At 38.3% G+C, this 144,179-nt stretch overlaps 2 protein-coding genes across 5 annotated transcripts; one reads left to right on the top strand and one right to left on the bottom strand.

Annotated features, from left to right (window-relative positions):
• Positions 1-22,793: 22,793 nt before the first annotated feature.
• ANO6 (anoctamin 6) lies at positions 22,794-94,839 on the bottom strand. 2 transcript variants are annotated; one of them, XM_087934406.1, is made up of 20 exons: positions 94,584-94,839; positions 84,094-84,191; positions 80,343-80,468; positions 75,537-75,602; positions 67,730-68,008; positions 66,439-66,552; positions 64,329-64,444; positions 56,741-56,875; positions 53,288-53,393; positions 49,684-49,744; positions 48,838-48,983; positions 46,996-47,073; positions 44,364-44,589; positions 42,822-42,991; positions 39,080-39,177; positions 32,779-32,909; positions 30,969-31,174; positions 26,905-27,107; positions 26,066-26,171; positions 22,794-24,849 (listed from the first exon to the last, which is right to left on the bottom strand). In XM_087934406.1, exons 1-20 carry the CDS (start codon positions 94,612-94,614, stop codon positions 24,643-24,645), a joined length of 2,703 nt encoding a protein of 900 aa, XP_087790532.1. In that variant the 5' UTR covers positions 94,615-94,839; the 3' UTR covers positions 22,794-24,642. The 2 variants fall into 2 exon arrangements, 1 of the variants encoding a protein (XP_087790532.1); XR_015743804.1 differs by lacking the exon at positions 26,905-27,107 and having other exon boundaries at positions 24,772-24,849.
• Positions 94,840-114,694: 19,855 nt separating this feature from the next.
• DBX2 (developing brain homeobox 2) lies at positions 114,695-143,244 on the top strand. Of its 3 annotated transcripts, XM_087934404.1 has the most exons (6): positions 114,695-117,297; positions 126,320-126,415; positions 136,335-136,516; positions 138,772-138,872; positions 139,273-139,312; positions 140,770-143,244. In XM_087934404.1, the coding sequence occupies exons 1-5, from the start codon at positions 116,985-116,987 to the stop codon at positions 139,274-139,276; spliced, it is 696 nt and encodes a 231-aa protein (XP_087790530.1). In that variant the 5' UTR covers positions 114,695-116,984; the 3' UTR covers positions 139,277-139,312; positions 140,770-143,244. The 3 variants fall into 3 exon arrangements, with proteins under 3 accessions (XP_087790530.1, XP_026572804.1, XP_087790531.1); XM_026717019.2 differs by lacking the exon at positions 140,770-143,244 and having other exon boundaries at positions 138,772-139,991; XM_087934405.1 differs by lacking the exons at positions 114,695-117,297; positions 140,770-143,244 and adding an exon at positions 118,960-119,029 and having other exon boundaries at positions 138,772-139,991.
• Positions 143,245-144,179: the final 935 nt, after the last annotated feature.

Below are 144,179 nucleotides of genomic sequence, written 5' to 3'. Positions count from 1 at the left end.
CAGGTTTCCTCCTCATGTATATCTCCTTTAGCCTCTTGTAATTGTTGTACAGCATTCAGTTAATCTAAACTAGGTTTGTTCAATTAAAAATAATTTTGTAAAATGAATATTAAATATTTTTATAAAGGAAAATAAAGGAATAGTTCTTTGTATGTACTTGTGATTTGCCACAAATTATGTTCAAAGGGACTTCTTTTCTAGAGTCCTTGTTTATCACAGAACATGTGTGAATCACTACCTCCTCCTTTTCTTAATGTAATAGGTGATAATTGTCCCCCTTGGGTTCATCCTGCCTGCTGTGCCTAAAGCCTACAAGTTGTTGTCTAAATAAATTGATTAGAAAATAAGGACATGTGTTATTTTAAAACCAGACAAAATTAATACAGTTTGTGTTACAAGTCCCAAACTTCTGCAAGCTAGTGAGTAGATAAAATACACCTATTATTTGTGCTCCTTTGCAAGTTTCTCAGAAATGGTTTGTACTTGCCTTGTTCCAGGATCCAAGAAAAAGTTACTGGCCCAAAGTCACCAGCTGCCTTTGCTCTTAAGGCAGCACTAGAATTCACCATCTCTTCACTTTTAGCCTGTGCCTTATCCACTATAACTTACTTACCTTTTTCCTTTGCAAAATGACTGAAAAAATTCTGCCCACAGTTTGAATAGAATATGGAGTATTAGGATCTATCCCAATCAGAAACCCTGGATGACCAAGGAAATCAGCGCCTCTTGCGTGACAGGACCAAGTCCTTTAGGACCGGTGATGTGGCGAGATGCAATGTTGCCAGAGCTAATCTGAAGAAAGGTATTCGGACGACCAAGACTGATTATAAGAGGAAGATCGAGGATAATTTTTATAGCAATAACATGAGGCAGGTGTGGCGAGGGATTCAACAAATTACAAACCATCAACCGACCAATGTCATCCCTGCTGAGGGGGATGCTTCATTGGCAGAGGAACTGAATCATTTATTTGCTCACTTTGAGATGGAGACATCAGAGTCAGATAAAATACAACCCCCAACCAATTGTAGCCCCCACCTCATTGTGGAGGAACAGGAGGTGAGGAGCATTCTGAGGGCTGTGGACACTAGAAAGGCTGCCGGTCCTGATGGCATTTCTGGCTGAGTGCTTAAAGACTGTGCTGATCAGTTGGCTGGAGTCTTTACCAGGATCTTCAATCGGTTTTTATCCCAGTCCACTATTCCATCTTGTTTGAAGGCTTCCACCATTGTTCCGCTGCCAAAGAAGTTCCCTATCAATAATTACAGACTCAATGATTCTGTATGATTACAGACCAGTGGCACTCATTCTTATCATTATGAAGTGCTTTGAGAAATTGGCCTGCCGGCACATCATTTCTGGTCTTCCGCATACATTTGATAACAACCAGTTTGCATTACAGAAAAAATAGATCTACAGAGGACACTATAGCCATCACTCTTCACACTGCTCTGACTCATCTAGAACAGAGGGTGGGGGGCTATGTGAGGATGCTTTTTGTGGATTTTAGTTCTGCATTTAACACAATTCTTCCACATAGACTAGTGTCTAAACTTCTGGACCTTGGACTTTCTAATTCAATTTGCCTTTGGATTATGGATTTCCTGTCTGGCCGCTCACAGAGGGTCAGATTAGGTAATCATACCTCCTCAGCCCTTATTCTTACACTGGACGCCACAGGGTTGTGTGTTGAGTTCCTTGCTCTATACTCTATGTGCATGACTGCATTCCCACTCATGCTAGTAATACCATTGCTAAATTTGCAGATGATATAACAGTGATGGGAGTTATCTCCAGGGGGGGATGAGTCTGCCTACCGAGATGAGGTGGACTGGTTACTTTCGTGGTGTGGAGACAATAACTTGGTCCTCAACACCAATAAGACCAAGGAGCTTATAGTGGATTATAGAAGGAACAGATCAGACATCCAGCCCTTGCTTATCAATGGAGACTGAGTGGAGCAAGTGGCCAGTTTTAAGTTTCTGGGTGTTACCCTAAAAGAGGACCTGACCTGGGGTGCCCACATTGCAGCCCTGGTCAAAAGGGCCCAGCAGAGATTATACTACCTGATATTTCTCAGAAAACAACAACTGAATGAAAAATTGCTGGTGACCTTCTACCGCTGCACCATAGAGAGCGTTTTAACATACTGCACCTCTGTATGGTTTGCCAATTGCACAGTGGCAGATAGGAAAGCACTCCAGAGGGTTAACGTCATTGCCCAGAAGATCATTGGTTGCCCTCTCCCCTCTTTGGAAGAGCTTTATAGCTCCCACTGCCTTAAGAAAGTTCAAAACATTCTCAAAGATCCATCTCATCCTGGGAGCCCTTTTTTTGAACTATTACCATCTGGCAGATGGTACAGAATAATTAAAACAAGGACAAATAGGCTGAAAAACAGTTTCTATCCCAGGGCAGTAGCTCTTTTGATTCTGCTGTATAGTGCAGTGTTGGTGTGGTGTCGGGGGTTTCCAGTTCAATGTGTGAAGGGTGAAGGAAGTATGTTTGTATTTACTTTCATGGTCATGGTCATGATGTGCACTGAAGATGGTGTTTGATTTCGTTGTACGAGGTGCAATGACAATAAAGTTAAGTAAGTAAGTAAGTAAGTAAGTAAGTAAGTATACAGGAAGCAAACCAGTGGATGTTGCTAGTTAGACCAGAAACTGTCAATCACCAAAAGACAGCTTTTCACCCATGCAAAAATTGCACTAGAATAAAGCATACTTCATTGAATCCTGTAAATGTACATTACACCACTTTTGCTTTGGATTCTTTACTATATGTTATTTATAGTGAGTCAAGTTTAAATCCTAAACCTATATGCTTGGAATAGGACTCTTACTTCTAAGTGGACTGCTATGGGATGGCAATATGAGGCGTTCAGCAGTGGTGGGATTCAAATATTTTTACCACTGGTTTGGTGGGCATGGCTTGGTGGGCGCACTTTGCATGCGTGCAAACACTTTGCATGCGTGTGTGCACCAAACATGCACTTTGCATAGGCGCAGAGGTGTTTGCGCAGGCGCAGAGGCATTCTAATTCAGGGGTTGCCAACCTTATGGACCTCAGGGACCACCAAAGTCATAATTTTAAATCCTGTGGACCACTAATTTGAATTTTGACTGACGGTGGTGCAGGAAACTTTGGCCGGGCTCTCAAGAGATGAGAGTGACTCCAGCTGCTTCTCTCTGCTAACAGGCAAAATTGTCTCTCTCAGCTCACTCAGTGAGGTGTCATATAAAATGGTTCATTCTGTATTGTTGAATTTCTACTGTATTATTGAATTTCTACCGCCTCAGGTATTAAATACTATCACCTTGATTAGGAGGGCGAAACATTTACTGTTTTGCATTTCTTATCAGAAGCCACTCTCCAACCAGTATAATAAAATGGAACTATTTTGCTATTATATTATAATTTCTCTTTCTCTCAACAATCTCTCTACTCCAACTATTATATTTATCAGCCTGCAATGGGCCAGTAACAAAAAATACAAGAAGCCTTGCCCAAAGACTCCGATTTTGTGCCAGGGATCCACACCACAAATATGTGAAACTCTTGATTCCTCCACCATCCACGAGAGGAAAAAAACCATAGCAATACAAGGAATCTCCCCTTCAGACAAAGGAGTGGCCGGCTGGATGCGGTTTTACACCCAGTGCCATGAAGGACTCCAGAAGCCGGGCTTGGGTGCTCCTGATAGATAGGCCAACTGCAGCTCTGGAATATGGGACTGACTTTTCCACCAATGTCAGCAAGCCACCCCGGGGTGGATTTCCCTTCCCCACCGTTGGTCTTACCTTACCTTCCAGTTCCAGCTCACATGGCTCTACTCAAGGTAAGGTTTGCGCTTGGCCGAAGGGTGAGGGCCAGCAAGTGGGCGGGCCATGTGGGCGGTGCAGACTTGTGTTCCCGTGCAGTCTGGATTAATTGATTTGGGGGGGGCGCTTTGGGGGGGACATTCCACTGTGACCAACAACATTTTCTTGTGGCCCACCAGTGGGCCGTGACCCACCAGTAAGCCGCAGCCCACCAATTGGCGACTGCTGTTCTAACTTACCTCCTGCAAGCCTGCACAATGCTGATCGCTTCAGCAGCTGCAGTGCGGCCTCTATATAGTGTGGCTATATCTTATTCAATGCTCCGTATAAGCAAACCATGAATTGTATGTTGTATGAACCCAGGAATTGTGCTAGTGGGAAGAAGATATGATTTGAACATACCCAAAATTTAAGTCCAAGTTTGGAATTAAAAAGTGTAAAAAGTATTTTGTGAAAAGTACAATTGCTTTACATTTCTATGGACTCTGAAAAAGGTGTAAACTTCATGATTAGATCCTGCTATTTATCAGTTCATCTGTATAAACTATTCATTCTTGGAAGCAAAATATAAACCACTTGAAAGAGTTCCTTGTATAACCCTAATGCATATTCAAAAAACAAGTTGGGTATAATTCTTTTTTACTTACAGCTGGATTATGTCACTTAAAGTATATCAGTAAGAGCTGTGCTCCTGTTTTGCTGTGGTAGACTTGTGGTTTCAACCACTACTTCTGCAAGGTATTGTTTATTTAACACATGGTAAGCAGTATCCCAACAAGGAGCAATGCTCATGGTGAACTCTGTTTTGGCTAGGTATGTGAATTGATTATATACATACATACATTTTACACACACACAAACACACACACACACACACACACACAAGCCCTATACCTGTGCTTCACTATGAAACTATGTGATCAGGCTTAGTTTTTGGGGAGGAAAACAAGGGGAAAACTTCTGCCTCTGCCTACCAGCATCCATTGGTATTCATCTGACCAGCATCTTGTCAGTGTGTGAGAGAGTTGAGGGTTGTTTGGAAACTGGAAACGGTATTTGCTGTATGAGCAAAAAGGAGACAGCAAGGAGCCTGGGCATGGCTTAGCTCAACTGTTCTGTACTAAAGCTGCTTGCTGCTGTGAAACTAAAACTTAAATTCCTCTCCTCTGCTTGGGTTTTGCATTTGGAACAGATTGTTTTCAGGTGGGGAGGGGGAGTAGAACTCCTTAGCATTAGAGCATGTTAATAATAATATATGAAATACTAATGCTCTGATGGTCATTTTGAAAAAATCCTTTCTTAGTGAGCACCTAGAAGCCAAGAGGAACATACACGCCAAATTTCAAGTTTGTAGGCTTTACAGTTCTGGAGATTTTGTGATGATGCATGAGTGGTATCTTGCTTTTATGTATATAGAATAAATATATAAAGAACCATTTGGAAATTGGTAATTGACAGACTTGACATATATATACGCTAAGTCTGTTAATTACCACAAATTCAAATGCTTCTTTATAAATAGGCAAGACAAGTTTAGGAAATTAACAATCTCCAGACATTGCAAGAAGTATTTTACTAGGGATTCACATTTATTCATCTTTGCCTGAATTGCTAGAACATACCAGACTAAAAATAGCTGACTTTAGTGTGTTGTGCAAACCTAGCTATTGTGATTGCTTTATGGTTCAGTGGTTTGTGCAGATCTGAGCAGTGGTTATTCTGAATGGACCATGGTTCAGTTGACCATGAATTAATCTGCTGTGCAGATAGCTACCAGTTCTGAGATGCAATACCCAGTTAATCACAAGTTGAGAACAAAGAGTCAAGTTTTGGAGATTTGGGAGATGTAGCCCAGTTATAACTGTAATTAGATAATGAAATTTGCATAGATTTAGTAATTTTATTTTGTCGGTTTAAAAATAATTTTTCTATCCCATGGCTGGGGGTTGGGGACCCTGGTCTAACCAATTTAAGATCATGATTATCTATGAAGATAGTCTTACGGAAATTATTCAAAAATCTTTACAAAAACAAAACGTGCAGGGAAGAAAAAGTATGCTGACTCAAAATCACATAGAGAGGAGTGTAAAGCACTATGAAGCAGTATATAAGTCTAAGTGCTCTTGCCACTGCTAAATAACAGTGTTCTTGATGTACATTACAGTTTTAATAAAGAAATGTGAAGGTAGAGCTTGTTTCCTGAATATGTGACTTTTGTGGAAAACTCAACTTACAATGGAGCCACCTTCCTAGTGACCTTTGACGGTATGAAAAACATATTGATTCCCTTTTATCAGTAATACATTGTATAAAAATATTTATACAGGAGAAACTTTCTGCCATATAAGTTCAGACCTGACAGCATGAGGTTTATGAGTCCTGGGATTTGTCCAAATAACTGCATTCAGGGGCTACAGATGCATTATGCAGAAAAAAATAAAACAGATAGCTGTCTTTTATAGTAAAGGTTCATAGGTCAATTGGTAAGAGTCACATTTATGGTAGTGAGTTTTTGTTAACTGTACTGGGAACTATTCAACAAATCTGAGTTATTTAAGCATCTTACATTTCACTAAATATCAAAATATATTTTGGTTTAAATAAATAATTTCCTTCATATGAACATTTTATAAGATATTTTTATTTTTGCTGTCATCAGCAATGCATGCCCTTAAGCAATCTACCTACAAAAGCATTAATAATTTTATGGTTGTTTGGTTTTGTTCTGATTATCCATTAATGACATTGCAACTTTATATATTATATTTTTTCTTTCTTTTCCTGCTGTCTCACAGAGCTTTTTGTTGTTTTTTGAGCAAGTTTTATTGCCCTCTCAATGTTTTTATATAATTCCAGTAACTTGAGACTATTTAACTAGATTCTCCTGCCCCCTCAATATAGTCCGGGTTTATTTAATAATTCTACATATCACATATCTCTAACTGTGCAATGTCACTCTGTATGTGTTTTCCCAGATTTAAATCCAATGTATTAGCTTTCCAAGCTTAAGTAAATGTAGTATAGATTGCAGCCTTAATCAGTGAACTGTTTTCTCCCACACATTAAATGATGTTATTTGCTTGTAACATTATCACCTTTATGTGGTTTAGCAGTATAATTTATCTAGATGATAAATTTCCCAGTTCCTGAGTTAATCCATTATCTGGATTTTCACAATACATTGCACCATTACCTAACCAAACACATGAAGCCTGAAAAACTAATAAGGACAACGATAATCAACCTCAGAACAATGTAGCCTTCCATTTACGAACACAATTGGGCCCAAAATTTTGGTTGCTAAGTGTTACGTGAATTTTGCCCCATTTTACGTTTTTTTTTGTAAGTGAATCACTGCAGTTGGTAATATAATTGTTAAATTAATCTGGATTTCCCATTGACTCCGCTCATGAGAAGGTCATAAAGGGTTATCACATGACCCTGGGACAATGCAACTGTCATAAATATGAGTCAGTCACCAAGCATCTGAATTTTGATCACATGACCATGGGGATGCTGCAGCGGTCATAAGTGTGAAAAATGGTCATAGGTCACTTTTTTCAGTGCCACTGTAACTTTGAATGGTCACTAAATGAACTGCTGTAAGTTGAGAATTACCTGTACTGCAAATGGATCCTGTGTTTGTCATCAGCATTTTATGTATGTTTTGGTGCTAACTTCAAAGACTATATACTTTCAACAGAATAAGCCACAAAATGGTTCAGTGCAAATGTTGGCACAATTATATGTAACTCAAATAACAAATAGTTTTTTGTGGCACTTTGTATACAGGTTTTTTCCCCCAGTATGTTCCAAGTGGCTTCCACACTGTCTTTTCTTATGCTCAGTTGCCATTAATTCTGTTGGGAGATGAATCTGCTTCAAATACTTCTTCATATTGGGGTATGTTTTATTTCATGCAATTGTTGTACTTATATTCCCATTTATTTCACTTATTTCCTTTTCTGTCATATCTATTTCTTCCCCACAACATCACCAAGAAGTAGTTTGTTCCACATTCCAAAGCTATAACCATTCAAGTATCCTTCATTAATGCTCTCTTTCCGTATGCATATTTAAAGACAACATACTATTAAATTTCCTTTTACATATATATATGCATTAAAAGCTTGTGGTAAAATTATGTACTATATATGAAATAAACAATACCTTAAAAAAAATATATAGACAATCTCTGCTATCATTTGTTGTTGAATTCCTATTTTGTAACTGCTTGCTTCACTATCACTCATCCATTCATGTCACCTATTAATGTCCATTTAGGTTACTTTTTTATTTACCTGTATGTCACCTTTATTATGTCTACAAATAATTCAAGGGAACAAATGTATCCCACATACCTTCCTCTTTCTATTTTCCCACATCAACAACCCTGTGAGGTGGGTTGGGCTGAGAGAGACTAGCCCAAAGTCACCTAGTTGGCTTTGATGCCTAAGATGGGACATGAACTCATCTTCTCCCGCTTTCTAGTCTGGCACCTTAACCACTAGATCTAATTGACTCACCATCAAAGTGTTCTTACTTTCATATGGACCTAAATTACATAAATGTAAGCTTTCAGACAAATTTCAGTTATTTCATTCATAATTAAACAGACATTTTCACTCCTCTGCATATGTTCATGATTCCATACTACAAGAACAAGTAATTTCATTTACAGATTACAGATTAATAGAGTTGGAAGGGACTTTGTAGGACATCTAGTCCAACCTCCCACCCAAGCAGGAGACCCTACACCATTTCTGACAAATGGCAGTCCAATCTCTTCTTGAAAACGTATGGTGACGAAGCTCCCACAACTTCTGAAGGCAAGATGTTCCATTGGTTGATTGTTCTCACTGTCAGAAAATTTCTCCTTATTTCTAGTTGAATCTCTCCTTGTTCATTTCCACCCATCATTCCTTGTCTGGCCTTCAGGTGTTTTGGAAAACAGGTTGACTCCTTCCTCCCTGTAGTAGCCTGTCAGGTCCGTGTATCTGCCATTCTTCGATGGAAGAAAAGGGGGTGGTGGTTTTGATTCAGTTAATTATTTTCCAACTCGATGAAACCAAAATATCTTGTCTTGCATTGAATCTGTATAACCTTTTACAGGATTTATAACAGTTGCCTGGCACCCCAGATGCCTGAAAAATTCTCACCTTTTTGGAGAGATTGAAAGAGAAGAAGGGGCCATGTAGATTCCAACACCGGAAGAAAACTCTTGGAAACCTCTCTCCCAGAGACAAGGGGAAAATAATATCTTTGGATCTGCGGATTGGTAGAATCCACATCGGACTAGGGGGACGGATTCTAATTCCCTTTATCTGAATTGCACTTGTTTTTTCCCTCTTCAATAAAATATTCCTTTTGAAATATAAGTTTTTCAAGAGTTCATACTTAATTTTGAAGGGGGGAGAGTCTGGTCCTTACACAGCCCCTCAAATATTGGAACACTGCTATTATGTCCCCCCTGGACCTTCTCTTCACTAGACTAGCCATGCACAGTTCCTGTAACTGTTCTTCATATTTTTTATTTAGATTTTTTTTAGATTTACAGTTATACAAAATATCCATTTTTATTTTCATTTCATTTGTTAATGCATGTTCTTAACTTTTAACTTTTCAGTCACAATTTTCTTTATGCTAAAGCACCGTTTTATCTTTTTAACCATATGTCTTTTTCTTTTCATTTTCATTCATCTCTGAGGCATCCTTGGAGTTCTGGAAATTATCATCTTAGTAGCAAATGAAACTTTATGTTGAAATATCCGGTGTCCTGAAATGAGAATATGTTTCTTCTTTGAAATCACTTCTAGCTATGAATAGTCACAGAAAGCCCAGCTTTCCAAACAATTGGCATTCTGTTTAGATATATCTTGATACCATTCTTGATTAGTCGAAGTATTCAGTTGTGGTTCTATATGCTCAGAAAAATGATGAAATATTAATTTGTAAGATTGTTAGATGGAAAGACATGAACAGAATTCTGTTCAAGTATTAGCATTGGTTAAAACATACTGTAGAAAGTGTTCCATTCTTAGCATGCTTACTGCATTTTTAATAAAATCCACTTCTCCTGCCTTCAGCAAATCAAGCAATACTGTCTGAACATCAACATAAATATGTTGTTTTTACATCTTTTTTGTCACATAAATTTTGAAGCCATAAATCTAAAGCAGCCTCCATATACTACTATTCATGCAACAGAATGAGACTGAAGGAATCCAAAGCAGAAGAACCAAGTAAAGCATTCAAACTGAAGCAGAAAACCCATTTTTGAATGTACTCTTTTGGGAGAACTTAACTTATGGAAAAAAAAGTAGCAGAGAAAGAAGGTAAAGACAGAATCTCTCTTCCTGATCTGCCAGTCTGCCTCCCCCCATCAAGAATAATCTCCCTCCCTCCCTGGTAGGCTGTGTTAAGAGGACGTGCTTATCCATGCTTAACCTACTTTTCTGGATGAATCATAAAGTAAGCACTTGGACTGGGTTTATGTGACAAACTGGGCTAAAATGTGGCTGGGCAATTTGTAGTTCAGTGTGTCATGCAGATTCAGCAGAGTGAGATGTAGAACTGAGGAGGTCCATGACAAAATGACTACAGGGGAAGGTGCTCCTTCATCTGTCACATCTAACTAGCATCAGTGTTGGATATCTGAAATGTTTCTTTATGTTTTCCACAGTGTTCTACATAGCATCATATGAGAGTTATTTTGGGAAATTACAATGGCACTTGTTGTGTGCTATTGCCACTCTGAATATTAGACTTTGTTCTATCCATTTATTGAACTGCATAAGTAATACAGGCCTTACACTCAAATGTTTCACTCTACAGAAATATTTGTGCCTCAGTAACCCCCACCCCCACCCCTCAGTTCCCTTATTTTCTGCTTACATTTGTGCTTTTCTAAATGGAAAACTTATTTCTTCTGCAGAACACTTCATGAACAACAGGCAAAGTTGCTACTTTTTAGTTTGTTCATTTATTTTTTTTACAAAAAATATTATTTTTCATTTAAGTTTTGCATTTTTCATTAGCTTAACTTATTGCTTATTCCAATAATATTCCTCAATTGCTATATAATTAATGGAATGACAGTTGAAATTGTAATATTTCTCCATTACTGACTGAAAATAACAGTGCCCATTTCAATGTAGTACAATGCAATTTCTTTTTTACACACACCCCCCCGCATTATTTCATATTTTCACTAGTGTAATATATACCATACTCAGTGTCAGTCTTGGGTCCATCTTGGGACAGATTTCCAGGGCTGCCACAGCGGGGGATGGGCGAGCTGTGGGAATGGCAGAATAGCAAAGGGAGTATATCCATAACAACATTCTTTCACATGAGATCAAGGACGAGCTACGGACACCTGGAAGGGAGCGACCAAAATTTGGTGGCAGCTGAGGCAGGAGATGGATTGGGCCATGTGATGTGAATGTCACTGAATGGGGCAGGGTGTGAGTTTTAGAGTGGGTGGGGGGAAATGTGGGATTTCAGATTCGGTTTTCCCTAGATGTGCCAACATGGCCTCTCTAATAATTTTTTACTTTGATGGACTTTGTCTCAGAGTTCTGAATTGGAAAGAGAGTTTAATTGGAACGCCGACCTTCAGTTTATTAACAATTATCCCTGGTTGATCCAGGAAAAGCTCTTCAATCCGTCGGTGGAGGAAAGCAGCCATTGAAGCTGCTGAAAGGTTGGGACAGCTCTGGAGTGAAGAAGAATAAGAAAGAAAGTGTGTTGGCTCTGGGTGAGATTTTAAAATCTTTTCTTTTTACAAGAGAGCACCCTAAGGGGGAAGAGAAATAATATTGAAGACAGAAGAAGGAACAGCGGCAAAAGTGAACCTTTTGTCTAATTAATTTGGGGTTTTTTTGTTTATTGTATTATATTTTTAAAAAAGAGGATTTTTTAAAATTGGACTGGACTTTCCAATTAATAACTATTAATAACTATTGAAGGACAACCTATTTTAAAGAGAGAAATCAATTTTTTCTTTTGTTAGTTTTTTAAAATTTCTCTCTAAAGGGGATTTTTTCTGTATTGGAAACTTTTTAGATTTTTTTTTTTGCCTTCATTACATTGTAATGAAGTGAATTAAACAAAACAAAATAACACTGCCATCTAGAGGCTTTAAATAATTTTTATGGAATGAATCGTGAGAAGAAAAAAACTTTTTCAGCCAGCTTGTTTACATTTAAAGAAGATAGAGAGCTGAGCACTGAATAAATGTTTATGCAGGTGTTGCTCCTGTAAAACAATCTTAATGGCTGGAGACTGAAATTGAAAGAGAAGAGTTTATTGTGACCTTGGAGTATATTTTGTTGATGCCTTGGATGTTGTTTGGTGGCAGTGATTTACTTTGTCATGAAATATTCAAACTGCAATGCTTTCTTGGCTGGTAGCTTTGTCTAGCTTGGTCTTTCTGGATTTGATTTTAAATTTTTAATTAGGCCTTGGCTTTATTGTTGGAATACAATTTTTTTATTTTTCTTATTTTATTTTATTTTTGATTTTTTTATTCCCTTTCTGGTGGATTTTTTTTCTTGTTTTTTGTGTGCTCCTATAGAGTTGGTTTTTTTTTTAATTTTTATTTTTATTCCTATTTTTAATTTTACTTTTTTCCCCTTTTTCTCCCTTTTCCCCTCTTTTTAATTGGATTGAGGTAAAGAAGAACCTGAATATTGTTTATTGGCATTGTATGCTGAGTTCCACTGACTAGACTTGCAACCAATTTGAAATGAGGAAGACAACTGCTACAGGTTCATCAATTTCTACATCCTCTTCTCCACTTAGTGGTCAACGGTCAATATACACAATGCTGCAGCAGGAGAAGGAAAGAGAGAAGGAGAAGGAGAAAAAGAAGGAGGTCACACTACAAATGATAATGCAAGCAATACAAAGAATAGAAGACAGAACAGAGAAAATAGGTGAGAAAATAGAGAATATACAACAAATGATGATGAAAAAAGATAGAAGAAAAAGGTGACCAGGGAGACAAAAAATTGGCAAAATAGATAGCAGATTAACAGTTGTTGAACAAGAAAAAGAAGCAGATTAACAGTTGTTGAACAAGAAAAAGAAAAGGAATGTTGGTCTGGGAGATAGACAGGGCAGATTTTTATCTCAGATTTCAAAATATTGAAGAAGAAAAGGGAGAAAACTTGACTGAAATAATGATAGAAATACTGGCCTTGAAGATATCCAAAGAGAAAATGATGGATGGAATAGATGGAGCATACTGAGTTTTTACAAGATATGCAATGAGAAATAAGCTACCAAGAGAAGTCCATGTGAGATTCACCAAGAAGGCAATTAAAACACAGATATTACAAAGTGCAAGAGATGATCCACAGAAGTATAAAGGCAAGGAGATTATGGACTTAAAACAAGTACCAAGAAGAGTGAGGGAATCAAATAGAGAATATCAATTTTTGACAAAAATTCTTGTCAAGAAGGGAGTCAATTGCAGATGGTTGATTCCAGAAGGTCTCATATTTACCTAGCAAGAACAAACACATAGATTGGATTCAATAGAGAAAGCAGAATTATTTTGTGGAGAATATTTTAGAGGAAAAGAAGAGGAAAAAATACTAGAGGAGAAAATAGTTAAACTTCAAGAGGAGGTGGCTGAGAAAAGAAATAAATAAATGCAAGATGAAAAGAAAGAAGCAGTAGGTGGAAGGGTGGAACCTAAAGAGGCAAGAGAGCAAAGATCTACAAGAGCAATAAACCCTACATATAAAATATAAACAATAGAAGAAAAGAAATTGATTTCAATAAACATAAATGGATTGAACTCAGCCACCGAAATGAATAACATTTTTCATAAATTAGAAAAATTAAAATTAGATATAATTTGCTTACAAGAAGTTCACATAAAAACAGCATGCCCAGGTATTGAAATATCCTAAAATTGGGAATTTATATACTGCATTGGCACAACAACAACAACAAAAAAGAGGAGTTGTTTTATATATTAAGAATACAATTGGAGCCAAATCAATTTTTATAGATGAAGTAGGAAGAATATTAATGGTAGAAATCATTGATAATAATGTAAAGACACTTTTAGTAGCAATCTGTGCTCCCAATGAAAAACAAGAATAATTTTATAGAAAATTGCACAAGACAATTATAGAATTGGAGTGTATGTATTATGGGAGACATCAGCGTGATAATGGATATAAAATTGGACTATACAACACAGAAACTTAATTTAAAAAATAGAAAGACACTTCTGAAATCTTTTTTTAAAATGGTGGAGGAATTAAGCATTAAAGATGTTTGTAGAGAAAGGAATACTAAGAATAGACAATATACATTTTATTCTAATAGACATTTATCATGGTTGAGAATAGATATGATCTGGATGTCAACAGAATTAATTTCCAACATACGAGAGGTTAATATTGAAACAAGTACTTGGGTGGACCATAATCCAATATGGATGAAATGGCAGGGACAAAGAAAAAGATCAATATGGATTTTGAACAATACAATATTGCAAGAAAAAGAATTTATACAAAAGATGGGAAAACAACTGGACTTTTTAAAAAAGAAAATAATAGGGAGGACATTCCACTACAAAACTTATGGGACACAATGAAGGTCTATGTCAGAGGTTCGATTATAGATTATACAAGAAGAAGTATTTTAAAAAGGTGAGCACAACAGATATTAGACAAGGACTACAGAAGACTTGAGAAAGAACTTCAAAGATATCCACAAAAAAGAACATTAAAAATCAAATGGACACAAGAACACAAAATGGGGTTGATGGAAAAGAAGGAACTAGCCTAGAAAATCAGGAGTGCTAAACAGAACTTCTTCGAAAATGCAAACAAACCTGGCAGAGGGTTGGAATATAAATTGAAAAAAGAAAGAGAGAAAAAAAAGATAATACAATTAATAGATGATCAAGGAATGGTTTTAATGGAAATGAGGGAAAAAAGAAGATAGTGAAGAAATATTATGAGAAACTATATAATCAAGAAAATGTTGAAGAAGAAAAAAATTAAACAATACTTGCAAAGAGCGAAATTGCCCTAAATACCTGAGGATATTAAGGTAATGTTAGAAGGGAAAATAACAATGATGGAATTGTCAGAGGCATTAAACAGACAGAACACTGGAAAGGCCCTGGGCCCAGATGGGCTACCAGCAGAATTCTACAAGGCTTTATAAAAATTCTTAAGCATTTCAATGCTTGAAGTGATGAACGAGGTTTTGTCAAAAACTAAAATACATAATTTATGGACAGAGGCTCTTATACCAAAAGAGGATACTGCAACAAATTAAAAACTATAGACCGATTTCCTTGCTAAATGCAGACTATAACATTTTGCCTCAATAATGGCAGAAAGACTTAAGAGATATTTGAACAATTTTATACTTGCTGATCAAAATGGATTTCTGCCCAAGAGGCAAATCAAAGATAATATGAGAATAATTTTGAATACTTTAGAATACTATGAAGCACATTCAGAGAAGCAAATGGCCTTGGTATTTTTAGATGCACAAAAGCCTTTGATAATGTAAATTGGCAGTTTATGATATTACAAATGAAACAGATGATAAATGGAGATTTGACAGATAACATTAATATTTAAAAAAGGAGCTAGACAAGGATGTCCACTGTCACCTCTGTTGTTCATATTGACCCTGGAAGTGTTAAACAGAAATATTAGAGATAATAGTGAAATAAAGGGAATGAACATAAAAAAGGAGGAATATAAACTACAAGTGCTTGCAGATGATCTCGTGTTTATATTGGAGGAACTATTGAAAACAGCACCCAAGTTAATAGAAAAGTTTGAAGAATATGGGCAGGTGGCAGGATTGAAAATAAATAAAGATAAAACTAAGATATTAGTTAAAAACATGATGGAAAAACAAAGGAAAGAACTGACAGAGAGTTTGAACAGCCAGATCACAAGTTAAGTTAAATACTTAGGAATACAATCAACAGCAAGATGTGGAACACTGAAGAAAGACAATTACTATAAATTAAAACAACAGATTGTGACAAACCTGAAGAAATGGGAAAACCTACAATTATCTCTGATATGGAGAATATCAACAATTAAAATGAATATATTACCAAGGATATTATATTTGTTTCAGACAATTCCAATCAAATTAGGGAAAGAATGTTTTGATGATTTAAATAAAATAATATTGAAATATATGTGGCAGGGAAAGAAGGCAAGGATAAAACTTAAATTGTTATAGGATGCTAGAATAAGAGGAAATTTTGGATTACCCAATTGGGAATTATATTACCAGGTGATAACATTGATGTGAGTGAAAGAATGGATTGTTTTGAGGAATACTAGATTGTTAACATTGGAAGATCATGATTTGTTATTGGGATGGCATGCATTTTTATGGTATAAGGAAAGTAAAACACATGGGTATTTTAGAAGACATTATATTCTAGATGCATTATTGATGATGTGGGAGAAAATAAGAAAACAACATTATATGAAAATACCAGTCTGGTTATCAACTATGGAGGCATTTGCTTATACAATTGTTTTTAAAATGGAACATACAGTGAGATATGGTGAATTATTAAACGAACAGGGTGAACTCAGAACAAAGCAAGAACTAGAGGAGCAAGAAATAAAGATGAATTGGTACTCATACATTCTAAATACAATAAAGATAGTGGAACAGAAGGGTTTTATAATGAACTTATTGAATTAGATGAAATTTTAACAGGTACTGATGAGAGGATGATCAAAAAGTTATATGGTTATTTACTTGGAGTGAAGTTAGAAGAAGAACAAGTCAAAGAAACAATGATTGCTTGGGGGAAATTTTAGTATCCATCATGTTTACATTTAACAGGTTATGCTATTCTAATAATACAGTTGTATTATTACTAAATATTATTACAATTATTTTACATTCAATTTATAGCATACTTTCATATATTTACATAGTTATTTACACAATTATACATAGTTATACTTAGTCATACAATATTGTTTCATCTCACCTAATCTTTCTTTCATTTCTCTATTTTGTGTCTACCTTGTAACCAATTATACCATAGATTCCAGGTTTCATGGTACTCTATTTCTTCTTTCTCCTTCATTTCCATTGAAAGCCTGTCCATTTCTGAACACTCTAAAATCTTTTTTATTATTGTAGTGTCGGAGGGAATACTGTCACATTTCCAATTCTGTGAAAAGGCTATTCTTGCTGCAGTTATTATATGTAATATAATATATTAGAACTTCTTACTAATTTTATCTTTTAATATACCCAATAGGAATGTCTCTGATCTCAATTCAATTTTCTGTTTTATAATTTCCTCCAACCAACTCCTAATTTTGAGCCAATTATTTTTAGCTTGGGGGCAAGTCTATCACATATGGAAATAGGTTCCCTGTTCATAATTACATTTCCAACAATTTGCCAATCTATTAGAGAACATCTTAGCCAATCTTGCTGGGGGCAAGTGCCAGTGGTAGAACATTTTATATAGGTTCTCTTTGTAAGCTGCTGATAAGGTCAGTTTATAATTTACTTCCCATAGTTTTTCCCAATCTTCCAAATTGATGCTATTTCCCGATAGGTGGTTACTTGGCTAATTTGCTTGTCTAGGCTTCTTCTGAAAAAAGAACCAGCATCCGCTCAGGAAAAAGGGGTAACTTCCCATTGATTCTCCTGAATTCACAGATGTGTTCCTTGATGGGTCGCCCTCCCTGCTTTAGGTTGCTGAGTTCATCTTCCATGTATAGGTCCTCCTCTGTCTCCTCAACTTTGACCTCTAGCAGTTGTAGGAAGTCATCTGCATCCTGCAGTTTGGGGCCCTCTCTTGTGGAGGGTTGCTAGCCATCCTCTTGCTTTTTGCTCCAACCCCTCAGAAATGGCATTCACCATGGCTCTAAGGGAGGGGTAGAGGTATCCATAGCATTCTAGGTGGATCTCAGCTGAGTCAAGGAATAGAGCTAGCTGGTCTGGGTCCCCATCAAATTTCCCCCTGAACTGGGGTGGTTCATTGAGCACTGCTCCTTCCTCCTCCTGTCACCCTCTATAAGCCTGTGCTCGAGGTGGCTGGCCTTCTCCCCCAGCTCTATTTGGCACAGGGGGAAGGGGGTTGCCTGCTGCATGGAGGAGGCACTGGCTGCAGCTTCAGACTCCTTTTTCTTCTGGTGGGTGGAGAAGGAGGGCTGTGGTCTCACCTGCTTCTCCTCAGTTCAAAGGGCTCTGTAAAAACTCCCCTCTGGTTTGGGCAGTGTGATTGGCTGTCATCCTGAATAGTGACCCGGTCAGTTCCCCCACTCAGTTGCTCCATGGATCTCTCCAGGGATTCCGTCAGGGCTTTTGGGGCCCTGTCCTGTGCCCAGTCCCACATCTAATCCACTCTTCCCAGTTCACTCAAGGGCCTTCTCCCTTTTTGGGCCTGGGGATGGGGAAACTCAGCCTCAGAGGCCTTAGGAATTTTCTTTTTCCACCAGTACTCATCTGGTTTTCTTTCCTCCACTGGAGCAGGTTTCTCTGCTTCGGAATTCAGTGGGGGCTTACCTCCAGCTTTAATTATGCTATCAGCTTCTGTTTGCTTTTGGCTGGAGGCCAAGTCTGTTTCTCCTCCTGATAGCCCACCCTCTGCCATGGCTGCCTGAGTTTCTCTCTGTGTACCCCAGATTTCGTGGACTGATCAAAGAGGCGGGAACCCAGGACCCCAGTAATATTGATTTATTATGAGAATTGGCTTGTTGTCAGGATTCCAGTAATTGCTCTAATTAAATCATGATTCTCAAGCCAAACTTCAAAAAACTTCAAAGGATTTATTAGAGATGACATACTGGCACTGCCCTGTATGAAGCCAACTGTAGCATACATAATTTATAGTCACCTGTGGCCCTGTTTCCCCCCCTCCACCCTGGGTGTCTCATAAACAAGATTCTCCAATTGAGCACAGTCATGGGCTGGGTGTCATCATCATTCACATTCTCCAATTAAATACACTGCTCAAAAAAATAAAGGGAACACAAAAATAAGACATCCTAGATCTGAATGAATGAAATATTCTTATTAAATACTTTGTTCATTACATAGTTGAATGTGCTGACAACAAAATCATACAAAAATTATCAATGGAAATCAAATTTAGCAACCCATGGAGGTCTGGATTTGGAGTTACACTCAAAATTAAAGTAGAAAAAGACACTACAGGCTGATCCAACTTTGATGTAATGTCCTTAAAACAAGTCAAAGTGAGGCTCAGTAGTGTGTGTGGCCTCCACGTGCCTGTATGACCTCCCTACAATGCCTGGGCATGCTCCTGATGAGGTGGTGGAAGGTCTCCTGAGGGATCTCCTCCCACACATGGACCAAAGCATCCACCAACTTCTGGACAGTCTGTGGTGCAACATGGCGTTGGTGGATGGAGTGAGACATGATGTCCCAGATGTGCTCAATTGGATTCAGGTCTGGGGATCAGGTGGGCCAGTTCATAGCATCAATGCCTTTGTCTTGCAGGAACTGCTGACACACTCCAGCCACATGAGGTCTAGCATTGTCGTGCATTAGGAGGAAACCAGGGCCAACCGCACCAGCATGTGATCTCACAAGGGGACTGAGGCTCTCATCTCAGTACCTAATGGCAGTCAGGCTACCTCTGGTGAGCACATGGAGGGCTGTGCGACCCCCTAAAGAAATGCCACCCAACACCATTACTGACCCACTGCCAAACCAGTCATGCTGGAGGATGTTGCAGGCAGCAGAACATTCTCCATGGCATCTCCAGACCCTGTGACATGTGCTTAGTGTGAACCTGCTTTCATCTGTGAAGAGCACAGGGCTCCAGTGGCGAATTTGCCAATCTTGGTGTTCTCTGGCAAATTCCAAACGTCCTGCACGGTATTGGGCTGTAAGCACAATCCCCACCTGTGGACCCTCATACCACCCTCATGGAGACTGTTTCTGTCCGTTTGAGCAGCCACATGCACATTTGTGGCCCACTGAAGACCATTTTGCAGGGCTCTGGCAGTGCTCCTCCTGTCCCTCCTTGCACAAAGGCGGAGGTAGCAGTCCTGATGCTGGGTTGTTGCCCTCCTACAGCCTCCTCCATGTCTCCTGATGTACTGACCTGTCTCCTGGTAGCGCCTCCATGCTCTGGACACTATGCTGACAGACACAGCAAACCTTCTTGCCACAGCTCACATTGATGTGCCATCCTGGATGAGCTGCACTACCTGAGCCACTTGTGTGGGTTGTAGATGCTGTCTCATGCTACCACTAGAGTGAAAGCACTTCCAACATTCAAAAGTGACCAAACCATCAGCCAGAAAGCATAGGAACTGAGAAGTGGTCTGTGGTCATCACCTACAGAACCACTCTTTTATTGGGGAAGTCTTGCTAACTGCCTGTGCTTTCCACCTGTTGTCTATTCCATTTGCACAACAGCATGTGAAATTGATTGTCAATCAGTGTTGCTACCTAAGTGGACAGTTTGATTTGCTGTGTGTGTATTATTCAAACACTTCTCTCAAATACATCTCCCTGTATGCGCTCATTCTCCTAACGGGGAATTACCTCAACAAGAAGTGTGATTGACTTGGAGTTACATTGTGTTGTTTAAGTGTTCCATTTATTTTTTTGAGCAGTGTATATTCATGGGTAAACGCTCGGTTATTTTGTTTACAATCTTTTAAAGATAAGAGTTGGAATGTACTTTTGCTTTCAAACTGCTGCACTACTCTTCCGGATTTCCTTCCTCCCTTCCCCTTTTTTAATGGCAACTACTAAAACAGGCATAGGAATGTTTTATGAGTTGACAACAGTCCCATCTAGCTGGCAAAACTCTATGGGCATCCTCAGCCATTTGAGTCTCAGTCCCAGCTTTTTGATGACTTCATGGCTAACTACGCACCTAGTGCAACCCAAGTCCAATAAAGCCAGCATCCTCCCTTGGGTCCCCGAAGAGGGAACCACTTGTTTCTACAGGGAGAGTTACAGGGGTCACCTGCTGACGTCATTGTCATTATCACTTTCAGTCTCACCCAAGTTGGAGTTCCCAATCCCTCAGAGGGATGAACTCTATGACCTCCAGACCTGTCAGTGCTGTCTCTCAGGTTCGAGGAACTGGTTTCATTGCCCCCTCCCTAGGGGTTGTCGTGGTGCTGAATTTGGGATTTCTGGGTTGGCATGCTGCAGTTCGGTGTCCTTCCTTCCCACATCTGAAGCATGTTGTGATCCTGGGGTGTTTTTTACATGTGGGAAGGATAGACTCACCCCATCCACTGGCCCTCCAGTATCGGTCCCGGACATGGTCGATCTCTACTTCCCCTGCCAACACACATACCAGCATTGTAGGGTTCATGGGCCCTGTGTGAGACACAGGTATGGTAGACATCATCATTGAGGCCATCTTTGAAGCAGTTGATAAGAATGTCTTTGGGCCACATGGCTAACCAGTCTGCCAGCTCTTGGAACTTTTAAGAGTATGTGATCATGACTATTGTCCTTGGGTGATAGTCTTTATCCAGTTCCAAGCCTTGCGCTTGGCCAGTTAAACCTTGAAATGCTGGCAAAAGGCTTTTATAAAGTTGTTATAGTTCCACAGTTGGGGGCATTGTTATTGTGGAGGAAGACCATTCACTCAGTCGCTGCACCCTCCAGAGCCATGTTTACCCATCTTATTCAGGCTTCTCCCATCTCCATATTCCTGCAAGTAGTTCCAGACTTGCACCAGGAGGAATCCCAGTTGCTCAGGGTCCCTCCCATACGTAACCTCTAAGTCTGGGACCTTTGGGGCCTGGTGTCTTTGAGGAGCAGTCCACATAGGCAGAATGGCTTGTGCAACTTGGTCAGGGACATTGAGTAGCTGTCTCTGCAAGAGGCTCTTGGGCTCTTTGACTCCCCCATACCTATTATATCAGCATGGCTTTCTCTAGGCTTCTTCTGGTGGGGGATCTTCCCTTTGCCCCAGGCCAGGGGTGGGATTCTACCAGTTCTGACCAGTTCTATAGAATCGGTAGTTATGATTCTGCACAGTTTGTAGAACTGGTAAATTGCACCCCTGGCTAGCCCTGCCCTTCCCTGCCCGTCCCTCCCCTCCCACCCACCACCCACCCCACCAGTCACTCCTCATCTCGCTCGCCATTATTAACCTGCCTTTGCCTGCCATTGCTGCCTGCCTTTTGCCAAGGCCCTGATCTCCCTGGGTGAGTGAGCCTGCAAGAAAACCCCAGTTGAGTTAACCCCCCAGCTGGCCTAGGCCACTGCGCTGTCCCCCTACCATCCCTGGGCTTGCCTGGCTTGCTTCACTGCTGGGGCAATCTCCTTTTCCCCCCTGGCCTGGGCTGAACTGGCCGGGAGAACAAATTCCCCAAGGATTTCTTTGCCTAGCCGATGTGCAACTCCTTCACGTTTCTTGCCATTGTAAGCAGGGAAAGAAAAGTTTGTGTGGGGCTAAAAAAAAAAAGTTAAATCAATCAATTCCAATTTCTAGCAAAAGAAAACGATCGCGATTAACTTTTTTTTTTTAGCCCCACACAAACTTTTCTTTCTCTCCACATGATGGCAAGGAGTTGCAAATCAGCCAGGCAAAGAAATCCTTGGGAGAAGCGAGGGCATCTGGGAGATGGTGGGCGGGGAAAGCTTCATGGTGCCATGCTGCAATGGTGAAACAGGCAACGGAGTGGCCAGCATGAAGGAAGGAGGAGGCCGCCTGCTGCCCTTCTCTTCTCCTTGTTCCTCCTGCTCCACTCATGATGGCTGCTCCATTTCCTACTTCTACATTGTAGCGCAACACCCAGGAATCCACTTTGGTAGCATGGTGGTGGTGGGGATAATTTGCCTGGCCAAACTAACCCTGTACAGTCTCTGCTACATACATCGGGCTCAGCAGCAGCTTCGATCAATTGGCGGTGAACAAAACAGCCCCATTGCGTTTTGAAACATCCCTGGGGGTGGGACGGGGTTTCTAAAGTGCACATTCTCCGACTTCTCAGCAAGCCGCAGGACCTCTCCGGGCTCAGCAGAGGCAATTTGGCTAGTGTCTTTTTAGCTGGGCTGGCGTGTGTATGTGCTTTCTAGGAGTCTTCTCTTTTAAGGGGGCGCTAGCTTTGGGATTTACAGGATTTGCGGGTTGATCTGTTCCCTACCTCCTCCTCCCCACCCCCTTTCCTTTGGCTTTATAGGTAGATGGTCCTCCCTGGGATTTGCATCTGGTTCACTGCCTACAAGTCTGTTATTTTTGGAGGGTCCTTTTTGGGCAGGATGAGCTGTGGTTTTGCATTGATGTTCGGATGGATGGGTGTGTGGTTGTTTAATTCCATTAATGAAGTTCACTTTATCTTAAGTGCTGCCTTTGAAACTATAGTTTTTCATTTGTGCATTTTAGAAAGCTTTGGTGTAAGAGTAAGAACTTAGAGTGTATTCATATTGTAGCTCTGGTTTTAAGATTGGGATCATATAAAGTTGAAAGGGAATAATGATAATAAATAAAAAGTAGAATATCATAGCATTAAGTAGAAAGTTACTCTTTTGACATTTGCTCTCTTGTAAAATATATGTTATCCTGCTGTAAACATATTTCCTTATGCATTTACTCATTGGTAAACATATGCCTGAAATCAATTGCATCCTCCTGGATCAAGTATATGATCCTGTTATCTACATCCTTCATAAATAATCCTTCATGAATCTTTCCATAAATGCCACCCCATTTCCTCCAGAAATTGGCACGTAACTATATATCCAACTGTCAAAGCACACACATCTTTGACCTATGGTGTTAACAAAAGGCTGAAGTGGTCAGTTAGGCAGACAACAGAGAAAAGATAAAAACATCTATTTTCCTAGCTATTGATAAAATTTAAATATCTAAAATGTCAAGGATATTTTGATCTGTTAATCATGGGGATCTGAATATTTGCTCATACCATGTCATAATGTTGTCTTTTTTATCTTTTCAACATTTTACTGAGCACACCTATTTGTGTTCTTACAATTCTATATAACTATATACAGCAACCACAAAAGGAAGCCACTACATGGAAATAAAAAATCAACATCGTAAAATAAAATATGTAATAAATTGTGCATATCCGTACTCTTGTAAAGTTGTTATATGTCAGAGATTATCTTAGACTTTCTAATTTAGACCTGCAGGTGTTTTATTTCACGCTGCCTTACATCTAATGCAGAAATACGGTAAACATAATAAAATATTGTTAGGTTGAATTCATAGCACTTACACTTACACTCTAAAATAGTAATTGAGTCAAACTTACTGTAGCTCATTTTTACAATGTTCTATTGTAAACATTTGGAAGATATATGTCTCTTTCTAGTTTAAGTCACCTGCCAGTTTATATTAATGCATCTTTATCTATTGTGCTCTATTTCATACTGCTCCAGGAGATTTTTACATGATTTCATATGATAGCATACATCCTACTATAGCAGAAAATTGACTTGAAATTCAACTACTCTATTTCTCCTGTCTGACAGACCTTGAAATACAAAATAAAATTTTATATAAAGATGGAAATAATAACAGATAATTTATTTTTTCCAACTAGAGAAGGAATTCATGAACTAAGAGGGTGTTTGGTTGGGTGGATTAATAATATATATCAAGACTTTTAAGAGGAAATTTCCAAGCAGAAAACAACTGAGGAGAATTTATGAGTGAGAATATATGGTACATATGCCAACTCTGTAAAAAGTGTTTACGAATATTTATTTCTTCTCTTCTGATGTTGACCTGTTAAGTTTTTAATCCAACTCATGTTGAGTTCTTAGAATATTTCAGTCATTATATGTTGTAACTAACTAGCATTTATTCATATTTAGGTTGTAAAGTAGTATCTGCTTCTTTTAATAATTTGTCAGTTATGTTCACCATATTTTTCTTAATAATTTTTAGAGGATTTTCATGAAGAAGTATTTGTGTTAGGTATTTCTCCCGTTTAATTTTGCTCTTAGTTTTCCTTGACACATCTGGAATGGTATATGAAATGGCAAACTTCACAAAGTAGACAACATGCTGGAAAAAAGTTAATAGAAAGACAATCAGTTTCTTACAATGAACAAGTATTATTGGAGGGAGAAAAAACAGCATAATTGTTGATGTGCCCGTTTGTAATTCTCTGATTAATGTGAAAGGTATATAATGCTGTTTCTTATCATTCATTGTGATAGAGGGATCTGATCTCTAGACAAAAAATCAAATTGTACCCCACAGAGTAATTGTCTTAGCTCAACTAAAAAGAGAAATATTTCTTTATGCAATGCTGCAGGATGGTTAAAAAAAAGAGGTTATTTAGTTGGCAATATCTGTTCCATTAATTCAGCATTTGATTACAAGTAAACTACTGGCATTGAGGCCATTATTGTGTATATAAGGTGTGGGAGCATAGCATTCTAATGCCATCTCCTTAACATTAACATTAGATTTGCTTTTTCTTATCTCAGTCATTACAAAAGTAATGAAAAGGCAGCATCCATATATGCATTCTCTTTGGAAATTATTTTTATCCTCCATCTTAAAAAATTAAACAGAAGAACTGTTGCCATTTTGTTAGGATAATACAACACAGGAAAGATTTTTTAAAAATACAAATTTCATCCTCATTGAACATTTTTTTCACAAAGTGCATATTTAAGAACAGTGAAGGTAAAATTAAACTGATTTAGAGTCTTTTCATTTAAATAAAAAATATTTGCAAATTTTTGGTATCCATTTTTAACTAAAGAAAGAACATAAAATTGATAGTAAGAATCAGAAATAAAGTATGGATGGAGTGATCTGGTTAAAAAATGACAGTAAAACCAGATGAAGAGTTAATGACATCAGAGACAATGCTTGAAGTATAGAACTGAATTTAGCACCGGTCAAAGTACAAGAGAATATTTCCATACATACATTCATGTCTGTTATAAATTGATTTGAAATCAATCCTACTTGCCAGCTTTTATAGTTATATAAAGTAGAATCTGCACATCGGTAAGTGTGGGTAACAAACTATTTGGAGAGACCTAATAGCAAGTTCCCTTAAATAATATGCTTTTATTAATAATTTTCACTGATTGTATATGATAATCTATGATGGCTGGCAGAAGGAATAGTCTGTGATAGGTTCATATAAGTATAGACAAAGGGAAACTGGATAGTTGTAAGAAATATACAACAGATACTGACAGGGCTTTAATGCTAAAAATTGGGGAAAAAACAGTTAAGATTTAGAAATAAATATACTGACCTCCATCACAAGGATGAATGCTAACTTGGCTGCAATAACATGCCAGTAATAAATATTATGTTCATATTGATGTTTGTGTCCAGGAGGGTTTCGGAAATCTCGATATCTAACATAGTTAAAAAAAAGTCATTCCAACAATTATTTCAAATGTCTGCATTAATGTACATAGACCAGAAGGGGGAGCAAAAGATACCTGTTGCTCTGATTTTAACTCAACATACTGTATAAGAAAATGTAATCAGAATAAATTACAATCAAATATGCAACCAGGGGTGGGATCTGACAGGATTAACTACCGGTTCAGTGATTAACGAGGTTCAGTGATTTACGATGTGCTTCCCTGCATGCTGTGCATGCGCCTGTAAATCGTCATCAGCTTGATGCCTGGACAGCTAAGCAGTGCTGCGTGCAGAGAAGCAGCCTTTGAAAAAGCACTTTTTTCCTGCTTTTTAAAATGCAGTTGTGCCTCGCACAGCAGCTGAAGTTGAAAAAGCAGGAAATAAAGGTCAGGTAAGAGCCCGGGCGGGCAGGTAAGCAAAAACATCAGCAGACATAGAACCAGTTCTATGTCTGCTGCTCTTCAGAGCTACCGGTTCTACAGAGGTGGACAGAAGCGGTAGAAACCCACCCCTGTATACAACCATATCAGAATTGCAGAATTGCATCATACTACTTTTATATTTTTATGTAAGATAATAAAAATAGTTGCGTAGAAGTAAATTACCTTGATTTTCCTTTTAGCAATTTTAATTTCCATTATTTTATACAGCCTAACAAGCAAAGGCATACTGATTTTGTTCCTATCTAATAACTTTAATCAGACTTTAATATAGACTTGCCTGCATATTGTCAAATTGGCAAATATGGGAATAACATGTGGCTTGCTTTCATTTCGGAAATCTGATACAGCAAAAATAGAAAGAGTATTGTTTATATATCCCTTCATGGTATAGCTACTGTGATCTCCATAGGGTGGGACTGAAAATGACCAGAAGTAAACCAGGCGTGGAATCATATCTGATGTAAAAGCAATTATCATTGCCTATATTGAAAACAGGAATAAGAGAACATTCGCTTGCTGAGATGGTTGGTTATAGAAATCAAATAAATCAAATAAAAACAGATGGTTTAAATCTTCCTAAACAGAGATATACATGGATAAATATTATACAGATTATTTGCATTCTTGGTAGAGTACAAATACAGCATAGAACTCCTATTTATTATTTCTACTAAATTCATTATTTCTGCTAAATTCTTCTAAATACACAGCAATTGCTTTCAGGAAAATCTGTTGTAACATATCCCTTCTTTCTTTATGATTGTACCTCCTTCTTTATGTCTCACTACTTTAAATTATTACAATGTATTCTATGAACCAACAGCATTTTCTAATTATTATTACTAATAATCTAACTAATTACTAATAATTTAATAATAAATTTATCGAATTTATTCTTTCTATAAAGCTTGCAGTAACAATAGCTATAAGTTTATTTAATAATTTATTTTCATTTTACCTAATATTCCTCACTGATGTCAGAATATGCAAAGTCTCAAGCACTGTCCAAAGGTCTTCAGGTCTGACAGAACAGTGGGGAATGGAAGGATTTATATTATAAACATTATTATATAATATAATATAAATCCTTCCATTTCCCACTATCTTGTCAGACCTGAAGAAGCTTCTTGGATGAGAAGTGAAAGTTCTTCAAAGAAAAAACAAGAAGTCCAGTTGCCTCCAGAATAAGTTGCTTCCCCTCTTTTGGGGAAAAGAGCATTATCTTTGCCTGGTGCAGTTTGTTTCAAAGCTGATTCCTTCACAAATTAAATATTTTAAATTACATGTCAGCTTATGACAATTGGCTAGAGATCTACCATTTATATTAGTTTATATAATTTACAGATAGCAATATAAGAAACTAAATTTGAGTTAAATATTGCAAGGTCTGAATTTTCTCTACTTGTGTTTATCCCAAACATTTTTGAAAAATGATGTTTGAATCTTGGTAAATCATTTAAAGAAGAAACATGTTTAAAAGACTATTATCTCTCTTTAAAATGTAGATTATTTATATAGTTCCTTTTATGACATAAGTTTTCAATGTCTTAATATCTATTCAAATCTGTGTAATAAACCTGAGAATGTATCTTAGGTAGAAACTTTTATATCACTGATCTACCATGATTTGAATTTTTTTGCAACAAGAATTAGTAGCTTCTCTGACTGATTGAATTAAAAAAAGATGATTTAACTATTTATTTAATTTTAAGATGTATAAGTCTGCCCAACTCAGTCAGTGTGTATCTGAGGGTGCAGGGTACAAGATAAACACAATAAATCAAGAAGAAACTAACAAATATAACAATGAGCAGACAGTATAGAAAAAGAAAAACTAAAATGGTGGCAAAGTGCACAACAAACAAACAACCCCCATAGGGGGTTGGGGGGACACATACCACCCAGCTGGCCTTTAATGGCTGGGGGAAGTCCCAGGCCTTAACGGCTTTCCTAAAAGTAGGAAGATTTGAGGCTTGTTTTACATTAAAGGGATATAGAGAGAGAGATCATATTTTATGTTCCTATTATTGCTTATCTGTCAACCCTGAAGTGAACTTGGCTGAGGCCATCTTTGAAGCTTCAGGGCTGCCACAAGGAAGAAAAAGAGATGGGGGGGAAGGGGAAATAGATAGTTGGGGTTTGTAGTCAAAACAAAAAATTTTCCTGTGGGAGCCAAGGCCCAACAGGTGCTGGGGAGAGGAGGAGTGGAGTAACCAAGAAACCGGCCAGCATCTCTTTTGGACAATGGGACTGATGATGTGGTAGGAAGGGGGAACTTTCACTTTTTAATTAAATGAAAACCGCAGGAACTTTCAGAGTCGGTTTTCACCAATTGTGCCAGTATGATGTATCCAATAAATTGTTCTTTGAGGAGTTCTGCTTTCAGTGGGCACATTACTTGCAATGTTGACACTATCTCTGTATAAATATTTTAGGAAAACAGCAGGATATTCATTAAACTGATCTAAGTCATGACAGATGTATTTATTTATTTTATAAAATTATATGCCACCCATCTCACCTGGAAGTGACTTTAGGAGGCTTACAAATAGATCGAAAGTATTTCACAAATTTATTAACCAATTATCAATTTTGTGTTTGTAATGGATACACTAAGTATGTTGGTGTTGTTATCCTGTGTGATGTTTCAGGCAATCATTTTAAATATGAATAAAAGATATAAGGAGATATCCTTGGATTTCAGTAGTTCTAAAATCTTGGCATTTTACACAATTTAGGTGGACTTTTTTCTTCTTCTTTTTCTTCTGTTCAATCATATCCAATTCTCAGAGACCCCCTCCAGTTTTCTTGACAAGATTTTTCAGAAGTATTTTGCCTTTGCCTCTTTCCTAGGGCTGGGAGTAAGTGGCTAACCTAAGGTGTCTCTGTGTACTAAGGCAGGAGTAGAATTCACAGACTTCCAGTTTCTAGACTGATGTCATAACCGCTACACCAAATTAGCCCTCATTTCTGTGGAATGCCTATATGTATATCTGCAAAGTATTTAAAAATATAGTACAATGCTTATTAATTTTCTGAAAGAATCTTTAGTTCACTATTAAAGTAGGGAGATTTGGTTTTGAACTCTTGAATCTATAGCTTATATCCTGTGACAATATATTAAACACTCTCATCTGTTTAACTGTCCTCAGAAACGATTCGATAGGGGGACAAAAATGCCAAAACTGGTCTAAATATCTGGCTGACTCTGCGACCAACTATTATAATCTGCCAATACATATAGGAAGACTTGCTTGGAGCAGTTATTTAACAGGACAAATAGGCCTCCAAATTCCTGGTCTGAAACCAGAGTGGAATCAATCTTGATAATTTGCTTTCTTTCAGCCAATACCCTTCCAAGTACCATGCACTCAAGTGGCATATCTCATATATCTCTGTGCCCAGGAAATTATTTAGGAAAGCTACTAGTATGTCTCTTTCAAGGCACCCAGATGGTCTCTTGACATAATAGGTATCCAATCACTTTTCTCTGCTAGCTGCAATTTTTTCCGATCCCAGTATTTCATGCTCTGGTAGCTTCCTGCCTAGATAAATTCAATATGCTGCATATGGAGTTGCATTTGAACAGGACAAAAGGCTACAGACAACTGTCAGGAATAGTTATTAAATTACCATTTCTAACAAATTCATGCAGTGAAGAGAACTGAACATGAATTTATCAGAGGAGATGGATGGTTCTTAATAATGGGATTATTTTTCACTCTCTTATAATAATAATAATTAATAATAATAATGGAATAGATAGAGGTAGTTTTGGTTTTGGTTTTAAATGTTTGGCTAAATAAGTACCCTCAGATTCTAGTGCAGAGTTGGTGATTGGGCTGTCTACTGAACCTGTTTGTAGCACGCTCAGCTTTTACATTTGTGATAAGTCAGATATTACAAAGGCCCTTAAGTCTCTCATGGTTCTTAATCAAAAGAACAACACATGAAAGCAGACTACTAATATTTGGGGGAGGATGACTGAAAATTCTGTTCTTTGCATATGATGTCTTTTGAATGAGGTTCTATTAACTGTAGTTGGCCTGAATTATTTATTAGATTTAAATCCCATATTTTTTTTTCTAAAATCTCCTTCATTTAATTACGACAAAAATATATCTCTGAAATGGATTGGGGAGAGAGAGAGAGAGACAGAAAGACTGACTGAGGTTCAGGTGAGTTTTGGTGGCTGAGAGTGAACCTGAATCTGAGTCTCTCTAGTCCAACTACTGTTTAATCATGGTTGGTTTTTATAATATCTAACAAGTGAATTATTAAAAAGTACACATTCTTGTAATGTTTATAAGCAGGTAATGTTTGTTGCAAATATGTACTTACATTGGTTATCACAGCCAGAATGGCTATTCCTTGCATGATAGGTTGCCATGCCCCTATATGTTGGGCTTTTTGGGAAACCATGCGTCTATACTGTGTGGTAATCTTCCAAGCATCCACGTGAATTTCCAATAAATTGTTAATAAGGGCCAGAAGTGGTGCCAATGGGAATGATGTTACAAATAATGTTACAAATCCAAACTGTATAACTGAAAATAATGAATACATTATTACATTGTTAATGGAACAGTAGTGCTTTATCTGTTTTGAAATATTGTATCAGCCAAAATTGTAGCTATTCAAGATCAGCCAAAATCCATCAATTCCTAATATATGTGAACTAATTGAACACAACAATCTGGTATGCTTATTTAGATACATTTATTGGCAATTTGCAGCTATCAAGAATCAAGGCAACAATTAAAAGGTTCTTTATTGTTAATTTAAAAAAAATTAAAAAGCTTTTGAGTTGAGCTCAATTTTCAGTAATGAAAGTTCATGTAATACATGACCTTCCTGGCTTGCTTTAGGGATGGAGTTGCCAAGTCTTTTCATTATGTTTTGACATCTTTCCAATCCAGCCCAAAGCCCTAAAAGTCCTAGACTGCTTTTATTAAATAGAACTGACCGTGATTACCTTTTTATATCAGCAGAAATCATCTAAATGCCACCAGCTGTTGAATTATATTGTTAATTAGGATGCTTTTTTTAAAAAAAATACAGCTGAAGTATTTTATTGCTATGTACTTTTCTCTTGCTAAAATAGACCAAAACATACAGGAGATATTCACAACATGATGCATATCATTCAAAGTTTATTCAATCATTTGCAGTATCTTATTCAATAAATTTCCAGCATGTTATTCAATATTTCAACAAAAGAATATTTACATTATTAATGTGGTGATCATCTATCTCTCTGTCTGTCTGTCTGTCCATACATACATACATGTATACATACATACATACATACATACGTACGTACATACATCATATATATGGTACATTCAAAAAGTATTCAAACCCCCTTTACTTTTGTCATTTTGTTATGCTACAGCCCGATTCTACAGTTGTTGAAATTCACTTTTTCTCATTAATCTATGCCCAGTACCCCATAATAACAAACTAAAAACAGATTTTTAGAAATGTCTGTAAATTTATTAAAAAGAAAAAGAAAAAAAACTGAAATATCACATTGGCATAAGTATTCAGACCCTTTGCAGCAACACTTGAAATTTAGCTCAAGTGCCTCCCATTTCTCTTGATAGTTGCTGACATGTTTCTATGCCTTGATTGGAGTCCACGTATGGTAAATTAAATCGATTGGACATGATTTGGAAAGGCACACACCTCTCTATAGAAAGCCTTACAGGTGACAATACGTACTGTAAAAGAGCAAAATTCAGGAGATTAAAGGGACTGCCTGCAGAGTTCAGAGCAAGGCACAAATCTGGGGAAGGCTACAATAAAATTTCTGCTGCACTGAAAGTTGAATTAAAAAGTTTGAGCATCTTTTCAGAGAGAGGTAAGCATGAATGGACTTTGTATTCAAGACACATACCGAAGCATTTTTAATACTGAAGTCTATGACTCAACCAAAATTCCAGCATAAATTTACACATTCATTTTACATATAATTTAAGCATCGTTCTTTGCATTAGGCCTGCGTATGTGTGTAGGATTACAAACATGTACATGAGATACACACACATTCTCTTCTTTTCCCCTATTCTGTATTTAACAGAATTTGTGAAGCAAACTTTGATCCAATATATAACATGACAACAAGAAATAAAATGGTTGGTTGACTTACCCATTTCAAGGTATTCATAAAACAATCTAAGCTTGCCATTGGGCTGCAAATGGTAGTCCTGCTCCCAGCGAGGAACAATAGTTTCTGATCGTGTAACTGAGCGGCATCTCCCAGTCAAATTTTTAAGCCACCTGTACATTTGGAGAATCAGCAAGATTTATTCTATCTGCTAGAGCAGAGGTTTAAATTTGAATTCTATCAGCATTTCTTTGTAGCTCCCAAAGTTCCTCAAAATAGTAGAGCTAAACATTTCAATTTTTCCTCACATCGGGAGGATTTGATCAATCTATTTCAAATTGAAAAAATAAAACACAATCAATTGATAATTTCTATGTTCAAAATAATCCCAAATCGATAAAGAAGGAGGAGCCAGCTGGTGTCATTGCAAATGGGTGTGCGAGAGTTTCTGTCCATCTGTAGGGGCAACAGGAGAGGAAGGGCTCTCTGCAGATCACAAATGGATGGCAGTTCATTTTGCTGGTCAGGAGAAATCCTTCCTGAAAGAAGTTGGAGAAGAATACGGCCATTAATGGCCAAACTGAGGCAATGACAGCTGGTCAGAGTAAGCAGTGAAAAAGTGGAAGGAAGCAGTGGATTGGACCTTTTCCCAACTCCTACCAAAGTGAGTGAAATTCCAGTGCTGATTGAAGAAGAAAGGGGGGCTCTGCACAGAAGAAGGGAAGGGAATATCTCTCCCTCCACTTTAGAAGTGGCAAGAAAAAAAAAAACACGGAGCAGTCACAGATCTATAAGCAAACTGGGAGAATTGTTGTTATAAAAAAAATCAGAGAAATTGGACTGGACCTGTTAAAGAAGATCCAGATAGAGCTAACTTGGGATAGAGATAATTTATAATTATATTGAGTCACTTTTCTGAACTTTGGGCTAAAACAGAGAAAGCAAAATGTCTAACCCCCTTACTTTGACATATAAAGTATGGTAAGAAGAGAAGAAAGGAGCAAGGAGGACATCTACTGGCCAAAGTGGGTATAAAATGTGGATTAAAGCTGTCTTCACCTTTTTGGAATACTGATCTACTGGAGGTTGGTGACTTAACAGGACTTGTGAACTGGTGGATTATAAACATTCTCTATGGACCTACAATACTACTGGCCAATGTGGGTATAAAATGGAAGCATCGTGGAAGTGATGAATATTTCCTTTTTTCTCTTCTCACTTCTTGGACACTATAACTCTGGCTGACTTGTGGCGGATTACAAACAATGTGGATTAAAGCTGTCTTCACTTTTTTGGAATACTGATCTACTGGAGGTTGGTGACTTAACAGGACTTGTGGATTACAAACATTCTCTATGGACCTACAATACTACTAATGGACAAATAAAGCAGAACATTAAGGACAAGTATAACAAACCCTTTTGGATTACCAATTCCCTCCTCTTATCCTGGTCTCATCACTATCATAATCATCGTCATCACCATTACTATTATTATCATTTCCTAATTACATATAGGGCATTGTGGAGTACAAAAGAATGGACTAAAAGAAGAATGGAAGTGGATTTTTCTTTTTTATAGCTATTGGTTAAGCGAGATTTGGTGTGCTGGAGGGTTATATATGTGTCAAAAATGATTGGAGGTGTTGGTTACTGAAAAAGCTGACAAAATTGCTGACCATGACAAGCACTTCAAACGTAACTAAGATAGAGTTAGGGAAGAAACCTGCCTCCACACCATCATCAGCTACCTCAAGCCTATCCAATCAGAGGTCAATAGAAGACATGTTACAAATGGAGAGATCAAACCCATTTAGGGAATTACAGACCATGCTCCAGTCGATGCAGGAGACTATGACAAAAAACCACGACAAAATGAAGAGGGAAATAGGACAAGTGAGAAGTGATATAGGAGAATTAAAAGACAAGATACAAAAGATGAATGAAAATTTTGACAATTTCCAGCAACTGATTACAAAAAATGAACAAAAAATACAGGAAATAGAAGAGAGGATGGATAAAGAAGAAACAATAAAATAAGGAAAGGAGTAAGGAGGATTCTACCTAGAACCTTCTTCAAAGTGGCAGAAGAGTTAAATATATAAGATGTATGGAGAGAGAGGAACCCGGGGGAAAACCAATACACATTTTATTCTAACAGACACAGATCCTGGTCTGAATAGACATGATGTGGATGTTGATGGAATTAAATACAAATGTATATGAGGCAGTAATAAATACAAATTTCTGGCCAGATCACAATCCTATGAGAATTAGCTGGAAAGAACTAAAGACACGTATAAGATGGACTCTGAACTAATCGATACTAAAAGATATAGAATTTAAAGAGATGTTGGAAAAACAAATGGGATTCTTCTTTAAAGAAAAGGAAAGAAGACACTTTGTTACAAAACACTTTGTTATGGGATACAGAGAAAGCATATATGAGAGGAGTTGCCATAACATTTACAGCGAAGAAAAATAAAAGGAAGAAGCAATAACAAAGAACCTTAGAAGAAGAATATAAAAGACTTGAAGCAGAGTTACAAAAGGAAACACACACACACACAAACTAAAGCAGCAAATGGACCTAACTAAACATAAATTGAATATCCTTGAAAAAGAAGAATGAAACAAAACTTTTCTGAGAATGCAAATAAATCAGGAAGATGGCTAGCTTATAAATTGAAAAAGGAAAAACAGCAAAAAATGGATAAGTAAATTGCAAGATAAAGATGTAATTCTACGTTATCAAATTGAGGAAAAAAAGATTATTATCCAGGACTTTTATAGGGAACTATATGATAATGAGAAATATCCAGAGGAGAAAATACTACACTATCTAGTATCAGAAAGTGCCAGAAACAATGAACTCTATGCTGAATGACAGAACTACAACCGAACTAGCAGAGGCAATTGAAAACAACAAAACACCAGGCCCAGATGGGCTACCGGCAGAAATATACAAACAGCTACAAGATATTTTGGGCCAATCATTATTAGAGGTGTACAATGCAGTTTTATCTGAAGTGACACAAATATCTTTGTAAGGGGGTTCTTGTCTACTTGGTCAACATTCTCATCTACACTGAGATGTTGGACGACCACATACCCCTAGTCTGCCAAGTACTGGAAAAACGTCTAGCAGCAAACCTGTATTAGGTAGATATACATTTAAGAGATGGACCCAGCCAAAGTACAAGTTGTTTTGGGCTGGCAGCCCCCTTGTACCTGCAGACAGCTACAAAGCTTCTTTGGGTTTGCAAAATTCTACCGATAATTCACCCCCTCCTTCATGAGGATTGCCAAACCCATGACAGACGTCCTAAAGACAGGGGGTCCAGGAATGAAACCCCACCTGGAACAACCCCTATGGTGGCCTAACCTGCCAAAAAGCATTTGAAACATTGAAAGAACTGTTTGCAGAAGAACCAGTATAGAAGCATCCTGACCCCGAACAACCCTTCGTCATTTAAGCAGACAGCACTGACGTGGCAGTGGGAACAGTGTTACTCCAAAGAAACAACTAAGAAAGCCTACAGCCCTGTGCCTACACCTCTCGCAAGCTCACGGACACAGAGAGACGATGGGCTGCATGGGAAAAAGAGGCTTTTGTAGTGAGATGGGCACTGCAATCCTGGCGCCACTTGCTGGAAAGGGGGCAGAGACCATTCAAAGTCTGGACCAACCATAAAAACATGGAAGCCCTTAGGACCCCTTCAACTGATTCGACTTCGTGCTAAAACACATCCCGGGGGGGAAGGAACTTTCTGGCTGACGCCCTCTCCCCCAGTACAAATGCAAAAGTGAGGAGGTCGTAAATGGCATCACCCCCCCTGCCCAAATAGCTGTCCAAGTAACCACCAGATGGCAATGCTGTGATTGGCAAGACCAACCTGCAGACGACCTAACTCCAAAACTCAAAACCAAACTGCTAGCAGACCCCTGGTTCCGGAACAATCAACACACCTTGACCAAAAGAGATAACCTGGCATGGAAGGGGACAAAACTCTACGATCTGGAATCCCTATGCACCCTAGTTCTTCAGAGAAGCCACAACGCCAAACCTGCAGGCCACTTTGGGTTCTTAAAGACTTTACACTTGGCCCAGAGGCAGTTCTGGTAGCCTGGCATAAAGAAAGATGTAGACAGTTATGTGAAAAGTTGCATCATCTGCGCCACAATGAAAAAACGACCAGGAAAACCGCCTGGACTGCTACAAACAGTAGCAAGACAGACACAGACTTCAATGGATAATTAGAACTGCAGAAAAAAACAATTGCTACCAACCTGCCTTCCATTGAGGACCTGTATACAGCTTGAGTCAAAAAGAGGGCTGTGAAAATATCTACAGACCTCTCACATCCTGGATATAAATTGTTTCAACTTCTACCCTCAAAACGATGGTATAGGGCACTGCACACCAGAACAACTAGACACAAGGACGGTTTTTCCCCAAACACCATCACTCTGCTAAACAACTAACTCCCACAACACTGTCAAACTACTTAATAAGACTGCATTACTATTATTCCTCTCATCCTTCCTATTACCTATCTCTTCCTCTTATGACTATGTGTTGCTTGTATCTTTAAAATTTATATTGTTTTATTTGTTTTCCTAGTATGTTTGATTACTTATTAGTAACCTATGACTATCACTAATTGTTGTATCTTATGATTCTTGATGAATGTATTTTATTTTTTCTTATGTACACTGCGAGCATATGCACCAAAGACAAATTCCTTGTGTGTCCAATCATACTTGGCCAATAAAGAATTCTATTCTATTCTATTCTATTCTATTCTATTCTATTCTATTCTATTCTATTCTATTCTATTCTATTCTAAATGGAAGAAGAACAAGTTAAAGAGATGATGATAGCATGGGCCAAATTTTTTTGACATAGTATAGATTTGGATAAATGGCAAAAGTTTTGGGAGAAAAATTGGAAACTGTCAATGGCCACATCTTATAAGGAAAATCTCTATAAAATGTTCTATAGGTGGCATCTGCCCCTGGCGAGATTAGCTAAAGTGTTTAAAAATATGTCCCCAACCTGTTGGAAATGTAAAGAATCAAACATATTTATTTATTTTATTTATTTATTTTGTTAAACAATTATTAGATAACAGGTATAAGTATAAACATGGTTATAAATACATGAAATGGATATGAATAAGAAAAAAAGAAATAATAGGACAGGGAAGGTAGGCACGTTTTGGTGCGCTGATGCATGCCCCCTACAGACCTCTTAGGAAAGGGGTGAGGTCAATAGTAGACAGTCTAATGTGAAGAATATTACATTATATGGTGAACTTGTTTAAAGGTAAGGAAATTTTGGACTCAAATACATACGTGGCTAGTAAAAATGACCAAACAATATATAGATCTTAAGCCAGAATTGTTTTTACTAGGTATCACGCCAGAGGGCTATGACAAAGGGACAATATGTTTAATATTACTTGTTTTGACCGCAGCAAGAATTGTATACGTGCAGCAGTAGAAGAACGAAAACACCCCTTCAGAGGATGAGATGATAAGGAAGATACTAGATTGTGAGGAAATGAACAGACTAATGCTAAAAATAAAAGATAAAGGAGATTCAGAATACTATTTAACATGGAATAGGTTTCATCAATGGTTAGAAATATGAGGTAGAAGTTGGAAGGTGAAAGAATCAGGTGAGGGGACTTGGAAAGAGACACTATTTGTATTATTGATAGAGGAATGTAAATATTAGAATGATAGATGAGTTGACATATGATGTGATGGTCAGAAACTATTGTACAACACTAGCACTGTTTAAAATAGCATATATGTTATTCTGTTTTTATTTCTGCTTTAAGGCAATTGGAATGCCATGGCCAATTACACTGTATTCAGTATATCTATATATAAACAATAAAAATATATTTTTTAAAAATATCCCAAATCACTCCATATTAGTTATCAACTCTGGGCTGCAAAACTTCAGATAATCACAAAACGATAACAATAGCTTATGGTTTTCTGTATCTCTTTGTTATCATCTAGATTACCTGGATTTTGGGGGCCCAATGGGAGTGCCTTAATTTAGCTTAAACAGAGTAATAGATTTAGTTGACTTCAAGGTAAGTACAAGATCTAGTACTACTAATTTTAAACAATCATTTAATTCTCTTTTTTTATTTATTTTCTGAGTACTTCCTAGATCTTCACTGTTTTTCTGAGCATTTGACAATTAAATCTATTTTCTTGATAAAGCTCTGTTTCTTAAATCAGGGATTGCTTTTTGATCAGATACAGTGCAAACCAGTTCTTCAAATTTCTTCCAACTCCTGCTATCAATACTATTTACTTACGGAAAAAGCACTTCTTGAATGTTATTCCAGATGGCTTTGCCTCCCATTATTATTGCCAGCTGTGTTGTCAGCTCAAGAAGACATCCACCTGGATCACACTAAGCATGAAAGAAGACCAGGGAAGGGGAGGGGGGGAACAAAGTACATTATAACTTGCTCCCACAAAAAATGAAGTTCATAATAGTTTCTTAACTAAATTATGCTAAATTTTATGAAAATATTTTATACTAAAATCTGCTTAACTGGAAGTACATATATATTTGTATTTAGTCAATTTTATCCAACTATTCAGACAATAACTTTCTGTTCAACCTAGCATATTAAACTGAGCACTGAAGAATACTGGCAATCTATTTTTTCAGTTTTAATGTTCAGTAATGAAATTAGCTGTCCTAAAATTACATATCCCAAATCAGAATATAAAAAGAGACAGATTAAAAGATCTCTAACCCACTGTCTTGTTTTCACAAGCCCTAGAAGCTTCTTGGATGAGAAGTGAAACATCTTCAAGGAAAAACAAAGACATTGTTTTTTTGAAAAAGCAACTTTGGGATAATGGTGAGCCATGGTAGAACAGTGGTTAGAATGCAGTACTGCAGGATGCTTCTGCTTCTGCTGGCTGCTGGCTGCCTGCAGTTTGGCAGTTCAAACCTCACCAGGCTCAAGGTTGACTCAGCCTTCCATCCTTCTAAGGTCAGTAAAATGAAGACCCAGATTGTTGGGGGCAATATGCTGATTCTGTACATCACTTAGAGAGGACTGCAAAGCACTGTGAAGCGGTATATAAGTCTAAGTGCTATTGCTATTGTATAACCATGACCTGGAAGACTGAGTATCTCACACACACACTCTACTAACCAAGAATTCTGAGTTTAGCTGTAGCTTCAGTTTCGCATCCCAAAATAGAGCGCACATATGAAAAAGAATAGAAAAGAGATTCCATACCGTACAAGGTATATACAAAAAGAGAAGAAGGTCATAAAACACAAGACATACTCAGAAGAAGTTGGATAAGAAAATACAAAAATGACAACTCTGAAAGCATTTGCTTTCAGGGGGAGCCTGGAACCCTCCCCAGAGTGCATGTCAACCCTGAAGCTGACCTGACTGCAGCCATTTTTACAGTTTCAGTGTTGCCACACTGGAACTGCAGAATGGGGGAGATTTGAGATTGAGGGGATTCTGTAGCCAAAACATTCTCATATCTGGTAGGAGAAAGGCATAGTGATGCTATGCAGTTGTCAGACCACATCGTGATTGGACCATGTGACTTATTGTTTTGAGAAAGAGAAAAAAACTTTTAATTAGGTGAAAACCACAGGAGTCTTTAGAGTCAGTTTTCACCATATCTGTGCCAATATGATATCTCCAATAAAGCTATTATTTGAGGAATTCACCTGCCTTGGAGTTTTGTTTGCTATGGGATTATTATTTGGAAGCCTGACAGCGCATCCCCAGGTGGAAGGTTGGGGACCCCTACCCAATGTGCCTTTATGCTGTAATGGCAGGTTGGAGGGAATCAAATACCTCCCATGGACTAACAGGCCTGGTGAGCAACAGCTGGCTCATCAGTATTAACTGAAGGTGGAGGCCATATTGGGGAGAACGGCTTCTGAAGAACAGCACATGGTGTGGTGGCAGCCACTTGAACAGCGTATGCACAGTGGTATAGAAAGCAAAGGGAACACTACTACATAATATATTTCCCAGGAAAATCATGATAATGGACTTCCGGTTGTTCTTCCGTTGTGTCGGAGCGGAATCTGCAATCATGCACAGTTTCTCTCTGTGCTCGCTTGTTGGAGGGTCCTGATTGGGATCGGAATGACCCTGGAGGGGTGGTGAAGAAAGGGGGGACGGTTGAGGGGAGCCATATCTCCCCTCCCTGACAAGATAAACCCCCTCTAAAGATGTTGCAGTGGTGGTCTAAAATAGCCACCATGAAGATGAAAAGCAGTCCAGGAAACTAAGATTGTGCTGGAGCGGTAAAGTTTTGAATGATGTGTGAACTAGGCAATATACATGGACATTAAGGTACCCCGGAATTAAGAAATAAAGAACTATTTTTGATGAAAGTGTGCAAAAGCGGTGACCAGAGTGAAAAGAAAATTTGAATTTATGAAATTGGTTTTGAACATTGAAATGAATTAATTTGGAGGTGGAAAATTTAGAGGAAAATATCTGATTACAAAAGGCTTGGAAATTAAACTGGATGATTATTGGACTTTTGGCATTAAATAGACTTTCAGTGTATGTCTAGTTTAATGAAAAGAGGTGACATGATAGCAGTATTCCAATATCTAATGGGCTGCCACAAAGAGGAGGTGGTCAGCCTATTCCTCAAAGAACCTGAAGGCAGAATAAGAAGCAATGGATGGAAACTAATGAAGGAGAAAGCCAACCTAGAACTAGGGAGAAATTTCCTGACAGTTAGAGCAATTACTCAGTGGAATGACTTGCCTCTAAAGCAGTGGTGGCTAACTTTTTTGGGCTCCTGTGCCAAAAATTGTGCACATGCTCGTGTATGCATGCTCATGTGCCAGCACCCAGAAGGCAATGTGCACAATCCCCCCGCCACCGCCCCCTTACCTGAACTGCACAGTTGATTTTCAGCTGGTTTGAGGCAGGGATGGGATCCGACCGGTATAACTACTGGTTCTGTTGCTCTGCATTGCGTGTGCATGCATGAGTCGAACGAGTGCAATTTACGACCTTCTGAGCTGCCCGGACAGCTGAGCAGCACTGTGTGAGGGTGTGCAGCAGTTGGAAAACCCCTTTTTCCTGCTTTTTCAACTGCAGTTGTGCCACACAAAGCAGCTGATGTTGAAAAAGCAGGAAATAAAGGACAGGTAAGAGCCTGGGTGGGTGGGTGGGCCAAAACAGCAGCACACACAGAACCGGCCCTATGTCTGCTGCTGTTCAGAGCAACCGGTTCTACAGAGGTAGACAGAACTGGTAGAATCCCACCTCTGGTTTGAGGCCTTTTTTGGCCTCCCAGAGGCTTGAAAAAAGCCTCTGCAAGCTTTGCAAGCTGAACATAGGCCCCTTTCATCATTTCTGGTATTATAGGAAGTGACTAAATGGGCCTATTATTCGACCTGCAAAGCCCTCAGAGGCTTTTTTCAAGCCTCTGGGAGGCCAAAAAAGGCCTCAAACCAGCCAAAAAATCAGCTGTGAAGCTTGCACATGAGCAGTGAGGTAAGTTTGCCTGAGGCTCGCATGCTGGTATAAATGGCTCTGCGTGCCACCTGTGGCACACATGCCATAGGTTTGCCATCACGGCTCTTGGCAAGTTTAAGACTTGTGGACTTCAACTCCCAGAATTCCTGAGCTAACATGACTGGAGGAGGAATTCTGGGAGTTGAAGTCCACAAGTCTTAAAGCTGTCGGGTTTGAAGACCCCTGCTCTAGAAGTTGTGGGAGCTCTAAAAGTGGAGGATTTTAAGAAGAAATTGTACAACCACTTGTCTGAAATGGTATAGGGTTTCATGCTTGAGCAAGGGATTGAACTAGAAGACTTCCAAAGTGCCTTCCAACTCTGTTATTCTGTTATTTTGTTAAATTCTGTATTTCTGCCTAACTCTCCCACCTTATTTGTCTACAGCTGCCAAGTCCATCTGAACTCAGAGAAGTCACAGTTTTTGCCCAGTTCCAAAAAGGTGAAGAGGAAAAAAGTGCAATCAGCTTAATAGTTAGTTACCAGTTGAAATATACCTATAAAACAAGATTTATTTATTCATACCTCCTCATTTCTGTATTTTCCCATCCAATAAACTGGTTCACCAGGGAAACCTATAAATTTACCCTTAAAGAAAGCAACGTAGAAACATGAAGAATAATAGTTGACAAATTTAAATAAAAACATTTTCGTAGTTAGGCTATTTTCATAATCAGTCTGTGTCCTTGGTAATTCTGCAGTTTAAAAGCAAAGGAGAGAGATATTGTTAATCTAAGAGCAATTTTGGGGCAAAAATATTGTGTTATATATAGCTTAAATAACATTATTTGGGCTATTCAAACATATGTTACTATTAACTATATTGTTACTATGTTACTACCTGTTCTTCTTTTATCATGTGATCAACTGATGTTATACATGTGTATTTGTCAACTTGCGAAGCATCCCTGACCTGCTCTTGAGTTGCTGTAGGCAAGGCAGATGGGGAATCAAACCTCGCAGCTGCATCAAAGAACTTGCATTTCAGTCAAAACAAAGCACATTCCAGCTGGCAACATCAAGGTCATCTGCACGGAAACCTACAGTGGCCGGAGGGAGTGATTTCTACAACCCACGAAATTGCTTCATTGGGGAAGGTGACTGATGACACATCTTGGGGGGAAATGTGCGAATTAAGTGAGGTCAAATTGGCTTGACTTGGTCCATGCCAACATGAAGCTCCCAATAAATAACTGGATTTCTTTTGAAGCTTGGCCTGAGGCTCATGAGGTTCGGTCAGAACCCTGATGGCATTCTGGCTAGCATCGTTTAGCATAGGCGTTCTACTAAGAGCCATGGTGGCACATGCAGAACTGCATGCTAACTCCACCCACAACCAGAAGTTTGATCCTGACTGGCTGAGAGTGACTCAACCTTCCATCCTCTTGAGATTGATAAAATGAGGACTCAGACTGTTGGGGGTAATATGCTGACTCTGTAAACCACTTAGAACAGGGCTGTCAAACTCAATTTCATTGAGGGCTGCATCAGGGTTGTGTTTGACCTCGGGTGGGTGTGGGGCTATCTCAACATCACTCATGTCGGTGGTATCTGTGGTGGCCTGAGTGCTCTGCCAGCAAAACTATGCAACCCTCCTGAGCTCTGTTCGCTGGCAGAGGGTTGTAGGAGGCCATTGCAGCTGAAAATGGATTTCTCTGGCAGAGGCACTGCAGGCCTGTCCTTTGCTGTTCCCAGGGCGGCCCCATAGGCCAGATCTGAGCACCCTGTGGGCCTCATCCAGCCTGTAGGCCTTGAATTGGACACCCCTGACTTAGAGAGTGCTATAAAGGCCTATGAAGTGGTATATAAGTCTAAGTGCTGTTGCTATTGATGCACACTTCAAAGATTCCAAAGAAGACTTTTAGACCAGGCACAAAGATGAAGACAGCACACTCAGATATTCACAAAAGCAACTCAACCTTTTTTAGATTTCTTCATTTGCCTGGAAAATATTGCTGCTGCTTTAAGGAATTTACTTTTCAATGTTGGAAGCTATTTTTGACAGGTTACTGGTATTGCTTAATACATTTACTCTTGATACCGTATTGAATGTTATTATAACCTTACCAAAGTCAGTAACCATGATTGCTACTTTTTCATAGATAATGTTCAGAATCATAATAATGATGAAGTTGAGCACTGAAGCAGATACTGAAGTTGCTAATTGTGGAGTCAGGTACTTTTGTATTGTGTTTGCTCCATTGATGTGTCTTGGCAATGTTGCAGAAAATACTAGGAAAACTGAAAGTCTGTAAACAATTATACCAACAACAGATGAAAGAATGAGCAGAATCTAAAAGGAAAAGACATAAGATACATTCTTACTTTCTTACATACTTTCCTAAACATAACAACTACCTTAATAAGCATATCCATTTTTAAAAATTTCATTAAGAGACTCCCAATTAAATTCTAGAAATTATATTTCTGTCTAGAATTCACTTCTTAAACTGCAAGAAAAAAAATCATTTTAGTACCCTGAACCTGTTGTTTTTAGCTTAGTGAGGACTACATTATAGACACACAAAATTATTTCCCATCCATTGAACACTATGAGTCATTGGGTGTAGGTAGCATCATGTCACCACAGACTTATCCAAATCTATTAAACAACAGCCAAAAGTTACCCCAGGAAATGATAACCTGAAACATAACCATTGTATATGCTCTATTCTCTGTGGTCCAAAATTTGTCTTCCTACAGAGGTTGGGGATGCTCCAACAATGAAGGTTGTTAAGAAGAGATTAAGAAGAGATTAGATACCTCTTTGTCTGAAATGATATAGGGTTTCTGCTTGAGCAGGGGATTGGATTGGAAGATTTCTAATCCAAGGTTCCTTACAACTCTGTTATTCTATTATTGGGTTATGCTGTTACCCTTTTTCTATTTTTTTCTTTTTGAAAGTCATTTTTCAACTAAGGCTCCCCCATTTGAAGCTGTTTTCTTAGGCATTCCACAATATTTTTCATGCTCAGCTTACATTATCTTACTTTTTAATTGAAGCAGAAATATGGAAGATTAAAAACTATTTAACTGAAATGAACAGGCAGAAAAGAGGTATTAATCTGTAACAAGATACTCTGTGTGCCTTCAAGTCAATGATTCCTGCCATCTGCCTGGAAAGGTCTTTGAAGTTTTTTCTTGGCAAGATTTTTGAAAGTGGCTTAAAACAGTTTAGCATTTTTTGATACTGAACCATAAAAATTGAGCAACAAATAAATGAGAGAAGGAAATGGAGAAAAAAAGGAATATGATTTAGCTTTAAAATCATTCACTTTGCATTCACTGCATGCAATAATGAGCTTAATAATTTAAAAATTTTTTTGAAGAAAACACTAAAGTTTAAAACAGAGACTTCTAAGTACAATATTTTTTTCCTGAGAACACATTGGAAGAGCAAATAACTTTTTTGCAAAAGCATAACATCTGTTTATTCACTTACAAACACAAACACAACTAAATCAGCTAATCCAAAGATTGCTGTACTGTATTTCTAAAGTATCAACTGTATGATGCAGTTGGAATTAACTTTCCTTTTTCTGTTATTATGAGGTGAAAACTGAGTATTTTGCACCAAAGACGTAGCATTATGTTTAAATCCAGGTGATTGTAGTATGTAAATAGCAGTAACATGCTCTTTATTGTACATATGTGATATGTTTAACTTCATAAAATCTTTTCCTGTCATGTGTCTTATGGCCCACGTTATGCATAAAATTAAGCTAAAAACTCTGATGTACAACTGTAGTGTGTATTAGAGATGGAGATCCTTTGAGAACTCTATGCAACTAAGTGACAATAAAGTTGTTGTAAGCCTAAATGTATCAAGAGGAAGAAAGAAATAAGAAATAAGAAGAAAATGAAAAGAAAATAATAAGAAAAACAAAAACAAAAGGAAACAGAGGTCCAACAAAAAGGTAGCAGACTGCCAGTAAGGGAAAAAGAGACAAACTGTGCAGGTATATGTATGGGCATTTAAGTATGCTTATATGTACATATATGAATATGTATATGTATGTGTGTTAGGTGTATGCCTTTTGGTATATTCAGGTAGTCCTTGACCTAGAACAGTTCATTTCATGACCATTCGAAGTTACAATGGCACTGAAAAAACCCACTTATGATCATTGCAGCATCACATGAATAAAATTTGGATGCTTGACAATTGACATTCATGACAGTTGCAGTGTCTGAGAGTCATGTGATATCCTTTTGTGACCTTCTGACAAGCAAAGTCAATGGGGAGATCAGATTCACTTAACAACCATGTTACTAATTTAACAACTGTGGCAAGAAAAGTTGTAAAATGGGGCAAAACTCACTTAACAAATTTCTCATTTAACAACATAAATTTTGGGCTCAATTGTCATAAGTTGAGGACTACGTGTGTGTGTGTGTGTGTGTGTGTGTGTGTGTGTGTATACACATGTAATTCTCAACTTATAACAATTGATACACTTAGATACACACACACACATATACTAGATACTAGATTGTTTATACTACAGTAGATTGTTTATGTTGGCCTTCTACATGGAGTGCTGTGTTTCAAAGCAAATCTACTCCAATCTGTAAAAAGAAACAATTATACCATTGCAGTAATTACCATTTAAATACAGATCACATATTTTTGCTCTTTCAAGGAACGGTCATAGCAGAAATTAATGCTTTCTAAATAGTATGAACCAAATAATTTTACCCAGAATAAGACAGCACTTGTACAGAAGATGATCCGTACATACTTTCCACAGGTTGTATAAGGAACCTGCTCTTCTTGCTGTATAAACAAAGTCAATTGAAACAGGATTATTAGGATACGTATGTAAGAACATGTAATCGTTCTTTCATTCTAGTTTATTTCTAAACTAAAAATTTCAACCCTGTCTAGTTGTTTCTTCTTTGTACCTCATTAATTGATGGAAACAGTTTTCATTAACAGCAATTTTTTATTTCCAAACATTTATTTCATTTATACATTAATTTATTATTATTTTTATTAAAATATAATAGCAAATATAATTTTTGAAGAATTTTTTTTCATATACAACTCCAGCAATTAAACAATAAGAAAAATGCAATGTTCTAATACCCTTTATTTTGGCATACACCATCATTAGCAAAATGAAATTGAATTGGGTGGGATCCTACCGGTTCAGTTTGGTTCTATAGAACCAGTAGCTCTGAAGAGTAGCTGACACTGAACTGGTTTGCTGGGATGAGGTTTTGATCTGTTGTTTGGCCCTCCTGCCCGCCTGGGCTCTAGACTATCCTTTAGTGGCTGCGTTTTCCTCCTCAGCTGCTTTGCGCAACACAGCTGTGTGCCGCTTGTCAGTTGGAGAAGGTAAATGCTTCCCAGAACCAGTAGCACACACATGCGTGCAGCGCACGTTTGACGCACATGTGTGTGCTCCCTGAATCCTGTTATGCTGGTCAGATCCTACCCATGAATTGAAAACAATAATAATTTGCATATGACAGATACCCAAAATGATATTTGTGTTCAGGATATTTTTGCTATAATTAAGAAATTAAGAAAAACAAAAAGTTTTTATAGCTTTAACAGAGAAAGAGAGAAAGAGAGGAAAAAGGAGAAATTGAGTTGATACATTTTACCTAAGTTTTTAAAGCTGGAGATTGAAATACAGGTAGTCCTTAATTAGCAACTGCCCCATTGAGCAACCATTTGCAATTACCATCAACCAATTGATGGTAATAAACAATAGTAAAAATAGTTTATGGCCAATATGTGCACTTATGCCCAAGTTTCTGCACCTGACAACCAAATCAGAATGAGAGTAAACTGGCATTGCTGCAAGGGAGATATTAAACTAAATGAAACAGCAGCAATTAGAGATCTCCATGGTCTCTTTGCCCCTTTCCCTCCTATGTGAGTTACTTAGTAAAAGTCAGAAGAGCCCATTTTTATTTCAAATATTATCACCCCTACTGTGTATTCTGTGGTCAAAGCAGGATACCATGCCCATAGTAGCAGTGTTACCATGGGAACTTTGCCACCAAAAGCCTATGACCAAGGAAAACCCCAAACAAGAAGTTTATTGCTATGCAGCCTTGCATAACCACGTGCCACTTTAACTGATATAGACTGAAAAAATGTAAACGGCGCACAGTTCATACAAGAAGCAAGTGGCCTTCTGTTCCATTGCCCATGTAATTTTAAAGAACATTTTAGACAAGTCAATCTAAAGACTACACACCTGCTGCCCCTTTAATTGACATGTTTACATTGCAGGTCAATTGACAAAGAGATGCTGTTTCTATCACCACCGTTTACCTATTTACATAGGTAAAAGAGAAACAATGTCATCATCCACTAGACTAGACTGTGGTAGGAGTCAAGAGAAGAAGTTTTCTAAGCTGCCTTTTGCTCAGCATTATTGAAACTTAATAATCCCTCTGTTGCAATGTTTGTATATTGTATGACTATACACTTGCAGCCATGGTAATTAGAAAAGAAGAACTGAGTGAATTTATTCAAACTATCTTTTTTAATTAAAATGTTTAAAACTGTAAATACAATTACCTGTGTAATTTCATTCACTATTACATGGTGGCATTTTGCCTCATACTCTGGACGTATTTGTTCCTCTTGCTCTAAGAACTCAACCATGTCCCATTCATATTCTAATTCAGCCTGGCGTCGTTTCCAAAACTCCAAAAACAAGCTAACTAATCAAAGAATAAGTCAAGAGAAACAATCAGTACATATTGTATGAGTGAAAGTCAAATTGTTGCCACTTGGAACAGTTCCGTGCCATTTTATGTACTTCTTCCCACTCTTTTTTTAAAAAAGATTTTTTTAAAAACATGTTCAAGTACATCTTCCCTAGCTTGTGAACTCAATTTCTTGTAGCTTATTTTTTGAAGAGAGAAAGATGAACTAGCAATTTGATTGTAACAAGGCTTTTTCTATCAAGGATATATTGCATCTGGATTGAGGCAATTCCAGAATGGAATAGCTGGGGAATTTTAGGAGTTGAAGTCTTAACAAGGTTGGACATCTTGTTCTAGGCATATTCCCTTTTTCATAGGAAGAGTTGTAAGTTCAGGGAAAAGATTGTTACAGGATTCAGATCTGTTTTCTTCCCTCTCTTTTCAGGAGTGCCATGGAGAGCTAACCAGGGAAATTGAGAAGCTTTTAGGCTGATTAATTTCTATGTACACAGCTGTGCAGGAGAATGCTCCTAGTTTTCCTTTTGCATGCCAAGTCCTTAGGTTTGCTGATTTGCTGACATTTGTCTATTGTACAAATTCAAATATTATACCAATTCTGCAATAATGATTAAGGTGTCTCATAAACATAAATGACACCTTGTCCCATTTTACTGAATTAACCACCTCAGTATGCAAAACAAAAAAGTTAGCTTACCCCAAATCCCCATAAACACTGCAAACACTAATGTGCCAAAGCTGTCAAATATACAAAGTTTCTGAAAAACATGAAGGGAAAATGGCTTAACATATAATACAGGATTCTTTAACACTAGCTCTTCTGCTGTCATTGAAGATTTTATCATTTGGTTGTCATGTGCATATATTTTTATTACATGTTATTACATTATTCATTCAATCATTGCTTCACTGCACTATATACACAGTGACTGACAATGGTCTTCATTACGGAAATGGCTGAATCTCCTCCTGGGGCCCCAGCTGATAGCTGACAGCCCTGCCCATCTGTTTGCTTGAGGAAAATATGTATGCCAGGTAGCCTAAAAGGGTGTGCTGTTTGTTGTTGTATATACAATTGTATCAAAAGATAACATGAATCACTAAAAATAATGCCACAGATCGGCTTTTTAAACTGTTGCATTCTTATCATGCAAACAGATCAGGGGTGGGATCCGACTGGTGCAACTACCGGTTCAGTGACTTACGTTTTGCACGTGCATGTGAAACGTTATCAGCTTGCTGCCTGGATAGCTGAGCAGCGCTGTGCGCAGGTGTGCAATGTTTGAAAAAGCTGCAGCTGTGCTGCACAAAGCAGCTGAGGTTGAAAAAGCAAGAAATAAAGGTCAGGTAAGAGCCCGGGTAGGTGGGTGGACCAAAACAGCAGCAGACACAGAACCAGTTCTGTGTCTGCTGCTCTTCAGAGATACCGGTTCTACAGAGCTGGACAAAACTGATAGAATCCCACCCCTGAAACAGATGGTCTTCTAGTAGAACATAAATTATATAATAAGCTTATCATATGGAAAGATGGTTTTTGTGGATTTCACTATTTTAATCTGCCAATTTCTGGTGTAAATTTTTTGTATGATAAAATCATAATATTGTAATATGACCCTTTAAAGTTTAAAAGAAGAAAAGGATTATTATGTTCCTTGAGAACAGACCCACAGTATAGGTCAACTGTATTGTGAATAGGAATGTCAATGTAAACTTTTCAAACTGGAAAACCCAACTTTCCTTAGATACCAGTATTCATTCAACCCTGGAATCATTAACTGACTGACACCAAACACTCTCTCACATCAAATAACTTTGCAGGATTGATGTGAGGATAAAATGGGGAGATCCCCATCTTAGTGTCTTGGAGGTAAAATGAAACCCAAATAATCTTTTAATAACTTCAGTCATAAAAATCAGATTTATATATTTGAGCAAATGACAAAAAAAAAGGAAATGTGCTAAAGAAAAATGATTTGCAAAAATATATATGGTATGAAGATGCACTAAAATACTTCTATTCAGGGAAAATACATATAAAATATTAGAATTTAATACTATTTCCTACTCTTTTTAAAATTGCAAACTTATGTTCAATGCCTACAGCAAATTTAGGATTGGGAAATGGGAAATTGAATGAAATTAAGTTGACATTTCCCTTACAAGAGGAGTGTTTGCTTTATTAAGATGATTTCATGAAGCCCAATCTGTTCAGCTGTACACAGATAACATAATCAGAGTTGGAAGGGACCTTGTAGGTCATCTAGTCTAGGGGTCTCCAACCTTGGCTACTTTAAGACTTGTGGACTTCAACTCCCAGAGTTCTGGAAGTTGAAGTCCACAAATCTTAAAGTGGCCAAGGTTGGAGACCCCTGATCTAGTCCAACCCCCCCCACCCACCCAAACGGGAGACCTTACACCATTTCTGACAAATGGCATTCCAATCTCTCATTCCAATTCTCAAGTAATGACACTCCACAACTTCCAAGGGCAAGCTGTTCCATTGCTTGATTGTTCTCACTGTCAGAAAGTTTATCCTTATTTCCAGGTTAAATCTGTTCTTATTCAGTTTCCATCCATTATTCCTTGTCCCCTCAAATATTGGAACACTGCTATCATGTCTCCCTGGTTCTTCTCTTCACTAGAGTAGCCATGCCCAGTTCCTGTAACCGTTCATATGTTTTAGTCTCCAGTCCCCTAATCATCCTTGTTGCTTTTCTCTGTACTTTTTCTAGAGTCTCAAACATCTTTTTTATAATGTCGTGTCCAAAACTGGATGCAGTACTCTAGGCGTGGTCTTACTAAGTCTTTATAGAGTGGTATTAGTACCTCACTTGATCTCAATTGCATCCCTCTGTTAATGCAACTTAGGATTGCCTCAGCTTTTTTGGCTGCTGCTGCACACTGCTGGCTCATGTTTAACTGTTTGTCCACTAAGACTCCAAGATTCCTCTCACAATTTCTACTATTGAACCTGGTTTCATCCAGTCTATATGTGTACTTTTGGTTTTTCTTGCCTAAGTGTAGGACTTTACTTTTCTCTACACTGAATTTCATTTTGTTAGATATGGCCCAGTGTTCTAGTCTGTCAAGATCCATCTGAATCTTGAGCGTATCTTCTTGGGTGTTAGCTATTCCTGCCAGCTTAGTATCATCTGCAAATTTGGTAAATTCCCTTGCTATTCTCTCATCTAAGTCATTAATGAAGATATTGAGATATTCAATATCTTCATTAACGACTTAGATGAGGGTGTACTGGGCCTAAAACAGAACCTTGTGGCACCCCACTGTTTACTTCCCTCCATGTAGACTTACACCCATTAAGGACTACTCACTGAGTACGGTTTGTGAGCCAGTTGCAAGTCCATCTAGTGGTGGTGCTATCTATTCCACTTTTTGCTAGCTTACCAAGAAGTAGGTTGTGGTCTATTTTATCAAATGCTTTGTTGGAATCTAAATATATTATGTCCACAGAATTTTGCTGGTCTACTAATTTAGTCATTATGTTGAAGAATGAAATAAAATTGGTTTGGCATGATCTCTTTTTAACAAACCTGTGCTGACTGCTATTATTTTACTTGTTTCTAGATGTTGGCAGATCTCTATTAAATGCTTGGTTTTGTTCGACAGCAAGGTTGATAATCTTACCTCCACAAACATCTATGTTACATGCACTGGTATCCTTATTAATTTTAGATTGCTGGGGACAGAAATGTTCTGTATCCATTAATTCTCTGGCCCCACTGTTCAGTTTAAATGTTTATCCAGAAAATCTGTGAATTTAATGCCAAGTAACTCAGTCCCTTTCTTTGATGGATGCAAACCATCTCTTTTGTATAGCTTTTCATTGGACTAGCTGCAGACATCATGACTAATAAAACCAATAAAACTTCCCTTTTACACCACTCCTTTAGCCACACATTAAACTCTGCTATATGTTGGCCTTTCCCTTTTTCTTCCTTGTATACTGGTAGAACCTCTGAAAAGATAAGCCTACAGCCCATACTACTAAGTTTATACCCCAAGCTCTGGAAGTCTTTCTGCACAGAAAGTACATCTTTTTGGGACAGATCATTGTGTATAGAAGCTTACTTCACTTGTACATTTACAGAATCTCTCAGGTGGTTATGACTTCTATTTGGATTAATTTTTTAAAAAACTATGTACTAAGGGTTGTGCTGATTAGTTACACTTCTTATGTTTATTACTGATCTCATATTCTTCCTTCTCCACATACTTACGGTTTATTTCAAAACAGCATTTTATGTCACAGTAATATTTTTTTAATGCTGAAGGAAAAATACCTTGGAAGAGTCACATGTGATGTTGAGATTCCAGTATGTGCATTCTTCATCACATTGTGGACACATAATAATCTTACCTCCTATGTTTGGATCACATACTTCTTGACTGAAAGAATGAATAAATTCATCTTACACATTATGAAACTCAATGGATGGACTGCTAAATTCATAGTTTTCATTGATCACTACTGTTCTGATCATCTTCCACTTAATAAGTACCGTGGTCCTACCATTGTAGTTACACTGTCCCCTTTTTCGATATGCAAGACACAAGCAAACTATGTGATAAGTGAGTAGCATTGATGATGAGGTCTTTCCCCACCCATAATTTTCTTTTTGTGAATCATCTGTTCAAGAAGTCTCTTCCAATTCAGTTCAATGATGGTTCGCCTTGAACTGTGCACTAGAAAAACATAATTTCGATAGCTTTTACACAGCTGTCCTAGGACCTCTTGCCAAAAATAATTCCATTTATTTTGATGTTCCTGATATTCCTTTATTCTGTTTTGTTTTCTTCCTGATATTATTTAATTTTATTTATTTTTAATCACATGGTTTATTCATTCACAGCAGAATGCTTTCTAATTTTAATTAGGAGTTGATATTTCTGTATATTCTTCTGGCAACACAAGATAAAATGCTTAATATCTCAAAATGATATTGATAAATATAATGACACAAAATATTCTGAGGAATAGAGAAGTTTAGTACATTTGTCATAGATGGTATTTCCCCCCCAGAATGTATATTATCATTCAGTGCAGATTCCTCATTCTCAGCATATTTTAGTAGTTTTTCGCTGAATAAATAGTAAAAAGATACCATATACCTTTAAATTTTTAAAAGAACACATAAAACTGAAATAATAAATTGACTTAGATTAAGCTAGCATAAATATTGAGTGATACAATCTTATGCATGCCTACTCAGGCACAACCAATAAAAATTTGGTTGTCCAGGTTCCAGTTTGATGTCACAGCAAGATCGGACATGAGGAGTGGGGCTCCATGAACTCACGCCAAATCCTCCTCATTGGAGGCCCCCCCAAGGGGCTAAAGTCACTCTGTAGGGTTGATGAAGAAAGAAGGGGGAACCCTGCAGGTTGTGCAGAGTGGCAGCTCTCCAGCTAGACCCAGGGATTACCTCCCATCCAACAACAAAGAGGAGAGGCAGCCATTATTGCTGTCATGAAGCTGGGGCAGCCGAAGAAACAAAGAATGTGCTGAAGTAGTGTAGATGAACAGTGATTGGAAATAGGTGAGGTTATTCTTTTTTTACCTAGAACCTAAGCCCCCCAAAAATACACCCTAGGAAAGTGACTTTGAAATGTTTGTCAAAGTGGCGAATAATTACAGATAGAAAAATTACAGACCTGAAAGAAAAGGAAATAAAGGAAGAATGCAAAATCTTTAAAATATAGAGAATTGGATTTTTAAACTTTATTGGCAATATTTTGGTAAGGCATTTTAAAATGCTGGAATCATTTGTCTCTATATTGACTATTTGCAAAAATCTGAAATTAATATTTGTCAGATTTTGTGCAACATTGAAATTTAAGCTGAAGGCACCATCTACTGGTGAATGGAATATATATCAAATTCCTACAACCTTAGGAAAGTACTGATAAGATAAAGGGGAAATAAATAACACCTGGTAGCTGTGCTACCTACTGTTCTATATTTGCTTACTTCATGGCTATTGGAGTTTTAACTGTGAGACTATGGAAGACATCTAAAGAAAGTGACTTTTAAATGCCAGGATCTATGACTGAACTTACAGAGTGAACTTAAGGAGATATTTGGAAATCTTCCTGGATTATCTAAATGGAACTACTTGAGTAACTGTGGGACACAAAGAACTATAACTATTGCATTCCCCTGAGGAGCAATGCCGGGATTGAGCAAACAGTTTCTAAGCTGGCTTTCTGAGGTCATAGACAATTGATACTTTGGGGCAGTGAAAGACTACTGACAGTCTATTGAGCAATATTTGGACCTACCAAAATAAGACAAGATGTTTCATCGGGGGAGATGAGTGGATTTCAAAAGAAATAGTGTTAATGCTAAAAAGTACCTATGATATGTTGATAAAGAACCACAGGGAGATAAAAGACTTAATGCATGACATTATGGGGAAATCAAAAAATGTCCAACGGGATAATGAATAAAGATAATAAAACACAGGAAATAGAGAAGATAATAGAAAGACCAGAAAAAAAGATAGAACAGATAAATCAACACATAAAGGAAGAGAAGAAAGAAAAGGCAATAAAGACTTATGAAGCAAATCAGGCACAATATATATTAAGAGATCAAAAAATGGAATTGGATAAAAAGAAATATATTTTTGAAGAGAAGATGGGAGCTTAGGCAGATCCTCTGTAGGTATGGCAGCAAAAGATAGTAGAGATAGAAGTATTTGGGTTAAATAGGAAATATGTAGACAAAGACCCAAGGGAGGAGTTTGGGAGGCAAGTCAAAAAACGAATAAGAATTGAAATACTAAAGTGAACAAGAGATGATAGTTAGAATATAAGATTGTTTAATATAAGATTGGCTTTATTGAGAGCTAGAATAGAGGTAGAAACAAGATCAAGGGGGAATATTATTATACTTATTTTTATATAATATATTAAAAGTAATACAGTAACTAGTTGTAAAGATTAGATGTTGAAAGATGGTATCGCTATGTACATTTAAATAATATTGTGATTGTTATTGAAATGGCACACAAAACACTGAACAACTAAACAATAAAGAAACACACTCCAATACAAATATGTATAATAACACCATAATTACATAAGTATGACTAATGTAACATATATTAACATTATTATTTGTATTTAAATTAAACCCAGATGCCTCACTGTTCATATAATGATATTGATGCATATTCAAAAATAAAAAAAAAATTACAAAAAAAACCCCAAATCTGCTTGTCCAGATCATCTAGCTAAAAGTGATTAGAGTAGGATTAAAAATCTGTAGATATGAGGGAGGGGATAGTTTTGTTGAAAGTATGTAGTGATGTCCCTGATATGTTGGCCAAAATTCTACAAGTCTCTTCCCTGTCTCTGCTGAGGTTACCTCTTCAAATGGGGAATTCCAGTGGCAAAGAAAGGGCAGTATCTCTCTTCTTCCGAAATCCTATTTTCCCCATTAAGCCCTAATTTAAGACACCCTGTAGATACTTTACACAATTTCATTCCTATGGAAAACAATTCCAAGATCCACCAAAGAAGAAAAGAGAATATGGTTCTGCTACATCCTTACTGTTTTGACCATGGAATTCAGTATGTATTTATTATTCTCTGAGATGTATGTGTAGAATTTGCAGCCTATATGAACTAACAAGAATAAATTATTATATGAGAATGGTCAGGTCTAATTAGGAGCTAAGATCTTTATGCATGACTATAAATAACACAAGAAACATGAATCATAAGGTTACCTCCAAGTGCAGTTATCCTTTGTGAAATATCCATATAAAAAACATCCAACACCAACTATTGCTGCCAGAAGTAACATCCGGGTATAGAATCCCAGCCAGGCAAAATAGATCCCAATTTTCTCACCGTAATATTTCCTATGGACACAACAACATCCTTTGAATATATAGATGTGTATTTCCTTTATTAACAAAACCAGCTTCTTATATATTTAAGAAGAAAGCATTATAATGCACTCCTGTGCTACACTGATTTCTGTGTTTAAGAATGAGTCCAGGATCACTCAAAAGTAATTAAGGTTATTTTTTTTTAAATAGCAAGGCCTTAATTATTTTAAGTTACAATAACTAAATATGACATTAACAAATATTAAAAGACAATCTCTGTATGGACAAATTGAAAGAAATGATAATTTCCAGAAGGTTATAGAGAGATTTAATGAATGGTGCTGTTGAAAACTAAAGTTTATATTTCCTTTCCTTTCCCTTACGCCTTAACTTCTTTTGCTTACTACTTTTTTCTTTTTTCTATGTTGTGCATAACATATAGTTCCCCCTAATGGGAATAGCATAATGGGTTGTATGCATGTATGCATTCTCATTAAACAGATGTTAAAATAATGGAAGCTTGCTCAAAAGGAATAGCATCCTAGATGACCAGCTGTTTTCTATCTTGCAATTCTTCTGAATCTAATTAAGCTATTTCAAAACTGATTGTGTGACTTTTGTCTTATTTACAGTGGGAGACAAACGTGCCAGGGGTCCCCAACCTCAGGATGAGGCCCACCTCTGGACCTTGAGCCACTCAAAACCAGGCCATGGAAGTGGCAGGTGAATGCATGGATGTGCATGTGCATCCCCACTTGCATAAACGGAGCTATGTGCATGTGCATTCCTCCTGCTCATGTGGAACCACCCCCCTTCCCCTCCCCGTCACTGGTCCGCAAAACCAAAAAGGTTGCAGAACTCTGCTCTATGCCATGAGAGAAAGAAAAAAAAAATCCTGATATGGAATCTAAGAGGAAAGAAAGACAAATCAGTCTTTACTACTACATCTTGTTCAATGTTGAATTCATGAGCAACATCAGCACCAGATGATTTTCTTTGTTGTCTGGTTACCTCCAACAAACTTCCAGACTGTTTTATGAATATTTGGGGTCTTTTTGAGTAAAAGTATTTGGCTATAGCAATAGCACTTAGGTTTATATACTAGTTCAGTGATTTACAGCACTCTTTGACTGGTTTATAATGTCAGCATATTGCCCCTAACAGTCTGGGTCCTCGTTTTATTGACCTTGGGAAGATGGAAGGCTGAGTCAATCTTGAGCCAGTCAGGATCGAATTCCTGGCTGTGGGCAGCATTATCCTACAATACTGCCTTCTAACCACTGTGCCATTGTGCTCTAGGCTCTACTTTAACTTACAGTATCTCACGGAAGTTAGTTCACCCTCTCACATTTTGTAAATATTTAAGTATATCTTTTCATGTGACAACACTGAAGAAATGACGCTTGACTACAATGTAAAGTAGTGAGTATACAGCTTGTATAACAGTGTACATGTGCTGTCCCCTCAAAATAACACAACATGCTGCCATTAATGTCTAAACTGCTGGCAACAAAAGTAAATACACCCCTAAGTGATAATGTCCAAATGGTGCCCAAAGTGCTCAATATTTTGTGTGGTCACCATTATTTTCCAGCACTGCCTTAACCCTCTTGGGCACAGAGATCACCAGATCTTAACAGGTTGCCACTGGAGTCCTCTTCCACTCCTCCATGACAATGTCACAATGTCCACCTTCTGTTTCAGGATGCCTCACAGATGCTATGGAGTTTAGGTGTGAAGACATGCTTGGCCTGTCTATGACCTTTACCCTCAGCTTCTTTAGCAAGGCAGTAGTCATTCTGGAGGTGTGTTTGGGGTCGTTATCATGTTGGAATGCTGCCCTGCAACCCAGTCTCCAAAGGGAGGGGATCATGCTCTGCTTCAGTATGTCACAATACCTGTTGGCATTCATGATTCTCTCAATGAACTGTAGCTCCCCAGTGCTGGCAGCACTCATGCATCCCCGGAACATGACATTCCTACCACCAGGCTTGACTGTAGGCAAGACACACTTGTCTTTGTACTCCTCATCTGGTGGCTGCCACACATACTTGACACCATTTGAATCAAATAAGTTTATCTTGGTTTCAGCAGACCACAGAACATGATTCCAGAAAGCCATGTCCTTAGTCTGCTTGTCTGCAGCAAGCTGTTTGTGGGCTTTCTTGTGCATCATCTTTAGAAGAGCTTCCTTCTGGGATGACAACCCTGCAGACCAATTTGATGCAGTGTGTGGCATATGGTATGAACACTGACAGGGTGACTCCCCACCCCTTCAACCTCTGCAGCAATGCTGGAAGCACTCATACATCTATTTCCCAAAGCCAACCTCTGGATATGATGCTGCGCCCAGGCACTCAACTTCCTTGGTCGACCATGTCAAGGCCTGTTCTGAATGGAACCTGTCCTGTTAAACTGCTGTATGCTCTTTGCCACTGTGCTACAGCTCAGTTTTAGGGTCTTGGCAATCTTCTTATAACCTAGGCTATCTTTATGTAGAGCAACAATTGGTTTTTTCAGATCATCAGAGAGTTTATTGCCATGAGGTGCCATGTTGAACTTCCAGTGACTAGTATGAGAGAGTGAGAGCAATAACACCAAATTTAACACACCTGTTCCCATTTCACTCCTGAGACCTTGTAACACTAATGAGTCCCATTACATCAGGGAAGGAAAATGGCTACTTGGGCCCCATTTGGACATTATCACTTAGGGGTGTACCCACTTTTGTTATCAGTAGTTTAGACATTAATGGTTGTGTGTTGCGTTATTTTGAAGGGATAGCACATTTATACTGTTATACAAGCTGTATACTCACTACATTGTAGCCAAGTGTCATTTATTCAGTGTTGTCACATGAAAATATATACTTATATATATAAGTCTGTGTGGTTTTCATTTCTTTCCATTCAGTCCCTTGGAAAAGCAATTCTCTATTTAATAAACTGTGATATACAGGAATTACTTGAAATAATAACTCTCACATTTATTTTATCACTGGGATAATCTTTTCACATCACACATTGTGAATTTCAGTCTGGAAGTGCTGTAAGACTCTCATAATTGCAGTTCCAATTGTGAATAATCAGGTACTGTATCCACCACTATGAACTTTATTTTTCCAAGAACTCTTCAAGAACCCAACATTCATTATTTATGAAGATATAATATGATTCATATGATTTTTTTTCTGTAACTTATGTTCTATAGTCATAGGCAGTCCTTGCTTAACAACTATCCTGTTTAGTGACCATTTGATGTTATAAATGCTAAAAATATAACTTTAGGACTGCTTCTTCTATTTAGAACTTATACAGCATCCTATAGTCATGCTATTTGCATGTTTCACAAACAGAGTAAATGGAGAATTTGGCATACAATCACATATTGTGATCAAATGATGTCTCTCTTAATCACAGGTCACTTAAGCAAGGGAATTTTGTGATCAAATAGTAGGCGAGGAAGAAGAGAACAGCAGCAAGGAAGAAGTGGAATTCAGGAGCCAGGAAGATCATCCACAAGAGATAAGAGAGGTAGAGAAAGAAGGAGGAAGTAAGAAAGGACAGGAACAAAAAGGAGCAGAGGGAAGAGAATGAAGGACAAAACCACAAAGGTATTCTAGAATAAATAGAAGACAGAAGCCAAACTACTAAGTCAATAGATAAAGAAATTCAGCTAATATTAATAAATATTAATGGGCTAAACTCTCCAGCTAAAAGGAAACAAACACTTAAAAGATTGGTTAAAGAAAAAACAGACATTATCTGCTTACAGGAGGTGCACATAAAAGACCAGCATAGGGATTGTTTAGAATACTCCAGATTAGGGAAGCTATATACTACTCTAGCAAAACATAAACAAAGAAGGCTAGCAGCTTATACAAATGCAAGGTTAGAAGTGAAGCTAAAATATGCAGATGAAAATGGAAGGATCCTGTTAATTGAACTACAGATTGGACAAAAGTTAATGATATTGGTAATAATCTACACTCCAAATGAGAACCAAAAAGAATTGTATAAAGCACTACATGAAAAAAACGTAGAATTAGAATATGAAAATATATGTGTTGTAGGTGATTATAACGCAGTGGTAGATCCGAAGAAAGACTATGTAGGCAATTTGTCAAAAAAGAAAAGGAAAACATTACCAGCCACATTTTTTGAAATAACACAAGAATTGAATTTGTTTGATCAATGGAGCAGGATAAATCCTAAAGGACGGGAATATACTTTTTATTCAAACCCACATAAATTGTGGTCCTGCAAGGATATGGTCTGGATGAATGGAGAATTAGGAAATGAGGTGGACAAGATAGAAATTATGATGAACACATGGGCCGATCACAATCCATTAACAATAATTTGGAAAGGATATAAAAAAAATGAGACGATGGACATTAAATCCCCAAATTCTAAAAAAAAAAAAAAACTTTAAGGATAAAAAAGGAAATGGAAATGTTATTTAAGGAAAATCAAAATCAACACACCTCACTTCAGATAGTATGGGACATAGCAAAAGCATATTTCAGGGGTATACAGCAAAAAGAAACAGGGAAAGGAGGCAACAGCTGGAAAAATTAATGACAGAGATTAGAGAATTAGAATATAAGTTACAAAGAGAACCTCAAAATGAAAGAACCTCATTCCAAAAGAGTGTACAGATCACAAATATATCAAAAATTATAGACCGATCTCGCTGCTGAATATGTAATGACTGACTATAAAATCTTTACCACAATAATGGCAGAAAGATTGAAGATAGTGCTAAATGAAATAATACATCCAGACCAGAATGGTTTTTTGCCAGTGAGGCAAATTACAATACAACAATACAATACAAGAATGGTCTTAGACATTTTAGAATATTATGAGGCACATCCTGGGAAACAGGTGGCACTAATCTTCCTGGATGTCCAGAAGGCATTTGACAACCTTAATTGGCAGGTTTTGATTCAACAAATTAAAAGTATGAGATTTGGAATAAAATTTGAAAAAATGATTAGTATAATATATGCTATGCAAAAAGCTAGAGTGATAGTAAATGGAGACTGCACTGAAATATTTGGAATTAAAAAAGGAGTATGACAAGGTTGTCTTACATCACTTCTACTTTTTATATTAACGATAGAAGTGCTTCTAACTCAAATAAGGCAAAATGAGGAAATAAAAGGACTAAACATTAAAAATCAGGAATACAAAATGCAAGCATTTGCGGATGATTTAGTATTCTTCATTGAGGAACCTAGGGGACAGGGATAAATTTGATAAGAGAAATCAAAAGATATGGACTAATGGCAGGACTAAAAATTAATAAAGAAAAAACAAAAATGTTAGTAAAGGATTTAACAGAAAAACTAAAGAAGGGATTAGAAAGAGAACTGGGATTAGAAGTGGAAAAAAAGATTAAATGTTTGGGGACTTGGCTTACAGGATGATGTTCGACCATAAAGGAAGATAATTATAAGAAATTGATGTTACAAATCAAATAAGATTTAGAGAGTTGGAAAAAGTTGCAACTGTTGTTGATGGGCAGAATTGCCACAATAAAAATGAATATACTACTAAAATTGTTATATTTATTTCAGACAATCCCCATAAAATTAGATTGAAAATTTTTCAAAGAATTGAATAGAATGGTGCTCAAATTCATATGGATGGGAAAGAAAGCATGAATCAATGCAAAAATATTACAAAATAGTAGAAGCAGAGGTGGCCTAGGACTTCCAAAATGGGAGCTATATTACCAGGTGGTAGTCTTACTCTGGATCAAAGAATAAACTTAGATAATAAGACAGTATTAACAGTTGAAGGGCATGACCTTCACACAGGATGGCAGGCCTTCTTGTGGGGTAAATGAGTAAGGATACATTTATATTTTTATTGCCATCAAGTTAGGGATTCATTAATAACAACATGGGAAAAGTTAACGAGGAAATACTACATGAAACTACTGGACTGGGTGTCACCGATGGAAGCAGTGATTTACCTGAATACAATGGAGAAGAAAAAGAGGATTAGATATAAGGAATTATTAGATAATCAGGGAAATTTAAAAACAAATGAAGAACTAAAAGAACAGGGTATAATTGTAGACTAGTGGCCGTATTTGCAGATAAGAATGAGGCATAAAAAAGATATAGAGAAATTTGGAATAGAAAGGGAATCCCAACAACTAGATCAAATTTTGACTGGTAAAGAAGAAAAATTTATAACGTATAACTATTTGCTCAAAGTAGAAATGGAAGAAGTAGTAGTTAAGGGCCCAATGATTGCATGGGCACAAAGTATAGGGCATAGTATACAGTTAAAAGATTGGGAAAGAATTTGGATCAGGAACTCCAAATTAACATTGTCAACATTGTACAAAGAAAACCTAGTTAAGATGTTTTATAGATGGCATTTGACACTGGCGAGATTGGCCAAAAATACAGTATATCCAAACATGAAATCAGAACGTTGGAAATGTAAGCTTACAGACAAAACATGTATAACATCACATGTGTTGGCAATGCCCCAAAGCTAAAAAATACTGGGGAAAATTGAGGAAATGGATACAAAAAATTACAGGATATGGCACTGAATTTAAACCAGAAACATTTTTATTGGGGATGATTGAAGGAAATTTAAAGAAGCATATCCAATACATCGTACAGCACATAATTACAGCAGCAAGGATTGTTTATGCCCAGAGCTGGAAAGCAGAAGATGTACCTTCTGAGAATATGGTAATAAATAAAATACTTGATTGCGCCGAAATGGATAGGCTTATGGGGAAATTGAAAGGTAAAGAGGAGTCGGAGTTTTATGAGGTAAGGGAAATGTTGTATTTATGGTTAGAGAAGAGAAATAAGGTTTAATATGGAAAAAATTGTAAATATATGTAAATGCTTGACACAGTACTATTAAAATGTAAATAGATATGCACTTTGAAAATAAATAAAACAATAATAATAAAGAACCTCAAGAGAAGTGAGGTCATAAGTCCTTCACAGATGTGCTAGCTTACTTAACAATCATCTCTAAGCAATGGGGTTGCTGGGCCTCTTGTAGTCATTAAGCAAGGACTACTTATATATGGATTATCACCACTGAACTTTTAAAAATATTATTTTAAGAATAGTGTATTATTAAAAGTAATAATACAAATATAAAGTAATGCAAAATATACTTAGACACTAGAGGCCTGAATGGTTCATGCTCTGATGACATTCAGGAAACAATTAAAAAGCTGATAGTTGTCTCAGGCTTTGGAACTAAGTAGAGTTTGAGCTGGGTTTTTGGTTTATGTTTTAATTGCAAGTTGGCCAGAGTCATTGGCAGTTCAATGGCCTACATACTGAATAAATTGTCTAAAGAAACACATCTTTGCTTTTTCTCATATTGCCTAATGCAATATTATAAAAGCTTATTTTCTGTTAAATGATTATTATTCATAGAAAAATAAAATACTCATAAGAAATGGTATAACATTCCTTAATACTTACCTGACAAGGTCTAAGGGTTGCAGTTTGAAAATATTTCGAGGATAGGCCCATTCTCTGTATAGCAATTGTCGTTCATTTGGACAATTAGGATCCTGTGATTGGCAATTGAATCTTGACTATAAACAAAACATTTTCTCATTAATTGATGATCCAAGGCCACAAATTTGTGTTTATTTTAATCAGCTCACATTTAGCCCTACATTCAAGCATGAATAATTATTCTGAAAGTCTGAAATTGCTACCACCTATATGCCACATCAATATATATTTTATCATTATTATGAAGGAAACTAGAATCTCCTGTATTATTTTTAAAATACCGCTCAAGAGGCAATGGTGGTCGTAATTGCTTTATTTTGTTTCAGTAGCAGATTGAGCTAAGACTTGTTCACACAAGTGAACAAGTCTTAGAGTCACCTATTGGAAAGGCAGTTAAACTAGCTATGTAAAATTGTTGTCAAAATCCAGTCCCCAATGAATCATTTATGTCCTAAACAACTCTGGAGTATTTTTTTGATTAACTCAGTCATTATTCATCTCATTGTAATTTCTTTTTCATGTATTTTCTCCTGGGAACAAATTTTGGTACATTCTATTTTGTCCAGTGTTAATAAGGACCAAATTTTATTTGCCTGTTGTGTTTTATTATAGTTTTAAAAACTATCAGGATTGCCAACAATTATACCACTGAAGACATGCTTCTGCGAATCTATAGGCAATTGTTATTTGTCACATGAAAGGACAAAATACAGCTCTACAAGACTAGCACTAATGAAGTTGCCTAGTTTGAGTAAGGAAATATTTGCAACAAAATAACCATTCTCAGAGAGCACCAAGGACCCTCATTTCAATCCTGAGCTACAAATATTCTTCTTTATTGGGACAGATTCCAGAATTAAATGATCAACACATAAAACTGAAAAATAGATTAAAATTATGAGACAATACTTATGAGTACATGTAGTTACTAGGCAAAATGTCTTCCTGCTGTCAAGAGTTCAATTTCCAAACCACATAAATTTTATAAAATGTAGAAAATAGAGTCTAAATGCCTTTGTTTGAAAATAGTTGTATTAATATATTAGTTTGGAAGTTGAAAAGTATTGTTTTTTTCTGAAGTATATTCAGAAGTTTCCTGATTAATTTTCAGTTGATGCAATCACTTTTCTCTTCTATACATGCTTCCACATTATTGATTTTTGCCTTTGTAGGATAGAGCAATTCACAAAAGGGATGTGGAATTCTACACACAAACATCCTTCCCAGACTTCTTATCCCAATCCCTCTAAGACACACTGTAATGGGGGGGGCAGGGGATCACACTATATTTAACATTATCCTGAACTTCAGAATTTCTCAATCAAGTCCTGTTTCAAAATTTAAAACTATTTGAATTATAGACTACTCTAGTTAAAACTTCCCATATTATGAAACCTTAATTAAACATAGCTTTTAAAACAGTGTTGGCATGAGCATGTGCACAGGGGAGCACCGAAAACCGGAAAAGCAGCTCGCCAGTGCACGTGGGACCACTGGAAACAGGAAGTACATATGCGCACTGGGAAGCTGAGCTTCCGGTTTCCAGCACGCACATGCATGCAGCCAGCTGGTTTTCGTGCACACATGCCACCAGAAACCTGAAGACTAGCTGTCCTTCCGGTTTCTGGTGCATGTGTGTGTGAAGACCAGCTGGCCAGCGCATGCTTCCCAGCGCGCGGATGTAAGCCAGGGAGCTGCCCTTCTGGTTTCCAGTGCTCCATGTGCGAAGACCAGCTGGCTGGCATGCATATGCATCACCAGAACCCAGAAGAGCAACAGGCGATGGGTGGCATGACCGGAGAGATGGCTCTGTATGCCATTTCTGGCACGTGTGCCATAAGTTTGCCATCACAGTTTTAAAAGCTACTCTGCATGACAGAGAGAAGCTACATAATCATTTCAATAGAAGTTAGTGTCTAAAATTTATATATTCCTTTGTTGTTGTCCATTGTGAAGGTTTTTAGTTGAGCTTGTATAACAGAGTGAATTTGGTATAACTTAAAAAAAGATCACAAGATTAACATTGTACATAAATATAAGAAAAAAGTAATTCTTTATTAATTAGACTCACATCGTGGAGTGGAAAAGCAGCCTTGTAGATTCCAGAGTCCAAAAGTTTATTGATACCAAACATTTTCACATTATTTTTCATAGCATACTCTCCTCGACAAAGAATAAAGTGAACCTGAAATCCCCGCCCCCCCGATTTTTTCATTAGCAGGGAATGAATTCAAAAAGTGGCAAATATTTATGAGACAATACTTATGAGTACATGTAGTTACTAGGCAAAATGTCTTCCTGCTGTAATTTTCTCTTGGAATTTACCAGTGTTCTTTTTAAATACTTTTCCCTAGTTGCAATTAATTATGGCCTAAACAAACCCTGGCAACAACTTTTGTTTCCTATGTTTTCATAATGTTGCCTTCATCTTCTCTTCAGCCTATGAATGAAATAGGCATAAGTCATCAGTTGTTAAAATAGTATTTTCCCATGTATTATGACACTGTTCAAAGATGGGCTCAAGCAGTGAAAAAACTATTAGATTTTCATGGGTGAAAATCAGGTGATAGAAGTGGTATGTAACAGTGGCAAACAGCATTCGCTTTTCTTTAATCTCTATTATGGTAAACCATAGAGCTCAGCAGTAAGGAAAGGTCTTAGTCAGGGGTTAGTAGCTGAACACATGTTTTTCCTTATTTGTACCTTGAATCCTTCCACAGCCCATGTGAACAAATGCTTGACTTTTCAAAAATAGTTTTTAAAGTATATGGTCCTAGTTTCATATGGGCTGCAACATCTATAATAACTCTTATGGCATGTCTTGCAGACCAAAAGAGTTTGTGAATGTATGATTTTCTGTTTTTTAACACAAACAGCTTTGAAAATGAACTTTTGCATAATAAAATCTGTTGAAAAACCATGACCATACCAAAAACAAAAAAACATTTGCCGATGTTCATATGTTCATGTTCATAATTTGGCAAAACAAATTATGGTAATAAAAATTGGTAGTACTGACAACATCATATAGAAACCAGCCTTATGCAAATGCTCTTGGTATATGTAACTATATGTATATTTCAATATTATCTATATTTGCTGATATCAATTTGTTCACCAGTTTCAAAGAAGAGTCTTGCTCAACTCCATCTGGAGATGTTTTGGACTGAAATGGGAACCAGTTTGATTCAAATTATTCTTTCTACTAGTTAGTTGTACTCTGCCACTTCATTTTCCAACATTTGATTATATGCTGCAATGCATTTTTTACATATTGCTTTGATATTCAGAAGAACAAAATAAACATTAGTCTAATATTGCACTTAAAAAAAGATCCTTTAATACTAAATTCTACAACTTACTATTCGGCTCCTAGTTGCTGAATTGAAGAACAAGTCCTTGTCCTGAATATAAAAGTCTGAAATACGCTCATTTTCAAATGCAGCAGTAAAAAACTCCTGTTCAGGTTTGATTATATTTTCATCCACATTAAAGAATCTGCTTATTGATGTAAGTGCTGAGTCATGGCTTTTCGTATCATCGGGTTGCAAGGGCAATTTGATGTGCATAATTTCAGCATAACTACACAGCACTTCCCAAGGAGCATGCACCTTTACAAAGGTCAGCTTTTCATCCGTGACCTGCAGTAAAAGGATATTGATTATAATATATGGATATTTTAAAAATACCACATCTCAAGAATAATTTTAACATTTCTTGGGAACCACTGAAAGAGCTGATCTTATGACACATAAAATACTTAACTGCCATTTCATAAGCTACACTAATAGGAACTGAGGAGTTACTTCTGGTGAAATGGATGACTATATATATTTGATATAAATAAATAAATAAATTAAGTAAGTAAGTAAGCAAGCAAATTACAGCATTACTAAAGTGACAATTGCTGAGAAAAGACATGCAGATCCTATAAAAAATTCAAATTTCTAAAATTTAGTGATGGATGATTCTACTTCTTAGTGACTGATATGAAAGTCAAGTTGTGGAAATCCAGTTTAAAATCATAAGAGCTTTCTGATTCAACATTTCATTCTTATAATAGTTAATCAGATGTCTGTAAGAAGTCCTTAAACATAACATGAGTTCAATAATAATTTTTCAATCAGGCCTCTTAATCAGGCTTCCTAATAAGTGATAGTGAGAAGTTTTCAGTCTTTCCTACATGCAGTCTTTTTTTTCCTATTAAAAGAACATATTTTTATAAGCTTTCCAGACAGGCTCATTTTAATTGGTTACCCCTTTTCAAGCATACAATTTCCTTTACCAGGTATGGTGATCAAAACTATATTTTAATTTTGATGATAAAGCACATATATTTTGGAGTAAGATTTATATTTTAATACAGAAAATTCTTAAAATGAAGATAAAGATGAAACCAGAAACTTTTCTTTTGGGTTTAATGGAAAAAGACTTGGAGAAAAGAATTGGAATCTATCTTATAGATAGATAGATTCTTATACATATTGACAGCAGCAAGACTACTGTATGCACAAAAATGGAAGGACATTTCAATTCCCACTATGGACAAATGGTTGCAAAGTTGATGGAGTTAGCAGGGAGGGCTAAATCGACTGCTTTGATAAGGGATAAAAAAAGTACTTTTGTTGCCACATGGAGACCACTTCTGGACTTTGTGCTTGAGGTAGAAAGAAATGAAAGTTTGATTTTGGGATTTAATTGATTAGATTGATTTGTTTTTATAGAAATGGCTAGTTTATATTATTATGGAAAAGTAAAAAGTTGTGGTTTGATGTTAATGCTTTATTTTATTGCGAAAAGGGAGTTGGAAGTCCATTTTTTCCTTCCCCAACCCCCCTCATTTCTCTTTCCTTTTTTGCTCCCCACTGTCTCTTCCTTTTTAAATAATTTTATTAATGAACAACAAACAGAAAAAACATTAAAAACAATGAATGTGATGCATACATAACAAAACATACAAATTTACATATGCACATAAATATTAATCATCTTTGCTAGAGTTACTCCTTTCTTTTTTTAAACCAGTGGTAAAACTTCTCTCAAATTCTGTAATAATCAGATTCAGTCTTATCTTTTAATTCTTGAGTTAATCTATCCATTTCAGTGCACAACCAAATTTTTCTAATTATTTCCATCTCTTCTGGCATATCATTTCCTTTCCATCTCTGGGAAAGAGCTAGTCTCACGGCAGTGGTGACATGGATTATTAAATATATTATCTCTTTATTATATTTCCCCTCATTGATTCCCAATAACAAAATTTCAGGTCTGAACTCTGTGAGTGTTTGGGGATAAACCCCCAAGCAGAGTATGCAGCAGCAGTCAAGCCAGGCAGGCAAATGAGAGAGAGAGTGGGCCCAAGAGTATACACACACTGGAGACAAAAACACTGTTTGTGGTTTTAAAATAGTTATTTATTGCACACAGAGATTAAGAAGTGTCATTCAGTCCATATATCATTATCCAGTATATCCATCCAGTTATCAAGTCCATTAACAGTAATTACAATGTTCTTATCTGCTTGAATATCTTCTCCTTCCGATACCTTTCTCTCAAGGACAACGCTGAATCCTCAGCTCACCTAGCAAACAGTCCTTGTGTTCAGTTGAAATGGTATCTGGCACAGTAGCCTCCAAAAGTAAGCAGATAGACGTTCCAACACAGCAGGCAGCAGACCAGAAACAGAACCAGGTGCATCCAGAAGCAGGGGGTCTATTACGTTTTCCCTTCCTACCTATATTACTGCCTGCAACCGCACCCACAATGACATTGCAGTTTCTTGCTTAAAGCTACAAGACACTTAATCCTAGGTTTACATATTTATTCAACCCAAACCTGGTTGGTGTATCCATATACCCAACATTCTCCCCTTTTGGGTGATATAAATATGTAATGCCTTTACATTCTAAACCCATATTTTTCACAACTCTCTAGATGCTTAATAGCACCTTGGGCTTTAGTAAAATGATCAGCTACATTGTCCTCCGACATGCAGTACTCCAGCTGTATCAATTTACTCTGTACAGATTGTCTTACATTAAGATACCTCAAATCTGTATGTTTGCTTCTCGTTTTAACTGCAATATTAGTGGCCATTTGAATTGCTGCCTGATTATCTTCATGTACAACTATAGGGTAATGTACAGTTATACCCATATCCTTCAACATTTGTTTGTACATAATTAACTCAGTACACAATAAAGATAAACAGGAGAATTCTGCCTCCATAGTAGACAAACTTATATGCTGTTGCCTTATTGACTTCCAGCCTATTAATGTCTTACCCAGCATTATGGCTGTTCCTGAAGTCGACTTTCTAGTATCTCTTTCTGCTGCAAAACTAGCATCTGCATAAGCACTCAATATGAGATCACCTTTTGGTTCTAAATACAGTGCATGGTGTAATGTACCTTTAAGATATCTTAGGATTCTTTTCAATGCTATCCAGTGACATTGAAGCGGATCATTATTGTGACGAGCCAGCTGATTAATACTATAAGCAATATCTGGCCTTGACCAATTGCTAATATATGATAAGCTACCAATCAAAGATTGATATAATTTTTTATCACACTTGGGACTTTGTGTATCCATTTTGCAAATATCCTGACTCATTGGAGTCTTTGCAGGCTTACAAAGTTCCATCTTATAATCTATTAGCAATTTAGATATCTTATCTTCCTGAGATATCCTAAAACGTTTCTGTGTTCTCAGTATATTCAATCCTAGATATCTCTTTATCTCCCCTAATTGCTTGATTTTTACCTTCTTGGCTAATGATGTTATTATTTCATTTGCTTCATCATTAGTCTTAGTTATCAGAGCAATATCATCAGTAAACAACAAAAATAATGATATTTTCCCATTCTTATCCCTCTTAAATAGACATGGGTCGGCTAAACCAGCTTTAAACCCTATATTGGTCAGTTCCTTTACAATATACTGGTTCCATTCATAGCCCGATTGTTTAAGACCATAAAGGCTCTTCTTTAATAACCAACAATCATTATTATTATTATTGTCTCCTTTAAATCCATTAGGCCTTTTCATATACACAGTATGTCTTAGTGGAGCATGCAAGTAAGCAGTTTCCACATCTAAATGGTTAACTATATATTGCTTGCTTGCTGCCCATACTAATGCTGCCCTTAAAGTTGCTGCTTTCAGACTAGGTGCAAATACTTCATCATAGTCTTTTGCACTTTGTCTAAAACCTTGGGCTACTAGCCTTGCCTTATGGATTGTGTTTCCATCCTTATCTGTTTTTATTTTAAAAATCCACTTGCAGCCAATGGGTTTTACACCAACAGGTAATCTCACATTTTCATATACCTTCATATCCTTCAAAGACTTCAATTCTTTATTAATTGCTGCATACCAATTTTCTTTCTCTTTAGAAGGATATCTTCTTATCTCATCCACAGTACTTGGGATTCTATTTTCCTGGCACACTGTGTTAGCCTGGTATCTTTCAGGCGGTCTAGAAATACGTGTAGTCCTTCTGGGTATTACTGGGCTTGGTTGAGTTACTACCTGTTCCTCATCCTCAGCTATTTCTTCCTCTAGGGGCTGTACTTCTTCCTGTACTTCTTCCTTTACATTATTTTTAAAGTTACAGGGATACTTAATGGGATTTCTGTATGATTCAATAATCACCTCGTTATTATTATCCTGTTCTAACTTATCCCATCCTACGTGCTCTAGAAATTGGGCATTAGCACTACATAACACCTTAGATGTGCCTTTCTCCCAAAATCTATATGCCCTATGGTTAGCTTGATAACCAACGAAGAATAATTGTTTAGCTCTATGTTGCCCTTTACGCCTGAGTTGTGTAGGGATATGCACCCATGCTGGTGCACCAAATGTGTGCAGGTAACTCAGATCAGGCTTCCTGCCATGCCACATGGTGAAAGGTATTTCACCAGTGGTTGAGTTAACAACGTTATTTAATAAATTATTAGCACACATTACGGCCTCCCCCCACAAAGAATCAGGTAACCCAGAATCAGTTAACATAGTACGAGTCATAGCCTGCAACGTTTGGCCTCGCCTTTCAATATATGCATTGTGCTGTGGTCTGTATGGTGCAGATGTCTTATGAGCTATTCCAGCTGCCTTTAATCTATTCTGGAATTTGCTATTAACAAATTCCGTGCCATTATCTGTCACCAGGGTTATAAGTTGCCGTTTGGTTTTTCTTTCAGCAAACTTTAACCAGTTGAAGAAATGTTGATATGTTTCAGTTTTGCTTTTCATTAGGTAGCAAAACCCATATCTAGAGTAATGGTCCATAATGCTCAGTATATATCGAGCACCCCCCATACTGGGTTTCTTTGGACCTATAATGTCTGCAAATACTACTTCTAAAGGTTCTGTAGTTTTGAAACCATTTAGCATATTTGCAGGCATTATTTTACTCTTATCTTCACAACAGACATTACAACGCAAATACTTATCACAGGGTTTTAACCTTATTCCTTCAGATAACTCTACTGTACGTTTTAGCATTTTAAAATTTACATGCCCCAAACGTCTATGCAATAAATGGATACATTCATCATGAGGCTTGATATTATTAAATACAGTCTGTGCCTCCCCTTTCTTACTATCATGTAAGACATACAATGTTCCATTTAAAGCTGCAGTTACCTTTTTGCCATCTCTTTCCAGTATGCACTTATTATTCTTCATATCACAATTGCTAAACATGGCCAGTTCAAAGGATTTCTTTGGCTTCTTTACATTCTGGCTTTTTCCTTTTCTGCAGAATCTTGCCAAATGTCCTCTGCCTCCACAATTAAAACACTTTTTAATTGTGTATGCCGTTGAAGATAACTTCTCTTCTTCCGGGTGCTTTACTTTACACAGCTGGTTTCTTTCAAACTTTGAAGATAATTTCTCTTCCTTATTCTTATCTTCCCTCAGCTGGTCACGTTCAAACCTTCTCCTGGCTTCTTCTAATAGCCTGCCGGTAATCTCAGTTACTGATAAACTGTCTTTAGGTAATACCTCTAATGCAGTCACAAAATCATCATAGCTTCGATCCAAAGAAGACAGTATAATGTATACTTGTTGCAACTCATTAAATATAAGCTCTTTTTCTTGTAATTCTTGAAAAATGCTTTTCATACAGTTTAAATGAGTTAACATGTCTCCATTTATCTCAAGATGTGTTCTAAACAGCTTCCGTGTAAGATTGATATGAGCTCCTACACTGTCTCGAACATAAATCCTTTTGAGATTATCCCAGCATTCTGCAGCATTTTCTACTCCACGGATATGAATGAGTTGCTGGTCTGAGAGAGTGAGACCTATGATGCACAACGCCTGCTCATTTTTTCTTTCCTGTATCAGTTTATAATCCTCTTCATCATTAGGATTTAAGTTTGATACATCTGGTGGGTTTGTAATTATGTCCCACAAACCTTCTCTTCGTAGCAGTAAACTACACTTCAGTGACCATGAAACATAGTTTGTTCCATCTAGTCTGGATATCATGGACAGACTTGGCAAATTTACTTGTGCCATTGCTCTGCAGAAAAATAACTATTCAACAAACAGTTTGTATTTACAGTAGTGTGCAACTCACACCAGCTCTCACTGCTATATCCTGGTTAGTTAGACTGTGCTCTCTGCTGGACCCATAACCAATGTGAGTGTTTGGGGATAAACCCCCAAGCAGAGTATGCAGCAGCAGTCAAGCCAGGCAGGCAAATGAGAGAGAGAGTGGGCCCAAGAGTATACACACACTGGAGACAAAAACACTGTTTGTGGTTTTAAAATAGTTATTTATTGCACACAGAGATTAAGAAGTGTCATTCAGTCCATATATCATTATCCAGTATATCCATCCAGTTATCAAGTCCATTAACAGTAATTACAATGTTCTTATCTGCTTGAATATCTTCTCCTTCCGATACCTTTCTCTCAAGGACAACGCTGAATCCTCAGCTCACCTAGCAAACAGTCCTTGTGTTCAGTTGAAATGGTATCTGGCACAGTAGCCTCCAAAAGTAAGCAGATAGACGTTCCAACACAGCAGGCAGCAGACCAGAAACAGAACCAGGTGCATCCAGAAGCAGGGGGTCTATTACGTTTTCCCTTCCTACCTATATTACTGCCTGCAACCGCACCCACAATGACATTGCAGTTTCTTGCTTAAAGCTACAAGACACTTAATCCTAGGTTTACATATTTATTCAACCCAAACCTGGTTGGTGTATCCATATACCCAACAAACTCTATTTTAATTTTACACATCTCTTCTAATCAGTTTCTGATTTTCAGCCAATATATTTGGGCTTTTTCACATTTCCACCATACGTGATAATACATTCCAATTTCTTTATTGCATTTTCAGCATTTAGGAGATAAGTTGGGATACCTTTTTGCTAGTTTTGATGGCGGGATGTGTGATTGATAAAACATTTTTAGTAAATTTTCTTTATATGATGCCGCCAGGGTAATTTTCCTATTCTTGTCTCATAAAATTTGCCAATCTTCCAGAATCTGTATCCAAAATCTTTCATCCAGGCCAGCATAGTTTCTTTCATCTTTTCTTCTTCCAATTTATATTCCAATAGTACTTTATAAGTTTTTAAAATCAATTTCTCATCCGCTCCTAATAATATTTTATCTAATTCTGTTTTCCGTTTACTAATACTCCATTCTTTCATATTTTTACGATACCTTGATTGTAATTGTAAGTAGGCCCACCATTCTATCTCAAATTCCAAATATTTCAGCTCCTGTCTTGTTTTTAAGTTTCCCTTCTCATCTAATATTGTTTGGGTATTTTCCCACATCATTATAGTTGTGCTTTTAAAGTTGTAGGGACGTTTCAGCAGAGTCTCATCTGCCATAATCAGGCTTGTGTAGTGTGTGTGTGTGTGTGTGTGTGTGTGTATGTATATGTATATGTGTGTTTGTGTGTGTTTTCTTAAGTTTCCGTGGGTATTTATATATAAATACTTATAAATAATTATATATAAATATATATATGAAACACTGAGGAGGAAAAGCATCTTAAGATAGTAGATTTGTTCTTCCCTTATTTATTTGTTTATATAAGTGTATATAATGCATATATCATACTTCTGTATAAATTCATTTCTTTTTAATGCAACAATAGATATATTTGTAAAAAGTACAATGGACTGCACTCACCGACTTTGTGGCTTCAAGCTGCAAACCACGGCTTATCAAGTTTGACTCATAGACTTGTCTCTTCCTCTGTTAAAATTGGTTAAAAATTGTGAAACTTTTTTATGATTCATATCTTTCAAAAGAAATGAAAACGTTTTAACAAAAAAAAAACACTGTTTTGACTAATTTTATTTATCAATGAAACAAAATTTTGAATTTAGCCTTCAGCAATTAATGCAGAGGTACACAACCAAGAATGTCTGTTTTCAAAGAAATTAAATAAAATATGAATTTATTTAGTAAAACTAGTCAATAAAAATTGATTTAATTGTAAATTAGATTTTTCTTTTAAACTGGAATTTTTGCTATAGCCATTGAACACAGTTTTGAATTTGATCATAATCATGATTTTCACTATGAAAGTACTTTTTTTTTCTTCACTTGCAACTTTCTTTCATTAACTGTTATAGAATTTGTAGCAAACCACCATTGGCAGTTGTGATAAAGACATTATTTATTTTAATTACCTTCCAAACCAGAATTCTAATAAATTTTCTTTAAATTTTAACTTGCAGAATGAACCATGTTTCTCATTTCAAAAATACAGTAGAAGAAGAAACGAGAACACTATCAGCAGCCGCAGTAAAAGGAGGAGGAGGAGGAGGGGGAGGAAATAAAGAGAGAAGAATGGAGTGAAGGAGAACTATACAAGTAAGCCTTATATATAAGCCAACTTTTTGTTTTTTCTTCCCAAGCTGATTGTGAGGATTACAATACATCTTAAAACTCTATCAGTGTAACTCTTACTTTCCCATTGGTATTTCATTTGGTCACACCTTAGAGGTGATTCTGATAATCTTAAATGGGATTTAATATTGCGGAAAAATAAGCATAGCTCAGGGATTTAAATTGCAGTTTCTGACCCCAGAATAAAAACATTTGAAAAGGTGTTTAATTCAGATACTGCAAGGTCCTGCCTCTCCTTCCCGTTCAAGAAAACACGGACTATCAAAACTTTAGTATTTCAAAAGGAAACTTCTATTGAAAGGAAGAGAATGCAGGACAATGCAAAGCAAAGTCTGAGTCTCCCCCAGGCCATTCTGTTAGGAAAAAGTGGTTTGAAACCCCTCCCCTCAGTCTGATGTTGAATGAGCCAATCCACAAGTATGAAGCTGTTGTGGAAATGGTTGTCCTGAGAAAGAGATAAGGAGTCATTCCCATGTGCTTCTTCTGTGAGGCTTCCAAACTGAGAAAAAAGAGATGGCCCTCCCCCCTTGTACATTCCCCAAGGTAAATCAAAGCACAGGGCAGAATTGGTGACAGGGTAAAAGTTATAAACTAGGGAAATTACAGGATACAAAGGAAACGGGATTAGAGCAATAAATGAGTAAAAGAATCCAGGGTTCCCTGGCCACATGAATGGCACTATCACGATAGGGATCTGACAGTCACCTTGCAAAGAGGTTTTGGAGAGCCATCCCTATTTCCATGGTATTAACAGTATTCCATATAGCTTAGGAACAAAATGTCAAAGGACAAATAAGGGCTAAAATAGGAATGAACAACAATGCCACTTACAGTCATCTCAAAACACTCAAGTGCCTCTCCTGATGTTCCACCTGATTTGAGAAGCTGATAGCTCCAGCAGCTGCTGCATTAAAATGTTGGCTGTGTGCATGACTAATCTTTATATGGCTTGGTGCAGTTATGAAGAAGTTATGAAAAGCAGAACTGTAAGTTTCAGAATCTACTTTAGTTAAACATCTTAGCAGCTTTTCTGTTCTTCATTTTCCATATCGAATTAAAGACTGGGTAAAAGCAGCAATCTCTTCTCAAGTATACTATATCACAGTGTGGCAGCCATAGCTATTCTCCTCAACCTGCATCAACATTTAAAGCATAGGACAGCCACCACAAGTGCAAATGTCAGTCTATAGTAGAATTTAGTGGTGGGATTAAACTGAGGCTAATTCTTTGCTAGTTGTTTCACTTCCTTCAAATGTTCCTCCTGCCCTATCACTGAAAATACGTGTACTCACTTGTCTTCATCCACCTGCAATTATATTTTCCTGATTTGGATACAAAAATGTATTATGTGTTGTTTTAAAGATGTTGTTATGGTTCGCCAGCAGCAGGTGCAGATGGCTGAAGTCTCTGAGAGCGAGGACTCGGATGAGGGGCCTGTGTATGATGCAGGGATGGGGCCAGGACTATCGGAGAGTGGGGTGCTGCCTTCAGAGCTTGTGGAGTCTGGCAGCAGTGATGCAGAGGCCCTGAGGAGCCTGTGCCCAATGTGCAGGGCTGTTCGGTGGAAAGAGCAGCTGCAGCAGCACAGGCGAGTCGGGAGTAAGGCTGCAAGGTGATGGCCCCTCCCATAAGAGATAAAAGCCAGCCTTCAGGGGTTGGGTTCTTTGCAGGAAACAAAGAAGTTCCTTCAATTCCAAGTTCTTGTGGTTTGTTTTTGGAGACTTTTGGTTTTGGATATTTCCCTGCAATTAATCTTGTGTTCTTGGCAGCCTTTCACCACCTTGAAAGGGCTTGCTCTTATCTGGGACAATTAGTTTTAATGACTTTGCTGTGAATGAACAGAATTCACAGAGATGCATTAAAAAGGTTTGCTTTTATATATACTTTGTGTTTATTTGATTTGAATGAGGCTTGGGTCAGAACAGATGTATGAAACCAAATTACTGATTTGTTGATTCAAAAATCTGGTAAATAAAGAGACAAGGTTTGTGTAGATAGTTCCTATGCTAAAATAATTAATGGTAATTCTGCAAAATAATATTATAGTGGAAAAATATTACCATGTTTATTTTCATTGTGCTTTTTGTTTGTCCAGTAATATGTGTCCTAATTCACTGTGAATTTCCTTACTCGAAGGATTGCTTCATCCTTATTTATACTTGCAACCATATGACAGTGACTATGTTTCTATATGATTGTGCTTATTTTAAAATATGAAATTAGAAACAAAACAGATGCAACATTTTTACCTTAAGATGTTTTAATATGACTTAATACTGTTCCATTTAAAACATAAAAATGGTCTATCTAGAATCTATATTGGTTCATCTTTTGTGGGCCTTTCAAAACATTGATAAGACTACTATTTCAGAAATCCTTTGATGAATGATGGTCATTTATTTATGATCATTGTAAGACTGCTATTTCAGGTAATTGAAGTGATCTATTAACATGAAATATTGTATCATGGATGTTATATTGTTTATTGTTTCTATGAATGTTCATTATAACTTTACCATGGATGTTTTACTGCTATCTTTACTATGGACATTTTAGTTGTTAATACCTTAGGTATTGTTAATAATTAGAATTTTTAAATAATTATTCTGATTATGGTAATTTTGGATCTAATGTAAACTGCCATCTTAATCATAGATTAAGCCAATAAATGAATGAATATACCTACAAATATAACATTTTAGCCACAAACAAGCCAAATTAATAAAAATGAAAAGGCTGCATGTATGAAATTACTTAAATTTAACAATGTGATTATGCAATATTTACATTGTTCCCATTTTTGAACAACTAAAAGAAATTGAGGAACAGTATGATAGCTGCGTATAGTTATCAAACAGTGGAACTTTCCAAAAGTTGAATAACTGTCTTTCCAATCATAAAAAAATCCATTGATTAAAGTCTAATCCGATTCCAAGATACATAAAACATGCAATATTTAGATGCCATAAAACTACTAGATCAGCTCCTTTCCTAATTATCCTTGTGCTTTTAACGGCATAATGGCAGAAAAAATTGATTAGGATTTTTTTCCCCATAGTAGACCTGGTCTGAAACTTACTATAATAAATCCTAAATAAAAACCAAATGTTAGTTTTTATCATTAATCCATTCTGACTTCAAGATTCTTGAAAAAGTGCCGTGGTGGCACAATGGTTAGAATGCAGTACTGTAAACTAACTTGCTGCTCACTCCAGGAGTTCAATTCTGAACAGCTCAAGATTGACTCAGCCTTCCATTCTTCCAAGGTAGGTAAAATGAGGATCCAGATTATTGGGGGCAACATGCTGACTCTGTAAACTGCCTAGAGGAGGCTGTAAAGCACTGTGAAGAGGTATATAAGTATAAGTGCTATTGCAATTCTAATGCAAAACAGGGTGCTGATCAGAATATACATGCTGATACAGCTGACTCTTACAAGACAGTGATATCTGAGCCTTTTTATTTCCCTATTTTAATAATGACTGACTTGCATAGAATCATATAGAATTTTAATTATTCTGAATTTGAATGGAAAAACATGTGGTTGAATGGTTCTTTTCATGTAAAGAATTCCTGGGCATGGAAAGGGAGAAATGTGGTTTCTTTAAGGGCAAACTTTAACTTGTTGTTTGAGAAATCTTTATGTATTACTGTAATACATATGTGCATTTTGCTTCACTGACTTGTTATTATTCTTGTTCTTTATTGTCCATTCTTGTTTTAAATATACATACATATTGCTTGTAAAAAATAAAATGAAGAGAAATACTATATTCTGGGTTGTTTGATTTTGTTCTCCTTTTTAAATATTATTGACATTTAAATGTGCATTCTGACATGGTTCAGTTCCAAGAAAGTTATGGAACATTGAATTGTGATAGAGCAAATCCTCCTCCTGTCTGAAATTATATAAGTTATTTAAATCTTACTCATCTTGGTGGAATTGAGACAGACAAAGAGGAACCTTTTAGAAATTATCAGAATCTTAAAAGGAATCTATCTAAATTAATGAATTAAGGGAAGGTATTGTAAATATTAAAGCTTTATCAATAGCAGTATCAAATCGAAAGCAATTCATACCTTTTGCTTTTTATGAAAAGTTTTTTGACTTTCCCTTTTGCTTTCATCTTCATATACTAAGACAAAGTCAATTTTCCTTTGGCCATCATTAAAGTACAGAGAGTCGGGATTCAGGTCAAACTCTACCTGGAATAAACATTAACATAATACCTATATAAATATTAATATACCTAATGGAATTTGAGAATAAAAATATATGTGGTTGATTAGCTGAGGAGAGCAAAAGTAGGTTAGCAGAGTCCTAGAGAGAGATATCTGAAAAACATGTCACACTCCCAAATATTGTAATCCATATTGAGCATATTTCAGCCAAATAAATGTTGAATCAGTCTTCACAGAGGAATAAATAGAAGAAAGTAAAATATCTGAAGTTTTCCATCTAGTATTTGGTTAGTTTATTCAAGTATGTATATAATATGAATTTGCAAATAAGCATGAAAAAATATGTTCTCAATAACTTTTTATTGTGAGTATTGTGAACTGAGGAAAAATCATCTATGTTCTGAGACTTCTAGTCAAACATTACATCTAAAAAACATAATTTGTGTGGCTGTCAGCCTTCAAGATTTCCTTCCTTTGCTTTGCATCTTTTGGCTGTCATAAGTAAAGAGGGGGAGGAGGAGGGACATAGTTATGGGAAGCGAGCTGGAGGTTTTACAAAAAAGAACTGTATAAGTTGAGGGGGAAGGTTCTTGCTTATGTTTCTTTCCTATGCTATGCGCAAGTACTGTTCTTTATCAAAATATATCAAGGTCAATGGACAGAGGCCTCATCACCACCTGGAGATGCCCACATGATGTTATATACAACTTTTTATTGGATGGACAGTTTGAACTATTGTGGGTGGGAACGTTGCCATCACCTTGTATATGTGATTTATGCACTCATTTTCTCAGATTCAAAATTCTTTTAATGCTACCACTTGATTTCCAGTTAAAGATACCTTTTCTTTAATTAATGGAGTCTAAGTATTTCTTCCTTGGATTTTGAATGGAGCACCAGCTGACATTATTCTGAATCTCAGTTTACCAGCCTACCCGGAGAATTAATACATTTCTTCTGAGGGCATCTGAACACAATGTCTAATCCAGCCAGCGACCAAGAAGACCTGGGAGTGACTGGAGGACCAGCTTCCCTGCTGTTAGAGGCGGCAGGGGAAGCTGAGTTGTTAGCAGAACTACATCTTGATGAAAAACCAGCTGTAAAGCCCAAATAGTCTCTGGGAGTCGGCTGGAAGAATCTGGAGGAAGAGCCCCCTCCAGGAGTGACCATGACCCAATGGCGTAGAAGAGAAGAGCCACGGCAAGAGGATAAAAGAATTTTTTTTTAATTAGCTCAAACCCTGCATCTTCCAAATGAATCTGTTGGAGGAACTCAGATTGATCAAAGGTATGAGATGGAAGAGGGGGAGGCAGCCTCAGCTAGGAGAGCCCAAGCAGCTAACCCCATAAATCAACTTGGGCTGGTGCAAGGAGTAGTTTAGGAGTAGTTTGCTGTGTACCACTGAATCAAAGGCTTTACAGAAGTCTGTGTAGATTGCGTCTATTGCTTTGCCCTGATTGAGTTGTGTAGTCCATATGTTTTTGCAGTGTAAGAGCTGCAGATCACAGGATAGTTTTTTTCTGAAACCAAATTGTTTATTAGAGAGTAGGTTGTTTGTCTCTAAATGGAGGATAATGGATTGGTTAATAATTGATTCCATGACTTTACAGATGACACAGCATAAAGAGATTGGTCTGTAATTTTCAACAAAGCTGGGGTCTCCCTTTTTGAAGATGGGAATGACTGTGGCTAGTGACCATATGTTTGGCAAGGAGGTGGTCCTGAAAGATTTTTCAAAGATTATGCTTAGAGGTTCGGCTATGGAAGTGGATAGCTTTTTTTAAGAAGTAGGCACATATTCCCTCTGGTCCAATAAATAGAGATGGTTTTAGATTGCGTAGTGCTTTTTCAACATTGTCTTCTGTGAAATATGAAATCCAATATGTATTGGATCATTGTAGTCGTCTGTGGTTTGACTAGGAAATACTGGGCATGATCCATTGCTGTTTACAAATACTGAGCCAAAGACTGTGTTAAAGAGGTTGGCTTTAATGGTGTTGTTGCAGTCTTTACCATTTGGTCCTTTCAGGGGTGGGGTGGACCTTGATTCTCTTAGTTTGTTGTTTACAAAATTGTAGAAAGCGCGGGTGGAATTGGTGCGTAGAAGGTTTTTTTTTGTTGTTTAATGTGATAATTGGTGCATTCAGTTTTTGTCTGGTGGCATAAACTTTTGTATTGGCTTTTGAAGTTGGCAACATGACCAGGTTTGTTTTTCCGCCAAAGTGATTTCTTTTTGGACTGAAGCTTCCTTATTGTTATGGGTAATTTGTTTTTTCTGGTTTTGGGAGTTGTTAATGGTACGTATAGCTTGATGATTCTTTTGACTTCAAGTAAAAATATGTTGTAATGGTCTTCTATAGTATTGCATCCAGTGAATAGAAATTGCCAATCAAGGGATGAGAAATCATTGTTTATAAGATCATAGTTGCCTTTTTTGAAGTTATAATTGGGGATTCCATCGTTGTGATGATTTTTGTGTGGACATATGTTGAGACAAAAGTCAATCATGTTGTGGTCACTGTTGGAAAAGGGTTCTTTAATTTGTATTCTATAAATTGAATTCAAACTATTGCAGAAGATGAGATCAAGGCAGTTATTAAGTCTAGTGTTTTTAGTTACTAGTTGTTCTAGTCCCAGATTTGTTACAGCATTGTAGAAGTTTGCATGTGTGGGTTCAATTGTACATTCATTAAGGGTCCAGTTAATATGAGGTAGATTGAAGTCACCAAGAAAGATAAAAGTGTGTGGGCAGGATGCTGCCCATGTTAGTGTATTTAGCTTGTTTACATGTTTGATGTCATAATCAGAGGCTGTGTAACAGTAAGAACCAAAATGTGATATTTAAGGACAGTTCACATGTGATGGTCTCAGGAATAGCAAGCTCCTGGGTAACTTGGATGTTTTTTAGATGTAGGGACTTTTTATAGAAGATAGCAACACCACCTCCTCTACGGATTTTACAATCTGATCAGTAAACATGATAGTCTCTTACTGTGGTAATGGAGTCAGGGAGAGATGCATTGAGCCATGTTCCAGAGACAAATATGATGTCAAATTTAGCCGTATTTAGTAAGAGGAGAAATTCAGGTATTTTATTCACAAGGCTTCTTGCATGAGTAGCTTGCATTTAAGGCCAGCTGTAGTTGGAATTGAGATAGTTGGGGGCATGCGTACCTAGTCTTGGTGATGGTGGACTGGGTGATGGTGGATTGGCTTCCACTGGCACTGAGAAACTGAGGGGGGAGAAGAAAACTCCTGAAGAATATTGGGATTTAAAGGAGGTATTCAGTGAGAAGGCCTCAGACGAGCTTCCCCCCCCCATCGTTCAACAGACTGTAGTATTGAAATTTTGCCAGGAGTGAAACTCCCAAAACTGAAACTGTACTTTATGACACTACAGGAGCTAGAAGAGCAAAAATAACAATGTACAAATTCAAATCCAAAATATAAAATTATCACTATTTCATATTGTTCCAATAGTCCATTATTTAGAACTTTTAATGCTGAAGGCCACATTTAAAAAAGCCCCTTAAACAGTTTTCATTCTACAACCCAAATCTAAAATATCCTATGAGAAATTCAAATTTGTTTGCTTATCTTTATGTGAACTATATGATAAATTTTATAAGAATAATAAGTTAGTACCTACCAATTCAGGTATATGAAGAGCTTGCTGGCCAGGTTCTGTTTCATAATTGGGGATAACAATTTGTTCCAAGTCTTCAAAGACTAAAAGAAATGTAGGCTCTATTTGGGAATAAGCCAAATTTCATGGGTTACCCATTGATATCTATCATGGACAATTCAGACTTAGGCAATTACACAATTGAATCTTAATTTTCCCAGCCCTTAATATATGGAGGAAAATGAAAAGGATCAACAAGACTGATTCAAACAGACTTCAAGTTGTCAGGATACAATTTCATATTGCATAAAACCATGTATCTCACTAAATATGTATAGAGGAGAAATAAAGTAGGAATAACGATGAATATATAATATTTATTCTTATTATATATAATATATACTGTATAATGCTCGAGTCAAAAAGAGGCTGTGAAAATATTTACAGACTCCTCACATCCCGGACATAAACTGTTTCAATACCTACCCTCAAAACCAGTGATGGGATTCAAATATTTTTACTACTGGTTCTGGGGCGTGGCTTAATTTGTGGGTGTGGCTTGGTGGTTATGTTACTGGGTGGTGTGGCTTGGTTACGTGACCAGATAGGTGTGACTTTGTGGCCATGTGACTGGGTGGGCATGGCCACGTGGCCATGTGACTGGCAAACCAAATACAAGTGGTCCTCACTTAATGGCCGGTTGCTTAGCAAGTGTTCTAATTTATGACTGATCTCCCCAGAGCTACTTGACCTGTTTTGGGAGTTTCGACAGATACACACACACACACACACACACTTCTAACCCTGCTATTCTATCATTCTGTAAGGATCTCCTGCTGGAAGAGGGGGTTGGACTAGATGACCTCTGAGAGGTCATCTAGTCCACCTTGCAGGCCAGCCCTAGATTGCTATGCTGCTTCAAAGAGTCCTCTGAAGCCAGGGTTTGTGCCCTTCCTTCTTCTCCTTTTTTTTTCTCTCTCTCTCTCTCTCCCTTCTTCCATGTATTTATCTATCTATTCATATATCTGATTCACTTTCTCCTCGCTCCCTTTCTTGCTCTTTCTTTCTCTCTCTCTTTTTTTCCCTTCCTCTTTTTTCTCGCTCTTTCCCTCTCTCTCTCTTTCTCTCCCCCCTCTCTCTTTCTCTCTCCCTCCCTCCATCTCTTTCTCTCTCTCTTTCTGTCCCTTCCTTCCCTCCTTCCCTCTCTCCTTCCAAAGCTAGGAACCCACCTGAAACACACACACACACACACACACACACACCCTTCTAACCCTGCTATTCTATGATTCTGTAAGGATCTCCTTCTGGAGCAGAGGGTTGGAGTAGAAGATGACTTCCAAGATCCCTTCCAGTCCTAGATTGCTGTGCTGTTTCAGAATCTTCTGAAGGGTTTAGAAGAACCTGAAGATTTTGAACTCCTCAAAATGAGTAGGAAATTAACAGCTCCTGGTTCTTCAACTTCTACTTCTTCCTCTCCACCACCTAGAGACAACGTTCAATACAGACAATATTAAGGCAAGAAAATGAACAAGAAAAAGTGACCCTGCAGATGATTATGCAAGGAATTCAAAATATTCAAACAAGATCAGAGAATATTGAAAAGAGAATAGGGAACATTGAACAAAGAACAGAGAACATTGAACAAAGAACAGGGAAAACCAATGAAAAAGTGGAGAACATCCAACAAATGATGATGAAGTATGATGAGAGACTCCAAAAAATTGAAGAAGATAAACAAAGAGACAAGAAGATTGGAGACATTGATAACAGATTAACTGTGGTTGAACAAGATAAAAGTGGTATGCTGAGATGGGAGATGGACAGATCAGAATTTTATCTTACATTCCAAAACATAGAGGAAGAAAAAGGACAAAATCTAGCAGAGATAATGATAGAAATATTGGCTGAAGCTTTGGAAATAACTGAAGAGAAGATGATGGATGGAATAGATGAGGTCTATCAAGTCTTCACAAGATACACAATGAAAAATAGCCTACCAAGAGAAGTTCACATCAGATTTACAAAGAAAGCCATTAAAATGCAAATATTGTAAGTGGCAAGAGAGAAAACATTGAAATACAAAGATAAGGAGATTGTGGTCTTGAAACAAGTACCCAGAAGAGTGGGAGAGATGAGAAGGGAATACTGATTCTTGACCAAATTGTTACTTAAAAAAGAGGTGAATTATAGATGGCTGATTCCAGAAGGTTTAATGTTTACATGGCAAGAACAGAGATATAGAATTGACTCAATTGAGAAAGCTGAATCATTTTACACAGAATTTTTCAGCGGGGAGGAAGATGCAGAAAAAGAAATTTCACTAATTGAATTCCAAGAGGACTCCCAAATGATGACTGAAAAAAAGGAAGGTGCAGTAGGTGGAAAGGAGGAAGCCAAGGAACAACGTGAACTAAGATCCATGAGAGCCGTCAAACCTAATTATAAAATATAACCATGGAAGAGAAAAAAATTGATTACAATTAATATAAATGGACTTAACTCAGCCGTTAAAAGAAGGAAAATCTTTCATAAATTAGAGAAATTAAAATTTAATATAATCTTCCTACAAGAAGTACATATTAAAAAACAATATGAACAACTGTTGATACAGCCAAAATTAGGGAAAATATTCACTCCCTTGACACACTGTAAGAAAAGAGGAGTGGTTTTATATATTAAAGAGACCATCTCAGCAAAATTTATACTGATGATGACAGAAGAATATTAATGGTGGAAATAATGGACAATAACACGAAAACACTCCTGATTGCAATTTATGCCCCGAATGACAAACAAGAAGGATTCTATAAAAAATTACATATGAAAATAGTTGAACTGGACTATGTTAATATAGTTATATGGGAGATTTTAATGGAATTGTAGACAATAAACTGGACTACACAGCACAAAAAACAATAAAGCAAAATAGAAAGACTCTTCCTAAATATTTTTTTAAAATGGTAGATGAAATAAACTTAAAAGATACATGGAGAGAAAGAAATGCTAAAACTAAACATACACCTTCTACTCAAATAGACAGTTATCATGGTCCAGAATAGATATGATATGGATGTCAACAGAATTGTTAAGTAATATTCAAGAAATAAATATTGAAATAAGTACCTGGGCAGATCACAATCCAATGACAATTAAATGGAAAGGACAAAGAAGAAGATCTAGATGGACATTAAATAATATTATTTTAAAGGGAAAAGACTTCACACAGTGGATGGAGAAAGAATTGGCCTTTTTCTTTGGAGAAAACAAAAAAGAAGATACATCAATCCAGAATGTATGGGATACAATGAAGGCATATGCCAGAGGCTTGATAATAGACTATACAAGGAAAAGAAATACCATGAAAAGATTAGCCTCTAAGGCATTAGAAAATGAGTAGAAAGAACTCGAAAAAGAGCTACAGAAAATGCCACAGAGAAAGGACATTAAGTTAAAAATGGATATAACCAAACATAAAATGGGTCTAATAGAAAAAAGAATTAGCACAAAAAATTAGAGGTGCCAAACAGAACTATTTTGACAATGCAAATAAACCAGGTAGATGATTAGCATATAAAAGGAGAAATATCAAGGAAAATACCGCAATTAATAGATGACCAAGGCCAAGTTTGCTATGGTAGTAAAGAGAAGAAGGAAATTATTTGAGATTATTATGGGAAACTATACACACAAGAGAATATTGATGAGGAAAGAGTTAAACAGTATTTACAGAATGCTAATTTACCCCAGATACCTAAAGAGATTGAAACAATGTTAGAAAGCAATATAACGATGATGGAGTTAACTGAAGTACTTAAGAAACAAAATAATGGAAAGGCACCAGGCCCAGATGGATTTCTGGCAGAATTTTATAAAACATTACAATAATCATTGAATTTTCCATTGCTAGAAGTTATGAATGAAGTTATGTTAAAGAAGAGGATACCTAAATCATGGTCAGAAGCTTATATCACACTTGTTCCAAAAGAGGAGACCGATCCATTACAAATCAAGAATTATAGACTTATCTCCCTACTAAACACAGATTACACCCCTTTGAGGTGTGGACGAATCATAAAAATTTAGAGGCTCTACAAAGGCCTTGAAAATTGTCACCTAAGCAAGTTCGCTGGGCGCAATACTTCAAACGGTTTAATTTTTAATTGAAGTACATTCCAGGGGGGAAGAACTTCACGGCAGATGCACTGTCTAGGTTGCCTCAATATAATAGTGCCCAGAAATGATCCACCCTATTGTCCCAACTAGACAGTTGGTCGCTCCAATGTTTACTAGAGCCCAGAATAAAGGGGAAGTTGATTTATCAAATGATTTAACTCCACAGTTAAAAGAAGCTCTGAAATTTAACGATTGGTTCCTGGATCACTCAAATAACTGTACAGTTAAAGATGGATTGGCATGGATGGGGGCTAAATTATATGTGCCAGCAAAGTTGAGAAACTAAATATTACAATAAGCTCATGATTCCAAAGCTGCTGGACATTTTGGGTTTGTAAAAACCCCACACTTGGTTAAAAGGCAATTTTGGTGGCCTACCTTGAAAAAGGACATTGAAATGTATGTGGCTAGTTGTCCTGTCTGTGCCTCAGCCAAACGACTGCCTGGTAAACCAGCTGGCTTACTACAAAATGTAGCCAGGCCAACTGCTCCATGGAAAGAAATTTCTATGGATTTTATAGTGGAATTACCTGAAAGTGGGGGAAATACAGTTATCTGGGTGGTAACGGATTTGTTTTCCAAACAGGTACATTTCATACCTTGTGCAAATATCCCACACAAGAACTGGAGGTCGTCCATGACTTTGTGTACCTTGGATCAATTATCTCTGACATTCTCTCTTTAAACACTGAGCTGAATAAATGATTGGTAAAGCGGCCATCACATTTTCCAGATTTACAAAGAGACTATGGCTTAATAAGAAGCTGATGGAACATAGAAAGATTCAGGTCTATAGAGCCTGTGTCTTGGGCACACTCTTGTACTACAGCAAGTCTTGGACCCTTTACGCATGGCTTTCATATGCGCTGCCTCTGACATATTCTTGGCATCACCTGTGCAGTCTTGGAACGTGCTGGAATTTCTAGCACGTATATACTATTGAAACAGCAATGTCTATGCTGGCCTGGGCGTGTTGTGAGGATGGGTGATGGGCAAATTCCAAAAGACCTCCTGTATGGAGAATTAGTGCAGGGAAAGCATCCCAGAGGGAGACCACAGCTGCGATATAAGGATATCTGCAAGAGGGATCTAAAGGCCTTGGGAATGGACATCTAGGAAACCTTGATCTCTGATCGTTCAGCTTGGAGGCTGAAGTTGCAGCATGGCCTTCTTCAATTTGAAGAGATACTCATTTGACAGGCTGAGGCAAAGAGGCAGTCCTGGAACCAGAGAAATCCAGGGGCAGGACAGGAGACAGACTGTATCTGTCCTCAGTGTGAAAGGATTGCCACTCTTGAACTTGCCTTTTTAGCCACACTAGATGCTGTTTTAGGACCTCTTTTCAGAGCATGATACCATGGTCTCTTGAGACTGAAGGATGCCAGTTCACCTAGTTATCCTATAACATGGCAGCAGCTATGTTTCCATATTGGACCTGAGAGTAAGTATTCCCAGGTACAGATATCATTGACACTGACTGAAGCTACAGCTGAAGATGAAATCTGTATTAGATCCACCTTGAGTGATGGGATATCGTTAGGTAAACACCCAAGGTGTAATCATACGTATGATGTAGGTATAAACCATAGGGATGTATCAGGTAGAATGGAGTCTTTGTATAATTAATGTGCTGAACTTTATGGAAGTTATTCACCATTTTATAAAAATGTAGAATCCTGAAAGAAGAGCTACTTTTACCATATACTGGATTGAAGAATACCCATCAAATCTTATGTTTTGCTTAACATTACTATACACTTAACACATACTGATGATTCGACCTTTAAGAGGTTGTGGGATCTCATGGCTACCAAATTTTACCTGGCTAAAGGACCTATTTGTATGCATAATTGCTATTATTGTTATAGGATTTATATCATGTTTTTGTATCCAATGTTCGCCTGTATGTAATAATTGCTGTAAATACTGTAATCAATTAACTAAGCCAAAGACACCAGGGATAAAAGGAAAATGATTAAGTCAACGAGAGGTTAGAATTATGTTGCAGGAATTACATGGAGGTTTACAGGAATAAAGGATAAAATAGAAAAGGGGGATTGTGAGAAGTTAAAACTATTCCTGTAAAGAAAAAAGCAAAATATCGACATATTTCTCCTGACAAAGAAGAAATAGTGTAGGTTTAGATATAGCTATAGGACATTCTGATTAAATGCAAGAATGCAGTTTAGATAAAGGAGGTGAAAAACAAAAAAAACCCCCAACTCTGCATGAAATAACGTGTAATAAAAGAAAGAATGGGGCAGAAAATGGCAAGAAAGATGAAGAACCAGACGTGGATGAAATGCATCATTTTTGTCTGAAATATCTGATTGGTCTATATCCACTCATTTAACCAGATTTTGCAAGGAGGTGAAATTGATCTGAAGCACCTAATACTAAAAGATCCTGCAAAAGGGACTGCCCCAAGCAACTACAGGTCTATTATCTTATTACCAACAACTTTCAAATTACTAACTGGTTTGGTAGCTGATGCAATGCAATAACATCTAATTGAAATCAAGGTCTTTTTAGTTGAACAGAAAGGAAGCCACCCAAAGAGTAGAGGGACAGAAGATCACCTCTTAATCGACAAAACAATTTTGGAAAATTGCAAATGAAAGAAGATGCCTTCTGGTAATCAATGCAAGCTACATTTAAGTTGATGTAGCTTGCATTGATTACCAGAAGGCATTCAAATCCCTGCCAAATGATTGGACAATCAAGTGCCTAGATATAACAGGAGTCAGTAGAAACATGAGAAACTTTGTGCAAAGATCAACTGTATAATGGAAGGCACAGTTGCTGTTGATTGTCAACTGGTCAATTCCAATCATTAAATATACATTTGGAATATTGGACTGAATTCAAATTGAACTAAAAGTTCTGAATAGAAAGACCAGAAAAATATATGTTGACAAAGAGCATAGGTGGGCAATGGAATATTGCAATTATGCCAGATAACTGAAGAAAAAAAGAAGCACTGAAAGAATATTTGAAAGACAGTGAAGAAGGTGCATTGAAGCAAGTACACTTACAGAGTGTCAAAGAAATCAAGAAGGCCAATAAAAAAAACTAAATGAAGAAAAGAGACATGGCAAGGCAAAGGATGTTGTTAGTTGAGAAGTCGTGTCTGACCCACCGCAGCCCCATGGATAGCATTCCTCCAGGCCTTCCTGTCCTCTACCATCCTCTGGGGTCGCTCACGCCTACTGCTTCAGTGACTCCATCTGGCCACCTCATTCTCTGTTGTCCCCTTCTTCTTTTGCAATCATTTTTCCCAGTATTAGGCTGTTGAGTCTTTCCTTCTCATTAGATGGCCAAAGTACTTGAGTTTCATCTTCAGAATCTGGCCTTCTAAAGAGCAGTCAGGGTTGATCTCCTCTAGGACTGACCGGTTTGATCACCTTGCAGTCCAAGCAAGGGTGGGCTGCTGGGGGCTCGCAGGGGCTTGGGGGAGCCCCTAGATAAAACTCTGCAGGGCTCAGAGAGCCCCCAGTAACCCCAGAAAAACAAGCAGCAATGGAAAGCTCTTAATAGGCTTAATTGAACTTCTGGTTGTTCAGCCAAGAGCATTTCACACCTCGTAAAAGTGTTACAAGCTAGATAAACAATCCACTAAGTGCTTGTGAGGGAGAGTCATTGAGAAAATCAGATAACATAGCCACTAGCCTCTGAGGGAATTAATTCCCAAATAATAAGAATCATGTAACTCACCTGAAACTCCACTAAGACTCCATGATCCCTCTCACAGTCATTGCTATTAAGCCTGGTTCACCCAGTCTTTAAGTATTAAATGCATGAAATAACAAAGAACATATATATATATGGATCTTTGGTTGAGAGAAGCACAGAGAAGCACAGAGCCGGAGACAGAAGCCTGAAGATGATGAATGAGACTTCATCGAAACGTTGCCTAGATACTTCGAATCTTACGCGGGAGAAAACCCGAACAACCAAAGATCCACATACAAATACCCGCGAGAACCTCAGAATATATATATATATATATATATATGTATGTTGTGACTCCGAAGTTGGAATCTGTTCCGTTGGCAGATGTGAGCTCAAGCGAAGAGGAAATGGCAGTAAATTATGAGCCGGCTCTATTGAGCGATTTGGATTGTAGTCAGGATGAGGAAATGGATTTAACTAGGAGAGACGAACCTGATTTAATAGAGCTGTCAGGACCTTCGACCTCCTCTGATTCTTCTCCTCTGGCTGAGCAACAGCCGGGAATAGCTAACCAGGAACACTTGCGAGAGTTTTCTAGTGGGGAGGAGTCTTTGGAAAGAACCTGGCTAGATGTGAGAAACAGACGTAAGATGAGGCATCAATCTCAATTAGGAAGGAGGCGTTGAGCCAGTGACTAATTAAGGAGATTAACACGCCCTCATACAGGATAAAAGGAAACAGCTTGGCTGGCGAGCTTTGCCAGAAGCAAAGTGATTTATGAGAGTGAACACATGGAGAGAACTCTTTGAGGCTTTGGGATTTATAGCCACGTCAAGTTTGCCGGACAGAGTTTGGATTTATTGCTAAGGACTGAAAACCCTTCCACAGTCCTTTTTGGAAAGTTTGCTTTTTGTTTTGTGAACTTCTTGTTTCGTTTTGCTTGTTTCGTTTTGGACATTGAGTTGGCCACACCTACCCAGCCACATGACCACCCAGCCACGCCCACCCACCCAGTCATTCGGGGAAAGAGCCCCTTGCTAAAAAATTTGAAGCCCACCTGAGTCCAAGGGACTCACAGGAATCTTTTCCTCCAGCACCATAGTTCAAAGGCCTCAATTCTTTGGCACTCAGCCTTCCTTATGGTCCAACTTTCACAGCTATACATTGCAACTGGAAAAACCAGGCAAAGGATAGCTAGTATACTTTTAAAAACTTGCAGGTAAAGCAGATAATAAAATAACTGATGATGGATAAGAAGAAGAATGTTGAAGAAAGAGAGAAAGAAGCTAATTCTGTCTTCCAAAGACCAAACCACAAGAACAAATATATTTAAAGCAGTGAGAAGACATCAACAAACATCAAATGTCTTCTCTGCAATGTGGAAGACAGAAATAGTGGACCACCTAGTTAGCTCCTATAAGAAGATCACACAGACTCATTTCAAATAACAGCATGCTAAAGTAGTAACAATGGTGCATTGGAACATTTTCAAGAAATACCATTTGCCAGAAAGCAGGAACTGGTGGGATCACTATGCAGACAAAGTAATAGAAAATGAAAAATCTAAAATGTTTTCAGACTTTAGAATTCAAATAGACCAACCATCTGCCATACAACATTCCAAGCTTAACAATTGTTGATAAGAAATATTTAAAAAGTCTGGATAGTGGACATTGCAATACCAACAGTAAGAGACACCTTGGGTGCAATTCCAAAATATCTGGAGCTTTACTTGAACACCATAAATTTTGAAAAAAAAATCACCATCAGTTAATTGCAGAAGTAGCTTTAGAACACCTTACATCCTACGAAGATTTTTTAACATTATTACACAACTTCTGTCTATTCCTGGTCTGTAGGGAAGTGGATAAAATGCCAAACAGATGGATAGGTACATAAAATGCCAAATCCAGTCTAAACACCTGGCTGACTATGTGACCAATCATCATCATAACAATAATAGATGCTCCTGGATTCGTTCTGTTACCTTAGGAAGCTGGCCACAATGCAGCATTACCAAGCTTTCAAATGCCTGACTTCCTGAGTTCTGCACCACAGTCAGTCATACACTTTCCTGTTTTCTGTTGGATGGGTTTTTTTTTTCATGTGGAGAAAAGAACAGCACTGCCGAGTAATCTTGACTGTTTGATAAAAAGATTCCTTTTTACAGGGTCCCATCATCTCCAGTTGACCATTATTCTTTGACTCATCACTGTTTGCTGAAGTATTCACTGTTCTTTAAATCCAAAGGTCAAGGGAAATCCCAAAACCATGCCAGCTGCTTTCCAAAGCCCCTTGAAATAGTTTGTTTTGCACATATTCCAGTTCGGTGTGAGAAGTGTGTTTGGAGGGGGGGGGGACACGGGGGGACGACTAGCATTGAAATCCCTCCTGGAATCCTTTTTCCATAATTTACACCATCAGTCAATCATGTCTTGGAGCGGGGAAATGAGCCCGCAAGCTTTCAGAAGCAAAACTTTCCTCAATAGATATGCTGCCTGTCCAAACTGTTTGCAATCTTTTCCCAAAATATCCAGCTATCATTTGCGGAGGAGAAAAACTTCTAGGTCCGATCTACATTGGACGAACCTCTTCCATCCCTCCCTTGCTCAAATTTGCTCTGCTCTCCTTGTCCTCTTGTTTGCCTCTCTCCCAATCTCCTTACTCACCAATCTCTGCATCCTCTTCCTCTCCTTCCATTTCTTCTTCGCCTCCTTCTCCCTCCTGATGCTGCAGCCCTGAGAACCTTTCCCGATTCTCCACATTCACCACGCCGGAGCTCTCTCCTAGCTCATTCTTTTCTTTTTCCCCTGGCGAGAGAAGCAAAGCGCGCAATTAGCGGAGCTCAGTCGCCGAGGGTTACGGCTAAGAAGCTCCCAAGAGCCACAAAAGCTCAACTTGCGCAGCTTTTGGAGACCCAATAGGTTTGGGAGGGGAGGGACGAGATGAAGAAGCTTTGGGCGTATGACGGAGTTTGGCAAAGAGCTTCGCTGGCAGTCAGCGGCTGCCGCCGTTGGAAGATATGAGAACCTGAGGGGAGTTTCCTCTGGTTGCCATGGGACCCTCTGAAGTTTAGCTGGAAGCTGTGATGTTTTGCTTTGTGTTTTCCCTTCAGGGCACGCAGTGGCCAACAATTTTTCCCGAGTTTCAGCCGGGGTGTCAACCAAAACAAAGCTCTGCCTTCCGCGCAAGGGGTCCGGCTTTGTGGTTAGCAAAGTCTTTTGAGAGAGAAATTCATCCTTATCCTGCAGTATACCTCACCGATTAATATATTATATACTGATATGTGCTGATTAAAGAATCTTCCATGATAGAATGACCTCTTTGACTAGAAAAGTGTTAAGAAATGTTTAAAGCGAAGGATGAATAACTGTATATAAGAAATGCTGTAAAATTTTCTTCAAGTGGAAGTTTAGATCTTTGAGATCTACAGTGCTACTTATAATAAAAATATTAGAATTACTATTATGATTGTTATATACATTTCACAAAATTTGGTACTATATCATATACTCTTCACAGTTATTTTGTGATGTAAGTTAGGAGAAATGGGGAAAGAATAACCCAAAACCACTCAGGTTTCATGATTATGCATGGATCTGATATAAAATAGATCAAAAGTTCAGACAGAGGTAGTATAAATCAGCACCTTTTATTATAATAGAATAAACACATGCAAAGAATGATTGTTTGGTAATGTTGGGTAAGCAATACTTTGCCTACATGCACCCTATCATGCATCACACCCATCCAGTCACATGACCACCAAGTCATGCCCACCAAATAAGCCACGCCCACAGAACCGGTAGTAAAAAAGATTGAATTCCACCACTGTTCAGAAGAGATGCTATATAAAGTGCGTAAGTATGAGTGAAACATTCAACTTGAAAGCAGCCACCTCCTCTGGAAAATTTGAGTAGCTGCTTTGAAGAATGTCCCCAATCATCTGTGCAAGTGTGCATTTGCCTAGTAGATTTGCTTTACTAGTGTTCCAAGTGAAATGTTGGCTATAATGAATATGTATGAGAATGCAACCAGAGATCAATCTTACGAAGCAGCTGGGTGAACTTTGCAGAAGGTACAGCCGCTTAATATTTCAAGGAGAGATGTTTCACTCTTGATAACGTACTTTAATATGTATTCCTTTTGAAGCTTTTCAAAGCCATGCTGTGGGTAGCAAATTTGCTTTTGCTCTTGTTACCATAAAATTCTTTGTTTGTAGACATAATTCAACTTTATCTGTAATGGAGTCGCCATCTAATCCTTTCTACCCTTTCCGATAGGAAAGAAGCAGTAGCTTTAATGGAGAAAACCAGAGGTGGTATTCAGCCGGTTCAGACTAGTTCTGGTGTGGTAGCAGAAATTTTGAGTAGTTCAGTGAACCAGCAAATACCACCTCTGGCTGGCCCCACCCACCTGCCCCCGCCCTTTCCTGTCCTAAATTCCCTTGTTTTTTAGCTCAGCTGATTTGCGCAGCAGGGCAGATCAGCATACCTCAGCTGAGCTAAAAAAACACCTCACCCACCAGCGCTGACACCGAAGGTGGCCTTTAAGTGCTGCTCTGCGCAAAGCACACTGTCATAGAACCAATTGCACCACCAGCTAGCCCCATCCACTCTGCCCTGCCCCACCCACCTCGCCCTATATATCTTGCCTTCGCCATGCGGCCCAGCTAATCTCCACACCTCGCCTCCGTGCCTCGCCTGCTCTGCTCACCAAAAGTACTCATGCTGCCTGCTCGTCCTTTGTCTCAGGTTGAGGCCCAGGGACACACCATTCCCCAGCTCTAGCCTTGCCCCAGAGCCTCCTCCCGCTTGCCATTCACTTCAGCCAGGTTGGGGAATGCACCATTCCCTGGCTCTGACTTTGCCCTGGGCCTCTGCCTGCATGCTGCCTCCCCTCTGGTCTCAAACTACGGCCCTGTGGGCTGAAGCAATTTATTCGGCCTGCGGCCTGCTACGCTAAGCCAAAGGGCCATGGGGTGTGTGTGTGTGGCATGGGCACAGTATAGGAATGGCTGAAACAGTATAGGAATGGACCGGACAGTTCTTCTGACCTCTAAGAAGATGCATCCAGAAAGCGCTGCAGTGGAGATCTTGCAGCTGCTTCTTCCATCCCTTGCTGCTGAGGCTTCACTCGTGGAGATGCTCCATGTGCTCTCTGGGTTGGCAGCTGCTTATCTCCACTGCTGCTCTTGCTGGGAGAGCAGACTGCAATTTAGCAGCTGTCAGCTGCCTCTAAGTCCCATCCGGAAAGTGCTGTGGCTGAGGCAAACAGCATTCAACACGCTGCTGCTTCTCTATGCTGCAGTGCTTTCCAGAGGGGACTTAGAGGCCCCAAAGTGGAGGCTCACAGCTGCTAAATTGCAGTCTGCTCTCCCAGCAAGAGCAGCAGTGGAGAGAAACAGCCGCTGCCCCGATGAGCAGAGACGGAGGGGAAGCAGGCCTGGAAAGGCTGCTCAGTCGAGCCTCATCATGAGGAAGCCTACATACGCACATGCGTGCATGCTTCCATTTTTGGCAAACCAGTGGCGGGTTTTTTTCTCCACCACTGGACAAAGCCCATTTTCCTGGAGTAGAAACAACACTATTCCATCACTGTATAATTGGCAAGCCACCCAGGTTATTTTATAGAAGAAATGGAAAACACAGTACACCTGCTACCTGCTACTCAGCCTTGGGATTAAGTTTATTGGTATTCTTTACATCTCCTTACTCATTTATAGTTGAGGTAATCCAACATATATTATGAAACATACATAGCAAGAAGATTCAATCTTTCATAACACTAGAAAAACAGTACGGGGAAAACATTTCCATACTTGTATTTGTGAATTAATACAGTTATCTAAGATCCTTTTCTCATGTTGTACAATGACCTCTAAATATAATTTAACAGAGGGCCATTGCCAGTCTCATTTCTGAAACCTATCAGTTACAGTGTTTCCACTTTCATTTTAAGTGTTAAGTGCACACTTATAAATTCATAAGTACACATGAATGCATGTAGTTGTATTTCGGCATAATTAGCTGTACTTTATTTCTGTAGACTAACGTGCTGAATTTAAATGGATAAACATCTAATTTATAATTGCTAAGAAATTTAATCCAGTGCATATTATCAACTTTGTGGGACTGTACCCCATCCATATTGTTGTTTGTTTGGGGTTCTTTTTAAATGCAAAGCAAAGATTAAAACACAGAGGACCCAGATGGATATAGATGGAACTGTTTAATTTTTGTTGCTAGAAATGTTTCTATGTACTGTATATTAAAGAAAATTTAGCATATTCATCCTTGAACAATAACCAAAATAGCCAATTTCAACTTTAAAATATACAGTAGAAGTCTTGTTCCTAGTTACCTTCAATGTTCCATGCAGAGTTACTTGTTCTGCAAAGTTGAAGGCTGTTTTACTTTTCTAGTCAACATTTTTTTTCCATATTATAGAAAGACAAAAATGGATTTGGGTGTCACTTTTGAAAGCTTCTCATTCTCACTGTATCCCCGGTGAGCTCATGTACAGTTTAAACCTATATTTTGGAAAGGTGACATATAAACATTGGAAAAATATAAAAAGAGTGAAGAAACCTGTCAGCATATAAAATCTGAATATCTTTAATTGTTGGGAGGTTGCTGCAGGGTCTTCCTTCCTTCCTTCCTTCCTTCCTTCCCTCCACCACCTGTGTGCAAATCTATTTTCCCTGCTCTGATACAATTTCTCCTTTTGGCCATCTACCAGTGAATCACCTAGGTAACCCAAGTACTGGTTGCCATGGGTACTTTGCTAGGCATATATTCTTTTTCTGATGTAGCGTATAGTGTTTTGTTTAAAACTCAGTACTATTATCCTAGTATCATTTAGCCAAAGGAACCTCACTTTCCTTTCTCACTTCAATCTGATACAGATAACAAGTTCAACTAGTATCCTCTAGATCAGGAGAGTCAAACTTGATTTCATTGAGGTCCACATTAAGGTTATGGTTGATGGGGGGGGGAGATTGGGGGGGCAGAGGGGAATGTGGCCAGCTTCCTGCCACCCTCCTTCTCATTCCCATCTCCTTACCTCCCTTCCTTCCTCCTTCCCTCCCTCCCTCCCTCTTTCCCACCTCTTTCCTTCTCATTCCCATCTCCTTCCTTCCATCCCTTTTCCCTCTCTCTTCCCTTTCCTGGGGGAGAAGGTGACTCCCAGCCACTTTTAAATGTGGCCTGGGATGCTCAGAAACCTGCTGTTTGTTTTTTCCCCAAAGAAAAAGAGAAATTGCTGGCACAGGGTCAGCATTGTAAATTTTTAAAGATTTGAAAAGCTGTTCTTTTAATGTTGGGGTCTCACTTTTTTTGGAACAACCCCACCCCTCCTTCTTTGTTTCCAAGAAAAAACAGAAATTGGAGGAAGGGAGAAGAAGAGGGGGATAACCCCCCCCCCCCAAACACACAGAGGAGATGCAAGCTACTCAATGCAAGAAGCCTTGTAAATAAAATACCTGAATTTCTGCTCTTACTAAATACGGCTAAATTCAACATTATATTTGTCTGTGAAACATGGCTCAACGCATCTCTCCCTGACTCCATTACCACAGTAAGAGACTATCATGTTTACCTATCAGATTGTGAAATCCGTAGAGGAGGTGGTGTTGCTATCTTCTATAAAAAGTCCCTACATCTAAAAAACATCCAAGTTACCCAGGAGCTTGCTATTCCTGAAACCATCACCTGTGAACTGTCCTTAAATATCACATTTCGGTTCTTACTATGTTACAGAGCCCCTGATTATGACATCGAACATGTAAACAAGCTAAATACACTACTAACATGGGCAGCATCCTGCCCACACACTTTTATCTTTCTTGGTGACTTCAATCTACCTCATATTAACTGGACCCCTAATGAATGTACAACTGAACCCACACATACAAATTTGGGACTAGAACAACTAGTAACTAACAACACTAGACTTAACAACTGCCTCAATCTCATCTTCTGCAATAGTTTGAATTCAATTTACAGAATACAAATTAAAGAACCCTTTTCCAACAGTGACCACAACATGATAGACTTTTGTCTCAACATACGTCCATACAAAAATCATCACAATGATGGAATCCCCAATTATAACTTCAAAAAAGGCAACTATGATCTTATAAACAATGATTTCTCATCCCTTGATTGGCAATTTCTATTCACTGGATGCAATACTATAGAAGACCATTACAACATATTTTTACTTGAAGTCAAAAGAATCATCAAGCTATACGTACCATTAACAACTCCCAAAACCAGAAAAAACAAATTACCCATAACAATAAGGAAGCTTCAGTCCAAAAAGAAATCACTTTGGCGGAAAAACAAACCTGGTCATGTTGCCAACTTCAAAAGCCAATACAAAAGTTTATGCCACCAGACAAAAACTGAATGCACCAATTATCACATTAAACAACAAAAAAAAACCTTCTACGCACCAATTCCACCCGCGCTTTCTACAATTTTGTAAACAACAAACTAAAAGCCTCAAGGTCCATCCCACCCCTGAGCCAGCTAGGGACCACCCCGCCGCCTTGCCCTCACCCCCTGAGCATGTGCAAGGAGATGGCAAGTGCCAAGAGGGTAGGGCTGAGGTGGTGGGGTGGTTCCTTGCTGACTCCAGGGAAGCCTGCAGATCTAAGGCTGACTGCATTCAGGCCAGAAAATGGACATCAAGTTATAGATTACTGCCTGGCCAGTCTGGGCCAGGGCTAAGGCACCTGGGACTGGTCCTTTGCTGTCACAAGGGCAGCCCCACAGGCCAGATCTAGCCACATCATGGGTCGGATGTGGCCCCTGGGCCTTGAGTTTGATACCCCTGCCCTAGATGCATTGATGGGTTGTTTTGTGATTTTATTTAAGAAAGCTGTGGAAATATAAGAGAAAGATGGAGGAAGGTAGAAATACTTTTTTAACTATTGTGTTTAGATTGCAGGAATGTCATGTAATTAAACTTTCTTTCTTCTCTTAATGTTAATCAGTGTCATCTTGTTCCTGTTTGTCCTTGTGAACTTCATCCAGTGGCATCTTTATCCCTAATCTAATTATTGTTTTCAATAGTTGCAAGTCTTGACTTGACCACATGAGGGCACATCAACATTATCTTTAACTAAATATTTTCTTAGCTTAAATGCTATGTTATGACTGCTGTGGTGTAAATTATAAAAACATATGAACTTTGCTTTTATTATTCACATGAACTTCAGAAGACATAGATATTAGATCAATAGACTCAAAAATATGTACTTGTTCAGATGAAGTCTATCACAATGTTTGCAGGCGTTGTTCCTAACTGTCCCAGTTTTTCAAATGTTATACCGGATCAACTGATCCAAATTCACAAGCTGTAGGTGTATCATCATCATCATCATCATCATCATCATCATCACCATTGTCTATCCACTGCAGGGTCAAGGCCTCTTCTACATGTTTCCAACCAATACGGTCCTGAACTTTCTTTTGCCAATTGGGCCCATAATACTTGCTGATGTTGTCAATCCATCTTGTTTTGGGTTTCTTTCATGGACTCTTTTTAATCAAGTGGGATCCATTCTATGACTGCCTTTGTCCACCTGCCATCAGTTCTTCTTGCTATGTAACCAGCTCATGTCCATTTCAATTCTTTTACTCTCTTGATTATATTCTGTATACTTTCATTTGTTCTCTGATCCATGTGCAGGTCTTTCTATCTTGTCTTGTAATGTCGAACATGTATCTTTTCATGGCTCTTTGCACCATTCATAGGTTTTGTATCAGTTGTGAGGTTGTTTCACCAGCATAAATTAGAGCACACACTGATAGCACACACTGATCAAAAACTTTTCTCTTCAGCCACAGGGGGATGTTGTTCTTGAAAATTATGCTTAGCTTGCCGAATGCCTGCCAACCACATTTAACACACCATTCTATTTCCTTTATTGTATAACCTTTCATTAAGATCCATTGGCCAAGATATATGTAGTTGTCTACTACATCTAGTTCTTTTATATCTAGATATTATTCCTTGGGTGAATTTTTTAAACATAACCTAAATTAGTTTTCTGTATCCTGTACAGAGGTGGATTCATGAACTGTACAGATGCAGAGAGATAACTCAACAAGACGTCCATAAGAAAGTACATTTATTGGTACATCAGGTATATTCATAACTCACAATTGTGACAAAGTTCTTCTATAATGACCAATCCTTTGTATATCAGCCTTGCAGAAAAAGATGAATCCTAACCCATCAGAATAAATTTGTTAATTTTGGATTTGTGATAAAGCAATGTAATATTGAAGCCAGGAGTGAATATGCAATGTTAATCTAAACCTGCATTTCCCACAGCCTCTCTCTGTGAGCTACAGAACTCTTTACATGCTGTTTGCATGGTGGGAGGGGTTGGAATTCCCCCACATGCTACAAATAAAGAGAACCAGTAACCCACCCACCTTTATATTTCCAGGTATGAAAACCATTCACATTAAAAAGTTTTATTACAATATCCAATTGGTCATAAAGATCTTTCCAAATTATCCAGTGGTTCTTGTTTCCTTAGTTTGCATAGGGCTTGACTGAAATCAACCAGAGTATCTTCAGCAGATCAAGAGTGACCATGAATACACAGTCAGACCTAGCCTGGTAATCAACTTCTGCTTTATACTGTTTTTGAAACCATTTAGGAGCCAGTAGAAGCCCTTAAGCAAACTAAGGTCAGCACTTCCTGCAATTCTGGAAGTTAGGCTAAGTTGCTTTTTATATCTCTTTCTTGTTTCCTAACCACATCAATGTGTTTATTAAAATGATAAATCTGCATACAGACAGGAGGTTGTACAACTTGCCTCGTGGTGTAACCACGGAACAATTTGGACACTGAACACACTAAAAAATGTAGAAATGGTGGTAGACTTTAGGAAAACTCTCCCATACTACCATCTCTTACAATACTAGACAACACAGTATCAACAGTAGAGACCTCCAAATTTCTAGGTTCTATCATATCACAAGACCTAAAATGGACACCCAACATCAAAAACATCATAAAAAAGCACAACAAAGAATGTTCTTTCTGTGCCAACACAGAAAGCTCAAACTGCCCAAGGAACTGCTAATACAGTTCTACAGAAGAATTATTGAGTCTGTCATCTGCACCACTATAACTGTCTGGTTTGGTTCTGCAACCCAACAGGACAGACACAGACTTCAGAGGATAATTAGGAGTGCAGAAAAAACAATTACTACCAACCTGCCTTCAGTCGAGGACCTGTAATACTGCTCAAGTCAAAAAGAGGGCTGTGAAAATATTTACAGATCCCTCACATCCCTCACATAAACTGTTTCAGTTCCTACCCACAAAATGACACTATAGAGCACTGCACACTGGACACAAGGACAGTTTTTTCCTGAACACCATCACTCTGCTAAACAAATAATTCCCTCAACACTGTCCAACTACTTACAAAGTCTGCACTACTATTACTATTAATCTTCTCATCACTCCTTATCACCCATCCTCCCACTTGTGACTTTGTCACTTGTATCCTTACGATCTATATTGACTGTTTCCTAGTATGATTTGATTGCTTATTGTACCCTATGATTATTATTAAGTGTTGTACCTTATGATTCTTGATGAATATATCTTTTCTTTTATGTACACTGAGAGCATTTGTACCAGGACAAATTCCTTGTGTGCCCAATCACATTTGGTCAATAAAGAATTCTATTCTATTCTATTCTATTCTATTCTATTCTATTCTATTCTATTCTATTCTATAAACATATACATTCATACAAAGACCAGGTGTAATTTGAAGGATAATGAACTGTTGAAAATCATACAGTTGGAAGGTTTCTAAGAGGTTATTTTACCATAGTTAATATTTTTACCTGATATGTACTTGCAAATGAACACAGTTCAAATTTTGTCCCCCACTCCCCCCAATAGCAACTCTATTGGATAGATTGGATTGGAGAAGTAGTGCACTACACTGGCTTTCATAGTATTCAGTGATCAACTCATTGTACCATCAGTACAAAGTCAACTGTTAGCAATCACATAGATCTTTTCCAGAGTGATCTGTTACTAAGATCTTCCAATGGTACATCTATTGCTGCTATAATCAAATCAATTTGCTTTACTGAGGGTTTTCCTCTTCTAATGTTTCCTTCCACCTTCCACATTATTAATGTTCTTTAAAAAGGTAATATACTTTGTCCATGATATGATAATTTGAGCCTCGTCATGAGTGAGTTATTACAGGTGGTTCATTCTAGATCCACTAGTTTGTTTTCTTGGCTACTTTGGTATTCACAAGAATCTTTTCCAACATCAACATTTAAAAATATCAATATTTTTATCCTAAATTTTTAAAAATCCAAGTTTTGCTTCTGCAAGTATCATGGAAAACTGTTGTCTGCCCACTTCTAATCTTTATAGGTATATACACATTAAACATCTGAATATGTTTCCTACATCCTTTACCTGACCAAGTGCTAGTCTGCAGTGTATTTATTGATTGTTTGATATTTTACTGTTGATAGCTAATCAAAAAAGGCAAAGCTATCATCCATTTTAATATCTTCATTGTCAGTTGCTGTCTCCTTTTTGCTCACACAGGTAGTATCCCACTGCTGATCAGAAGTTCTTAAGAGTTATGTTGGGAACAGATAATTCTGGAGAAGGTCCATATATGTGGTTGTGAGTCAGATGGAGTGAGCTGTGTATAAATTGAATCTATACATATAAAAGCGAAATACCAGTCATGCATCATCATAAAATCTCCAGAACCGTGAAGCCTACAAACTTGAAATTTGACATGTATGTTCATCTTGGCTTCTAGGTGCTCACTAAGAAAAGATTTTTCAAAATGACCATCAAAGCATTAGTATTTTGTATATTATTATTAACATGCTCTGATGCTAAGGAGTTCTACTCCCTCTCCCCTCCTGAAAAGGAATCTCTTCCAAATGCAAAACACAAGCAGAGGAGAGGAGTTTCAGCTTCAGTTTCAGTTTCACAGCAACAAGCAGCTTTAGTACAGAACAGTTGAGCTAAGCCATGCCCAGGCTCCTTGCTGTCTCCTTCTTGCTCTCACAGCAAATATTGTTTCCAGTTTCCAAACAGCCCTCAACTCTCTCATACACTGACAGAACACTAGCCAGATGAATACCGATGGTTGCTGGTAGGCAGAGGCAGAATTTCTCCCCCTTATTTTCCTCCCCAAAAACTCAGCCCAACCACATAATTATGTAGCAAAGCACGGGTATCAAGCTAGTAAAATAAATAAAATAAAAATAAGATAAAATGAGTTCCCTACTACTTTGAAGTCAATAAATTCTATGAGAGATCAATAATCATAGGCATAAAAACTTTAAACAGAAAAATGATAAATTGTGTTGCAATGTCATGTTTATCAGCTGTCCTTTCTTGTATTATCCCCAAATTTCACCAATTTTCTGTAATACTATCTTTTTCTTGATTACACGGTTGATCTTGCCATTTATAATCATATTCATTTTCATTATAGTTACATGTCATGCCCTTGGTAGAGTCAGACTCTTGAGGGAGAGGAGGAACAGCCAACAGGGAGTGGAGGTGTGGCTCTGGAGGTTGTGGAGGAGGCTGGAGAAGGGCAGAGGCCGGCTGGGCAGTCAGAGGAAGAACCAGGGAAGAACCGGAGAAGGCAACAACTTGGCTAACGAGAGAGGAAGCGGCCATGATCCTCCTCATTGGTTGCAGCTGGGGAGACTAGTATTATAAGAGAGACAATTACAAAACAGTGTTGCCAGAAGCAAAACGTGTGTTATTTTGGGCTGATGTTATCTTGGTTGGTGTCCTTACAACAGACTGCCCTGTTATCTCCTTGAATTTGATAATTACTTATCCTGTCCCATTGTGGAAATTTTGTCATTTTTGTTTGTTTGGTTTTTTATTTCACTTCTATCTGCTCATTAAGTTCGGACTGTTTTGCTTTCTTTTGAAGACTATTTTTGAGTACATTTTATCTCCAACTGAGAATCATTGAACAGTGGGGCCAAGTTGGAGGCATTAAAGAACATTTATTTTGTTTTGGATTTTGTTCTGTTTGTGTTACACTCTGGGTCATCACAGTACATGTTAGAGTAAAGCATACATGTCTGAAAATTCCAAGTGGAAAATGTTCTTATTAAAGGCAACTCTTATTCTGATCTAACATCATATCTTATTACAAGTTAGGAAAAATAAAATGGTCATATATTTGTAACTGTTTTACTTTTACTTGTATATGTTTACGGGGAAATATATCCCAATGAGCTGAGTGGGCTTTACTGTCTCAAAAGTCAGCACAGGTTTGCAATCTTATAGCATAATTCTGTCCATGTCTATTTACTTATTATATTTATTTATATTCTATGAGCAGCATACAATTTCTCAAATACAAATATTTTGAACTTAATCTTTTTACTGATATGGAGATCAAAAAGTCTATAAGACATGTTTTTATTGTCACATGAGCTAGACCAATGACATTTTTGAAAGAGATGAAATTTTCCTGTAATATTTATTATATTATTGTAATATTTGTCATTCTTCTAAAAGGAAAGCCACATTAGATTCTAGCAGTATCATATTGATTTTAAATGATTAATAGTTTCATGATTTAATCTGTTTGACACAATAAAGCTTTTATTTTTGCACTGAAAAAAAAATTAGTCAAGAAGTTGTATGTTAGTCCAAAATTCTTTTCCAGAATTGTGAACAAAAAGTATTATTATCCCACCAAAAAAGTATTATTACTATTTTTTCCCATCCTTATTACCCACTTGACTGAGTCTTGTACAATTTGCATATGCTTTATTTGTAAGTTCATGCCAAAATCTAGACTGTCACCTTCAGGACATAGAAAAAACCTTCTGTACCAGAAGTTGATGGGGGTTCCGATAGTGAAACTGGGTCTATTTGCAACAAATTTAAAGTTGGACTCCTGCAGGTTTTTTTTTTAAAAAAGGAACTTGGAACAAACAAGACATTGAACAAGTTAATTATAATTTCATTGACTTTATCAGGCTTTGGTTTTTATTTTCATATCTACCAGGCCCTGAAATACTAAACACTGACATTAGGAGAAAGAAAAAAAAGCAAGAAAAAGCCTGCAGAACAGTCCTTGTTTTGGAACATTCATTTAGGAGTGATTTATTAAGGACTACTGAATCAGGCTGATTAAAATGCATAAACAGCTTTGAACAGTAAACAACCATGTCTAAGGAGGAAAAAAATAGGACCCACATGTTGTGCATGGAAATTGCCCTTAACAACATGGCCTATTGTTCAGCAGATAGAAAGCCAAAGGTTGCTTGTAATCAAATTTGAAGTTTCCCATCACTTACTTATATAAATGTTTCAATTTGTTATTGCTTTAAAAAAGTGTTTCTTGACTTCCTCCTTACAGAAGCTTGCTTTCTTGGAATATCAGGTAGAGAAACAATTAAGAACTGGAAGTCAAAGCCATATTTTTTTCAAGGTGAAATAAACATGTTGAAAACAATGGTCCCCACAGGATTAACAGATGCGCAGTTATTAGAGCCTTTTCAAACAGGAACATAGAAAAAAATAGCTTTCTTTTGCCACAGAAACAGATAAAAATAAAAAAGGATGCAATCTATTTTGGTACCATCAAGCTTCACAACCAATTTCTTTTATTTGCTATATTGTTAATAAAAGTTCAAAGTAAGATATAATTAAAAACAGATATGATTTTAAGTACCTCAAGCATATATCTTTAGGACTGGATAATTAAATATGAATAAGTAGGTTACTTACTTCCCTTATTTGATTGTAATTATAATTCTATTTTAATATTATGTAGAATTACATAACCCTAATTACTGGATAATCCTGGACAAAAGAAGTGTGCTGGTACACAATTCTCAACTGCTGCATTTGATTCCACCATAGAATTGTGTGTGGGTGTTTGTATGTGTGTGTGAAAGAGTCTTTTATACAGTGTTGACACCTAAGTGAATGCCTAGACCAGTGGTCACAACCGATGGGATGGGGACCACTGGTAGTCTGCAAGAAAATTTTGGTGGTCCACAGAGAAATGTCCCCCCACAAAGCACTCCCTTTGGTGGTCCACAGAGAAATGTCCCCCCCCCCCGCAAAGGCTGCATGGGAATACAAGGCCCACATAGCTATCTACTCGCTGGCCCTCATCCTTCGGCCGAGTGCAAACCTTACCTTGAGTAGAGCCATATGAGCTGGAACTGAAAGGTAAGACCAATGGCAGGGGAGAGAAATCTGCCCTGGGGTGGCTTGCTGACGTTGGTGGGAAAGTCGGTCCCATATTTCACAGCTGCAGTAGTCACAAGACTGGCCCTTTGGTCATCTCAAAGCAGCTCCTCCAGGCCATGGCAGGCCTGGGTGGAGGAGCAGCTGCTCCGGGATGACCAAAGGGCTAATCCTGTGACTACTGCCGCTCTGGAATATGGGACCGACATTCCCACCAATGTCAGCAAGCCACCATCAATCAAAATTCATATTAGTGATCCACAGGATTTAAAATTATGAGTTGGGTGGTCCCTGAGGTCCAAAAGGTTGGGGATCCCAGCCTAGACTACTCTGACATTTTCTTGAAAATCCACCCCCCTCTCTCTCACACACACAGAGGTCCATGGTAAAATTGTCTTCCATGAAATCAGTCTCAGGTGCCAGAAAAGTTGGGGACCTCTGAATTAGACCACGCAGGGTCCCTACAAGAGAGCCCTTTTAAGGATTATGTATTAATAGAAAAGCAACTAACTTAGCCCTGATCCTAAACACTAAAGCTGTTGCACATAAAAAACAGAGGAACTCTAATCAATTATCGCAGCCACATTTTTTATCTGAGTGGAGGGCCTGGGAAAGTTGTCAGAATAACAGAATAACACTTAGAAGGGACTTTGTGGGGGGACCCTATACCATTTCAGAGAAATGGCTGTCCAGTCTTTTCTTAAAAATCTCCAGTGTTGGAGCACCAAGAACTTCTGGTGGCAAGCAGTTCCACTGGCTAATTGTTCTCACTGTCAGGAAGTTTCTCCTTAGTCTTAGTTTGCTTCTCTCTTTGTTTAGTTTCCATCCATTGTTGCTTGTTTGCCTTCTGGTGCTTTGGAAAATACATTGCCCCCCCTTCTTTGTGGCAGCTTCTTAAAAGTCTGTTGCCTATCACATTCTTGGGCAAAGCATATGAACCATTTCCTTCTTTCACTGGTCCACGAAAGTACATCTATAGTATGTAGATAATAAAGTCAAAAAAAAAAAACGTGAACAACTTTTTTACAGAACTAAAGATATGTTGAGGCTGGGTGTGACAAGGAATGGCTGGGAGGGGAGGGGCCAGGTGAGGCACCCCTTGATGTGAGTGACATTGAGTTGGCCACACCCACCCAGTCACATGACCACCAAGCCACACCCACAAATTGGGCCACACCCACAGAACTGATTGTTAAAAAAATTGAATCCCACCCCTGGAGAACAGCATTCATTTGAATTCATGCATTGCAGTTTATTAAAAGATTTGCTTTCCTTGAAGAACAGAGTCTTGACCAAAAACTGGTTTATTGCATTTTCTGCAGGTTTCTCTTTTAAATCTGCACTGAGTTGGCACATGTGAATATCTGGCACAACAATACCACATTTATTTTGATCTGTTAAGTTTGTATCATATTAAAGGTTTATTCACATTTGCCTTCATGATCAACTGCAGCTCCATGAAGTTTCCATGGAGACAGTAATGTTAAAAAAAATTAAATGTTAAATTTTCATTGTTACGAATTTTTAATGCTTTCTTTTAAGATGCATTATTTAACGTTTTAACAATATTCAGACAGATAGCGTGGACTGTCTTCTTTATAGCTCATTAAACAACCAATGCTCTGTAATCACTAAGTGGTTAGTTATCAAATATTCCTGCAGTACTTTTATTACTTATAAAAAGCTGAATTGGGAAACTTCTTAGTACATATGTTTAGCATCCGTAAGATTCAAGGAACATATTTTTCCTTCCCAACAACTATCTTATTCGCCTCAAATTTTGAGTTTTTCTTAATATAATTCTATCAAATGCATTACATTTTCCAATAAAATTACCTCTTTTTTTAAAAAAGAAAGAAATTACATGTTTGTCTGTTTTACCTACCCTTTTCCTCCTTCAAAGATGAGAGTCAACAGATTCTTGAAATTAAGAAAACCTGGAGCATGTGTTTGGCTTCTGTGTAAAATGACCATGAGCTCAATTTAGGCACAGTACTATAAAGAAATACCTTGCTCAAACAGTGCTAGGAGCCATTAGAAAGCCTATGGACTTATAAATTTTCTCATCCCGCACATATATTGTACACTACCTAAGCCCTTCTCCAAGGTAAATGGGTGTTTAAGAAATGTGAAATATAAATAAATCCTTATAGTTATGCATTTCAAGCATTGTGTTTTCTCTAACTGTAAATAATAACCTACAAACCAATAATTTTGTTTCCATGTCAGATTAATTTTGCTTAATTGTGGGGTTTAGGGATTTTTAGTTTAACACATTTAGAAAATATTAGGTTGTGGAAAACTAATTTAGATCAAGTTATTTATACAGAAGCAACATGCTTTATATGGTATTTGACTGAATTATTATTGTAGTTAGAAAAAGTATGTTTCCTAACTAAGAAGATTTAGCAGCACAGCTTAGATGTCCTTAAAACTATAGGAAAAAATTATTGTGATCTTATACTCACTCTGAAATAAATTTAATTGAAACTCTGGTAGTATTACACACTTCTGTATGTGATTGTGGGCACTACCTGCAAACTAAAATAAGATATGTTAATGCCATACTGAGATAAATGGAAATAAATTGAATGAGATGTATATAACATTCACATTAAATAGGGATTTTAGTATATTTGATTTTGCTGAATTATTCATCCCCAAAGCTATATAGATTAAAATTAAACACTTTTAAATTCATATGTTTTCTATCTGAATATATAGTCATTTTTAATTCATATGTTTCCAATCTGAATATAGAATCATTTGCACCTGCATTTCTAAATGATCTAGCTGCTTAACAATTAGTACTTTTTTAAAAAAATCTCTACAGCCCAACCATCAACTCTGCTTGAAACATGAACCTACATAGTGTATTCCTAAACAAATCATTCAATGTTGAGGAATTAAATAGTTTTTGAACATAGTTGTACTTCAGAAGCCTAGCATAATGAGATATTCTAAGAAAGGAAAGTTAGCAAGTATCATTCATAAGCGTAACTATCTTAAGCCATTCATTTCTGATGAAGCAGGAATTTCAAGGATTAGAACTTGGGGTCCATTAGAGAGGCTGGTAAATGGATTTCCCTGACAAAGAATGAAATGGTGGATTACAGATGAGCCCTTCTTTATAACTAGCATGCTAAATTGGTGTGCTAAGCTGACAAAAGAACAATAACTGCCTCCTGACACTAGGCAGTTTGGCTGGTGAGCAATCCTCACAGCAAATGTTAGTATTGTCTGACTATTTTTTTTTGTCTTTCTATAAAGTCCTAATGAGCTCCTTGGGTGAGAGTAAAACATGTTGCTTTTTCACACTGTGCTCAAGACCCTTAAGCTTCGCAGAGTCAGGCCTAAAGAAAGAGTAATGGACCATGAGCTTAATAGATCTTATATTAACACAACAGCAAGAATGTCACCAAATGCAAAGTTAGGGCATAGTGTAAATTGTCTATTTGTTACATTTAATAACATACAAAGACTACACAGAGGGATAACACTAAATCATTGTCACCACTGGAGGATTTTGAAACCTTAAATTTCACTCCCCAAAATCTCGTATTTGTCTTTAATTGTCATTAATTATAATTTTATTTATGCATTAGATGTGTGTGTATACAGACCAATGACAACCAATTATTGCTATCTTCCTTTAAAATTTCCATGATGTCTGTTCAGGACATTTTTTAGAAATGAAATGAAAGCATGACTGGTTTTATTATCTAGCTAGCTTAAATAAAGTACACTGTGGATTTCAAAATGCATAGTATGAAAATCCATCATCATCCTTTATGGATTTTGACTAGGGTCCTTTATTTAGAAAATTTCTAAAAAACTAGTATAAACAACACATGCAAGAAAGTGATTGACTACAATCAATCATACCTTTTGGGCAGCTCCACTATAAAGTCCATAGAGATCTCTCTCCAGAGTGTTGAAGGTTCTGGCACTGTTTGTAAAAGTTCAGGGAATTTGCCTTGTCTTCTTTTTGCAGCAGCTCAGATAGGGCAACTAGCAATATAGTTTTCAATATCTTTTTTGAGAGATGGCCACCAGAATTGTCTTTTGATGAGGTGCAAGGTTTTTACAAATCCAAAGTGTCCAGCTATTTTTGAGTCATGGCATCATTTCATGAGGTCCATTCTCTGGCTGGCAGGGACGTAAAGTTTGTTTTCGACCCAGGCTAGACCATCTTTGAGTAAGCAAATGTTTTTGTTAGCCTGGAGCCAGTCATTCTTAAGTAGTGCCTCCTTAAATTTGGAAGTCATTGCATTGTCAGTCAGTGGTTCTTTCTTCCTTTGTGCTTGGGTGATTTCTTTGGCTGCAGGTTGGATTGGTTGGATCCTAGGTTTTACAACTGCAATCTTTTTGCTGTTGTATTGGGGTTTCTCAGATAGTGCATCTGCCAAGAAATTCCTCCCTCCCCTGGGAGATATTTGAGAGTGAAATTAAAAAAAAAAAAAATATTGGGCCCACCATACTTGCTTTGGTGAGAGTTTCCATGGAGTTTTCAGGGCTTCTAGATTTTTATGATCAGTCCAGACTCCAAGGGGGATTTTGTTCCCTTCCAGGAAGTTTCTCCACGTGAGGAGTGCCCATCGCACAGCATATGCCTCTTTCTTCCATATGGCCCATCTTTGTTCAGTTCCTGTCAGTTTCTTGGAAGTATAAACACATGGTTGCAACTGTCCACGTTCATTCTTTTGGAGTAGAACTGCTCCAACTGCTACACCACTAGCGTGTGCTTGGTTGTTCAAGGTCTGGATATTTCAGGATTGGTTCTGCTGAGAATAGTTGTTTAAGTTTTTTTAATGCCACTTGGCATTCCATCATCCAGGTAAGGGGTTGCCCTGGCTTCAGCTTCTCCCCACTTTCATTTTTAAACAAGCTTGTGATGGGGAGAGTGATATTCGCAAAAGCTGGAATGAACTGACGGTAAAAGTTTGCAAACCCCAGGAAACTTTGCAGTTGTTTGCGAATATGGGGCAGCTTCCAATCGATGACAGCTTTTACTTTTTGCGGGTCCATCTCTATTCCCTAATGGGATATTCTATATCCCAGGTAGTCAATTTTTGCTTGATGGAACTCACATTTAGAAAGTTTTGCATATAGTTTGGCATTTTGGAGTTTTGTGGGAACTGCTCAGAGTAACTTTCTGTTTTCTTCTTTTGTTTCAGTGCATGGCAGATTATGGTCTATTCTTCTCAGATACCAATACAACCTTAAAAATGGCCTCATTCCCAAGACCCTAGGCTTAGGGCAACTTCCCACAGCAGCGGGAATACCTGAAGGCAGAGGGTGTTAAGAATCACCAAGTTAAATCAGGCTGCCTTTGGACTTGGACATTCAAAAAAATGAAAATAAATGCTCAATTAGAAGAATTTCTGATTGAACTCTATAATATGTATTGGGATATCATTGGATTATGTGAAACATTAGAAAAAGGTGAAACTTTTTGTTGAACTTGATAAGACTGGGCTACTCTACAGTAGAGGCACCGAAGATGGACGATGTGGCAATGTTGGTTTTCTCATCAACCAGAAGCTGAAACACTCTGTAATAAAATTTGAAAGTATATTATACAGAGTACTCCAATTCATCATTCAATTGAACAAACAATATAAGTTTCAAATCATCCAAACTTATGCACCAACAATAAGATATAGTGATGATGATGTCAAAGAGTTTTACAACGATGTGGCCTGCCTTCAAGACAAAGAAAAATGGCAATACAAAATACTAATGATTGACTTTAAATGCAAGAATAGGAAGAACAATACCTGGATAAAAAGTGATAAAAAGTGAATGGAAGTGGTGAACAAGGTAATAGAGGCGATAGGCTAATAGATTTTGCTAAAGGAGAAGAACTTGATATCATGAACGCATTTTGCAAGAAAAAAGCTAGCAGAAGACATGGAAGAGTCCATCTGGATATACAAATTAAATTGACTACATCATGTCAAGTGATAAAACCATATTCTGCAATTGCACTGTCATCAATCATTTTAACGTTGGAAGTGACCATAGAAAGGTATGAGTTAAAGTGAAGATAGAGTCGAAAAGAGTGTATGAAAATGATAAACACGCCATGAAAAACAAAAATAAAGAATGATAAGGTGTTAGAGAAGAACAGCGATTTTGAGATTAATCTATCAAATCGCTTTGCTGTATTGCAAGATTTGCAAGGGATTAACATTACAGATCAAAATGAACAAATAGTCAAAAACATCCATGAATCTGCTAATAATATAGCACCACCAGAAAAACATTTTGTACATTCAAAAATATCTGATGTAATTATTGATTTACTGAAAAAAATGATAGACAATAAAAACTACAAGAAGTTTCACTTATAAACTGGAGCATGTTGAACTTGGCAAGATCATAAGAAAACGTATCCAAGAAGAAATACTTCAGTTTAATGTGAAGCTTGTGAAAAAGGCAATTGAAGAAAACAAAGGGATTAATAGAGCAGAATCAAGCTTGTAGAAAGCCAGACTGGTATTTTCATATAATTTTGTACTTTATTTTTTTCCCATACCAAAAGTAAAGCATTCCTCACATAATTTCTTTGAAAATATCTATGTATCATACTCCTTCCATACCATAAGAAAGCATGCCATCCTAATTGAAGATCATGTCCCTCCAATAATAATAATCTATGTTTCAAATTTATCCATTCTTTTACCCATGTAAGTACAGATGCCTGACAATATAGCTTCCAATCTAGTAGCCCAAAGCCCCCATTGTTTTTAGATTCTTGTAACATTTTCAATTTTATTCTTGCATTTTCCCCTTGCCGTATATACTTTAAGATTGTTCTATTTAATTCTTCAAAATATTTTTTCTCTACTTTTATCGGTATCGTTTGGAATAGAAAAAATAGCTTCAGTAATATATTCATTTTTATAGTGGCTATTCTCCCTATCATTGATAGTTGTAGATTCTTCCATTTCTCCAAGTCCAGCTTGATTTGTTACATTAATTTTATATAATTATCATCTTTAATTATTGCACATCTTGCTGTTAAATAGATATCTAGATATTTAACTTTCCTTACTATCTGAAGATCTATTTTGCCAATGTCTGATTTTTTTCAACATAGACCACCCTGTCCTTGAATGGCTGGGTGGACTGGACATTAACATTTGAACTATAAGAAGTCCATACATTTGCCATACACTAAATAATATAAAATCACTAAATGAAGTGTTGTAAGTTGAGGGCTACCTGTATTTCAAAAATAAACAAAAATAATTAAATGAACATCTATAATCATACATATGCCGAGCTTCCCCGGTTTAAAATTTAAAAGCATTTTAAAGAAGCAGTGTAAAAGGAAATATGCAGTTTGGTCTCATATTTATTTATCTGGCTTAGATCCTATTATTCATTCAGAACTGGAAGGTGAGGTAATTAGTATTTCATCCTCGTAGTTGTTCCTGGAACAAGTTGGGCTAAGAAAATATATCTTGTTCAAAGTCAACTCAGTGAGCTTCCATAGACCAGAATGGGGATCCCATCCTCTTAGTCAAGCACTCTATTACAGTCATGAATCTGGATCCCATCCTCTTAGTCAAGCACTCTATTACAGTCATGGCTTGATCCAATTTAGTTCATTATACTAGTGTTTCTCAACTTTGGCAACTTTAAGATATATGGACCTGAACTCCCAGAATTCCTCGCTAACATCATGGTAACAATGTTTGTTGGTGCAGGTTCTATATACAGATTAGTGCATCCACCCATGCCATGCTCAGATGCTTAGAGACCTCCAGAATTTCACTTTATCTTCAACTAAGGATCAACATTTCTAGGTCAATGAAGTAACACTGAGATTTCTGGGAATCATTCTGAAAACAGAATGTTATCGGGTTCTTGGGTGGTGAGAAAGCATTGTTGTTGTTTTTTTCCTATCTGTTAAGGAAAACAAGATTCCGGTGCTTTACCCTGTAGCCATTTCTGGATTCCTGCACTGTTCTAAGCCAGAGTTATGCAGCCATAAGAAAAATTGCAGAACGAACGTTTCTTCATCAGAATTATAAATTAGTATGTAAATGGATGTATTTATCAATGTTTATAAGACGCCCCATGCAACGCATATCGGCAAAGCCAGAAGAGCCATCCATCCGAGAGTCCTGTGGCCAAGGGAAACTTCGGCCAGAAAATTTGAAAGTTGAAATTCAGGCAGCGCGCAGGTCCTTTGGACAGTTTCCTTCTATTTCCGAAGGGCTTCGACTCCCCTCCCCCCCCCCCAAAAAACCTCCCACTTTTCGCAGAATAAAAGTTGGTGAATTTTGAGGAAGGAACTGCTTGCCGACACAAGGAATGTGCGGCTGAGGATTTGGGGACCCCCGACCTTTGGCTCTGATTTCGGCAGGTCCGGCAGCGCCTTGGCGGAGAATCAAATGGGAGCTCGGGAGCCCCTTCAGCACTAGGTGCCCGGGATCCAATGGTATTTAGGAAGGCCGATGCCCATCCAATGACAGACGGAGCCCCCGCTCCTCAACACCCTCGGCAGCGCTTTTCATTGTCGGCCACGACGATTCTGCCTTAAGGATCATTGGCAGAAATTAATGAGGTCGGACACACCTTCCACCCACTTCCCGACTCTCCAGAGAAGCTGCGGGCAACCCGCGGAGAATCGCCCGGCAAATTCCCGAAGCTGCCGCCTCATGATCGCCCGCGAACGGCCGCGGCGGAAGCAGGCGGCAGCCAGAGTAGGCGAACCCCCTCTCCGCGTAAGGGCAGCCCAACGCTCCGGAGCCGGGACTGCAGTTAGCCTTCCCTCCTCTCGGCCATGCTTCCGAGCGGCCTCGCTTGGCACTCCGAAAGTTCCGCCGCTCTGCTCGGCTTGCCCGGGGCCCCGGGTTTTGGCAATCTGGGCAAAAGTTTTCTGATTGAGAACCTGCTGAGGGCCGGCGAAGGCCCGTCGCGCCTCTCGCCGAGTCTGCCCGCCGCTCCGATCCCGCTCAAGTTGCGGGAACCAATGCGCGTTGCCGGAGAAGGCGCCTTCCCTGTCTGCGCCTGGCCTTTCCAAGCTTTGAAAGCTTCAGCAGCGGACGGCGCGGCTACGGAGGACACAGGAGGCGCGTTCCCAGCAACAGCCCCAGGTGAGCGACTACCTCCCGCGAGCTGTCCACGGTGGAAAAAAAATTCTGGGGCTGGGATCTCGCTTTCAGTCCTACGCAAAGGCTAAGCTCTCCTAGCAAGACCTTTCTGTCAACACAATAACGGGGCTCATACATCGACGTCAGTCATCCTGGGTTGGTTCTGGGTTAGCATGTCCTATGGACGCGGCTGCTGCCGTGTGTGGGGGACTCCAGCCAGATATCATGGCTTAGTAGACTGTGTAAACACAACCCGGGTGCAACTTGTTTAATGAACAAATCATTGCTTAATATAGGATGTGAATCCAGATTTACAGAGCAACTCTAGCGATAACTTTTCTGAAACCAGTTTCTGTGATTTCCATAGATTTAGTTCCAGATGGGTGAATGGTGCCTTAGAAAGGCTCTATTCGGGTGGGAACCCAGTGGGAGAGTCATTACATGGATCTCTCATTTCAACAGCACTGATCATAAGCTCCTCAACAGGATGGCTGAAATGCTCAGGATAAGATGCTTAGGATAAGAATTAACTTGGGACAGAATCAGACTCTCAATCTGGTAAACGGTAAATATTTCTGCTTTACTAAACGTAGAGGATTCTACCCTGTTAGCAAGCAATGTATTTTCAGATTCACAGAAATGGCACAGTGTGCTGGAATTTTATTTGTAAGGCCCTACAGCCTGTGAGGGCTGACACCAGCACCTCTTACTTATAACCTTTCTTTTAGTTTTTAATCAGTGGAAGGCTACTGTCGGCCTTCTTGTATCTCACATTTGAAACGTGCCTTATTGACTCCAACCTGAACCTATTCAAAAGGGCCTGCAGGAGGAACAAATCACCTAACCGTTTTTTCCCACCAGGATTCATCAAACAATGACTCTTTCATCTTCAGCAAACTATTGTGTTTCTCCACGGTCTTATATTTTGGGGGGCTCCAAAATAGGCATTGGGGCTTATTTTGGGGGAAACACGATATCAGGATGAGCAGCCCGGCTGGGTGCCCCACCTCCCAGCACACACAGAAGAGGCAGCGAGTGCGCGGGGGCTGATGGTGTCCGACACCAACTTCAGCCCCCTCGTCCCTTGGTCGGTACATTCTGGGGTTGTGCAGCCTGCACAGATGAGTTGATTACCTGTCCAAAGAGCAGATGAAGGCAGAGGCACAGGCAGAGGAGGCACACAATCCTGACACACTACCAGGCCATGGGAAAGCTAGAGACGGTGGGCTGAGTGAGTAGCCAGTTGCTGGAGACTTGTCCTTGGGTGGCGGCACCAGCAGCAGACGGAGGCAGAGGCATGGGGAGGAAGGCAGGTGATATGGCTGCCTCACACGGCCATGGGAAAGCCAAGAATTGGAGGGCTGGCTGTGGGTGGTTCATCTTTGTGTGGTGGCATCAGCAGCAGAGGCAGAGGCATGGAGGAAAGCAGGCAATCTGGATGTGCTGTGCGCGCCGCAGACAAGCCAAGAGACATGAAGACAAGGCTCCTGCAGCCAGCCGCCCACTCCGGCCCACTGACTCTCAGCTTTCCTGTGGCCTGTGCAGCATATCCGGATCACATACCTCCCCCACTCCACTTCTGCTTCCACCTGCTACTTGGACATGTAAATGTCCAAGTAGCAGGTGGAAATTTGTGCTACGTGAGCTGCAGCTGCTGCCAGACACCATCAGCCCCTGTGCCCTTACCGCCTCTGATGCTGGTCACACATGACCTTAACTGGGACTTACTTTTGGGGTAGGGCTTATTGTCAGCCCTAGAGCCATCTTTAATGGGGGTCTTCAGGGCTGCCACAGTGGTGACTGGGCAAGCTGTGGGAATGGGAGGGTGGAGGGGGAGATAGTGTGGGGTGTGTAATCATAACAACATTCTTTCCCTTGGGAATCAAGGACATCTTGCCAGCACCTGGGTAGATGTAACTGGAAGTTAACCGAAGTTGGGATAGTGACCTGATTGGACCATGTGATGCATATGGGAATGAAGGAACTTTGACTTTACTTTGGGTGGGGAAAATGCGGGGCCTTCAGATTCAGATATGCCAATATGACATATCTAATAAATTTATGCTTTGAGGAAGATGCCCGCTTCAGAGTTTTGATTCTATTGGGGATGTTATTTGGAACCCTGATATATTAGGAGCATGCTAAAAAAATCAGGCTGAGCGTTATTTGGGGGAGAATATGGGTAGTTGTGGCATTGTGTGCAAGTTGCAACTTCCAAACCAACTCCAAGGAGAGCACCATACCCAGTGTGTTGCTTTAAAATGGTCACAGATGCAAATGCTATTAAATGGAATGATAGATAATGCTGCTTCAAATTTATATAGCTTTTTAAAGTATTTTGATATTTTTGTATCCATTGTCTTAGCATGAATTGAGGAATAATAATTACTAACATTAACAATTAAAATAAGACATGTCTGGTGATTAATTAAACTTCAAAGGCTCATGATTTGGTGCAATATTTTCCAGACAGAATTTGTTTAATTGTAAAACTTAGCAGATTAAGCATGCAACACACACTGAATAATTTTAGCCTTGCTTATAGACTATTTGTTCTGCTCAGATTGGTAAAGCACAAAATATACATTAATAACTGACCTGGAAAAGCTTTATTCTGGGAAAAATAAAAGTTTTACTGTTAATCTCAGTAAAGCCTGTGCACACTGATTGAATTGGGTGGTCTTATATGTATTAATGTATTAATTCAACATTGGTCTGAAACATTTTATTATAATAAATTAAATAGTATTACTTATCCTTTCAAATCGCTCACTCATCTGAGGCAGCTGCTGATATTTCTAGTGTGGGGCACTTTTATGTTGGGATGCAGTCTTTCAAGATAGTTAACAGTAATAAATTAATATATCAAATATATGATGCTGGTGATATAAATATATTGTTGGTTTGGAGTTAATAGAATAACATGTTAGAAACATGCTATTCTGTTTCACATGCTGTAATCATTGAAAAGAAGAACAAATGTACTTTTAAACAAACTATAATATGATAATAAAGTTTTGAACTTTAGCAGTTTCATTTTGATTCAATCCCTTTTACTTCTATGGGATTATATAATTTAGATTTTTACTTTAATAATAAGATAAAGTAATGTCTACTGCAGTTTTCTTAGGTCAAATGCAAAAAGCCTAGGCATCCACTAGATGGAAACAAGGATATGATAGCTTAATCTCTAAATAATGTACAAGGTGAACCTAAATAGCTATCTCAATTTAATAAGTCTGCCTGATTTGTAGTCAATTTTCAATGCAAATTTACCTAAAAATCAGTGATCAGTTTGCAACTATGTAACTCAAATTCTTATACATATTTATTGAAAATAAGCTTGCATTACATACATTGTCACTTGATTGCTTCAGAGGTGGTATCCAGCCAGTTCTGACAGCTTCAGGAGAACTGGTAGCAGAATTTTTGAGTAGTTTGGAAAACTGGTAAATACTACCTCTGGTTGGCCCCGCCCCCATCTATACTCTGCTTCCCGAATCCCAGCTGATTGGCTGGGTCTTTTTTTGTTGCTCTGTACAGGAGAATGGAGCTGGAAAGCAGGTTAATGGAGTGGGGTGGAAATGGAGATTTTGCAGTATCCTTCCCCTGCCATGCCCACCAAGATATGCCCACCAAGCCCACCACACCCACCAAGGCACACCACGCTTATCAAGCCATGTCCACAGAAGTGGTAGTAAAAAAGTTTGAATACCACCACTGGATTGCTTTTATGCTCACATCTCTCCTCCTTTACCACTGCTACTTCTGCAACCAGCATGTTGCATATTTTAACAAATAGTACTGGAAATAGGGACCACAAGTAATACAGACAGAAGCTCTGTCTGCCACGTTATGTCTCTACATTTTTTTTAGTAACAAGCTGCTGCTCTAGACTTGACTAGCTAACAGTACAGCAAGTTATCCTGGCCAAGAGAGGGCTGTTCTCCACTGACTAGGATAGTATTTTATGCCTCCCTGGAGAGACCCAGTTTACAACTTGAACATTGAGTCAAATTCCTTGTGTGTCCAATCACAGCTGGCCAATAAAAGAATTCTAATTCTAAATAGATGAAACTTCTTAGGACCAAAATATGGTCACAAAACAACTTCGAATGAACCTGGATATGAAAAAGAGAAAAATGAACCAAACTATTCAACTCTCTAAAGTTATGATTAAAGGGTCTGTGCAAAATTTAGAGGCTCTTAATGATATTCATGTTGTATTTTGTTTTTCAAAATATCTTGTCTCAGAACAATATATTTCAAACTAAGGAAACCTTCAAGGGGAGAAAAGTCTATTAGAAAAATTCAGGCCAAACATCAGGATGGTAGCACTTGAAGGATGGTACAAGGTCAGGGTGTCAAACGATGGCAGTAAAGAGATAATCAAAGCTCTGCTCCTTTTAAATGTGCATTAGATGCATCTCATGCACGTAAAAAGAAGCAATTTTTCAATTTCCCAGTTGTGCCTATCTCTTTTTTAAAGTTTTATTTGTTTTATTAGTATAATATATAAAAATTCCATTTCAATCAAACAGTGTGTTGTCTGGGTACAATTGTTTTTAAGCGATCATAATCAGATCATAATCAAGGTGTTTACAGTAACATTTATCACAATAACATTAATACTGTAGTAACAATAATATTTTGTTTGTCCATTGTAACAAATTTCCATTTTAACATTTATCCTTTTTATGTCCCTTTCTTTCTAGCTTCTGTTTTTATTGTCTAGCCATCGATAAAATGAGTCCCATATTAAAAAGTATTTGCTTTCTTCTTTGTCCTTAATAGTAATTGTTAGTCTATCCATTTCTGCACATTCGGTATTTTCTTAATTACATTCTCATCTGTCGGGATCTCATCACACTTCCATTGTTGAGCATATACAATTCTGGCTGTGGCTAAAACATGTAAAATCAAGTATATAGTCCCTTTATAGTATTTTTCTGATAGAAAGCCCAATGAGAATATTTGTGGTTTTATGCTTATATATTGTTTTATCATTTTTCCAACCAGATATGTATTTTTGTCCAATATTTTTTAGCTTTTAGACATGTCCACCACATATGAACCAGGTGTTTGGTTACATTTCCAACATTTAGCAGATCTATCCTTATACATTTTCGCCAATCTTTGTTGGTACAAAATGCCATCTGTAAAACATTTTATAAAATTTTCTTTATATGCAGTTGACATAGTCAATTTAACATTTCTATTCCACAGTTTCTACCATTTGTCTAGTTCTATTGCATATCCAAAATTTTTAGCCCAAACAATCGTTGTCTCCTTTATTTGCTCATTTTCAAGTTTAATACGCAATAAATAATAATATATTTTCTTTATCAATTTTTCATCCGTTCCAGTTAGTATCTGGTCCAATTCTGTTAATAAACATTGCATAGTAGCCACAAACGCAGATACAATCTCGATACAAGAAAGATGCTAAAATGTATGGTTTTAATAAAGCATCTTTCTTGTATCGAGATTGTACCTGCATTTGTTCCTACCATGCAATGTCTATACCTTGACTGCTAAGTTCTTGCTTGATTTTTAATTCCCCCATTTCATTTAAAATATCTTTATATCTTATTTTTCCATATTAATAATAGTCAGATGAATCAATGCTTCCATTGTGGAAAGCCAGACCGGCATTTTCTTTAATTTTAAGCCATACTGATAACGATGCATTTCTAACATAATGTCTTTGAAAATATCTTATTCTTCCCATACCATAGGAAGGCATGCCAGCCTAGTTGAAGGTTGTTCCCCTCTAAAGTTATAATCTTTTATGCCTCAAATTAATCCATTCTTTCACCCAAGTTACTGTATTTTTCAGACTATAAGATGCTGTGAAGTATAAGAAGCACCTAGCTTTTGGGAGGAAAACAAGAAAAAAAAATCTGCCTCTGCCTCCCAGCAATTTGCCTCCTTGCAGCAAACAGCAAAAAAGCCTGGTCAGCTTCAGCACAACTTGATTTAGCATGAGCAGCTGATTGTTGGTTGGATTGACCTCCCAATGATCAGCTGTTCGATCAGTGGAGGCAGCAATAGGCCGCAGGGATTGCCATCACCTATTGCCACCTCCTCTTTTCGGCCTTCGCATGCCCCATTTTTGGCTCATTCCAGGTGGCGGGGATCAGTGCGCGCTCATGACCAGCGAACCCCTTGTCAACGAAAGTGCAATGGTCATGTCTCCATTTACCATCACTTAGCTGATTGTTTATGATATATTGTTTTAATCATATTAATAAATCTATCCCCAAAGTCCATATATTTTAATTGTAATAGCATCAGTTGTGCCTATCATTTTGATGTCATTGATTCCACCATTGATGTGGGTGGTGAGGAATAAAATGATTTAGACATGATTGAACTAGGTATCAACCATAAGAAAATATTATCCTCTAGGAATTTTAGCTTTTGTTGCACAATCGTATATAATCCACTACTTTGTCCCCAAACTTGGTCTATGCATTGAGAAATTTCTGGCTAATCACAAAGCAGCTGAATCTCACTCCCCCAATAAATGGTAGCATACCTCAGCTAATTCTCCCTTTTCTTATGGAATGAAATTGTATTCCTCTAAAATGGGTCGCCAACTTTTTGGACCTCAGGGACCACCAAACTCATAATTTTAAATCCCAGGGACCACTAACTGGTTCTGTGGGCATGGCCTAATTTGTGGGTGTGGCTTGGTGGTCATGTGATTGGCTGGGTATGGCTTGTATGTAAATATTATAAATATTTATATAAATATTGACTTTTTTATTAAAAAAGAGCAACTTTTACCCCAAATCAGGCAAAGCAGGCAGGAAGATTGAGTTGCTCACAGAATCACAGAGTCACAAATCTACCTTTCTGCAATCTGTTACCTGAGTCTGCACTGAAAAATAGAAGCTTCAGTCTTCGAGTCTGGGAAGGAAGGCAACATTCCAGCTGTTCAGCTCTGCTCTCAAGCCACTTCTCCCCTTATAGCACTGAGCTGAGCTTCTTGGCTTTTGAAATCCAGCAGTGAGCACGCAGAGACTCCCTCTGTGCTGGTTTTTAGCTCAGATGAGACCCAGTTTGGAGAACCAATAGAGATTGAGGTGAGAGGTAAGAGCAGGGAGGGTGGGCAATATTTTCCCTAGAGCTTCTCCTGAACCCCCCCAACCCCCTGAACACCACCCCTGATTGGGCCTCAGGGAAGCCTCCTGGGCGAAGCAGTACAACAGCGAGGGAGGGGATCAGCTGTGCCGCGCAATTTAGATTAGCTAGAAAGCAAGAAATCCCATGATTTCCTTCTTTCTTGCTAATCTAAATCATGCAGCACAGCTGATCATTGGAAAACAGCTGATCATCAGGGGAAAAAAGAAATACTGGTTCAGCTGAACCGATAGCATTTTTTTTTACTACTGGTTTGGCTGAGCGATAGCATTTTTTACTACCAGTTCGCCTGAACCAGGTTGAACCAGTAGAATATCACCACTCGTCTTGGGGAACTCCAGGGTGTATCAGCTAATCACAGAAGTGTTACTTAATACTCTTTATAATGAAAATGTTTGTAATCTTGTCCTTTTTTCCTGAAGGAAAGAGGTTAATCCCATCCCTAGATGGATGATCGATAGGTGCCCTAATGCTATCAGTTTCTGTTGTTTATTGACTTGATTCAGCATGTATGGCTGCATTCCAGCTGCATTGGTTAAGTGGTTCTTTGCTGTCTGCCCGGATCTATTAACTGAAGGAAGAGGGCGAGAGAGAAAAACAGCTCTCTTGTACTTTACTTTTAGCTGGTTCTTCGAACTGCATAAGCAATTAACTAACAATTTGGGCGAACAAGTGAGAAGTGGCTGAATCCCACCTGTGCCTCTATTCTTATTCAGTTTACTTAATACAGGCTATAAGTAATATGTCATTTTACTTTAATTTCTTTTCTACAATCTAAATTTGACCTTTCTCCTGCAGTGTGTCATTCCAGAATGCAGATAACATAGTCCGTTTCTCAATAATATATTTTCTTATTTCTTTTGCCTAATGATAGACCAGCTGCTTCACTGCAGAGTCTAATATTTTTAACTATTTTACTTCCAAAGTATCTTCCAAGCACGTATCCTTGAAAGGGCAGCCATATATCAGGGGATGGCAGTATTTGAAAGTGAGATAGCAAAAAAGAATAAGGGTGGGCTGTTTTGTATATATAATTTAAATTAATTGGTGTTCTGATCCTAAACAAGCAATTAAAAAACAAAACAATCCATTAATGAGATTTATGGATTGGTGCCCAGGAGTCAAATTGGAAACCTACTTAAATTTATTTTCAGCAAGCCCTACGCATGCAAGAGATCATTGTGAAAACACGGGAAATTTCCAAAAAAGTATGCCATACCAGGGAAAGTATCTTTTGGTCAATATGACAAGTCACAGAACACTAATAACATGTGTGAAACGTTCTCTTTGTTTAAACAAACCCCTTATTTTTAGACATCTATGTTTTGGGTTAATACAAAGGAAATATTCCTGCAAATTATTAACTTTCAAATGTACCTGATGGATACTGAAAGAACCAAATGGTTGAGTCTTCACTGCATCAGGTAAGAGCCACAAAATAAGATGAAATAGTTAGGGTTAAATCCATTTATATTGATCCCAGTGCTCCATCACTGCTTATATTACCTATTCTGTGAAACCATTTCTGATTGGTGCTAAAACAATATCATCTCCCAAAAGTATTTGCTAAAAAGGATGAATAGTTCACAAGTAAAAGCCGTGAAAAGTATATTGTGAGAAGTTTACTTAGATTCTAGTACTACATATTTGAGATGAAAGAGATTTTGATTAAATTTTTGAAAAAGGCTCTGGCACGTTTTCCATGTTTATATTTAGCCAGAGAAAAATATTGGACCATCAATAGTTTTTGGGGATAGAATTCACTGTCATAGAGAAAACAAAGCCAAAATACAAATTGTGTATAATAGATTAGCATGTAGCATAAAAGGTATTATTATCAGCGCTTCATTCAATGGACTCAACTTTGTCTTTGCAGCTCTCCCAAAATACTTCTTCTTAAGTGCCTCCCCAGTCTGCCTGACATGCTGCGGTGGGTCCTGTCAACTCCCTACATCCCCCATGTTTTTTCCAAGTAAGTTTTTATTCTTAATCAGTAATGCTTGACTTACTCTACAAACCAAAGCAGCAGGGTTTAATGTGTTCAGAGGTTTTAAAAAAACCTAATTGGGGATGCAATAGCAAAGAGCCAATCCATTCAGGACATTTTCAAAGATTTATCAGACTTCAGTAACCTGAGTGATTATGTGAGGTTTCAAACACTATTGAAGGAAAGGGGCAAAGCTTCTATTTGGGGCCCTACTGCAAAAACTACTACAATTTGTTTTAAATATTTAAGTTAATGGGGATTTGCAAAGGGGAACGTAAAAAGCAAAACAAAGTGTTAGTACTTTTTTTTAAAAAAGTAGAAAAATAACACTGCTGAGATTTTCTTTTTGAAATGACTCCTTGTCTACGTTTGTTTAGTGTCAAAATTTTGGAATTGGCTTTACTATAGTAATGTAGGAAGAAAGTTCTATAAAATAAACAAACATGCAAATAAATACCAAAAGCCCATTTTTATTGGAAGCATTCTACATATGTACATATTTCATGTTTTTATGAGATGCATAACTATGTAAATATGTTAAATGAATAAATAATAAAATCTCAGTTAATATGTGTTTAAATATTTAAATTTGCTAATTTGTGCTTTTATTTTTTAGATATGAATATTTAGAGGTGTAAAAAAATATGACTCATAGCTAAAACTGAATAATTTAAATTATGATATATTAATTTAAAATCGATAGTAACATTTTTCTTAGATGATTATACCTTAAAAAAGATAATGATGTAGAGAAAGGTGAGTTTTCTTTTCTTCAGCTCCTCCTATGTCTTGTGACATGTTTCTTTCACCAGCAGTTTTCCAACTAGAAATACTTAAGAATAATATAAGAAATATGTATCTTGTAACAAAAAGCCTTAATTGTCCCTCCTAGATTTATCTGCCAATAAGAACTTTCCTCGGATTTTGTATTTGTCTAAATTTACAATCTCTCTCTCTCTCTTTTTCTTTTTTACTGAATCCTATCATCCCACCCAGTGTTTTACCATAGGTTTGGTGGGGATGGCTTGGTGGGGTGCTTTGCCTAACACCGGCATGCAGCTTTCCTGCAGCACCAATCAGCTGAGAGGATAAAGAAGAGAAAAGCGCAGGGGCGTGTGGGAGGGCCAATCCTGTGCTTTTCTCTTCATTTTCCACTCAGCTGATTGTTGGAGGATTTATTTTCCTCCTCTCAGCTGATCCTCAACTTTTTTTTACTACCGGTTTGGCTGAACTGGTCCGAACCGGTAGCATACCACCACTGATCCCACCAGGAAATGGATAAAACATGTCATTCTGTAATGCATTTAAAATGCAGAATTGGGCATAAACTACAAATAGCTTGTCTTTAGTGAGGAAATATATTCAATTATGGGTTTGGTTTGGTTTAAAAATTTCTCAGACGAATATTAACAGAGCTGGCATGATAAACCCCTGGGAGAAAAAATGGGAAAAAATGGGAAAAATCTAATGTGCACACTAATTTGCAGTGTGGTTCTACCCATTTTAAGGTAGGCCTCTATGAAATATTAAGTGCCTTCCTTAGTGAAAATAGGTTTACAAAGACCGTGATATTTCAAGACTAAGGGGGTATAATTTAAGTGCATTCAGAGGGTATAATTCAAAAAATTCAAGATATTGACTATGATAGCATAACCTAAACTCTGACCACCTTTTGTGCATTTCACATGCACCACAACATTAAAAAAATGAAACTTCAATTTTATTAGGTCAACACTATACAACAACTAATTATATGTACTGGAACATATAGGTTGATGCAAAATAGACTTATACCAAAGAATTTGAATATTTAACTGCCCACATCTATTCTGATGCAAATTAATATCATTTCCATGCAGGTATATAATATTTTGTCCTAAACTCAATACTACAATTTGAAAGTAATAAATAATCCCATCCTCAGTGTATTTTCTTATATTTAAGTTGGTAAGATTTATTTTGGTATGTTTCCTTTTAATGGTATAGGTTTAAGATCAAGTTATTAGAAATACAGAGGTTATTGTGTTGACAGAAACCAAAAACAGGAAACAAAATGGAAGAAGCTGAAATGAGAATTATAATGATTAAAATTAAATGTTCTCTGAAAAAAATTAATGATATAAAGTCTGGATAAAGCTCAGCCCTTAGTCAGAATCTATATGTATTTAGGGAAGTGAAGTCCATTTTTCTAGAAATGTTTCAGAATGTGATTTGCCAAGTGGAATAATTCTTGACAAGTGAGGCAGCAAATACTGGCAGTTTAATAAGCTGCAAGTTTTGTACCTCTCTTGAGGTGGCTGACACTTTCCCACAGAGCATTTCATATAGGCCCAGCTACCTTACAATGGGCAATAGTGCCATGACCAATCACTACGTTCACTTGACTCATCTATACGCGACCTCACCACCATTTTTCACTATGCCAATGTACTTTAGAAACCATCTTAAGCTGAAAAGGCTTGGCTGAGGGTCAGTTGCTTTTTTGTGTACTCATAAAGGGGTGCTCTGTGTGCCAATCTTTTCTCCTGTCTCACATTCCACAAAGATTTCTTGATGCCATTTAAAGCCCTTGACAAAAAAAACCAAGCAGTGAATGAAAGTGACTTTTATAGACTCATTCTAGCTCATCTTCCCATATAACGCTGTCTACCTGAAAAAGGATTTAGTGAGCTGAGCTGACTGCATACAGGGACTTTCTGAATACACTGAGCCAATTATCAACTGCAATTTTTTACACTGAGCCAATTATTTTGGAAGTGACCTATTAATTATCCATTTAACTGGAGTGTATTGAATTGCACTGGAAAAATGGAAACTGTTATGTCCTGAGGACTCAAGGAGTTCTCACTCAGGTCCACTCACTTACGTGGGCGTTATTTCCCCCATTCCCATTGGTTGGTCCTCCCCAGCAGCCAGCTATAAAAGCAGGCTGCGGGACCCAACCAGTTGCTGTTTGCTGCGAGCCAGTTCCAGGTTTGGCAAGCACGGTCAGCCCTTTATTGTAAAATAAAGTATTGTTGCACTCATGCTCTGGTCAGCCTCTCATTGCTCAAACTTAACACTGGCGACGAGGATGGGATGGCTACCAGAAGCACCTTGCAACCGCTGAGTCACTAGCCACCGATCCGCAGCCCAGAGAGAGCGATCGGCTGGCGATAAGGGAAACGCTGATCCGCAGCCAGAGAGAGCGGTCAGCCAACAAAACGAGCGATCAAAAAGAGCAAAACGCTGATCCGCAGCCAGAGAAAGCGGTCTGATTCAAAGTTAGAAGCGTCTGTAGCCGCTTGTTAGCCCCGCTACGGGAAAGTGAAGCGCTGCGAGCCGCAGCCGCTCTGCACTGGCGCGAAATTCAAACGGGTGTCATTTGAATTTCGAGTCAGTAGAAAACACAGCACAGCGCTGTAGGAAGTCACTAACGCCCACTTTTGGCGCGAATCAAGACACCTCCAACGGCTAGCAGCCAACGTGGTAACCCAGAGAGAGAAAGAGAGGGTAGCAAAAACCTCTCCAGAGCTGATATCACTAGCGCCGTAGTCCCAGAGAGATTTTTTCCGCAGGTAGCCCAGCCGTTCAAGCACCATGAGTTCCAACCCAGTATTCCCGGCGTTTAAACCAGACGAAGAGAAGTGGGAATTGTATAAGAACCGCTTCAATCATTACATCGATGCGGTCGGCCTGGCGGACGCGGAGAGCACCGGAAAAATCCTATTTCCTAATCTACATGCGAGCCACCATTTACGATACCGCCGCAGCACTCGTAGCGCCGAGAGAATTAAAAAACGTTCCGTGGTCCGAGTTGCTCGAGATCCTCACTAACCACTACGCTCCCAGGCCTTCACAAATCGCCAGGAGGTTCACGTTCCGTATGAGGAAGCAATCAAGTAAGGAGACCATCAATCAATATATGGCCGCCTCAGAACAGCAGCCCTGCACTGCGGGTTTGGAACATACCTGGAGGACATGCTCCTCGATCAATTAGTTTGTGGGGTCAAGGATCTCAACCTACAGAGGCGCCTGCTAGCTAAAGACCTCAACCTCGCGCAAGCGGTCGAGGAGGCCCTAGCAGCCGAACTAGCAACGAACTCAGCCACCGAAATTCAGGGCCCAAGTGCCAAGCTAGCATCGTTCCCAGTCCATTCCGAAGAGGTGGAAACGGAGGAAACCCACGACGATGAAAACGACATCCACCGCCTCACCAACGACAGACGGTCGCAGGTAGGGGCCAAACAAGAATACACCGGTCCGCCCAAGCACATCACACCGTGCTTAGCATGTGGGGGATCACATCAAAGGGCCACCTGCAAGTTTAAAGGAGCCACTTGCAACAACTGCCATAAGAGGGGGCACATCGCGAGAGTCTGCCAAGCCCCCCAAAGCGCTGCTCACAGACCCCGTCCTCGCACTCGGGACCACAAAGGCAAGTATTAAACTGTAGCACGCACCGCCTTGCCAGGCGTACTTGCCACACTGTTAGTAAAATTTCTCTCTCCGTTTCCCTAGAAGGTAAACCGTGCCACATGGAGGTTGACACAGGGTCAGCGCTCTCAATAATCTCGTGGAACACCCTCAAGAGACTCCACCCGGCCTATCTACCACCCGGCTTCAGAGATGCCAGTTCCGTCTGAAGGACTACCAGGGAAGGCCATTCCCGTGATCGGCAGAGGCAAGTTCTTTGTCAGTTTTAGAGCTTTTAAAGGCCACCTACCTCTAGTGGTAGTTAACGGCGATCTACCCACCTTATTGGGGCTCGATTGGTTTCCCCACCTCGGCCTAGGGCTAACAGGAGTCCATGCTGTCTCAACCTCAGACACTGACTCCTTATTCGCTGACTACGCAGATGTGTTCAGCGAGGAGCTGGGGTGTTATAATGGAACCCCCATCTCGTTCACCGTTGACCCCAGGCAGTCCCAATCAGATTAAAACCACGTAGAGTTCCATTTGCTATTCGACCAAAACTAGACGCTGAATTGGATAAACTACTAAAACAAGGGGTCATTGAGCCAACAGATTTCGCCAAGTGGGAGACGCCCATTGTCACACCCTCAAAAAGATGGTAGCCTGAGAATTTGCTCGGACTACAAGACAACAATCAATAAATATTTACAAGTTAGCGCCTACCCTGTGCCCGTCATTCAGCACTTATTGCACACATTCGAACCGGGCAGTATTTTTGCTAAATTGGACATGTCTCAAGCATATCAGCAGTTCCCTGTTGATAACCAAACAGCGGAACTTCAGACCATCGTCACTCACAGGGGTGCCTTCCGATGCAAGCGTCTCCAATTTGGCGTAAGTGTTGCCCCAGGTATTTTTCAATCCCTCATGGAGCGGATTTTACAGGGCCTCCCTGGTGTAGTACCCTACTTCGACGACATCTTGGTCTCGGCCAGGGACAGACCCCAACTCTTCCAGAGAGTGCGAGCAGTGTTAGAGAGGTTCAGACAGCATGGCCTCAGGTTAAAAAAAAAAAAATGCGCCATTGCCACTAGACAGGTGGACTTTCTGGGTTATAAAATTGACGCCTCTGGCATTCACCCCCTGGAGTCCAAGGTTAGGGCAATCCACGAAGCTCCCACACCAACCTCCAAAACGGAGCTACAAGCTTTCTTGGGGCTGCTGAACTTTTATGCATCCTTCTTGCCCCATAAAGCCTCAGTAGCCGAACCCCTACACAGATTACTAGACAAAAAGTCACCGTGGCACTGGGGGCACAAAGAAGACCAGGCGTTTAACGCCGTCAAATCACTGCTTACGTCAGAGGCAGTGCTCATCCAATCGACCCCAACCTTCCTTTAGTACTGGCAGCAGACGCATCCCCTTTTGGAATTGGGGCGGTCCTTAGTCACAGACTCCCCAATGGCGCCGAAGCCCCCATCGCTTTTTTTCCAGGACGCTCTCGGCCACGGAGCGAAATTACAGCCAAATAGACAAGGAAGCCCTAGCAGCTGTTGCAGCCGTGAAAAAGTTTCACGAATTCCTTTTGGCCACTTCTTCGAACTGGTCACCGACCATAAGCCCCTCCTGGGCCTACTGGCTGGCGACAAACAGACGCCTCAAGTCCTTTCCCCTAGGATGACAAGGTGGACACTTTTCCTAGCGGCCTACTCATACAAACTTATTCACCGCCCGGGCAAAACTCTATCCCACGCCGACGCTCTCAGTCGCTGCCCCTTACCCGCTCCGGCTGAAGACCCAGCTCCTGTCAACGCCATTTTCGAAATCACCCAGTTGGACCTGCCCATCACCGCCCTTGACATCGCCGCTAAAACCAAGGCAGACCAAACGCTCGCCCAGGTGCTCGACTGGGTGAGGAGGGGGTGGCCGGGAGGCAACGTTGATAACAAATTCGCACCCTTTAAGACTCGCATGCAGGAGCTGTCCAGTTTGCAGGGTTGTCTACTGTGGGGCACTCGAGTGGTCATTCCGACCTCGCTGCGTACCCGAGTCCTGGAGGCGTTGCACGAGGGACACCCCGGCATCGTGAGAATGAAGGCATTAGCACGCAGCTACGTGTGGTGGCCGGGTCTCAGACGAGGACATTGTCAATTGGGTAAGTTCCTGCAGCATTTGCCAGGAATCCCGTCCTGCTCCCCCATCGCCACCCCTACCAGATGGGAGAGCGCCAGCGCCCTTGGTCTAGAATCCATATCGATCTGGCCGGCCCGTGCATGGAAAGATGTTCCTAGTGGTCGTGGACGCTTATTCCAAGTGGATAGACGTGGCACTGCTATCCACGACCACCACACTAGCAATCACCAACGCGTTAACGCGCCTGTTCGTTACACATGGACTGCCCGACTCCTTGGTCTCCGATAATGGCCCACAGTTCGCATCAGTAGAATTCAGCCGTTTTGCAGCCAACCTAGGCATTCGCCACATTTTCACAGCCCCATTTCACCCTGCGAGTAATGGATTGGCTGAAAGGGCCGTCAGGACCACCAAAGAGGCCCTCGCTAGGTTTGGCAGAGATGACTGGCACCACAAACTCTCACGGTTCCTGATGAGCCAGCACTCAACCCCCTGTGCAGTCACCAATAAGTCCCCAGCGGAACTTCTGATGGGCCGGCGCCTGAGGACTGTATTGGATAGACTGCACCCACAATACTGCCCTGACTCTCCCCTCGCTTCTACTTCGGGGGGTTAGACATTTTATGTTACAGGAGCCAATATTCGCAAGGAATTTCGCTGGGGACCCACTTTGGATTCCAGGCGAGGTCATCGCCGTCACCGGGCCGAGATCGTATAGAGTCAGGCTGGAGGATGGTCGCGTCTGGAGGAGACACATAGACCAACTCAGAAGGCGCCTCAGCAACCGCGCCAACGAGAACCCAGAGTCTCCAGTCGAAAGGGAACCGTCTCATCCGCCGCCCAGCCACATCGCACCCAGTGACCAGTCTGCGCCAGCAGTCGTCCCGGTCAGCCCAAACTCAGACAACAGCGCCCAGAGAGCTGACCAGCCTGATCCGACCCACGAGACCTCGACCCCAGTAACCAACCCGGTGGTTTCCGAGGATGCCCAGTCCAGAGAGAGTGTTGGCGACACTATGCCGGCTCAACCGTCACAGACTGATACCGAACAGACAGACAATGTTCCCGAGTTGCGCCGCTCCGGGCGCCAACACAAACCCCCCGTCTACCTCAAGGACTATGCATGTTCGTATCCGGGGGGAAGGGGTGTTATGTCCTGAGGACTCAAGGAGTTCTCACTCAGGTCCACTCACTTACGTGGGCGTTATTTCCCCCATTCCCATTGGTTGGTCCTCCCCAGCAGCCAGCTATAAAAGCAGGCTGCGGGACCCAACCAGTTGCTGATTGCTGCGAGCCAGTTCCAGGTTTGGCAAGCACGGTCAGCCCTTTATTGTAAAATAAAGTATTGTTGCACTCATGCTCTGGTCAGCCTCTCATTGCTCAAACTTAACAGAAACCATAACGAAATTCTTTCTTTGCTCCTTCAAGGTGGTCTTGGCCACAAAAAGCAAATGAAGTTTGGACCATAGATTTAAGAATACTGTATTCTAATACTAAGAAAAAGCTTTTTCTGAAAGTATTTACTACCATATTTGTGTCTGTGTTAACAAGGTATTATACCCTCCCAGTGTGGAGTTCAGCAGGATAAGGTTGCAAGTGGCTGCAGTTCATTTGTCCTGATTAGCTTCTTCCTACTACAGTACAATGGCTCATATTTGCTAGATGGTCATTTGCCAGAGAAGCAAAAGAGAATATTTGTTTTCTGACTTGGAATGCAATGCTCCTTGGTCTAGCTCTACTACTGCTTTCCTGCTATAATTTATAAAGCACTTTTTGAATTTGAACTGATAAATATACATAAAAAACTGTATAAAAATACATCAAGGTATATCCAATCCTCTAGAAGATCACAGATATTTTATTAGGTTGCTATTGTGACCCATGGTCCTAATTTGTAATTATACACTCTATTATTTAGTTAATAAGTTTCTTCCCTGTCGCAGACTGAGAAGCTATAGAAAACTGATCATCATACTTATTGTCATGCCCCTGCTGAAGACTGACTCTGAGGGAGAGGAGGAACAGCCGACAGGGAGTAGAAGTGTGGCTCCGGAGGTTGTGGAGGAGGCTGGAGAAGGACAGAGGCTGGCTGAGCAGACAGAAGAAGACCCAGGCCCATCCCCTATCCATCCTAGGGCACACAGGGAGGAGAGGATAAGGGAGAGATGTGGTCTTCTCAGGAGGAGAGGGCCTTTATCCTCTTCATGGGCTGCGGGTGTAACAACTGAACAAGAGTTAGGACCTGCATACTGGCAAATGCTGGAAACAAAGTGTGTAAATATTTCTAGTTTATAGTTCCTCTCTGAGTTTGGCGTCCTTTCCAGTGTTATCTGTGGACATCTTCCAGCCCTTATCTTGCCTGGTTTGTGTTGCTTTTTTCCTTCTTCGTGTAACTGTGTGGGAGTTTTTTTGTCTTCCATCAAAGATATTTGGAGCTTGGAAGCAAAGTGAAGAAATAAAAGGGGCTTCACCTGTTTTCTGTGACTGTGTTTGTTTTGTATCCCATCACTCTTATGGGTCTGGGTAGAGGGTCTGGATCACTAATATGCAAGGATTTATATAGGACCCTTGGACTATAAACAGGGGCATTTTTTATTAGATCCATGGCCTTCCTGGCTACTGAAATCCACCACAAAATGATATATAGTTGAGTCAATGTGGTAGGATGACCCTCTTTGAGATAAGGGGTGGTTTCATCCACATTAAAGAAGACCCTGTTAAGGTATGCCTCCACCTCAAGAGACTATCATTGGATTTAAAACTCTTGGACATGTTCATTGAACCTTCAACATTTTCTTCTTACAATAGTTGTTGAGAAGATAGTTGAATTGCAGCTTCAGAAGTCCCTGGGGCAAATGGATTACTTAGCCCCGTTTCACCATGTTTCAGACAGGGACATAATACCAACACAGCATTGACTGTGCTTATTGCTGACTTCAAGTGGAATGGAGACGGGCAGCTATGTCGTATATCTCTCAACTGCTATCAATACCATCCATTGGGGTATGCATTCATTATGCATACTAGGAGTGGGGAGGGGCATACATGGTCTAGCAATGGTACTCCTCCTTTCTCTGTGATCAGTTCCAATCAGTGTTAGCTGGAAAGGGGAACATGATTGACAAACGCCTTTTATATGGGGTGCCACAGGGCTTGACACCTCCTGTTTAACATCTATACAAAATCTAATGGAATTCAAGGAAGCCTGAACTTGGGACTCTTGTGGGAGTGCAGAAACTCTAAACTGATGATACGTTTGATCCCAACATTGGGCTCAGCCTGGTCATCTCCTACAGGAACTTAGTAGTGCTATAACATGCAACAACAATAACAACAATTGACTGAGATAATCTTTACAATATTTATTATGTTTTAGGACAGGAAAGTGCTCTGTCTCATCTAAGCCACGACCCTAAATCCCAGAAAGGTATCTTAAGAAGGGCTGTCTTTTCAGAAGAACAACGAAAATCTTTGGAGAAAATGTTTCAGGAACAGAAATATATCAGCAAAACAGAAAGAAAAAAATTGGCCATCAATCTGGGTCTGAAGGAGTCACAGGTAAAGATGGATTTGGTACAGTAACTTTCCCCCAGAAAGTGCTCCTCAAAGATATTCAATTCCTCAGGTGGCTGTTTTGGTTGGAGAATGGTGGTATAGGAATTCCACATAGTTGGAGGGATGCCCAGGTTGGGAAAGGTTGTGGGAAAAATATTTAAAATTTAAGAAAGATAATATGCATAAAATAACCAGGACTTTCAAGTACATTCTTCACTTTCAGGTACATTCTGAGAACTTACTTGTCAAATATGGGAATGAACTTCTCTATAACAGCGGTCGCCAATTGGTGGCCCATGGCCCACTGGCGGGCCACAAGAAAATTTTGGTGAGCCGCAGAGAAATCTCAGCCCCAAAGCACCCCCCCAAAACAATTAATCCGGGCTGTGCAGGAACACAAGGCTGCGCCGCTCACATGGCCCACGGGAACCCTCCCACTTATTCCTTACCCGGCAAACGTGTCCGCTAAATTGCTATTTTTCCTTTTTCCAACCATCAGCTGTTCTGCTGTGCCGGGAAATTTAGATTAGCTAGGAAGCAGGAAATAGTTGTTTTCTAGCTAGTCTTTGATCTTAAAAGCAGAGCCAAACCTCCCTTAGGACTGAAGGTTCTATTATTCAGTGCAGACTCACAGCAAATACATTCTATGTGACATCAGGTAGATCACTGAATGATTCTGTGAGCAACTCAATCTGCCTGCCTGCTTTGCCTGATTTTGGGTAAAAGTTTCTCTTTTTTATAAAAAAAAATCAATATTTACATACATGGTGTGTTGTGAGTTAATTTTATGACTTTGCTTGCAAACAAATTTTATGTGACAGACTCAGCTAGCCGATTGCAGATAGATCTCTGAATGAATCTGTGATTCTGTGAGCAACTCAATCTGCCTGCTTGCTTTGTGTAAGAGTTGCTCTTTTTTATTAAAAAAATTCAATATTTATATACATGGTGTGTTGTGAGTTAATTTTGTGAGTTTGCTTACTAGCAAATTTTCTGAGTTTGCTTGCAAGCAAATTTTATGGGGCAGACTGAGCTAGCCAATGGCAGATAGATAGATCTCTGAATGAATCTGTGATTCTGTGAGCAACTCAATCTGCCTGCCTGCTTTGCCTGATTTGGGGTAAAAGTTGCTCTTTTTTTATAAAAAAATCAATATTTATATAAATATTATAATATTTACACACAAGCCATTCCCAGCCAGTCACATGACCACTAAACCACACCCACAAATTAGGCCATGCCCACAGAACTGGTTAGTGGGATTTAAAATTATGAGTTTGGTGGTCCAAAAGGTTGAGATCCAAAAGGTTGGTGACCCCTGGTCTAGAACATATCAGAAAAGAAGAAGTCACATTGTATTTAGATTTGCTTTAAAAAAAAGATTGTATATAGAGGATGCAGGGCAAAATGAAGCATCTTAATGATTTAACCCAAAGCTCTACTGTGGTTGAGAGGCAATATATAAATTAATAGCTTGGGTTAGAAAAAATGCACAGATGATCCAGTTGAGTAAGTTAGGAATTTCCAAATAGTAGCTCAGGTAAGTAGGATCTTTAAGTAATATAAAAGTATTTCAACTTCTAAAGTTTGGTTGCATATGAAAGAAGGAGTACGACTCCTCACTGCCCTCAATCCAGAACACATAATTTACAGACTGAGAATTAAGTGCAATTCCTTACAAACATGGTGGCAAACCAATGAACCCTTTCAAAATTTCCAATAAATTGTAATTTCTGCAGCTTAAGGAAGGTAAAATTATATTCTGGGGAGCATTACCTTAAATATGATCAATATAATTAATTACATTTATAATTACATGAATCATACCTTTTGCCCTGCTCTGCCAATTTGGAGAAAGAATATGACCCCTATATGCTACCAAAAGCATTTTGATCTGCCCAAGTTTAAGGTTACTATTTTTAATATGATTTTTTAATGTTTCACATTAAAAGTTTTCATAAACCAGGCTTCTGAAATTTGTTAGTATCATAATTTCCAATGGGCATTACGTCTACTTGGGGCTACAGGACTACCTATTTCCATCCTTGATGTGACCATTTTTCCCTGCCAAATGTGTTCCTTATTTGAGCCTCTATATTGCATTTTCCTAATCTCTTAACCTAGATGAAAGCGGGGGTATTTTATGGTAGGCAATTTTGGCTAGGGTAATGAAAGGAGATGTCTTAATTTAAACATTCTAAGAAGTTTCTTTTAGGCAGAATTACCTAATATCTAAAAGACTTGTCTCTGTCTCACAGGTTAAGATCTGGTTTCAAAATCGAAGGATGAAATGGAGAAACTCCAAAGACAAAGAAGTGCTGTCAAATCAAGGTCTGCCAGAGGAAGGTCTTCAAGACATGTATGTTTCCAGGTGTTTAAATTTTTCCTCCTCACCATGTCCACTCTGGGAAAGGACTCAACAACAATCAAGTTCAAGGTGGCAGAATTTCTCAGAATGTGCTAGGAGACAGAATAACAGAATTAGTTTGCGGTTGCACATAAATCCAACTTTTTCTTCTAACACATTATATTTGTATCAAGAAAGAGGCACCATAGAGAAGGAAATCTTTTGTAAGAACAATGACAGTAAAAATGACAACAAACCATTGCTTGAAGTGAACTCAAACTAACTTCATGGGAAAACAGAGTTAGATTATATATTCCATCATTGGTTAAAATAAAATGTAACACATTTATATTGACAGAATTAATAGTTTAAGAAATATTCAGTAATTAATCTTCCTTTATGTTCCTTCCAGCTGAAATAATATCTTTAAATCCAGTGAGAGGAAACTAGTGGTAAGTAAATTAAAGTGTAAAACAACACAAATAGATTTGGTTTTTTACAGTTATTCAGATTAAATTAGAATCTCATTATATAATTAATAGAAATTATGGAAATAAGGACATACTGTATGACATTAGGTCTGCATAATTTCTGTTTTTCAAAAAAAATGAATCGGGGTTTGTGATATTGTAGACTTTAATATAAAAATAAAGAGTATGATGGTCTATCTGTACAATTGCTTGGTACAGATTTCTGTATCTGGGCTTTCTAACTCTGCTTTGGTGAAGACATCAGAATTTGTCTTTAAGAGCAGGAATACGCACCTATATGACAGGATTCCCATTCATTTTTGCTAGTGTCATTGTCATCAAGAAGGATAGCTAGGGATCAAAAACATCCGAAGGATATGTGTTGTCATGGGCATCTGCAGGGCAAAAGGACAATAACTTTATGAGAGTAAACATGCAAATTAAGCAATCTAGGTCACTTGTGTGAGGATATCATGATGCTCATAAGGTAATGTTATATTCCTGATGGCTATAATTCCCATAATTAAGGCAGGATTTTCCTGGAGTGAAAAAAAGGGAAGTTGTCAGATTTAAATTCCGGTTTTGTACCTGTGTATGAGTTCAAAACCTGAGTGACATAGAAGAAGAAGAAGAAGAAGAAGAAGAAGAAGAAGAAGAAGAAGAAGAAGAAGAAGAAGAAGAAGAAGAAGAAGAAGAAGAAGAAGAAGAAGAAGAAGAAGAAGAAGAAGAAGAAGAAGATCAACAACAACAACAACAACAACAACTTTATTGTCATTGTACAAGTACAACAAAACTATAAATGCACCCCAGCAACTGTTCGCAATACAATAAAACCAGAGCACTTAAAAATGGAGATAAGAAAAATAGAGAACCCACATCTCCATTTGCAATTAGAGAGTACAATATCTACAAATATACACAAAATAAATATGCTTTAGATTAGTTTTCCTTTTGTTTTGAATTGAACCAAATAGGAGGTGACAGGCAATCCAAGAAAAGGATAATAAAGTAAAAATAAATAGATAAATAAATGGTGGGGAAGACTTGCATCATTCTGGGTAGTGATGATTGGTATTAAAATATAGTTTTAAAAAACTATTCAATTCAGCACTGCAACTCCAGATCAACTCCACAATGTAATAATGCTAATGTAATATCTAATTCCAAAACCATACTTCCTTTTTATTAGGCCTCATCTGGAAAATGGAATGAGTTATTTACTCACTGTCACACAAAATACTTGGAAATTGTCACTGTATATTGGCTACTGTCAGGCCTGCTTCTGTTCAAAACCCAAGAAAGAAAACCCCCAACTTCATGTAGATAGATAAGAGGTACTTTTACTGAGTTTGAGATGATAGAAGCGAAAGCAAGGCAAGATTTGATTCAAAACATGTGAATGTTACAGATTGAAAGTTTCCCCAAATCCCTCTCCCCAGGGTCCAGCACTGAGGGTCCAATCAACACCCAGTATGATGTTGTATGAAGCTCATCTTCAGCTATTTCGCCCTTCTGGAGTCCTACGATGGTTGGCCTTGACAGGGTGTAAACAACTTCACTCAGCAGCACAATTCTTGAGAGAAAATTTCCCTTTCAGTTCACATGGGACTGCATGACACCAACTCACTTCCCCAACCCAAATACCATGCCCCCCCCATTACTATGGCAGCCAATGGCAAGCATATTGCAAAGTCAAACCCCATGCTGGAGATCCGTCTGATAGCTACAGACTTACTCCTGTATTATACATATACTTATATTGAACAATAGCTTTTCTTCCACATATTTATACAAAAGGCAAGTGAGTAGCAGAGAAATAATTGACAAAGATGAACAAATTTGGAAAATATTTATCATGTACCACATATTTTATTGTCTTACAACTTTTTTAGATTTATTTAACATGCAATGTCCCACATTTATTGCAGAAGTTCTTATATATGCAGGACAATTGTCATGGCATCAGATTACTGATTTATATGTTCTGTTCATTTGACATAATAATCAGCAACAGGATAGCAATAGGTACACAAATTACCAGCCTTCAGTGAAGTTCTTGTACCATATTTTATAATGTAACAACTCTCTGAAGTACCTAGGGTTAAAACTAGATGGATCACTAACCTTCTGGCAATTCCTGGAGCAAACAACTGCAAAATTGAAAAGCCACAACAATTTACTGAACAGAGTGACTGATATATTCTGGAGTGCTGATTCTAACACCCTACAAACAACAGCATCTCTAAGATATTGCTAAGTACTATGATATTGCAATACAAGGGCGTGGGATGCAAGGTGCCAGAGATGATATGCATTGTTGGACATAACATCAAAAAAACACTACGCAATCTAAAACCATCTCTATCTATTGGACCTGATGGATTATGTGCCTACTTCCTAAAAAAGCTATCAACTGCCATCGCAGAACCTCTAAGCATAATCTTTGAAAAATCTTTCAGGAGCAGCTCCTTGCCCAACCCACGGTCATCCCCATCTTCAAAAAGGGAGACCCCAGCCTTGTTGAAAATTACAGACCAATCTCCTTATGCTGCGTCACCTGCAAAGTCATGGAATCAATTATTAACCATTCCATTACCCTCCACTTAGAGACAAACAACCTACTCTCTAACAAACAATTTGGTTTCAGAAAAAAATTATCCAGTAATATTCAACTGCTACACTGCAAAAACATATGGACTATACAACTCGATCAGGGCAAAGTAATAGACGCAATTTACATAGACTTTTGTAAAGCCTTTAATTCAGTGGTACATGACAAACTACTTCTAAAACTAAAATCTTATGGCATCTCTGGACACCTGCATAACTGGATAGCTGCATTCCTGTGAAATAGGCAACAAATGGTCAAAATAGGGAGTGCCCTATCAAATCCTGCACCTGTTAAGAGTGGTGTCCCCCAAGGCAGCATTCTAGGACCAATTCTCTTTATACTTTACATAAATGACCTTTGTGATCATATTAAAAGCAACTGTGTTCTTTTTGCGGATGATGTAAAACTATTCAACACCACCGACAATCTGCTACACTTTGAAAAGAAATTGACTATGTGTCAGAATGGTCAAACGTGGCAACTTCAAATCTCAACAAACAAATGCTCTGTCTTACATATTGGCAAGAAAAATCAGAAAATAAAATACAAGCTGGATGGACAAGACCTTGTAGATGACCCTCACTCTGTCAAGGACCTTGGAGTTCTCATCTCTGATGATCTAAGTGCTAGAGCCCACTGTAACAACATTGCCAAAAAGGCATTAAGAGTTGTTAACCTAATCCTGCAAAGCTTTTTCTCCATATTGTACTACTAACTAGAGCATACAAAACATTTGCTAGACCAATTCTTGAATATAGCTCATCTGTCTGGAATCCGCACTGCATATCAGACATTAATACAATTGAGAGAGTCCAGAAATATTTCACAAGAAGAGTCCTCCACACCTCTACTCACAACAGAACGCCATATGCCTCCAGATTTGAAATTTTAGGCTTGGATAACTTGGAACTATACCCCCTTTGTTCTGACTTAAATGTATTATATAAAATTATCTACTACAATGTCCTACCTGTCAATGACTACTTCAGGTTCAACCTCAACAATACACGAGCACACAATAGATACAAACTCAGGGTAAATGCACTAAACTCGATTGCAGGAAATACAATTTCAGTGACAGAGTGGTCAGTGCCTGGAATACTCTACCTGATTCTGTGGTTTCTTCCACTAAGCCCAAACACTGTTTACTGTTGATCCCACCTATTCCTAAGAGATCTGTAAGGGGCGTACATAAGCTCACCAATGTGCCTACCATCCCTTCCTTAATGTTCCATTTTATTCTATTCTACTTATCTATTTCATCTATTAATAATCATGTTTATACTTATATATATTATCAAATGCATGCTTGACAACATAAATAAATAAATAAATAAATAAATAAATAAATAAATAATATATCTGTTTCTGACCTGCTTTCCTGTCTCTCCTTCATCGGACTTTGCATAGCTTCTCCTTCTGAAGAACTCATGATATATGTTGGCATGTACACTTCAGAATTAGCATGCCAATTATTTTGTTCTGGAAAACTTGCAGATCATGAAATCATCACATTTCTGGTTCCCCTAGGTATAACTATGTTTGTTTGCCTTCCGTTTTTCCTACTCAAAGGATATTCCCTGGACTTTGACTCCTTACAAACAGCACAATCTAAGTACATTTTGCATTGCTTTGGCTTTGGCTTACACCCCTCAGCTAGATCTGGCATCTTCTGCAGTACTCTAAAGCTTGCATGCCCCAATTTCCTATGTCATAAATGTACACAGTTGTCATTTGTCCCTAAATGTTCACACACAATCATGCTCCTGTTGTAAGGCATCCAGAAAGTATCCATGATAACAATCACTCCAAGACATCTCTCTCCAAGGCTGAATTTATTAAAAACAGATCTGGCATGTCAAAGGTAATTTCCCAAGTGAAATTATTTTCATGCCTTACACAGAATCCACCTTCTCTCCTCCCTTCTCTCCTCCCACTTCTACACTTCATAAATCACAAGCACCAATTAACTGCCACTGGAATTACTTAATACGACATACAGAATAACCTTGAACTTTTCAACTCTCTAAAAGGAAAAAAAAAATGTGGCAGCTGAATTTTAAAGCTGACACCTGTCTTCCTAGAATGTATCGACCATCCTTCTTAATCCCTCATGCATGAATTCTTCCACCTTTCCTGATGGAATACTGTCCTCCTGCAAACAGTATTCCATACCCTTCGCTATCTAACTGGAAACACTCAACAGATTATGATCCAATTCAGGTACATATAGGACAT

This window comes from Pseudonaja textilis, chromosome 5 (genome assembly GCF_049901715.1).
Source record: "Pseudonaja textilis isolate UNSWEBS1 chromosome 5, rPseTex1.2, whole genome shotgun sequence".
Taxonomy (NCBI): Eukaryota; Metazoa; Chordata; class Lepidosauria; order Squamata; family Elapidae; genus Pseudonaja; species Pseudonaja textilis.
This window is presented reverse-complemented; position numbering and strand designations above follow the sequence as displayed.

Coding starts and splice junctions, on each gene's coding strand:
- ANO6 (XM_087934406.1), bottom strand. CDS start 94,614: ATGGAAGGAGAGGAAGAGGATGCAGAGATTG. Junction 64,445..66,438: donor CTGCTTTTCCACTCCACGAT/GTGAGTCTAATT, acceptor TTTTGTTTATAG/TCAAGATTCAATTGCCAATC. Junction 56,876..64,328: donor CAACCCTTAGACCTTGTCAG/GTAAGTATTAAG, acceptor TTGTGTCCATAG/GAAATATTACGGTGAGAAAA.
- DBX2 (XM_026717019.2), top strand. CDS start 116,985: ATGCTTCCGAGCGGCCTCGCTTGGCACTCCGAAAGTTCCGCCGCTCTG. Junction 117,298..126,319: donor GTTCCCAGCAACAGCCCCAG/GTGAGCGACTAC, acceptor TTGTCTTTGCAG/CTCTCCCAAAATACTTCTTC. Junction 136,517..138,771: donor TGGGTCTGAAGGAGTCACAG/GTAAAGATGGAT, acceptor TCTGTCTCACAG/GTTAAGATCTGGTTTCAAAA.